The sequence below is a fragment of the Podarcis melisellensis genome (assembly GCF_964234715.1).
Source record: "Podarcis melisellensis genome assembly, chromosome: 5".
In the NCBI taxonomy this organism is placed as follows: Eukaryota; Metazoa; Chordata; class Lepidosauria; order Squamata; family Lacertidae; genus Podarcis; species Podarcis melisellensis.
The window spans coordinates 28,358,666-28,502,844 of NC_138537.1; the positions used below are offsets into that span (position 1 = coordinate 28,358,666).

The window sequence follows — 144,179 nt, forward strand, 5'->3', positions numbered from 1 at the left end:
AAAACAAAAGAATGCCTTCTATAGATTCTACCTACTTTTGAGGAAAGAGGAGGCCAGCATATCTGCTACAAAACATCTGGGAGGGGAGAACATTGAATTGAGTTCAAGCTCTGTGCAATAGGTAATAATAACATGCAGATTTCAGAAGGAAGTAGCTAACTGGAAAGGATCATTGTAGAAGGCAGCTGGAACTCAGTTTTGGCACGTTCTAAGAGAACAAGAAGGGATGCGGGTGGCGCTGTGAGTTAAACCACAGAGCCTAGGACTTGCCGATCAGAAGGTCAGTGGTTCGACCACGACTGGACCTAATGGTCAGGGGTTCCTTTAGCTTTTTTAAGAGAACAAGAACCATGTTCAGGGCAAGTTCTTTCTTTCTAGAAAAAGAGCACCGGTAGAAGATACTGAAGAAGCAAGATGAACAAGTTGCACGTGAACAACCCAGAATAACTTGAAAAGAGAAGTTTAAAGTTATTTGCTTTACCAGGGTAGTTGCATTACCATGTCCCACTCAAAGAAAATGAAAATCTGATGTCCAATATAGGCAGCTTTTGGGTAACAAGCTTTGTCCCAACAATGCAATAAATGGGTTCACAGCCCTGCTTCCATTTTGAACATAAACCTCTTTAGGAGTGGCTGCCAACCAAGCTCTTATCTCAAAAGGGCACTGCCCCATTTCCAAAAATAGAGCTGCGTCAGGAGCCCATCCTGGGATCTGCAGAAGGGCTTTGTTTGAACCAATCAAAATAGCAGCTCCATAAAGAAACTGGGAAGTTATCCTAGCATTTAAAAAGTTTAATAGCTCCAGAGATCTACTGACCCCCATTGGTGTAAAAAAAAAAAGAGGGAGCACAGTATAAGCAAACTGCTTAGCTTGAGATTTCTGGGAAGCAAAAAACCTGTGATGTAGAGTAAGAACACCACCTCCAAGTACTAGAAGCTTTTAACATGTTCCAAAAGCACAGTTCAAAAGCACAAAGACACATAACATAATAAACCATAACTCCTCCCACACCCAACCCAGTTTAAAAGTCTGTAGCTTGCTTAATTAGCCCTAGGCCTGGGTGAAGAGGAATGCTTTCACCTGGTACCTAAATATATGTAATGACGAGTGGCGCTGTGGTCTAAACCACTGAGCCTCTTGGGCTGGCCCATCAGAAGGTTGGCGGTTCGAATCCCCGCAACAAGGTGAGCTCCCATTGCTCTGTCCTAGCTCCTGCCTACCTAGCAGTTGGAAAGCACACCAGTGCAAGTAGATAAATAGGTACTGCTGTGGCGGGAAGGTAAACAGCATTTCTGTGCACTCTGGTTTCCGTCTTGGTGTTCCGTTGCACCAGAAAGCTGTCAGTGGACAAACGCCGGCTCCCTTGGCCTGAAAGCGAGATGAGTGCTGCAACCCCATAGTCACTTTTGACTGGACTTCACCATCCAGGGGTTCTTTACCTTTTAATATGTAATGAAGGGGCCAGGTGAGCCTCTCTGGGGAGAGCATTCCGCAAATGGGGAGCCACTGCAGAAAAGGCCCATTCTCGTGTTACCTCCCTCCAGACCTGGGAAACAGACAGAGCTGCCCACACTCAATCCCTAGTAACACCACATGGGTGTCTCACACAGTCTCAATGTCACTTCTAAACTGGACCTGTTTCAAAGTAACTTCAAAGTTAATTTGCTTCTAGCACTTGTGGAATCTATTTAAATCCATTCAAATACATTAACCACATGCTTGCTCTTTTTATTATTCTTTTCTTTTAAACCCTTCCTACATAAACTGGAACTGAGCTATTCCACTACTGTGGCTTCACTGGTGTAGAGTTATATTTCTCTTCTTCACCTTTCAGGTTTTATTCATAAGCATTCTGATCGGAGGAACCAATACTGCCAGCTATGGAATAGCTTGTGCTTCACTGCAGTCAAGTGTGATTAATAGACAAGGAACTGAATGACTTGATTATAGCATGTAGTGGAAGTGCTCCTCTTTGCAAATCAGTAAGGCACCTCACTTTTTGGAATTAAACACTGAGAACACCTGCTCTTCTTGAACTGCATGGCATCATTTAGTGCAGGGATGTCCAACTCTCAATAGACTGCGATCTACTCACAGTATTAAAAAAACTGACAGTGATCTACCCATAGTTGTGGAGCTTTTTTTTAGAAAGCCAAAGTTGGGTTTTGTTTTGTTTTTGTTTGCTTTTTTGTAAGGAGATAGCTGAGTGGGCCAGAGATCAACAAGCATCTACCAGGAACACCCTGCAATCTACCAGTAGATCGCAATCTACCAAGTTGTGGAGCTTTTTTTAGGAAGCCAAAGTTGAGTTTTGTTTTTGTTTGGTTTTTTTGTAAGGAGATTGCTGAGGCACCAGAGATCAACCAGGATCTACCAGGAACACCCTACCAGTAGACCACGATCTACCAGTTGGACATGCCTGATTTAGTGGCCCACCTACTTGTCTGCTTTGATAGGTGCACAAAATCCTCAGGAATGCATAGAAGACAAAACTGATCCCAGGGAGAAGAGCAGGCAAGTAACAGAGAGCCAGTGACCAAGGACAAGAAGACTGCTGCAATGGGAGAAAGCAGCTCTCCATCGGCATGCTCCGAAGGCACTCCTATGTAGAATGGGGTAGGAAGGACACACGGACAGACAAGAAGCTCCAAATCCAGGACATCATTAAGGAACCGAGTATATATCCACCCCTTGCAGCCAGGACAGTCACAGCCTTGGAACTACCTCCCCCCCCCATCAATTATGATGTGGACCCTTCTCACCTTGGAGTGTTTTAGCCACTAGAAAAGGAATTCGGTACCTAACCAGTGTAGTGGTCAGGGTAGCTTCTTCTGAAGCAAAGTGGGCTTGGTTGCATCTCTCACAAAAAAATAATCAAGTACATTATTTGCTTAACCCGATACCCAGCTAAACAAAAGCCAGTGTTCCTTGGTGGAAAAAAGATGGGTTAAATTTGGGCCAGGATGACTTAATTTTAGTACAGTGTATTTGCCTTTCTTTCTGTCTTTCTTTCCATCCATCGTGTTCCCCTCCTGTCTCTTTCCATCCTTTTCACTTGTCCACCTCTGGACTCAAAGCTACCCAGAGAAGAGATTTACTTTCATTCTTGTCATGAATTCTGATAGCGCATTAGAAGTAATCATAGTAATAATTTGGTCTGTTGTCTATAGGACCTTGATTTGCTGATGGAACTGAAGCGGAAATGTGTGGAGTGTGATAGTGGCAGGATGAAGGATCTCACTAGAAAGGCACTCCAAAGAATGAATTATAGACTATGAGCACTTCTTATTACGAGTAATTGTCTGGAAAACTACAGGCAGGAAATGTGAAACGATGCAATTCATTGAAAAAAAGGGAAGAAACGGACAGTTTCTTATTGGCTGAAAGTATGAAATAGCAATGGGGTTTCGCTTCCCAACCCAACAGGATTTTTTAAAAAAATTGTTTGTGACTGTACTCAGTGATTAGGACATGAATGAAATTGAAGCAACAGGAAAGAGAGATGCAGGCAAAATTGCCACACTAATAATATTGAAAACTCAGGTTCTAAGTGTTGTCTCCTCCATTGTAGCTGTGGTTCAAAATTCCTACAGATACATAGGAAAATGGGGGTTATGTTCCTGGCCATTGTGCGTTGTGTAAAGCCAGGAGTCCCTTGAAGTGGGCCTCCTGCAAGGTGGAGGGATGTTTGCCCAGCTTTGGAAAGGTAGCGTAAAGGCTCTAAGCAGAGTCCTAGAGACCTCCCTCTTCCAGTAACTGTTTGCCAAGCTTTGGGAAGAAAGCGAAAAGGCTCTAGCATTCTGCCTTACCTGGCTTTGGGAAGTTTTGGAAAGTGTGTTTCCTCCACTCTCCATTTATTTATCCCCCCCCTGCCCCGCCTACACAAAACAGTGATTGCATAAGTAAAATACAGTAAACGCAAGATGGCAAAATATGTGTGTTGCTTTCAATAAAGTCACAAAAGGAGCTAACGAAAACTTTAACAAAGTTGCCGAGGGTGCTGATAACATGATCATTTACACTGCTCTGAAAAAGTTATTATACATTTATTTATGTGTATGTATAATCATGCAAATTTCAAGGCAATTTACCACCGTACGATAAAGCAACTAAAAATAGGTTTTCAAACACAAACAAAACCCCAAGGAAGCAGGGTTGCCCCTACCAAGGTCACTATGTTAGCTTCCCTGCTGCTTTTGTCTCCCTCTTCTGTTGCCCACCCTGCCTATGGTGGCAGCAGAGGCCCTTCTCCTGGCTTACTTGTCATTGACTTGCTACTGCTTTAGCCCCCCCCCCCCCGTTAACATTTTCCCTTTTGCCACTGCTTTAGCAATGGCAGCGCTGGTGAGGCTCTCCATCACCTTACTCCCTTGGTCTAGGAAGGGAGGAAGTGGAGAACCTCACCGGAGTCACACCTGCACTGTACATTTAAAGCACTGTTATACCACTTTAACCATCATGGATAATCCTGGGCGCTGTCATTTGTTAAGGGTCCTGGGAATTGCAGCTCTGCAAGGACATACCCTTAACTAACTATGGTTTTCATGATTCTTCATGATGGTTAAAGGGGTATAATGGTGGTTTGGGGTGGTATTTTTTTGGGGGGGGAGGCTGGAAGTTGTTGCTGTTGCTTGTCAAAATAAGAATGTTTTTGATCGTTTCTGGGAACTGCAAATGGCGAGGGTCCATTGTATCTCAACAGGGGTGATGTTCCAAAAACAGTTCTCTCAGATCATGGGAAAACCCCTTTCTCTGCAGATGTTGACTGGTTTATTAGTCAGTGTAACACGGAAAAGTTTTTACCTGGGGCAGGCACTAGTGGAGACGTGCTAAAGAAATACCTTAACATTTGTGCAAGCACTAATCCTGCAAAGCTATGATCCCACAAATGTTGTTGTCCTTTGGCTAAAGAAGCAGGAAAGGTACTAAATCAAAAGATCAGAAATGGTTTAATTTCATTGTTGTTGCAGATGTTGCTGCAGTTATTAACAACAATTATAAAAAAACTAATTTGTCACAACATGTTGTCTTAAGTTTAATGTATAATAGAAGTTTTACAGTTTTGTCAATTCATTGTGAGCTGAACAAAGCAATTTTGGCATTAAGCAAAAGGTCTTGTTCTTTTCACTGTATTAAAACCTAAAAGCTGAGCTTGGCCTCCCCACTGCCCCCCTCCAAAAATAAATATGAAGAGAATTAATAATTAAGTGAACAGTTGCCATAATCAACACCAGACGAGGTTTCCTGCGCCAGATTGCTGCTTATTTCCATGTGTGGTCTGAAGTGTGGTCTGGGGGGAAACAATGAATTTTGGGCCCTGAACTAAGTCCTGCCAAATAAGGGAAATTGCTGCATCGCTTACCAGCAGATGTCTCTGTTACTCTCACCTACTAGTGCAGATTGCATAATGAAGGAGAGAGATGGGAGTTTTTGTTGCAGATGGGTATCAGAAACTCCTAGTTCTCTCTCTGCCTTTGTTCTTCTGTCCATAATGTTTCTGAAATAAAGAGGAAGGTCAGATGTAACTGATGCATGTTGCTATTCTTGCACGTAAATCTTGTTGAATCCAGGGGCATGATTTTTAAATGTGTGCTTGTATATATAGATGCTCTTATGCCTGTGTACAGCAGCTTCCCTAAGGAAAATAAAATGTAAGGGGGGAAACCTGCAATCTGCAAAGTGGAATTCAAAATACATTTTTGAGTGGATTTTAACTGCCCGAAGGGGGTCCCTTGTTTTAAAAGAGGAAAGGACACAGCAACTCTCAAAATAAAAACTCACGAGTAAACCAGACATGATCTCTAAACATTGTATTTACTTGTCAGTCATATGACTTTTGTCATAATGGTGATCTTTATTTTTAGATGCTGTTTTGTTAATCGTGTTTTATAGATTGCAATTATTTTATTATTTGTTATTTTATGACTTACGCTGTCTTTGTGATTGTTTCATTATGTTATTATTATTCATTCTCTGTAAGCCACTTTTGAGATTCATTTGAATGAAAATTTGCATATAAATACAATAAATCAAATCCAATCAGTCAAATGATCTCAACATATATCTGGGTATATGTCACACCCACTTTAACATGTGCCAGCAAATCAGAAATGAAGGGTTGTCTCCAACTAAAGCATAAAGGTAAAGGTAAAGGTACCCCTGCCCGTACGGGCCAGTCTTGACAGACTCTGGGGTTGTGCGCCCATCTCACTTAAGAGGCCAGGGGCCAGCGCTGTCCGGAGACACTTCCGGGTCACGTGGCCAGCGTGACATCGCTGCTCTGGCGAGCCAGAGCCGCACACGGAAACGCCGTTTACCTTCCCGCTGGTAAGCGGTCCCTATTTATCTACTTGCACCCGGAGGTGCTTTCGAACTGCTAGGTTGGCAGGCGCTGGGACCGAGCAGCGGGAGCGCACCCCACCGCAGGGATTCGAACTGCCGGCCTTTCGATCGGCAAGTCCTAGGCGCTGAGGCTTTAACCCACAGCGCCACCTGCGTCCCTAACTAAAGCATACTCTTGAGTAAATATGCTGAAACTAATAGACATTACTTAGATCCATTCATTTTAATAGGCCTGCTATGAATGCAATTCAGTTGAATACAACTCCAAATATTGATGTTAAAGTGAAGAGGATGGTGATATCTCAAAGCAGAGCATTACTTGTCTCCACCCCATACTTTTCTAGACACTTGGTGTCGTGAACTGGCTGGACAATGGGGAGAAGGAAGAGGAGCCTGGTGAGGGCTGCAGCTGGGACTGGGACACACTGGGTCAAGCTGAGGATGAGCAAGGAGAGGTTAGTGTAGGAAGTACGGGGTGATGGAAGATGACAAGGGAATGGGGGTCAATGCACAGGAACCAGAGCCAGAGTTGTGTCTCCATCAACATGGCAGGCTCTGAGGCATGTGGAGCAGTGGGAGGGATGCTCCAGGAAGCTAAGGCAGGCAAGGGCCCACAGCCCAGCTCCCTAGCTGACCAGGTGGGGCTTGCTAGCTTTGGGAGGAGGTGTGCGACTCCTCAGCTGGAGTAGGCTTGGAACAGGTGAGGGTCACATCCATCATCAAGCCCAGATGTTGCAATCAGAATGCAAAGTACAAAAGGGCAGCAGAGGTGAAGCGCTGTGTCTGCTCAACTGCCCATGTTGAAGGACCTCAGTTGGGATGCTGCAGGATCTCTGCGGGACTGCGCTTCGGTTCGGACTTTGGGCATGGGGATTGTCCCTGGACTGGGGACATGTGATACTGGCTTGTTGCCAGGTAGGTCAGGGGTTCAGGACACTTGGGCTGGCAGTAACTGAATCAAGAAGTGAGCGATTTGGAATCCCCCCGCAATATACAGGGCGAGTCCTTTAAAAGAGGCCCTGTGGATATAGAGTACACATGTTCCACGGGGCCTCTTTTAAAAGACTCACCCTGTACAACCTGCAATTTATATGCATTTAACTTGTGCACATTCAACTTTACATGCATGGCATTTTTTTTAGTAAAAAAAAATGAGGGGCAGGGTTCTTGAAAAAAATGACTTTAGCAATTCGACCCGCCATTGAACCCAATGTGTTTTGATTATACACGATTTTGGCTTTAGGCAGGGTGCCTGGAATTAAACCCCCACATAACTGGCAGGCTTACTGTACTGTGGAGAGGAAAAATAAAGGAACTTCATACAATTCTCAAAGCCACAGTGTGAGATAATAATAATAATAATAAAAAATAGTGGGAATGTTTGGACATGCTCAGAAATATAAAGGATCTGGATTTGAAAAGTTGGGATAAGAGAGGTGCGTTGTTACCGACCAAATATCCTTCGCTCACATACTATTAAAGGTTGAGAAGAATCCTGTCCCCTACATCCCTCAGTCGGTGCCTTTCGCTTATCCTGCAGGGTCAAGTACCAATACTTAACTGCATTCTCTTCTTTGGCAATCACTCAAAGCCGAGTAAGATTGTCGTCCATAAACACAGTTTTAACAATGAGTCTGTAAGTGACTGTGGAGGCCAATTCTGGATTCACACGTCCTTCCACAGTGGGGACATTGGTTTCCAGGCGGGAGTTGATCATGGTGAGGGTTAGCGAAATGTGCCTTCCTCTTAGCATGTTTCCCCCTTGTGTCCTGAGTTCGAGTGTCTTCAAAGCCCATGACACCTTTGATAAAGGCTATTCTCCAATTGGGGTGCTCGCAGGCCAGCATTTCCCAATTCTTGGTGTTTGTACTGCATTTTTAAAAATTTGCCTTGAGACAGTCTTTAAACCTCTTTTGTTGACCACCAGCATTACGCTTTCCATTTTTAAGTTCGGAATAGAGTACTGTACAGTGGTACCTCGGGTTACATACGCTTCAGGTTACATATGCTTCAGGTTACAGACTCCGCTAACCCAGAAATAGTGCTTCAGGTTAAGAAGTTTGCTTCAGGATGAGAACAGAAATCTTGCTCCGGCGGCTCAGCGGCAGGCCCCATTAGCTAAAGTGGTCTTCAGGTTAAGAACAGTTTCAGGTTAAGAACGGACCTCCGGAACGAACTAAGTACTTAACCCGAGCTACCACTGTAGTTGCTTTGCAGAGAGAGCTTAACTGCAAGTCCCAGTTCTGATGATGGATTAGACCAGACCTTGGCTTAGGTCAAGGTGGTGCAGCTGTAAAAGCCCAGGAAGCAGCAAGGCGGCTCCATGCAACCCTCTGGATAGCCTCATGTTTGCATCGTCTTGATAAGCTATCGTTTGGCCTGCTTTTATCATTGGTAGCTGAGGCCCATAATGATATTCCAGGGCAAATGCAGCCTTGAGCACGTTCTGTGAACTATTATCTCGCGACATTTTAACAACCCGGAAAGGAGGTCCATCATGCTCAGGGTAGAAAGTTGGGGTTTGTCTTAAAAGTGGAACCCCCAGTACAGACAGAATCCAGGTTGGAACCCTCCTTTATGCACCCAAGTGTTGCATCTCCTGTTGCATCCCCCAACCAGAAAAGCCAGAATTACAAGACGAAAGGAGCGTAACTGTGGCTGCAACCCAGAGGTGAGACCGAGAAGCCACCACTCCGCCTGTGTCGGGCTCTGGACCATCAGTGTGCAAAAAAAGAGACGTCTCTCTGCTACCAGACACGTGTGGCCTTTGCCTTTTGAGGACCCTAATATGGATATGGAACAACTGATTGGTTCAAAATTGGGAAAGGAATACGACAAGGCTGTATATTGTCTCCCTGATTGTTTAACTTATATACAGAATTCATCATGGGACAGGATGGGCTGGATGAATCCCTAGCCGGAATTAAGATTGCCGGAAGAAATATCAACAACCTCAGATATGCAGAGGACACAACCTTGATGGCAGAAAGTGAGGAGGAATTAAAGAACCTTTTAATGAAGGTGAAAGAGGAGAGTGCAAAATATGGTCTGAAGCTCAACATAAAAAAAATGAAGGTCATGGCCACTGGGCCCATCACCACCTGGCAAATAGAAGGGGAAGAAATGGAGGCAGTGAAAGATTTTACTTTCTTGGGCTCCATGATCACTGCAGATGGTGACAGCAGTCACGAAATTAAAAGACGCCTGCTTCTTGGGAGAAAAGCAATGAAAAACCTAGACAGCATCTTAAAAAGCAGAGACATCACCTTGCCAACATAGGTCCGTATAGTTAAAGCTATGGTTTTCCCAGTACAGTGGTACCTCAGGTTAAGTACTTAATTCGTTCCGGAGGTCTGTAGTTAACCTGAAACTGTTCTTAACATGAAGCACCACTTTAGCTAATAGGGCCTTCTGCTGCCGCAGCACAATTTTTGTTCCCATCCTGAAGCAAAGTTCTTAACCTGAGGTAATATTTCTGTGTTAGCGGAGTCTGTAACCTGAAGCGCATGTAACCTGAAGCGTATGTAACCCGAGGTACCAATGTAGTGATGTATGGAAGTGAGAGCTGGACCATAAAGAAGGCTGATCACTGAAGAATTGATGCTTTTGAATTATGGTGCTGGAGGAGACTCTTGAGAGTCCCATGGACTGCAAGAAGATCAAACCTCTCCATTCTTAAGGAAATCAGCCCTGAGTGCTCACTGGAAGGACAGATCCTGAAGCTGAGGCTCCAATGCTTTGGCCACCTCATGAGAAGAGAAGACTCCCTGGAAAAGACCCTGATGTTGGGAAAGATGGAGGGCACAAGGAGAAGGGGACGACAGAGGACGAGATGGTTGGACAGTGTTCTCGAAGCTACCAGCATGAGTTTGACCAAACTGCGGGAGGCAATGGAAGACAGGAGTGCCTGGCGTGCTCTGGTTCATGGGGTCACGAAGAGTCGGACACCACTAAACAACAAATGAACGCCTCCCTCCCCTCAGCCCGCTTTCGGTCCCTGCGCGCCTGTGGGCAAAGCAACCGGCCGCCGCGCGCCAAAGCAACTCGCGCGTCACACGCCGCGCGCAGAAGCCGCCGCCGCCGCCGCCTCTTGCAGGCGACGAGCAAATCCAGTCAGCAGCGCCCGAGCGCGGCCGGGCTCCCGAGCGAAGGGTGGGCGGCGCTGGCGGAGCGAGGAGGCGGGCGGCGGGGCGGGGCCTGGAGAGCCTGGTCGCCCCCCTCCCCACGTCGCTTCTGCTGCGCTGAGGGGCCTCCGGCGGCGACTAGCGCAATAGGACGGCGGAGCTCGCCTCGCTGAGGAAGCCGGCGCCAAAGCTCGACATCTTGGTCGCGACCCAAGTTCGTAGCCGGGGCTCCCGGGGCTCCGGAGCGCTCTCCCTACCCGTCTCCCTCGCCTCTCGCCTGGGCGGCGCTTGCCCTTCGCCCCCGTCGCCCGCTGGCGGCTCGCCCCAAGCTGACACACGCCGAGCAGATGTGAGCGAGCCTGGCCAGAACCCCGCAGCCGCTCCGCAACAGCCAGCTCGTTAGCAACAGTGTCCCGCCAGGTCCCAGCGGGAGAAATATGTGGCAGCCGGCAAGCGAGAGACTGCAGGTAAGCGAGGGGAAGCGGCTGCTGCCGCCGGTGCCGGAGGCGACGGTTATTAGGACGGGGAAAGTGTGGGGGGTGAGACGGAGAGACTCACTCTTGTCATGTGATTGCAATATTTGTGGCGAACTGAGTAAGGGGCAGCGAAAACAACAACTTGGCGCCCTCCTCCGCCTGATCCTGCCTGGCAGATCCTTCTCTCGCAACTTTCCTCCTGCGCCAGGCGCATTCCACGACGGACTGGACGGGGCTTCGCTGGGGAATCTTGACTCCAGATGTGCTCCTTTCTGCAAAAAGCGCAGATGACTTGCAGATCGTGGATTCTTGGGTGGGGGGGGGGGATCCGTCTCTGGCTCCGAAAGGAGCTTCTCTTGAGTGAGATGTGTTAGAAGAATCCTTCCTGACTCTTTATAAAGAGTCCTCTGCCCCAAATCGTTGAATTCCACTTCTAAAAGGTTTTTAATACAGAAACATACTGTTAGTTTCTCTCTCTCTCTCTCTCTCTCTCTCTCTCTCTCTCTCTCTCTCTCTCTCTCTCTCTCTCTGTGTGTGTGTGTGTGTGTGTGTTTGGCCGGGGAAACGAGGGACTGACGTTTTGTAGGGCGCGCAAGAATTTTCATTGACATCTGCTTGCAAACGACGAGTTGATGGGATCTGGTTTGGAATATAGACGAGTAGACTGTTATTGCTCAACCCGCTCCCCGCCTCCCCCCCCCCGTGTTGGCTGAACGTGGTCCTTTTTTTTTTTGTAGAGGAGTCATTAACAAAAACGAATCGAGGTCCCTAGTGAGTGTGCGTTCGTGCGCGCGCGGGAGGGGGGGGAGTTGTAGAGCAGGGGTGTTCTTGCTGCAGGTCTCTCTCTCCTCTCTCTTGCTCTGTCTTTTTCTTTTTTTCTCTCTAAAATATTCTCCAGATGGTCAGCCAGAAAGACTGCCAGATAAATTTACAGAATCCCACAGACAAACTTTTTGGCAGACCGAAGCTGCATTAAATCTCAGAGTAAACTTTGAAGAAATTCTAAAGTGGCAAAACAAAACAGTATTGGAGGCCGAATGGTTTTGAAGGCATGAGTGGAAGAAAATATACTAATGCAGAATATTTATTTGTAAAGGAAGGGCCAGAGGTTGGCAGGCATGTGTAAGGACCTGTATACTGGATGGGAGACACATGCTGGTGTTTTCTTGCTGCAAGTATGATCTGTTTTACAGTGGTGGGTTTAGAGTGTGAGTTTAGAGTACATAATATTGCAGTCTTGATGGTGCTGAGTTGATATGGGGACAACTTTTGAAAGTTGCTTCTGTGGTTTTACTATGATTCATCCAGCCGTAATATGAGGAATCATTGACTTCTCCCTGCAGATATTTGGGAATAAAAGCCTGTTGTATCCCTCTGAAGATCATGCACTGGTAGTTGCAGTAACTCTTTAGTGTGCTCCCTCCTCCTCCCGTTGAGTATTGGTGCTCCTGAATGCACAATAATTAAAATCCTATTGAAGCTGTTCAGATGCTGTTGTATGCTTTACTTAAGGTAGTATGTGTGGGCTCCAAAGCACATGTCTCTTGGAGAGCAAACTGTTCTGGCATGCTTTCTGCGTTGTGATTTTTCCACACTAGACATATCAGCTTTTTGTTCAGGGAATATTTGGCTATAATAACATTGGCTTAATGTTTTACATTGTCATTTTAGCAGTGTTGTTTTCTAAAATTGGGCTGTTATGTAAAACTGCTGGCAAACTAAAGAAATGAGCAATAGTTCAGCAGACTTTTATGAAAGAAGTCCATCATCTACCATTATGAAACACGCTCTTAAAATAAGGTTCTTCTGCTCTCCAAGCTGAAATCCTCAAGCCATTTATTTGAGCATGTAATTATCTGGAGTAGATAATAGGTATAGATCTAGGCCTGGCACCAGGATCTTAAAATGTAGAGATAAAGATGCCATTATATTTTGCTGAGTTGTAGTACAACTGACTATATTTGTGTTGCTCTTCTAGATAGGTGTTATGGTTCAAACACTCTTAAAAAAATACTGATATTTCAAAGAATATTGACATTTCAAAGGTTTCTAACAGTTATGATTATTTCCTTTTAAAACGGAATATTGTCCTTGTGACAATTCATGTCCTGGAAACTTCTTAAGGGATTGTTCCTTAAAACTACCTGAGAATTGCAACTTTGTATTTGCAGAACAAGAGTACAGTAATAGAGTGTGTCTACCACTCCAGTCTATTGACCTTCCTAGATAGAAGCAAAGTACATTTCTGAATGCTTCAGTAAAACCTGTTCCTTTGAGACACTTTCATGTTAAGAGAAAAAAAATTGAGTAAAAGAAAATACTAGTATTTCTTAAGTTGCCCCCCCCCCCCACAAATCAGGCAAACATAGTAGAGTTTTTATGGTGCAAGCGGTATGTGTGTTTAATTGACTGGGGTCTTGGATTATTGGGATGTGTCATCTTAATCTCCTGCTGAGTACTTTGCATAGTTTCTGAAAATAGATTTAGGGAGCTACAACTCCCAGAGTTCCAATGAGGCGTGGAAGATATGAGTATGCTCTAATGTCCTCACTACAGAGAGCTGATGCTCCTCTCTCTCCCATGTCTTTGTAAGAATGCTACAAAAAAAGTTCAGAGATCCCAGCCCATCCACTCCCAGTCAAAGTGAGGGTGTTGTGGCCATCTCTATTCAGCAGAGCAAAGAGCCTCCAAAGAGAGCTTCAGTACATGAAATGGACTGTTGCTTTAATGCTGTGGGAAAGACTGGGCAACATGGCCAAGGTAATGGGTCACACTGATCCCTTTCAAAAACACTGCCTTGCTTAGGACCACATTAACATAATAAGTTTCTTCTTAAGACCTAAGTGTTCAAGGCACATAAACACATACTATTTCTCTTGGTCAATGAGCTAGGAGTATTTTTAAAAAAATCTTCCCAAAGTTCATTTTTATAGTGCAGGAACACCACAACTTGATAAACTGGAGAGTGAACATATGCAGCTGCCCTATTTTTCACATTTTCTTCTCATCCAGCTAGTTTAGTATTGTTTACACTTCCTAGGATTTTGGTCTGGGGTGTCTCCCAATCTTCCCCTTCCCTTTCTCTCCCCACTGCAGACCCTTGCCTACATCCAAGCTTTTCTAGAACAGTAGTCTTCAACTTTTCAAGCCTGTAACCAAAACTTGCATTTATAGACCCAGTTTCATTTTTCATTTTACCATATGGAATCACATTTTTTGGGGTGGGGTGGCATGCAGTTGCATTATATTGAATTAGGCTATTGGTCAATGTCAGGCATAGGCAAACTCAGGCTTCCAGATGTTTTGGGACTACAACTCCCTTCATCTCTGACCACTGGTCCTGTTAGCTAGGCATGATGGGAGTTGTAGTCCCAAAACATCTGGAGGCCCGAGTTTGCCTATGCCTAGTCTACGTGCTGCAGTGTTCTATAATCTAGCCTTTGCCAACATTAGTGCCTCCAGATGGTTTGAACTGCAACTGCCTGATAGGAGTTGTGATCCATAATATTTAGAGGGCACCAGTTTGGCAAAGTCTAGCTTAATCTGACTAGCACTGGCCTCCAAGGTCCAAGGCAAAGTTCTTCCTAGCTGCTCCTTTAACTGGAGTAGGCAGAAGTTAAACCTGGAAACTTTAAATATCCTAAGCATGGTTTGCTGAATATTTTACTCAGAGTAAAATATTGAAATTAATGACTCTAACTTAGCCATGCTTATTACTTTCAGTGGGTCTGCACTGATAAAACATAGCTGAATGCCTTCCAATTTTTACAAGCCATACACTAACAATAAAAGGAAATAAGAACCGTTGATCTGGATGAACAGTCAGATTAAAATTGGCTAAATTAAATTGCTTCAAATCTATAGATGCTTTCTCATCTGAAGATGATAAAATATAGAAAATGATGTTTTAAGGATTTTTTGTTAACAGAAAAATGGAAAAGCTTTTTTTTAAGAAGGTGAAAATTGTCAAATGCTTCTGCAAACCATACTCATAGTGACTGTATCTAATTTAAAGCCTACTGTTCTGAGTTGGCAGAAGTTTTCCCCCTGCCTTTCACGTACTTCACATTTTAAGATAATAAATATACATGGGAACATGAGACCCACAGAAACTAAGGCAAAACAAAGCTTGCTGTGCCCTTTCACTATATCAACTTCATAAAGTTTCTAAAACAAATACCTAGAAAGAAATATCTGAACATATTAAACACAGGTATTGGTCTCTGGCAGATATTGTGCCTTGGAGGTTATATTATTTCTGCAGCTGGAACTGAGGGATTGATTTCAAAGAAAAGAGCAGAAAATTTGGAGACTTGAACTGATGCAGTTTAGCCAAGTCCGATTTGGTCTCTCTGAATTCCAATATTTTCAGTTTACTGATCACCTGTCCTATTTTCAGACACAATTTCTTCATTCTAATACATGATAGCCTATGGACCCCTGATGGCACTGATGTAAAGGCAAAATATACCCAACTGGGGCAGATTGACTTACTATCATCATGTCCAAAATGTGAGTTGGAGACCAGATTTTCAAAGCAAAGGAGCACATTGTTGTGGGGAGTTCATTCCTACTGTCTGCTGTTTACACCCAAATGCATACACCGCCCAGCCAGGCTATGATACTGGAAATAAGTTTGACCAAGACAAAAGTGCTGTGTATGGGGGGGGCGTTCTAAAAATTGGACCTCCCACTTCATACGCTCACACTCTAGGCCTTTGAAGACTTTGCTTCCACCACCAAGTAGAGAACTCTGGAGCCTTAAAGGACCAACCCTCTGTCCTGAGGACAGGAACTTCACCTCCATTCCACAGCCTTTTTCCTGGTGCATTACCTGCTTCTCTGGACTGTGCGGTGGGCACCATCTGATTTTTGAGACTCAGGAGACTGTGCCTGTGAGGGTCGTGAATTCTGTCCCTATAGGCCCTGGTGGTCTGAGAGGTTCCACAAGCTATTCCTGTCCCTCAGCCCCGAGTGCAATGGTCTCCCTATCTTGTGCCCTTGCAGCCTCTTTCAAGGATCATGACACAGTTGAACAATGAGAAGGATACAGGACAACAAACTGTTAGAATTCCTGCTCCTTGATTGCAGTCATGGGGTTTTTGTCTTTCACATGACGGTATATGTTTTGACTCCACAGAGTGGGAAGTGACGGAGACAGGATGTTTGTGTTACTGTGTTCCGTGAAGTGGGACTATTGTCCTTTGCTCTTTTTCTCTTTGCTGTCTGATACTAGAGAGAGAGGGAGCCATGTTGCAGTGCTCCATGTGTGTTTATATGTAAATAAAGTAGATTAGCCAAAATGCTGAGTTGCTGAGGTCTGTCACGCGCATGCTGTGCAAACTCTGCAGATCCCTAAGTGTGCCGGTGTCAGGTGGAATCGGTCGCTGTGATGTTCAGGCTGAAGAAAGCTTTTGAAGCTCCCGAAGGAAAGACCAGGAGGGAGAGAACATGCCAGTCGGACATGTGTCTCTGCCAGGGTCCTATTGGAGTGTAGGCTGAACTCCCGACACAAACCATCTTTGCAAATTATTTATAGAACTAGTTGAGATATGCATATCCATCACTTTAAACATTCGCATTTGTGAAAAGCTCTTCATGGATGACCTCAGACAGTGACCAGTGCCAACTCAGCTGCAATATTTTTCTCTGGATTCAGTCCTCACATTCAGCTGTCAGTCATTGTAGTGGAAAAAGCAAAGTGCCGCTTCAGTTTCACTACTGCTTGGGATGCCATAATGTCTGGACAACAGTTCTAGAAACATCATAATATCCAGGGTACATCTATACTGAACTTTGTAGTGTTGCAAGGGAACGAACCACATGGTGGCTCTGCCATTGAAAACTGAGGTATTCTGATGAGCCACAGCTTCATTTCTAACTTTGCAGCCAGCTGTGATACTGGCAGCTAGCCAGTTCCTAGTCCCAGAAGGAGTGATTGTGTTTGCGTGCTTTGCTACAATGGTAGTGTTAAAATGGACATAAGTGCTGTAGCCTTCATTGGAACATAGTAAATATTGCATTAGAACAAATTAGTTGATGGTATATGTTTTTGTATCTTTTTTAAAAATCTGGCACTTGGTTTGGAATGAGAAAATATTTTGCTAGAGCAAAACAGGTGATGAAAACAATGTACAGAACAGTGTGGTAATTGTAGTATAAAATTATAGTTGCTGGAACAGTTATAGCTCGGAGAATGGGCTTCCCATAACCAGGATGGAAGCAGTGAATTTTGAAAAATAACAACAATTCAGCCCTTGCTGACTGATATAGGTGGCTTCAAATGCTTGTCTGGAATGGCAGGGACTTTTTATTTTTGAGAAAAATAATAATAAAGATATTATAATTGATACCACTGCTTGAGAGTTTGCCATATTCTTGCATTAAGTTTAGACTTATTTGGATCTTGAGTGCCTAAAATGAAGTTTTTGATTTTGTATTTGTACTTGGATGTTAAAGGTGAGGGTTTCCTTTCTCCAAGCTTGTATTTTCATCTCTCATTTATTAATCTGTTAAAAGAAAAACTAAACAATGTGTAGATGCCTGTTAGAGGTTATCGTGTTAATATTGGTAGTATGAAGGAATACCCATTGATGGGATACAGAGACAAATGCAGAAACATCCTTACTTAGAAAATACCAGTAGCTTTGCATTTAATCTTGAACTTTCGCACGTGTGAATTAGCTAACTATGGCAGTGTATGGATTGAAGTGCATTATATATTTATGGTGTGATGTTAACAGAGTAATCACTGTACTGGCTGAGAAAATACTACCTTTGTTTTTGCTGTTGCTTCCTATTTATTTTCATACTATCTAAGCTGTAAGACAAAAGATGAAATTGAACATGTCTGCCTCTCACCCTTAATTAGATCTTAAGTCCCACACACTTTCTCTCTCTCTTAAGGTTGCATTTGTTCTTAATTGAGATGATGTAAAGAGTGGAGGAATGTTTTGAGGAAAAAACTTTTTCTTTCTTGTGGCTCAAACATACAGCTTGGATTGGGTGTGTGTGCAGTGGATTGAATAATCTTACAAAAAAGATGTTTCAGAATTTTACAGGATTCTTATTGATTTTGTTCTCAAAACATGAGTTTTAAAATGTATAGCCCCATCTGTGTCAAAGGCTTGAGATAGATAGTATCTCACTGCTCTGGAGGTTGCATGTGATAAGACTAGTAACTGTAAATGTTAGGTTGGTTTTCATGGCTTTTGGAACAGATGGCTCCGTGTTCAAAGCTAGCAGATGTTAGAATTGTATCTGTTATTGTGGTGACAGCTTAGTGATGAGTTGTTGACATACTTGCAAAAAACACCATTTTTTTAAATTGGAGAATTAACTTCCTTACTAAGCTATGTTTTCTGTGTCTCTCAGCACTACATTACATTTGATGATAAATAAGCAATACTTACTAATCTTCTCAGGTAAAATGGGATTTGTATGATACAATCCTATATTTACTGCAGAACACCCTAATTGGCTTCAAGAGGATTATTCCAGAGTTACTTATCGGATCCACCCAGCCATGGCAAAACTGTCATCTGAAATCAATTAACTGCATACTGATCTTCAGATTTTGCTCATCCAATGCAAATTCATCAGTATTATTAATGTGAGAAGTCTGTCACAGGGACATATAAAATTTGTTTCTGCCCTTCTCTGTGCCCAGGCAATCCATGTTCTTAACATTCATTTTACTTGTTTTTATACAGCATCTTAGACAATCCAATACATATAATTTAAAACCATTAAAGCACATTATAATGAATTTGAATGCAGCCATACATTTTAAAGGTGGCAAACCTGTGGTCTCCACATCATTTATTCCTGCATTGCAGGGGGTTGTCAATCTGGTCCCTACTGCCCACTAGTGGGCATTTCAGGATCCTAGGTGGGCGGTAGGGGGTTCTATGGTACAAACTGAATCCTCCTTCCATCGAGCACTGGTGGGCGGTAAGGAAATTTTACCATCAAGAAAGATGAATTAGTGGGTGGTAGGTATAAAAAGCTTGACTACCTCTGGACTAGATGATACTCAGGGTCCCTTCCAACTCCAGAGTTCTGTGATTTACCATCTTTCCCATTAGACTTGCTTGTTACCATTCCACTGAGAAAGATATGTTTGTATCTAAATTTCCATTTCCAAAATATCTTCTAAGACCACAAGTAGATCCCTAGTGATTCAGACCAAAATCTATCCAATCCAGCTCCCTGTTTTCTACGATGGCCAATTAGATGCCTAGAGGAAGCTCATACACAGGACATGAACACAGTAGCTCTCTCCTGCTGTTGTTCCACAGCAACTGGCATTCAGAGTCATTATTCCACTGAACCTGGAGTTACTATACAATCATCATGCTAGATAGCCATTGATAAACTTTATCCAATATGACTTTGCCATAATTCAACTTTTAAATTCAACTAAATTCATTGCCATTACCACATTTTGCGGTAGAAAATTCAATAGTTTTAACTTTGCTTCCTTCTCGCTGTCCTGAATCTCCCACCATTTAGTTTCATTGGAGGACTCTGAATTCTGTTACTATGGAAAGGGGGAGAACAGCTTCCCTGTATTCACTTTCTCTACAACATACATTATTTTATATACCCGGGCTTGGGTCTACCATTAGGTAGAAAGAGACAGTCCCCTTGGGGTTAGGGTTGCTATAGTCCCCAAAGTGAAAATCCAGAGTCCTTGAGATTTTTTGAGGAACACCCCCCCCCCAAAAAAGATTGGAGGCTCTTCTTGGGTTTTGTAAAGCATTTTTTTAAATAAAAACAAAACCAGTAACCAGTGTTGAAGTAAGATTCAAGTACCAGTTCTGTAGAATGCCAAGTGTAGGTACCGCTCCGGCGGGAAGTAAATGGCGTTTCCGTGCACTGCTCTGGTTTGCCAGAAGCGGCTTAGTCATGCTGGCCACATGACCTGGAAGCTGTACACTGGCTCCAATAAAGCGAGATGAGCGCCACAACCCCAGAGTCGGTCACGACTGGACCTAATGGTCAGGGGTCCCTTTACCTTTTTTATTAACACTTTTCACAATACAGTAAAAGACAAGCTAATCTACACAAAGAATAATAAAAAGAAAGGAAAGGAAAAAGAGGGAAGAGAGAGGATAATTCAGAATCCTCTCTCACAAGTCTCAAATTTTGTCCCATACATAAAAAGGTGTGTCCTCCCAGTTTTCACCTGAAAGCATCCCAGGCTTCTCCCAGCCTCTCACACGGAGAGATCTCCACTTCCTGGTCTCTCACACAGGGTCCAGACTGAGAACTGTACACAGTTATCCAAGAGAAGTTGCATCTTGACAATTTCTTCTGGACGCTTTCTTAATGATCCCTAACATGGAATGCACCTTCGTTACTGATACTGCAATGAAAACTTAAGTTTTGTTACAATTTGTAGCTAAAAGGTGAAAGCAAAGAGGTCTTTAACATCGATTTTTGTGTGTGGGACGTGAGGGAAGTTGATTCTTTGTTTGACTACTTTCACAAGTTCAAAGGACTTTATTTCCTAGACTGTTCTTGCTATTTGAGTTAGTATTGAGTTAGGAAACTTGAAAACAAAGCTCTGTGAATTCAGAGCAGCTCATCTGGCACCACTTAGGTTTGGGCAGTTCCCTTTTTCTGTGTTGTTTATACTTTGCAGAAAATGAACAGCTCTGCAAAAGTGCTAAATTTGGGAAATGCTGTGTGACCAAAGAAAATGAAAGTCTGTGGGTCCTTTGTAGAAAGACTTTTGAGAAGCAGGATCTTAAGAGATTCATTTAAAGCATATTGCCTTATGAAGTTAACAGTTCATCTAATGATTGAAATCTATGGTTTCTTTGAAAGTAGCTAATTAAAGTTCTGAATAATTTATTGTCTAAGGCTGCAAGCTTTCACATGGGAGTAGACCTTTCTCTAAGTTGTAGGCATGGAGAGACTTAGACTGTCAGTTTGTAGCAGTTTAAAGTTTTGGTTTGTTTATTTGAATATCGAATGGCAAATACTTTGAAACCATAGGAACAATTTGGTTGCAATATCTAAGTATTTTTAAGAGTTACCACAGTACTTAGTGCAAAGAGGAACTGCTAAACAATGCTCTGTGCTTTTGTACAAAGCTGGAATGTTGATTTCCACCTGGGCTCAGTGTTTGAAAGAGCCAGCCTGTAAAAGTTCACAATTAGCTTACATTCTAAAGTCTCATGCAGCAAATACAACAGAATCATGGTACCCCAAAGACTAGCAATTTTCTCCCTCAAGCTTCTGTGTGCAAGAACTTGCTTCACATGATGCATGGATAAAGTTTTCTGCAGCTTGATCCCAAATGCCTTTCCTTGTGTTGTCACCATTGCCCTTCTTTGAGTTCCCAGTTCCACACAATGTCTGTTCATGGTGAGAAGCTAGGCTTTTGATAAGTTTTTTAAAGGCCCTGAGGACTTTAGTTCTTCTTCTGTATTGTCTCTCAGGAGGTGGTGCAAAACACATCTTTTCTGTTTGGTCTTTAGTTCTGCCTATTTTCCCTCTTTATTGGTGCTATTCCTTCTGGGCTTTCCCCTCTTAGATTTGCTCAGTTTGGTTCATTGTATATTGCCTTAAGTGCTAGAATGGCAGCTAACAAATGCTGATGACAAAGATTTGGACAGTTGAGTGAAGAATATAAATAGAATCAACTGATTTCTGTCCCATTCTTGAGTTATCTTCCACCAGCTCTTTAAATTGAGTTGGTAACTGATCATTCCTCCTGTGGGCAATTTGTGGGCTCTTACTCTAGTTATCTTATGCAGGCTTTTATTTTCTATCCAGAATTTGATAATGCTCAAACTGAATTCCTTTAAGCACTTCTTTAGCCTACTTTAAACATACATTTCAAAATAACTTTGAGTATTTAATCTGGTAATTACTAGTTGGCATTGTATGTCTGCCAGTGGTTATACTTCTTTAATCTTCATAAGTGTGGTCCTTGCAAGCCTAGTCCTATGTGCAAAGAAAAGAACAAGGATTGAGCAACTCTGTTAACACCCTCATTTTCCTTGCAGTAAACAGACTCACTGCGTAATTGTGGATTGTAAAGAATTGTGATAAAAGTGCATATTTGCCTTCACACATATAGACACAGGGCTATCTTGCTATCTTCATTTCTCTATAGTAACTGTTTTATATGAAGAAGGTAGGAGGAAAGCTTGTATTCTTTCTCCCCTTTCTCAGACAATAGTTTCTCATTCCTAGAATATTTGTTTGTATGCCAGTTTTCATTAGCTCTTAAAGCCCTAATTGAGCTTCACATAGAATCGTAGAATTGTAAGGTTGAAAAGGACACTGAGGGTCATGTAGTCCACTGCGCTGCAATGCACTGAATTCAGAAAGAGGTCATTTGAAGTCAGTGCTACAATTGTGTGTGAAATAATGGTGTTTGTTAATTTAGAAGTCCTTGACTTCTTTTTGTGGTGTCTTCAGTGATACATTGCCTTTCCTTTTTAATTTTTTTTTAAAAAGTCATGTGTGGCCTTGAGTTTAATTATCTGAATCTGTTAAAGTTTTCTAATAAATGTGGTTTTTATTTTGAAAGAAAAAATATTTTGTGAGGGTTTTTGGCATGTTTATTGATGGAATACCAGTTTCAGATGTCAAGTGGCGTTCTCTATAAAACTAACCAATTTTTATGATGATGTATGTTGAACTTGTCTCTATGCATGAGAAGATGTGTGTCCAGAGAATATTATATTCCATTTTATAATAGAAATGTTGGCCCTCAACTATCATGGTCCCAGCCTTGACCTCAAGATATAGCTGAGTTGATGCTGCTGCATCCGTGGTTGGGGGATGACCTGGCTTCCTGATGCTAAGCCCTAGGACTGGTGTTTAGGATCCAGTAGAACCTAAGCCCAGACTTTTATGGATGCCCTTCCCTGAGTCCAAGTCACTTGATGGCTCAGATACCTCCTTCATACCCTACCCAACAGCATGGGAAGCCTTCTAATGGAAAAATCCTTTATTTAAGGCCAAGAGCTTGGCACTCATAAGAGTTTGCATTTTTTATACAAAAGGGTGGAGCTTAAGTGGAGTTGATAGGATAGAAGGATTCACAGGGTCCTGGCTACCTCTAGCCTTTCTCAGAGCAAGTTGTTCACTTGGAGCTTTCCATGGTACTGCAACTGTCAGGCTGTCTTTCTTTGCAAGTGTCTGCATCAGATGGTTCAGACCATCTACAGTGTGAATGGCTGAGAGGTTTCACTGTAAATAGTTTCTCTTGTTTAGTCTTTTTGGCTTTTTTATAACTGAGATTCAGCAAGGGCTCTTTAATCTTAGCATTAAACATGACATTTCCAAATATCAGAAGGTCATCTCCGTTCCTTTCCTTCTCCCTTCCAACGGGCAAAGGAATAACATGGAAGCAGTCAATGGACATTTAGAAATGCTTGCTGCTATACAGCGTAATCATGTTGACATATGAACCAGTATTTTATAGGATCAAAACAGGTGCACATGCTGGTTGTCTTAAAAGGCTCAAGCAAGCAGCATTTATTAAGTAATTCTGAAAAGTTAAACACAGAAAAATAGTACCTGGAAATTATACCTTTTTTTAAAAAAATCAAACCAGTATCCTATAATTTTTTAGTCTATCATTTAGTCTTTAGCTCCAAAAAAGTCACAGTGCATGCCTCTCCCTCCTTTCCTCCTTTTTCCCTTCCCTCCATCCCTCTCAAATGTCCAAAACTTGGATCTTAGGTTTCTCTGAGTACTTACCTATCTCTACTGTCTTTGTTACATTATAAAAACAACTCATCTACTTTGGCGGGGTATATAAATAACAGTAAATATACACAGATAGCTGCTAGCAGTTCCATAATTTCAAAACTTGGGATATACTACAAGGTTATTGTTGGATCTAGTACTTAAAGCAATAATATAGCGTACCAGCCAAATGTATTTGTCAGATGATGAGCTCCAGAAGTAGATACATTTCATAGATAGAGGTACATAGTTTAAATATACAAACATTTGGATAGTGTGTAACTCTTGCTCAGCTCCGTCCTCCAAATCAACAATAAATGGGATGGGGGCGGCCATAGATGATGTCTTTTTTAAAAAAAGTCTTTTCAATTATCAGGTACTAGCCTGATTTTACAGAAGTGAGTATAATTAACCTTTGATATCCATAGACAGGGACACAGGTGAGTGGTGGCAGTCCCCAGGGTTTAAGACAGGGGTCTTTCCCAGCCTTGTCTGGAGAGCCAGGGACTGAACCTGTGATGTTTTGCATGCAAATATGTGCTCTACCACTGTTCTGTGGTCTTTTTCTAGATTCATGCCAGTTCCTACTATGGGTGTGAAAACTTGCTGTATCTTGTAGGGTGTTTCTTCTGTAAAAAGTCTTGTTCTGTACTGACCCTTGAACTGTTTCCTATGTTGTCAGGGTCCGGGGAATCAACAACGGCTGTACAATTTTCTTTTTCTTACTACGTTACTGGGATACAGGAGTAATTAAGGGGTTGTTACCTTTGTTGTTGGACACAATCTTGCCAAGTGTCAAATATAGGTTGTTCATACTGGAAAGCTTGTTTACTTTGTAATTTTCACTTTTGAAAAACATTTTAACTCATAGGGATAGTGTATTCAGTCATGGGGGAAATTCTTGTTTATCTAGGAAGACCGACCAAATTGTTGAAAAAAACTACTGGGATCTTGAAGAAGCCTGAGCTATTCCTAGAGTGGCCTTATACTACATCTGTTTCTTCATCAATCCTCCAAGAAAGTTGGAGTGTTGCCCATCCCACCAGGAGTTCTTCACCATTGTTTGCTGAAACTGAGTTGGAAACTTATTCCCAAATGAAAATGGGTATTTTTGCTACTCAGGCTGGCAAAATAGTTTGCAGATTTGGGGTACTGGTCTATAGGGAACTAGTGGAGTCAAACATCTGATGAAAATCAAGTAAATGACCAATGGACATTACATTAAATATACCAAGGACTGCAATCCTGTGCATAGTTAGTTGCAAGTAGGTTTGATTGAATGGACTGGGCCTTATTTTTAAGTAATTGTACATTTAATGTTGGGATGTCTGTGCATTATATTCTTGGTATAGCATCAGAGGCCTTCCTTGCAGAAAGTTTGGCTGAGAGGACATGGTTGCATTACTGAATAAACAAAGTTATGTTCTCAGGTGGGGATGTAATAGAGAATTTTATATTTGATAAGACAGCTTGCTTACATCAAGCTTCAGCTTAAGTGGGTGTATTGTGTGTGCATACATGTGTGCACAGTAGACAATAAAAGACAAGGTATCTCCAACTTGTCTTGCTCTAGAGTTTATTCTGTTTGTCTGGAGAGTAATAGACTGACCTTTTGTTTCTCTGTTATGGTTTGAGGCTTTTGGCATATCTGAAGCTTTCCAAGATAAACTAAGCGAGTGTGGCTTGGCATTGGAAAAGCTTATGTTGAATGAAACTAAAGTTTCGGCAGCAATTACTGACTGAATTAAAATGTTATCAACTGAGTTATGGATGTGGTTGTGGTCACTCGGGGATAAACCCTGGCCTCTTGTATATGAATAGTTCAAATGTTAATGTTGGTTTTGCTAGAGCAAAATCAATCCCACTGAAATAAATGGCTGTTATCCAGAATTTGCTCCTCCAGAAGATTACACAAACTTAAGAGTTATTCACTGTGTTAAAAAGAACTGAAATAGGTTAAAATAGGTGACCAATCCTTTCACATCACACATTTTCCATTTTTTATATGCATTTTCCAAGGGAAAATGCATATAAAATATTTCAGAAAAGGAGCTTACACTAGTTTCTCCACTCTGCTCTTGTGATGTTCAGATTCCCTGGAGTCCCTGCTGGAATATGCACATGCCTATCTGAAGAATGGAATATATTATAATAGCATGTACTACACGCTGGTCTTGCATATTGTCATTGCTTGTCAATATATTATATGGTAACTAAATATGTGGCTGAGAGATGTAGCTGGAATTTGCAATATTGCATTACAATGGTACCTCGGGTTAAGTACTTAATTCATTCTGGAGGTCCGTTCTTAACCTGAAACTGTTCTTAACCTGAAGCACTACTTTAGCTAATGGGGCCTCCTGCTGCTGCCGCGCTGCCGGAGCACGATTTCTGTTCTCATCCTGAAGCAAAGTTCTTAACCCGAGGTACTATTTCTGGGTTAGCGGAGTCTGTAACCTGAAGTGCATGTAACCTGAAGCATATGTAACCTGAGGTACTACTGTATTAATTAATGCTCTTTGCTCCTCTCCTAGGTTTTCAGAACTCTAAATCTTAGGGGATTAATTGCTTCATGTGGAGAAACTCTCATGCAGAATTATAATGCTTGTTCTGGCTCTGCAGGTAGAATTCTAGTAGGTCTTGTATTCTTTCCTAAATATTAGAGGTTTGATCCAGACTTAATAATGCTTAGGGTAGACCCATTGAAGGCAATAGGAATAACTTAGGTTGATTTTATTGGTTCTGTTCTAAAGTTGACCAAGCCTAGGTCCAACCCTAGCAGTCTTTGAGGCAATGTGCAAAGTTCTCTTTGATGACACAGAACACTGGCCCTGGCTGCATCAATAACTCAACACAGCATCTCCCAGTTGAACTATACTGAAAATGCCCTAGAAAAGAAGGCAAGTTAAAAACAACCACCAGTACAAATTTCTTTAGCAGCACAAGCAACCATTTGGTTTCTGAGATTTCTTTTTGTTTTTTCTCATTTGCTGGAATAGCCCATTAGCTGATACTATAACATCTAGTACAGTGCAGCTACAGCCACTAAAGCTTTCAATTAATGCATTTGTTTGAAATGAGTACTCCCTGACTTTCAAGGACATAGCAGGAGCTCCTGCCTAGTTTTTAATGGATGAAGTTTTATCCAGAGGGTAGCCTAAGTGCTTATTACCGTGCATCGACAGAGAACCATATAATCAGAAAATGAAAATTACCAAGGAATGTCTGCTGCACCAATGGTTTGGAATGGCTATTCTCTAGCACAAAAGCCTGAACAGGATTGGCTTTTCCCTCTGCATGCTCTTATTTTCTTATAAAATCTGTAATAGGTACCACATGTCTATGGAGAGGATTGAAGCAGAACACAATAGCTCTGCCGCTCAAGAAATAACCAGCTTCTAAGGAAAGCTAAGATATAGTCTTTGCAGTTACATGGCATGGTGAATTTTGTCCAAGTATAATATAGTAGTGTTCTCTCTTCAAAATTTCTGAAGAGCTCTCTTATAACATCAGTCAGGAAAGTAATAAAATATGACAGGTTTGGGGGGAAAAACATTGTTGTACAGTAGAATGGGGAGGGGGGGAATGTTAGCAGGCACAGAATCCTTATCTATTACTTTACTTTTGACTTCCTTCTTTCTGTCTCTTTCTCATTTTATTACATCCTATTCTATTTTTAATGTTTGGAATGGATTTACATGCCTTGGTTTAGGAACAGCACTAGTTGGTGCCATCCCTAGAATGCCTGATAAAAGTTGTACCAAATGATAAAACTTCTAAAAACAGTTCAAATATAGATGCAGACTTAGATCAGATGCAGATTCTGATTAAGATGTCACAACAATTTAAGATGCTGGCAAAGCAGAAAATTGGCAAATGAGAGACAAGGAGAAAGCATATAAGTTTGAGGCATGCTCCTGGTTCTCGAAACCAGGTGATGTCTGAATTGAACCTCTCTTACTGAAGGCACAGGAGAAGACTGCTGTCTGAAAGCTGAACAAGAAAAAAATAATGCGAGCTAGTGCAGCATAGCAGTTAATGTTGGACTTGGAACAAGGTTAAGATCACTCAGCTGCAGAACCTACTGTGTGACTTTGGCTTAGACATTCTATTTCACCCTAGCCTATTTCACAGAGTTGTTGAGGATATAAAATGGTTGGGAAAGAACCAAGCTCATTCAAGGAAAAGTGGGATATAACTAAACATCTAGACGTCTCTCTTAAGAAAAGCCTTAGAGATGACTTGATCTTAAACTAAGGAACAAACTTCAATCCTATCAAGCAGAAAAGATTAAAGTCAGTTTATTGAAAGCCTATTTATTGAAAGGGACTCGGGTGGCGCTGTGGGTAAAACCTCAGTGCCTAGGACTTGCCGATCGCATGGTCGGCGGTTCGAATCCCCGCAGCGGGGTGAGCTCCCGTCGTTCGGTCCCAGCTCCTGCCCACCTAGCAGTTCGAAAGCACCCTTAAGTGCAAGTAGATAAATAGGTAACGCTTTATAGCGGGAAGGTAAACGGCGTTTCCATGTGCTGCTCTGGTGCCGGTTCGCCGGAGCAGCCTTGTCACGCTGGCCACGTGACCCAGAAGTGTCTGCGGACAACGCTGGCTCCCGGCCTCTAGAGTGAGATGAGCGCACAACCCTAGAGTCTGTCAAGACTGGCCTGTACGGGCAGGGGTACCTTTACCTTTACCTTTATTGAAAGCCTAAAGTGCAAAAAGATGGAAAATCCAGAGCTCCTATGCTTTCAAAAGTTGCACAGAATTTGATTTGAGCTTGCACATTTAAGCACAGGAGGAGATATGGAAGTTCCCCTGGAGAACTGCCCCCAGCTGGATATGAAGTGATTTAATTTTGCAGGTGATGAATCTTCATAGCATCTGAAACAGATCTTAAAGGCATGGGAACATGAATTCTCAGCAGCTTATCATATATTCTGTGGAGTGCAGTACAGTGTTGGGCATGCACAGTATTGCTAGACCTAGAACCATGGTTTGAAATTGGCTTAGTATCCTGGCTTGTTATGAAGCTTTTCCTGGTTTGAACAAAATGGGAGACTACAGTTAATTAGAGACTTCCTGGCTTAATTGTGGCTAATGTGAATGGAAGAACAAAAAGATTGCATGCAGGGGTGTTGCTAGGAAGTTAAAAAAACTTGGGGCATGAGTCAATGGTCCAAACTTGCATGTGTTAATTTATATGTAAAGATGAAAAAATAGGTTAACTTTAGGAGAGGAAAAACATCTGGCTGATGCTGCCATGATGTGCTCTGAATATGGGATGCCTACAGGATTTTCTGGGCTGAGTACCTATGGACCTTCTGCCACACCCATAAAAGGTTTGGAAAAACTGCTGCTCATGTGCATATTGAAACCAAAATGAGTCTTACCCAACATCTGGCAAGACTCCTCTCTTTGCCCAACATGTGTGCATGCCTGCACACACATGCAGTGGGCTACTATGAAATATGGTAAACTTTGGCATTCCATTGTAATTAGTAAATTCATATCAATAAGTACATGTTTTCCCCCCGATGTCTGCTATTTATTTGCTTTGAGGGTGGTAGTGGCCTTAGGAATGCAGAAAGGCACCACAGAACTCAATGAATAGAAGATGTGAAAATGGCTTCTGTTGGAGGAAGTCGTGGTGCTTCTAAAGTTTAATTTGAGTCTGTTGAAGTCAATCAGTGTCTTTGTACTGGTTTGAGCTGGCACTGGATCACATCCTCTCCTTTTAAAGACTCTGCTTGTATTCAGTACATCTGTGAGAAAAATAAATATTTACAGTGTATTTCCCTTCAGCCTTTATTAGAACATAGGGATAGGATGGAAGGAAGCATTACGGGCATCTTAACTTCATATGTAGACTGCTTCTTAAACAGAAGCTGGGAGAGAAAATGGAGCAGCCAAGCTCTGTTGTGCCTCCTTTTTAATTACATGCTAAAAGAATGAAAGGGAAAAGGCAGACTTCCTTTCGCCACTGTAGATTTGCATTTAGAAATGTGCGCACACTGGTCCCTTTCACTCTTTATTTACATGAAGGGGTAACAAGTGAAGAAAGGATCTGAAGGATGGCAGCTGTAGCCCCATCCCTGTCATCCACGCTTGAGGTGTGGAGGTGTTTGTGCAGGGTTGTAGAACAAGAATGGGGAGCCACTGGCCCTCCAAATGTTGTTGGACTCCAACTCCCATCAGCCCTAGTCAGCATGGTAAGTGATCAGGGATGATGGGCATTGTAGTCTAGTGACATCTTTCTAAAACTGGAGGGAGGTACTGCTTGTAGAGGTCTATGGGCGAATGCTCCCCTGCCTCAGACCTCCACACAAATATGTGGATGGCTAGACTGGGAGGAGCTTTGTGTTGGGGTGAAAGCAGACTTTATAACATTTGTAACACTTTTGAAAGGTTTACTCAAAAAACCATTTTCCCCAACAGTTTGTAAGTAGCCTTGCTATACCAGTGCTGACTATGGAGATTGGAGAATTCCAACGAAAACAGAAATGGAAACAGAAATAGCCATGTTTGTTTGTTTGTTCCATGTCCAGAACCGAAATCAATCCAGTGAATCTGATTGGTATTTGCTGCTGCTGTTGTTTGCAGTCTGTAAATGATTTGCAATTGATTCCATTTCTATCCACCTTCCAGTTTGCATTGTGTTTCCTTTGCGTTGAAATGAATGGGGTGGAATAACGTAATGTAATGACAGCGTAACTTATGTAGTTTACATAATTAGTTACGTAAATTATGTAAGTTAGTAATTTCGCCACAGCAGGCAGTAAGATGAATTATGCAGTTTTGGGTGGAACAAAACAGTGCTGCATGCGATGAATAAATGGTGGAAAGGAAAATGATGCCTTCTTATATCCCTAATGGAGAGGCTGTTAAAATCAGAAGATACACAAGAGTGCTTTTTCAGGAAGATGTCTTAATAGTATAACATTTGTTTAGGCAAGTGCTTTTCTCAAAGACCCTGAATTTATTATTTTACTGAGCTAAATATTTCTTTGCTGGATAGGTTCTCTCTCAAACTATCTGATCCGTCTACTAGATATGTGTGTTTTTCATTTACAAACAGTATTATTCAACACTCTGTTATTTTTAAGTAGTTGAGAAATGGCCATTTAAACTGAACATTGAAACTTGGAGTTACTATTACTGGGTTCAAACTACCTTTTTGTACAATAGGTGAAGTAACTTTTTATTTGAAAGGGTTTCATTTGTTTGTTTTGCATTCTAATCTATGAAAAAGCACATTACACCAGTTCCCACACTCCCTGGAAAAAGCCCCACTCATGACCAAAACACAGAAGAAGAACAGGCAGCAAAGGGGAGGTCCCAGAGATGCCTAGAAGTAGAGAAAAGAATAGGATTCTTTTCTTGTGGGAAGTTTTGATATTATGGCAGCATGCTACTTGGTTTTTGAGATCTTTGCCATTTTTTCTTGTGAGAGATCTTTAGGTGGTAAAATTAAGAAGAAGAAGAAAGAGCACACATGGAAATTGTGTTCATTGATCCTTTAATCCAAAGTATAACTCAATTCAGAAAGTTTGCCATGATAATATCACAGAGTATACTTGGGGTTTTAGCAGTTGAACTGTAAGGACTGCCACAGGGATGTTCTCTTATATGACCCCATTTGGTTTGAGTGGGGAAGTGTGAAGTGCACAGAAGAGGTAACTTGAGCAGGAGAACTTCCTGGCATCTTCCACCCTTGATAATGAGGCCGTTGTTTGTGTGCAAGCTGTTCACACCGACCACTTTCTCACAATACATAATTTGTGGTCTTGTTCCTTGAAGATGGTTTATATCAAACAAAACTGCCATTCATAAAGGGCCAAGCAAATGTAGTAAAACATGATCATAGCTGGGAATTGCTGCAAACTATGGATTTATGTCAAGAATGTTAATGATTTGTTTATGAATAAGTGAGCCCATAGTATTGTGAAACATTCTGAGAATTGCTGAATGGACAGTTTAAACTGAACTGAGACAATTCCTGAGCTAAATAAGCTGTATTGGTTGTGTGTGTGAAAGAACTGGTTGCAGCTAAGTTTATGATTTTAATAAACAGCACTTTCTTTTACTCCGTCTGTCCAAATTATAAGTTGCTGCTGCTCACATATAAACATGGGTTTTCTATCTTTTTGTTTCTCAGCCCATAAGGAATAATTATGAACATGTACCCTTGCATATTGTAGATGATTAAAGCTGCATTTTAAAATCTAGCTGTTAAGAATCCTAGCATTTTAGAAAGCCCAGTATGTATTTGGCTACTAAAGCAGTATTCCAGAACCACAGTGAAGATATCAACTTTGAAGTTTATTAACTAATAAATTATCATAAACTTTAAAAAGGATTATGAACTGCAAATTTCATTAAAGCAACTTGGAAGTCTTCCAGGGCAGAAATATTTTCTTCTATATCCAGAAGCTATGGCTATGTGAGCCAGTAAGCAATGGGGGCAGCACATTCCAGGAAATTGATTATTTCAGGAATATATGTAGAAAACCCCTTATGCGGTTGGCATAATCATGAAACCCTGATGCAGTTGTAACTCTATATGTAAAGTCCTTCTCAGTGAGGATTTTTCAGAGTTTTGCAGCTCACTTGCCAGTAAATGGTTACATCAGAGACGTGCTTTACCCTTTGACTGATTGGAACAGCTATGTACAGATTGGAAATGAAGCACAACTTGTTTTTTCCTATATGGCTGTCCTGTAAATACTGTTTCCGCACTTACTAAGCTGATGGTTCCTGGAGTATGTCGAGATTTGAATGGTTTTCAAATATGTATAACTTTGGCAAACCATCTAGACAACGTTTCCGTAGCCTAGATGAGGACAGGGGGTAAGGATATTAGATGCACAGGCAGTGCTCTGAAGTAAATTGGCTAACTATGAAATACTTTCTTCTTTCGGTGCCAAAGACGAGACATTCTGGAGCCAGTTTTAATACATCCACTATATTTGAGCAGGCCAGCATCCAGAGGCATCAGACTGTCCCTTCTAGTCTAGATTCTACTCATAGTATTGAGAGCTTAATTTTAAAACATGCTGAAATGAATGGAAGCCTGTCCATTGATTTGGATCTTTGAACTGGACTCATTAATAGTACTTATGGATAAAATAAAAATAATAATGTTTGAGGTTATTGCTGCAGTAATTTCTAGAGGCTGTTAGTGGGCCACTTACCAGAAACTTCTTCTTATAAAAAACGTTCATTTCAAAGTGTATAAGAGCTGCTCTGCTCATCAGAGCAAAGGTCTATTCAGGCATGCCTGTTTTCTCCCAGCCTGAAAGATGCCCATGGGAAACCTGGAAGCAGATCACATTCTATATTTAGCATTCAGGCCTTTAAAATGCTTTCCATCAATTAAGTGAGGCTCACAGGTATACAGCTTCCCAGGCCCTGCAATCCTTTCTTAAATGTTCATGTCATGTTGGCCATTTCCATTGCTATAGGTATTGGGACTCAGTTCCTGTACAGTGGACCCTCTAGTTATGTACCGCTCTGGATATGTAACTTTTGGGTTATGAATGTGGCAAATCCGGAAGTGTGTACTTCCGGGTTTCACCGCGCACACATGTGCAGAAGTGGCGCCTCTGCCTATGGACTTTTTGGGTTGTGGACAGATCCCCGGAACGAATTTAATTCGTATCTGGAGGGTCCACTGTTTATGATTCATTCAAGTACAGCAATGAAACTCCTCTCCACTCCCCCAAGACCCATTTTGCTGAAGAATGGTACTGTATACAGATTCACAAAATGAGTGGAACCTGTAACAGAATGTAGCAGCATGGCTTGCTGATGTTCAGTGTTCTAGCCACTCTATTCCATTTCCCTTCACCTGCTCCAATTTTGGCTGTTACTTGTGTATCTTTCTTTTGATACCCCCTTCCCAAAAAAAGTGCAATTATTTCCAGAGAGTTGCCTAGCCTTGTTTGCTTTTAGCAGCAAGTTCCTTCCCACAAGTACCTGGTGAAGAGACTAATGTGGACAGGTCATAGTATTCTGGAGAGTTGATGGTTTGTGGTGTTTGGAAAAGTCAACAAAATACAGTTAAGAGAGCATTTTTTAAAAACCCACTTTAAGATACTTTTGTTCTTTCTTCCTATTATCTCTTGAATATCCAGAAATGGCAGTAGGTGATCAGAGGTATGCAGGTCGAAGGTAGATTGTATTTATCACATAACTCAATAAATGCCACCATATTTTGTTTGTGCATTCACAGCAATGAATGGTCCATGTTTTCTGGCACTTCTGTCGTGGTTCTTGCCACAAACTTTTCAAGGTTTGTGTTAAAAGACTTTGCTGTGTCTGCTTAAAGTGCCACAACTGCTAGGGGGACAGAAGGGCTGCAAGGTAGAATCCGACACCATGGAGCACCAAGAGTGTCACCTCCCTGGAAAAACTGAATTTTGCAGCTTTTAAAGAGACTCAACTGAGGAAAAAAAGTTGCAGAGTTGGTTCATTTAACCAGAAAGGACCTTATTATTTATTTATTGCACCTATATCCCACCAATTCTCCAGGGAGTTCAAGGACCTGGTGTACATGGGTCTCCCTTCCCTCATTTAATCCCTACAACAACCCTATTGGGTAAGTTAGGCTGAGAGACAGTGACTGGTCCAAGGTGTGACCTTCATGGCTGGGTGGGAATTTGTATAGTGGTGCCCCGCAAGACGAACGCCTCGCAAGACGAAAAACCCGCTAGACGAAAGGGTTTTCCGTTTTGGAGGCGCTTTGCAAAACGAATTTCCCTATGGGGTTGCTTCGCAAGACGAAAAAAATCTTGCATCCCCCCGCAGGTTTTTTCCGCTTTTTCCGCCCTTTTCTTAAGCCGCTAAGCCTCTTATCAGCTGTTCCGCTGATAAGCCGCTTAACAGCTGATCGCTGGAAGCCGCTTGACAGCTGTAGCGCTAATCCGCTAAGCTGTCAATGGGCTTGCTTCGCAAGACGAAAAAACCGCTAGACGAAGAGAATCGCGGAACGAATTCTTTTCGTCTAGCGAGGCACCACTGTACCCTGGTCTCCCAGGTCCTAGTTTGACACTGTAATCACTACAGCACACTGGTTCTCCAAGGTGTGCTGTGTTGGCTGAGATACAGCCTTGTAAGGGCATTCATAATAATTGATTTAACAAAGGTGTTTCTACGGGCTTCCAAACTCCCCTCTCAGAGTTCGAACTTGCAGTGGACTTTTCACTAGTCGCACTTCAGAAACAGATAAACTCAGACTAAGATTTAAATAAGTCTACAGTTCAGTCTGGGTGGTTAGTTCCACCCTCCACCCCAGCAGATGAGGTGCTTCTGGTTAATTAGGCCTTGCTTGTTTCAGCAGTTTGATACTCTTAAGGCATGGGGAAGACATTGGTCCCATCAGCATTTTGGGACTAGAGTAAGTGAGTGGCAATGTGACCTCAGGTCCGGGAGGTGTTGGCAGAATGGTCTTCTGTGCAGGAGCTCCTGGTGCAATTTCCTCTAGTCCTTTGATTCTTCAAGTTGATGCATCATTCCTTGAAAAGGAGAAGTTGGGACACTTGGTGACAGGGACAAATACAAGTTACACCACTCCCCCACCCAAACCTTTAGTTTCTTTGAAGTCCAGGATCATAAAACATTTTTAACACATTTTTAATGATTTTGAAACAAGTACAATAACTATTAAACACTTATCTGCAACACGCAGTACCATAAGCTCATGTTCTTACTCATTGAACCATAGCCTTCACCTGAGTTTACCAGGATGCTGTTATTTTATTTTTCTCAGTGGCTTGGAGAGCAGATGACTTTGAGAATGCTCAACTTCTTGTGTTGTCAGTTTCTTTCTCTTGCTTTATCATTCCTCTGACTCTGGATCCTAGCCAGTGAATTTCTTTATAGAAAAAGACTCTCCTAATAGAATACAATACAGCCCCAGCTGTTAGGAACTACTCTCCCCTCAGTAGGTTTTCAGACACCCAAACATATCTTGTAGCATCATGTAGCACAACTTGTCCCCTAGACTTAAGACAGATGTAGCCTTATATCTATGTTAGCTAGAGTTATTTGATCTCTGTGATTTCTTAATGATTCTTAGTGATTTCTTAATTTGACTTCTTTGGGAGGCTTCTGAGAAACTGTAATCTTGACTAGCTTGTTAACATTTTCTTTATTCCTCTATGCTTCACAATGCTACCTCCATTTTTAGATGGTTTTTCAAAGTCACCAGCAGAATTCCACAAATTTTTTTCTGGAGCTGAGGTGGTCTGTCTTCCAGAGCTGCTAATAATTCTCCATGGTTAAGGTTTAAGCCATCGCTTTAAATAAGGACCTTTTCATCTTCATGCACTATTCCCACATCCCAGTTCGAAGAAGTACCAATGCCAGTGCTGTACGTATACTGTGCAATTGAAACTTGTATGGTACAAGAAGTAAAACATAGTTAGGCACTTATTATTTTTATTTTATTTTATTTACCCAAAGTTCCGCATACTTATTTAAGCTGAAGAGCCTTTGGACCTTTGCTGTTCTGCAAAATGATGAAGTGTTATCTTACATCAGGCAAATATTAGACCATTTTAGAAGCATGGGGCTTTAAAACAAATGAAGTCTGTTGTTCCTTGAACCTAGATAGTCAATATAATTTCATTTCCCCATGCTTGAAAAAGTGATGGTTTTACTTTGTGATGACTGGTAAGAGATGCACGAAGAAGCTTTGAAGAAAACAGTTCCTCTGCATTTGTTTCCAATAGCAACTTCATTGATAATAATTTCTCCCGCCCTGACAACCAGATGTGGTTGTTCTCAGCTGATACTATAAATGCTGAAATAAAATAGTTGAAAATTAAATCAATGTTACGTAATGCTTGTAGCTGAGAAAATATGAAATTGATATTCTCCCTGGGCCAGAATTCCACATAACATGAAACTTCTTTTGCATTAGTCTATCTCTTTCTCCCAGCTTTTTGCTCACTAGTTCAGAGAGATTCATGACTCTGTATGGTAAAAGATCTGATCCAGTAATCTTTCTATATGCATGTTTAGAGGATTTACAGAAACACTTTGGAAAAGCATGTATATTTCAAGACAATCAGACTTTACACTCCAACATTTCATTGAATTTGATAGAGTTGTAGTTATTGTTCCTGAGTGATACGAAAGCATATGTATCTTGCAACATGTGCTGCACCAGATCTTGGGTTTGTTTAAGATTAACTCACTACTTTAGATTATTGCCAAAATCTATAGAAAAGTAATACAATAGTAGAAACCTGCTTCTACCCCCCTGACCCAAATTCTGATGGTGATCTGAGGGAATAAAATTAAGGCATCCCAGAAAATATGGATGATGCATCTAAAATCCATAAAGACCATAAAGGAAATCTACCTTCTAATGGGATTATGGGGGTAGGGGAGATGGCTTTAACTGATGAGAGGCTGGGTTTCAGTAGTTTTACATCCTGAATAAACAGCTAGTTTTCTTAAGAAGCTGGTCTCTCTTTGTCTGTGGAAGCTGGAAGACACCTCAGACTCCATTTTAGTGTTTATATGGAGTAGCTTGGCAGCTGTGCCTCCCTAATCTACTCAAAAAGCATCTCCCTCTTCCTTTCCCCTCCCGAACTAAAGTTGTGCCATGGTTGCCTTGGCCATACTCCAGTCTGCCAAGATGAAGCTATATAGTTGAAAAGTACCAGTAAGCATAGCTATATAAATAGCTCTCTTCTCTAATTGGCTACACTTATCTGTACAACGTATTACCTGTCTTCATTTGTGGCTTTATAACATTGCGCAAGACTATATTGGTTGGAACAGTTTGCCTTCCAAATACATTCAGCTGCAATAGTGGGGCTAATAGTTACATATCAAAGTAGTAGCAAAAGACCAAAGTATGTGAAATGTGATCTGGCTGAGTAGATAATGTGGGGAAGATGAAACGCTAGGTAATTTAAAAATGTACATATTATTATGTAAACATTCTGTTGAACTGGTGATTACTTTATCATTGACTATCAAGGTAAATGGACAACTTTTCAAAGTCAGAATTAAAGTCAGCACATTTGCTGTGGGTAGTAACCTACAAAATAAGTTAATATTCATGTTTCAAATCCCAGACATCTGCCTGGTTTATACTAATGCTGAGCAGCTGCCGCTTTACTTCGTGGATTGGAGGAGCAGGTGTACGGTACGCTCATTTCTGGAGGCAGAAAACTCACTCTGAATTGGACCGAACACGGGTTAGAGCTGAACGTCAAGCCAGCAATTGGTGATAGTAATGGTGAAGAGGACCTTCTTCACCGCCTCTATTGCATCTGCAGAAAGCAGCAGCAGGAGACTCCTTTAGGTGGCAGTCTAATAATGGAACCACCTCCACCACTGGGGCCTGGTGAGGACCCCAAGATCTCCTGCAATGATTTTGCATTTTTTTTCAGATAAAGTCACTCAGATTCAGAAAGAGGTAGACTCCACTGTGGTAGCAGGGCCGGGGCAGGAGAGTGCTAGAGTCCTGTCTACTCAAGTTGCATGGGATCAGTTCCAATCTGTTATCTCCGAGGATGTGGACAGGCTGCTTGGATGAGTGAAACTGACTACCTGTCTCCTTGATCCTTGCCCATCCTAGTGATTGGGAGTGGCCACTGAGGCCATATAACACATATCCTGAAAGACCTACATTGGCTCCCAGTACATTTCCAAGCACAATTCAGAGTTGGTGCTGACCTTTAAAGCCCTAAATGAGCTTGGTCCAGTATACCTGAAGGAGCGTTTCCACCCTCATCTTTCAGCTCGGACACTGAAGTCCAGCTCCAAAGGCCGTCTGGCAGTTTTCTCACTGCGAGAAGTTAGGTTACAGGGAACCAGGCAGAGGGCCTTCTCGGTGGCACCCGCCGTGTGGACCGTCCTCCCATCAGATGTCAAGGAAATAAACCAACTATCTGACGTTTAGAAGACATCTGAAGGCAACCCTGTATCGGGAAATTTTCAATGCCTAATGCTTTACAATTTTTATGTGCTGTAAGCTGCCTTGAGTGACTGGGGAAACACAGCCAGATGGGTGGGATATAAATATTATTATTATTAGTAGTAGTAATAATAATTATTTCCTCAACTATGTATTTCAGGTAGCATATAATGCATGTGCATCATATGTACTGTGACAGTGTCCCATCTGCACAATTTACTCCCCACAGAAAATGTTTTTGAAAACTGATGTTAGCATTTTGGGTGTGTGGCTTGCCTATGGTGCAAAATAGCCTGGTACTGGCACTGGTCATAGGTGCATATGCTCTCACCATACAATGTCTAAGGTGCACATCCACTTTCACCACTGTTAGAAGGAATCCTCAACAACTACTTTTATACCGCTTAATTGCTGAAGTTTTTAAGCAGTGTTCATAAGATTACAAAAATCATTCAGTGGGCAAAGTCAGTTAAAATCATAATAAAACAGAAAGCTTACTTAAAAATGCCTGCTGAAATAGAAATGTTTTTGTCAAGCACATGAAGTTCAACAGGGGACTAACTGATAATATAAATGTGCTTGTTTGCTTCTGAATCTTCTTCCATACAATTTTTCTACTTTAAAATTGGGAAGATGAGAGAAGATTATGTTAGCTGCTATGCAGCCTAGCTCTGGCAATGGCTGCTCTCAGTCTTATGAATCACTACCAAAATTAGGTCTGGTCTGGACATATAAGTTAAGATCAGAACAAGCCAAGTGTATGAGAAAAGGATGGCAAGCAAATGTGTGACAAGGAAAGAATTTAGTATCAACTGCTGACTTGTAAATTTGATGGGAAATATCTTCGAACTAATTTCAGTGTATTGAATTAACAGCAACCTTAATCATTTCCTTCCTGTTGTGGAAGTTTTTTTGGAAACTGAACTGCTTGTACAAACAGTAAGGAAATATTGGTGCACCTATGTATCACAGGGGTCAGCAAACTTTTTCAGCAGGGGGCCGGTCCATTGTCCCTCAGACCTTGTGGGGGGCCGGACTTTATTTTGAAAGAAAAAAACTGAACGAATTCCTATGCCCCACAAATAACCAAGAGATGCATTTTAAATAAAAGGACACATTCTACTCATGTAAAAACACGCTGATTCCCAGATCGTCCGTGGGCCGGATTTAGAAGGCAATTGGGCCAGATCCAGCCCCCGGGCCTTAGTTTGCCTACCCATGATGTAGCATGATAAATGAGTAGGATGGCAAAGCAGCTATTACTTATGCACACTTTTCATGTTTATGGTTTTTCAAGTGTGTAACCACTTACCATTATGATAGCTTTATTTATTTTGGTTTGTGGTTAACTTTTCATTCAAGAACTTTTCATACTGTTTTGCCGGGGTCACCAATATTGTGTTTATGTAAAGTATGCTAATTGTTTGTTGCTGAGAACTTCTTGTGAAATTTGTATAAAGAATTCTTATTACATGGCCTTTGTAAATAAAGCATCCGTGGGACATCTGTGGTTACATAAAACAAAAGTAGATGGGGGACAGTGAAAAAAGATATAACCATGTAGTTTGTAGACTTAAACTTGAACGCACACCGAAGTGTGGCTGCTGCCTGCTGGGTCTGCATTGCTTTTAGTGAAATGCACACATTGCACATTGAACTGTATATTCTGTGGAAAGTTATTCAGTGCAGGTAGATTGCATGGGCACTCAGACACACAGTGATGCCTTTGATGACCTGTGCCACAAACTAGATATAATGAGCACTCATATTGGTGTGCTCTGTAGACTGATAGCTGTGGTTTTATATATACTAGCCTTTTGCTCTCTTTCACTCTTGTCTGATGTTCCTAACTCTTCTTTTAGACATTCTTTGCTTCTTTTGCATTCTTATGGACTTTTATATATATTTTCTGTTTTAACTCATTTTAGTGGTTTTTTAAAAATAGATTTTGAATGACTGTACCCCCTCCCTCCTTATGCTGGCCTATGACCATAATAAAGTGTTGATTGGTGATGGATTGGTAGTTTAAATCCCCTTTTGAATGGTGGGAAGTTCTTGGAAAAAGTGAACCTGAGAATGCATAGTGTTATGTGCTTACCACCAGCAGTGCCGGATTTACGTATAAGCTAAACAAGGGGTCCCACCAAAAAATCTAAAAGAAAAAAATCTGGATACTTCTTAATTGTATTTCAGTTCAACAATTACTTTGATAAAATACATACCGTAGATTCCGGCGTATTAGGCGACTGGGCATATTAGACGACCCCCCAAATAGGCAGCTGCAATTTGGGCGTTCGTCTTATAAGCCCAGTAGCCTAATACGCTGGGCAGCTCCATGCTGGGAGAAAGCTGCCCGGCGTGGAGCAGAGCCCGCCACTGGTTGCTGCTGCTTTGGGGCCGCCGCCGCCGTGGGTGGGCTCTGCTCCATGTTGCCCATACTCGGCGTATAAGATGACCCCCGACTTTTAAACCTCTTTTCTGGGGTTAACAAGTTGTCTTATATGCCAGAATCTACGGTATTTTTAATGTGCAAATGGCTTTAGATGCCTATTAGGTCCATAAATTGCCATGTAGCATATATTCAACACAAAAAACCCAGTGTCAATTTGTTGTTGGCAAAGGACAGCTAGACATATAAAGGGCCCCATTACCTTCAGTAGCTTAGGGCTTCATCAAACCTAAATCTGGCCTTGACCACTACCATGGGTGGTGAAAATCTGGAGCTTGACTTCCTTTTGGAAGAGTGATTGCTGGAGACATATGGCATTTTGAAATATTTGATTTATCTACAAATATACAGTACATATAGACCATAGAGAGAGGTGGGAAGCTCCCAGTTTTGGGACCAGACGCAGCCTTACAGGGCTTTCTTGTTTGACTTGCTAACCTCTCCCTAGTCCCCAGTCTTCTCAGGCCCATTTCCCGCGCTATTGAACTATTTCCCGCTGATCAGAGGAGTGGGGTGGGGATGGGATGGGGGAGGTCATTGGAAGGGCTGCTTAGCTGCTTAGTGGAATCACCTCAGAAGGAAAGAAACAAGGAAATGGCAGAGTCTCTCTGCAGAGCTACCAATGGAGTTAGTCTGGTTTTCCTGTCCCTTCTTCCTCACTAAAGCTTTCTGTGGCCCCAGAAATGTAAGATATGGCATAACAATGTAAGATGTGGCATAGAGGACTACAGAAGAAAGGGGGAATTGATGGAAATCAGAGGGCTACCTTCCATGAGCTCAAGAGCATTCTACTTTCACAAGAGTAGGTTTGGATCCAAACCAAGCTTTTCAATGCCCTGTGTTAATGTTTTCTCTCTCTTCCTCTCTCTCTCCATTTGTAATTTGAAAAATGAAAAAGAAAAGCATATATTTCAAACCTCCCTATCTTGGATTTTTACATGAACTTAAAGCAGTTTTCATTCCTTCCAGCATTGTTTCCATGTCACTGCACAGATCATTAGAACAAGTCAGGTAGAAATATTGACCTTCACGTTCGTTGTTTTGAATTTAAACACATAAATTCTGCAAAATAAAATAAAAATCTTCTGTCTTTTTTATTCTTTTTTCATTTAGCACTTTCAGACCATGTTGAAGACTAAGCTAAATGTCTTAACCCTTCGGAAGGAACCTCTCCCCACAGTGATCTTCCATGAGCCAGAAGCCATTGAGCTGTGCACCACAACTCCATTAATGAAAACCCGGTCACATGCTGGATGCAAGGTATCTAATAATTCAAAATCCAGGCAACATGCCTGTTGTGGAAATATTCTGCACCAATAAAGAGACAGTTGAAAAGGGGTGAGAAATTTAAACACCTATAGTATTTAAACAGCAGTATTCAAATATTTGTTCAGGGTGTTAGATCCAGGCTAAAGTTATGCTTAGAATAGGCCCATTGAGTATCCTAAGTCTTGCTGATTTCATTGGGCCTGCTCTAAGCATGTTATGGGTCTTAGTCCAACTCATTAACTTCCACAAAATTCAAAACAGAATGTTATTAAATCTCAGAAAAATTTACCGTGAAGCGATCCCTGGACTGGTACGAACCATAATCATATCCTCTGTTAGGTTAGGTTTTTATTTTTATTTACTTTAATTTGGCCAGATTCCTCACTGACAGATAAGGAAGCTGGAACCTAAAAATTGTTGACCCCTTGAATCAGAGGTAGGAAAGTAGATCCAGTCAGTGGGCTGGATTCTAACTTCCCCTACTCCCTGCAGGTCAACTTTTACAGTGTGTGGGATCACTTTCTGGTCAGTCACACAACATTGCAATGATGTCAAGCAGGTGACACATGTCAGTGTTCTAATGAGATTGCTGAAACTACCGTTCATACAGCAATTTCCTTTGAAGGTGCGTGATCGGCCACAGGAACGCACCTTCAAAGCGGGTTGTTGTCTCTTCCAAACAGGCATTTGCCAGTTACAAAAAACACCTTTGAAACTTCCATTTTCCAATGCAGTGCAGCTGATCCCATTGGGGCTCCCTGGGACAGACACTGAGTCCCATAGGATGTCAGGTGTATGGCAGGAGGGGCTGTTTGCGAGGAACAGCTTCACAAGCCAAATTAGGACCCATTCCAGGCCTAATTGGGTCTGTGGGCCAGAGGTTTCCCATCTAGGCCTTGAATGACTCTTATTTTAAGAACCACACAGAATCAATTCTTAGAGGTTGAATCATTTTAAGAAATACACTTATGAATAATAATGATAAAAAATTGGCAGAAACTTAGCATGTTTAAGGTCAGAGGTTGCAGTCCCTGAGTAGATGGGCTGCGGAAGACATCTCTACCTCAATACCAGGAAAGTTGCTGCTAATCAAGTAGAAAGTGCTGGGCTATGTGGACACAGGTGAGAGTGAGGTTTCCATCAGTAGAATGGGGAGGGAAGCAATATGCAATGATTCCCCCTCCCTCTGCTCCCCCTGTAAATTTGTTCTGGAGGGCCCTTGAACCCTTTGGAACAGATTCAGAGGTTTATATGGGAAATGGTCAAATAATGCTTCTCTCTTAGTTCTGCTGATGCAAGCCTTATTGTTAGCTGAGTGTTTGGCTGCAACCCTTAGCTGTATAAGCGAGTTTCTTGCCCCAATTTTTATCCTTTATCCTAACAAATTTCATTTGGTTGGATCCTTACATTTGCGGGTTCACTCATGGAATGGAGGGGAATCTTTAGCTCAGTAGGTAAGACTGTTTGTAGCTCTGTGGTAGAGTACAGTGGTGCCTCGCAAGACGAAATTAATCCGTTCTGTGAGGCTCTTTGTATAGCGGTTTTTTCGTCTTGCGAAGCAAGCCCATTGACAGCTTAGCGGATTAGCGCTACAGCTGTCAAGCGGCTCCCAGCGATCAGCTGTTAAGCGGCTTATCAGCGGAACAGCTGATAAGCGGCTTAGCGGCTTAAGAAAAGGGCGAAAAAAGCGAAAAAAAACCGCGGGGGGATGCAAGATTTTTTTCGTCTTGCGAAGCAACCCCATAGGGGAATTCGTTTTACGAAGCGCCTCCAAAACGGAAAACCCTTTCGTCTAGCGGGTTTTTCGTCTTGCGAGGCGTTCGTCTTGCGGGGCACCACTGTACATGCTTTGCATGCAAATAACCCCACATTCAGTTCACAGTATCTCCAGACAGAGCTGTGAAAAAAACTTCTGTCTGAAACCTTGGTGAACTGTGGCCAATGGTCTGGCTATGCACAAGGCATCTTATATCCTATGAGAGGCAATTTTTACCACTTGCCCCTGCAGCCTCTTTCTCCACAAACATCTGCTTTGGAGAACTGGGGATCCTCCAGAACAGAATGGGAGGTGGCACAAAAATTGCAGGGTGATGGGAAAGCTGTCTTTTCTTTGTGAAGGAGTATATTGGATATAAGCCACTAACTTGAGTCACCATTTTATTATTGTGTCTTTACTTTCTCTGTCAAAAATAATTTTAAAATCTCACGTATTAATGGGAAAAACAATTTATGTGTTTATACAGTCAGCTCTGTTTATAATCTTTAACTCTCCAGAGACAATGTAGCTGTGGGAATAGGATCATGAATTTGTTGAGACTTGTACCGTCTTAGCAAAAAAGGGCTCTTATGCATTAGCATGTTTGCAGAGTCAAACATACTGTAAAATGTATTGTACCTTCTGCTATTGAACTTGAATTCCACATTAGCATTCTTCATAATCCACACCCACTTCAGCTGACCACACCCACTTCCTGGCATATGGCCCATTGGAAGTTGTCCAAGGCTGAAAGCAGCCCGCAGACCAAGAAAGTTAGCCACTTCTGCCCCTAGGAAGTTTTGGCTTATTAACCTTTCCTTCTGGGCCCTTGAATTCTGCACTTTGTGAACTGCTCATTTCTAAGGAGAGTTATATTTATTGTATGGTTGGGTCCTACTGAGCTTTGATGTTCATGGGGTTCTTAGGATTGAGCATTTCCAGAAGAAAATGTCAGAGGAACTGAACATATAAATAGTAAAAGATAAAACAATAGGTGTTTTCGTAGCAAAATATGTTGACCTTGAAATCAGCTACCAAGTTGGGGGTTATCTGTTTCCATTGGGGGAGGTCTTGAATGATTTCTCAAGCTCAAAACAGTAAACATAACATATTCACTGGCCTGCACCAAGCAATAAAATAACTTTGAGCTATTATGATGGCAACACTGGAGACCAAGGTGGCTACTGGATACATCATAAAGAAGGAGGTCCAAAATGGTGCCCATTATGGCAGAATGCTTATGTGTGTCTGTCAGAGTAGCTGAGTTTTCTCTGTGGGTACATATGGATTAGCTAGTTGCCCAATGCTTCAGTCCACACATAGTCATTATACTCTTGTGGTTGTAACCCATCACTATGAGATTGCAGGTGAACTATGGAACTATCACAGCTACAAAGAGATGAGCCCTCCCCAAAACAGTTTAGCTGTTGATGCTTGACATGAGATGGGTTGGCTCTTGTTTCAAAGCAAACTTTAAGCCATATGGTATGGCCAGAGAGATCACTCCAGTCTCAAAGGGGGAGCATTTGTGATAGCCACCAACAGAAGAGATTTGGGATGGGTGGGAAGAGAAGCAAACCATCATTTAAGTGAAACAAATCATAATCTTTGAGCTACGTCCTGGCATGTTAAAACAGATTAAGGCTTAGCATTTTATTCAAAAGTAGTCAAAACCTATGTTGTCGAGTTTAGATGCATTTTATGTATGGGATGGTTTGGATCATAAGATTAAGAGCTAACCATGCTATACTTTTTCTGTTTTTGGTACTGAATCTCCTTTTTATCATGTAGCTAAGTCAACAAGCTTGGCCCTTTCCCCTTGTCTGCAGTTGTTTCCAACTGATGTTTTAAACTCTGTTTTTTGACACTAGTAGAAGAACAGCACAAGTTACTACGAAGACAAAGATGGCAAAACCTGAACAGTGAAACAGAATATGCCAATTCTCCATGCCCCTATACATAACAAATCTCCATGCACAATATTCTGATTGGGAAAATGGCCAAGGAGAGAACAGGTGTCTTGGTGTGCCTGTTTGGCTTTGACCAGCATCCTAATTATTTATTGATTTCCAAAGTGTCAGAATATATTGTGTGAAAATTGCTGGCACAGTTTGTTAATTTTCATTAGAAAACACTTTCCTTCTACTTCAGAGGCACACAATTATATTTAAATTTGACATTTGAATTTCTTGATATTAAGGTAGCATGCTCCACTTATAATGTTCATGCTAGTTTCTAGCAGTTTCTTTACATTAGACAAGAACTAGCACATACTTACTATAAATAGCAGTGAATAAATTATGGTTTGACTCTGAGCTGCCACCTCAAAAGTGCAGCTTACAGGTTAGATAGTGGTTTTGCATTGTGTCCCCTTGCACCAGGTCTGGCAATTCACAAAGCTGTTGGCATTTTCCATTAGCACTTCTATACTGGTCTCTTTCCACAATACTCCAAACTGTTTGGATTGTTTCCAAATAGTTAATCCGCTTGGGAGACTTCTAGAATTACCAGCAACAGACATTGTCAGGATATGCTAGCCCTGTGCTACTCTGACAGCTCAGGTGATGTAGTGTAAATAGTGTTGACATTCTGTAGAGCAGGGAAAGTCAATGTGTTACCCTTCATATATCGTTGGACTCCAGCTTCCATTTTACTTGATCATTCATCATGCTGGCTGGGCCTGATGGGATCTAGAATCTAGAAAACATATTGACGGCACTACATTTAATTTTCTTTACTTCAGAGCAGGCTGCTTCAAGCTTGAATTCCCAGATGTTGTTGCATTACTACTCCTATCATCCTCAGTCAGCTTAGCCAGTGGTTGGGGATTATGGGAGTTGTTGTCCAACAATATCTGGAAACCCAAGCTTAAAGACACTACTATAGTGAATGTTTGTCTTGAAATTGCTGATCTGCCATTGAGTACATTGTGCAGGCTTATACAGGTCTTTCAAGCTAACCTACTTCCACAGTGGTTGTGAGGGTGAAAACAGCCCCAAGTATGCCGCCATAAGCTCCTCAGTGAAGGGTGCATTGCAAATAAGACAAGTAAGTACTTTGCCATTTCCCCACAGTTCGAACAGAAATCAAGATATCATGCTTTCTCCCCTTCCCCTCTCTGAAGTCAGGAACTTGTAGGAATGATTCTTGTGAATTGTTATTTCAAACCACTCATTACTCAAATGCAAAATGACAGAGGTTATAAAGGTTGCCTGTAACTTGTGGGGTTGTGTCGCAAGTTTAATACTTTTCTTAAATTCTTCAACGTGAAACCAGTTCAGTACAGTCAGTGATCAGAGTCAGTTCTTATTTCAGTCAGATGCTTAGTCGTGCTTTTTGAAAAGCAAGTGTTGTTTGTCTTGTTTCTACCACACTGCCTGACATCTTCATTTAACTTGGACTGACCCTTCTTTCTTAAGCTTATGATGAATGGTGCTTGCATGGTTCAGGTGACAATCACTCTAGCATATAGTTTTGCAAAATGGCACTTGCAATTGTATGGTGGTGCGTCTTCTTAAATTGGAAGATTGCAAACTTCAAGTTTTTATTTCCTCTCAGCTCGACATGTCATATTAACTAATTTTGGGAAGCAGCTTATTTTACCATTATTACAATTGAAGTTTTGGATGTGGAATATTATTTCTGTAGCAGGAATTACAATGTTACCCTTGGAGGGGGAAAAAGACACCCAACCATTACTTTAATTGCTAGCAGCAAAAAAAGCATGAGTTAAAAAAAATTGAACATATTCTGTGCCTACAGAAGACGTTAACTCTGAACCCAGAGTGTACCTTTAGCTGTACTTACATATCTACATTGCTTAGGATTTACATTAAGTGTGTCATAGCTTTTAAGAAAATCAATCCCACATTATAAATAAAATGAATTAATCACTGCACATGGAACACTCCACTTTATATGGAGCTTGACTTCCTCGAATCAAGTACAGTCTTGTTGTGAACTATATCCACATTCACTTGGACCAGACTGTTGCATTAATACATTACTGTGTTTGCGTGTTTACTCAACATCTCAAGTTCTTACCATCTCAAGACTTCTCCTTTAATTACACATCCTCACATGGTAAAACTGCCAATGCAATCATTTGACATTCATAGCTGACCTTGTCTGTTTCAGCCACAGTTGGTTAGCTGATGCATGCATTGCTAAAGCCACTTCCTTTTGTGACTATTGTGCGGTAGCAACCCATTCTCGCCAGTACAGCTGCATTTCACAAAATATGGAAAGCAGCTAGCAAATTCTTTCAAGGTTCTTTGCCAAGTTGGTAAGTGGTATGGCGGTAAGCTGACCACAACCACTTCCCTTTTCAAAAAGGGTAAATGCAGATTCTAAACAAACAAGGCCCAAATTCTCAAATGGAGTGGTTTAAAGGAAGATGATGCAGCAATTTTGCTAAACGTAAGCAGGTCTGAACTGGTTTAGTGCCTGGATGTGAGAATTATATCCATGCAACCTTGACTTCTTTCAAAGAAAGGCAATGTATGAATGAAATAAATGTTGGTAATGAATCCATAATTTCCTCTTGCCATCTCATTTCTCTTGATTAAATGTTGCTGAATTCATTTCACCAATTGACACAGTTCCTTATTCCCAAATTGCATTGCTTGGCTTCCTCTTTCGATGTTTGTGTGTGCTAAAAGAGAAATTTACAGACACCTTGAAATCCCCAAACTGTTTTAAGGATAGGCTCATCATAGGGAGATACCTAACAGAATGTGCCTTTGGCCTAGCTGCACAATTTCAGCCTGCATAATAGACTTGTTCCAAACATTGCCTTAGCTTTGCCATGAATAATATTGCTTTAACAAGGATGTGAAGGGAGGTATGGATTTCAGAAGATGAGCTATTGCAAAATTCCAACAGTTTATAATACACAAAAAGCTTTTATACAGTAGCATATCCAAGCAGATTAAGAAGAACACGAATGGTATTAAGTGCTTTCAAAGAAGGCAAGCGGAATGTGGATACTCACTGTTCGCCAGTGATTCCTTCCTTAACCAAAAGACCTTTGCACAGATAGTGATTGCAAAGTCCTGGTAAGAAGAGGTACCTGACCACTTCAGATGTAGTCAACATGGTGCCGTCCAGATATTTTTGGATTAATACTCCCATCATCCACGTCAGTTAGCCTCACTGGCTGGGACTGATGGGAATTGTAGTCCAATATATGAAGGGCACCATGTCAGTTACCCTGGAACTACATCAGCAGTCCTCAACACAATGATATTTGGTCACCTGAAGAATAGCAAAAGGAATGAAAAAGGCAAGTGAAAGGTTAGAGGCAGAAACTCCCTGGATCCAGCTATAAGTGGAGAAATTAGGTCAAAGAGTTTGGCTGTGGAACACCCAGTGATGTGTACCATGATGGCATGAGTATAGGGGTGAATACTGTTATGTATCCCACCTACACTTCAAATGATGTGCACTGTAATCATATGTCAAGCTGGCATCAATGGTGTTGAGAAATGGGAAGACATTTTCAGTCATGTCATGGAGACAGGAGACCGGTATATCTGTGTCTCCATAGCTTTAGAAAAGCTAATAGTCTCCAAAAATTGGAATGAACAATACATATGTGATTGTCCTGAAATGAAAATGAATCATTGAATGCAGAGCAGCTGCCAAGTCAACAAGCATCCATGTCTCACTCAACAGAATAGCTAGTTTATCATCTCCAAATCTTGGAGAGAGCTGTGTCATATGCCGATTTACTTATTTCATGCTTAGGATGATCTGTGAAACCAAAAGAAGCTTGTTCTGTGAATGGATGCAAAAATAGATACATACAATAAGAATGAAAAGAGGAGAACATTATTGGATTAGGACATCATGATAAGATAATTAGTCTTCAGGGAAGAAATCTCAGCTTTTCAGTACTGAACTACAGTGTTGGAAAAGTTTAACTGAGCCAGCTGAATTCATAGTAAGGAGACCACAGTGTGCGTATCAGGCTGCATATACACCATACATCAATATGTACTATTATACATGCATCTTTACAGCAGGTTAGCCCTTTAGTCTGCAGTTGCTGATAATTCAGTGCTGTTGTTCTTTTTGTGCAACAGACTGTCATTCCAACAGCTACAGAATGAAAACCAAATCTATAACTTTTGAACTAAATATATATTGGTAAAATGTTTTCAATCACTGTAAATGCAAATGGCTATATTGTTTGAATACAGGAGCATTTTACTTCATGGGAGCAGCAATTGAAGTTAGGAAGAAAGGAACTTCCAAAGTTCCTTTGCAAATGTGAAATAGTGAGTGGCCCAAGGGTATTAAGTAATTTAGTAGCCAGGTGACATTGTTGTGGCTGATATTCAGGTATATTGATGTTCCTGGTATGTTGTCAGCATCATAGTAAAGGGAATTTAGAGCCAGTTAATCCTTACAGTGTCCTCCATAATCCAGAGAGATTCTGTTTCTCTTGTAATCCAACATTACTGTTTCAACAACTGGGTGCTACCTGATGTAGAGTTCTGGTATATTTGTGTGAAGGTATTTGGTAACCCAGATCTTAAACGTGTTGCAATATAATCACTACAAGAAGAAAAATATATGCTAAGAACTGAGTTTGGCATTGTACATTTAGATACAACATTGCACACAACATTGTTACTTGCTCCACTTTCATTTGCAGGGTCTCATTTGCATGTGGGGATCTGAACCTGATCTCATGCTCTGAGAGCCAGGGTCAGCCCATGACATTTAGCTGCCTGAAGTAGAGGACAAGATGGTCCATGTAGAGAAGATGAGTGGACTGGTTGCTGAAATTTATTTCAGTATAGCCAACAGAATAGTGTTCTTCACTGCACCTGAGGGCAGCAAGCTATTTTATTGGAGTGCATGACACATACAGTTGTGCCCTCCAGCAGAAGGGCATGGCCAGGAGGAACAGCCAGAGGACTGCTGCCACCATCCAGAACTGGCTGCTTTTGGTGGTTGCATCACTTTACATAATGATAGGTCAGGCCCCAATTGACAGACCCTATATTTGAGTTCTGCATCATTAACCTTACTGAGTGTGGTGTGTTACATCCTGCAAAATTTGATTATACCAAGTCGTATGTGATGCAAGGATATTAGACACCATAGATTAAGGGTAGCCAACATGGTGTCCTCCAGGTGTTATTAGATTCAATCAAAGATGATAGGAACTGTGGTTCAACAATTATGTTGACCACTTCCGCTGATTGTCTATTCTATACTTAGAAGACATGTATTTGAGTGTTAAAATGTATCTATACAGACCAACTTCTTCACAACAGAGGTCTTTAATGTCTTGCACTTTAATATGATTTTCAGTGTAAACCCAGGACAGTTTAATAAAACTGAACCACGTTGAGGGGGCTGAAATTGTAGTATACAAATACCCAAATAAATTACTATCATATAATGTTTTGAATATTCTGTTTAAAATGCAGGGATTAAAACAGTAACTTGTGCATACATACACATATACACACACACAACTTTTCTAATCTGAACAGTTGAAATCACTTTTATGCCAGCTACTTGGTAAATGAAAACAATGTTTCCCTTGTTTATATGGACTGTTAGGGATTCACAGCTTTAAAGACTTTTGTGCAACTATTCACACAACGCATGATATAAAATTTCTCAGTTTTTCCATCTCTTTGTGTGCAGCACATACTGGGCAGTTCTATTACTAGAGATAATCAGTTCTATAGATACAATAAACAGGGTTCACTGGATACCTCATGACACTATGATAAAGCAAAATTGAAATTTATTGTGGTGGTTACTGTGAGCAGATTCTGCTGTCATTGCCAATCGGCTTGCTATGAAACGTCCTTGAAAAATGTCCTCACCTTTATGTGACCACTTTGGCTTCAGGATGGATCCACTAGAAGCGTCTCTGGTGTAATTTGTATGAGTGATATCTAGGCTGGGTTGCTATGGTTACTTGTCTATCCAACAGCCAGTTGGCTCTTTGTGATAATTAGTGCAGACACTGGATCTTTGACTTGAATTGGCTACAGTACATGGAAGAGCTCTTTATTTCTAACTCTTGAATCACATCTAACATATTAAGAACCTCCTGTGAAATAAAATAAAATAAAATAGTGTATATGTATTATTCTTTCTGTTACAACTGAATGAAATGCTTCCCCCCCAAAAAAATGGTGTTATATATTATATAAGGTGCATTGATACTCTTCATTTTACAGATGAGAATGGGAATAATTTTGGACCAAGGTAAGTCTGAGAGTGAGTAATCAGCAGCTGATTACAGTTGCTAGTACCTCGTACTAGAATTGAAACTCCTGAAATGGGAACAGCTGAAATTAGTTCCATAGGGTGGAATTCAACATCACACTATTACAAATGTTCCATCTGCACAAGCACAACAGCTTGCTAGACAGAATGATCTTCCTTGCCCCATGTACTATTCTGCAGGTTCTCCTAATCCCCACTCAAACCAGTTGGGGGGCACATGAGGGGAGAAAAGGGAGGGAAATCCCTGCTGTAGATAAGCATTGCAGGTTTATATGCATCTTTGAATTCCAACATTAAAAAAAAAAGTTTCCATTAAGGATGGGGGGGCAAACATCCAGTGCAGGGCCAGTCAGTTATGGGATCAACCCTGTTTGAACTGCAGTACACAGACTCAAGGTGGGCATAGTGTCTTAATTCTGTTCACATCCAACCTTCCGTATACCACAGTCTATTGCTTTCCCTAGGAAAAAACAGCCTTACCTGTTAGGAGAAGTGGCGACTGATGGAGGGCTCCAGCAGAGAGGAGATAGGCCCAGTGAGCTTATTCTGTGGCAGGAAATTATTCATAAGAGCAGTGGTGATCACGGAACATCATTTCCTCTGGAGAGGCCTGATGGGCCTCCACTGGGAACCTCCACCTAAAGTTGTTTTTATTTCTTCTTTGGAGAAGGGGAGGGGGGCTGTGCAGCCATTACACTTATAGTATTAAGCTAGACTACTTGGAGAGTTAGGGGGATTTTCAATAAGTTGATTTGGGGTGCAAACATCTCACTACTCAGCAGAGTTATTACCCTGTTGTTTAGCCCTGGGACTCTTAGATCAACTAACATTAATTAAAAGGGGTAATAAAGTTAACCCTCCAACAATTCCTTATTTTTATAGCTCTTAATATTGTGAAAGGAAGTCTGTAGCTGGCTAGTTCAAATCAATATGTGAAATTCAGCATATTATACCACCCCACTGCCTGCTTAGCTTTTCCAAATTACACTGTTCCTTGCAGAATTCTTCTTTATATGCAACTCATAAAGACCAAGAAAGGTCCCGAGTCTTGAAAGGCAACCCTGAACCCCTTAGGTCCCTAGCCCTCAATGCCAGGGTCTTTTCCTCTAGTCTCAGTTTTTTTTAAATTGCCCATGGATTAAGTTCCTAAATCTCATGGGCGAGGCACTGGATCCAAGCAGCAGGCCAGATGTTGCGCAAACCATGACTGGTGGATGGGGCAATCTCAAAAGGTCTCACTCTTAGTGCTGATAAACTGATTGGTGTTAACAGCAGGTCTTCAAAGGGCTGACTCTAAGCACCAATAGAATGAGTCTCATTGAGTGTACTAGGGAGTTAGTTCAGCTGATCTCAGTGGGGCTTTCTGGCAGCGAGTAGGGTCCTGGCAGCTTAGGGTCCTGGCAGCAAGCCTTGCACTTTAAGCTCCTGATCGTTCCTTTGTAACTAGGTCTTTACCTGCCAATCACCTGATATCACATATATCATCAGGGATGGTTCAAGTGGACATGGATTGGAGAAAATGGCCTTGTGAGCCAAGGAGGCCTGTGGGTGGGAGACTGCTGCTCACTGTCAACTCTGTTCTCACCCATTAAGCTACTTTGCTTCTGGGCTTCCTGGCTTTTTAGGTTCCATGTCTTCTGGTGTGTCAACCAAGTCAGCTTTCAAGTTCTTACCTTACATGAGGTGGTAATCCCCAGCAGACTGACAGCCCTTCTTTTTCTCATTTCTCAGCATACCAGCATAATTGTAGAGTGAAGATGAATGTGTTCACATGCTTTCCACATAACTGGAGCTACCTCTTGATGGGATGGGACCGTGCTATTTTTGATGAGTTACAGCAGTTTTGACAGTTTGAGCCGAGGACGTAGGGCCTGAGAACTGAATCTAACTTGCTAAGCCTTTCCCTCCTAGAAAAGCTTCCCTTTGCTTTTCTGGAATGACATGTCCACAAGTGAGCTGTTGCACAAGAGCAGGGTGAGGCTTTGCTTGGTGGGAATAGCCTTGGTGAGTTTCCAATTTCCCATGGTCCTGCATTGCCTGTTTTTGAGTTTTGGCCAAAGTGTGCAGTGATGAGCATATCATATTTGCCCCGTGATTGTGAGACAATTCAAGTGGCATTAAAGAAATTCTGATTCTTGAAAAACGAGAAAGGTGAATCATCTGTTAAAGCACATAAATGTCATATGAACTGATGCAGCTCTCTTGCCTTCAGCAGCACTTGGGCCTGTTTATGGGAGCAGTAAATATGTGGACAAAGAGTTGTGTATAAATATAGTCGCCTTGCAACGCGCACACATTTAACTTGCATGATTGCAGCTTTATGTGCTTGGCAGCTGACCAGCTGATATCACAGAAGTTAAACGCATGCAAGGCGCAGAGCTTAAAAGCTCTTTCCTGGTGTGGAAAGCACTTTTAAGCTCTCAATCTTGCTTACCAGGCTCTAACTCTGGGAGGATCCCATGAGATCTTGTGAGAGCCTTCCAGAGCCCAGTAAGCAAGACAAAAAGCTTAAAAGCTCTCCACCATGTGTGTTGGGGCAGAGGCCAAGGCCTGCTTGGCACAATGGCTTTGGAAAGGTAGGGATGGTCACATGGGGGCAATTCCAAAGTTAAAACAATTTTGGCTTTATACACTATCCTCTGGAACATAACCCTTGCATTAGTTGCAATCCCACTGTACTGGATTTACACAGCAGGGTTTATTGGTTCTCTTCCTGTAACAGCTGTGTTCCTTCTAAGTTTTTCTTACCCACAAGATTCCAAAACTATGGGAAACCTCAAAAGAGAAAGGTTTGGGATTTTGTTGACCTAAAGGCTAGTACACACCCAGGGGTTTTTAGTGGCCCTAGATTCAGTTAATAGTATTGTAAGTGTTTGGGGAGAGACATAGCTCATTACTTCAGTAATTAAGTGTTTTGGGGTTTTTTTTGTTTTTTTAAAGGGCCCAGGTTCAGTCTCTTGCATTAGCAGCTTCAAGGATTAGGGTGCAGCTAATATGGAATACCTCACCGTACTGCAAACCCAGGAGAACTGCCATTCATAGTACAGAATACTGTACAGTGCTAGATAGATGTACAGTCTGACTTTGTGACCTGTGTTTCTTGTTTGAGATATATTCCTTCATTGATTGTGGAACTGCTAGTAGGCTAAACTAACTGGGGTAATAAATGTGATAACAAGCTTGCTTAATTATCTAGTTCTCATTTATTCACCCGCAGAGTTTTTAAAATGTATGGTAATGGGTATCCCTAAATGTTGCACTGTTCTTGAGATTAATGGAGCATGCCATCTCAGTAGCATTTGATAATTACTATAGTTCTTAGGTTTGGGGTATGATCAGTAAGCATGCTGTCAAGGCCAAGAAAGCATTCCTTAGCCAGGGTCTGTATTTGGAACTGAAAAGGCATAGACTGGCTCTTGTTTGGATGTTAAAGAATTCAATAATGTATAAACTCAGTGTTAGTGGCACATCTGTTGTCAGATGTCTATGTTGCTGAAACATTTTCCAGTTTTTATTTAAATCTAGATTTTGCCCAACGTATTGAAGTGATGAATAATGAGTTTCAGTTTTTTAAGAAGAACACAAGGATCAAACAAAAGAGAAAGGCGTTTTCAGATGTGATTAGCTAGTGACAGAGTACCATTATTATCCTGTGAATATGTTATGGTGTAGTAAACTATATATCTTGCTTGAGATCACAGAGGAAAATACCCAGCTATTTGCTTGTGTCTGTCTGCTAACATCTTAGATGATGTCATGTCTATTGTTTCTAATGTCTTCTAAAATATCTGTAAAATACTTTGCAGGTACTTATTCAGTGATTAACGGTCAACATAGAAATACCACTTGGCAAGTAGAACAGTAATTAGGATCATAGAATTCTAGAGTTGCAAGGGACCCTAAGGGTCATCTAGTTCATCACCTTGTATGTAAGCCTTGTGGATGTATCATGGGATTTTCAGCAGTGATAATTGCTGGTGAGATTAATCCAGTTTTTCTCAGGATATGCCTAGTGCTAGCATTGTATATCCTGGATCTCTTCTTGTATAAGAAACCACTTGCATAAGAAACCATTGTAACAGTCTGCTCATGGTTGAGCCAACATAGAAGTTATGTTCTAGGTTAAGGTATAATATATCATATAATTGGAGAGCCAGTGTGGTGTAGTGGTTAAGAGCGGTTGTCTCGTAATCTGGGGAACCGGGTTTGCGTCTCTGCTCCTCCACCTGCAGCTGCTGGGTGACCTTGGGCCAGTCACACTTCTTTGAAGTCTCTCAGCCCCACTCACCTCATAGAGTGTTTGTTGTGGGGGAGGAAGGGAAAAGGAGATTGTTAGCCGCTTTGAGACTCCTGAAGGGGAGTGAAAGGCGGGATATCAAATCCAAACTCCTCTTCTTCTAATTATGTAACACATACAATGCTATTGGTATTTTATATATTGCTGACTTTGATATCAGTGGAACTTCATCACCATAAAATTAGTTCAGCATTCAGACCACAAAGCATAAATCTTATGGAATTTCATTTAATTAAGCACTTGCTCTCAATTACTTGGAAGTGCTAGAATGCAGCTGATGAGAGCAAATCTTTTGCTTACCATATATCACTAAAAATATTAAATAACCCATGCAGTAAGTTTTATAGCATAATGCAGCTTGACAGAGAATCGAAGACCATAGAACCTGCCCTTTCTCTCTCTCTCTCTCTCTCTCTCTCTCTCTCTCTCTCTCTCTCTCTCTCTCTCTCTCTCTCTTCATCCCCAAGTTGTGCTTCTAGGACTGTTTGGAGTCCTAAATAGAAAAGATGACTTCAATTCTGTCCCAGGCAGACTTCAGTGTATACATAATTTAACACAGTTTGGCACAATTCACAGTCATCATCTAGGAAATGCCCAGAAGTGAGTCAATGCAGCAAAATCAGTTCCTGACAACTTCTAGATAGCTACCCTTTGAAGGCTTCATTTCATTGCATTGTTTTGCCATTGCTTGTATATTCTGTGACTGGTGTGCATCAAGGGATGTATATGTCTACCTGAAAATACAATACTACCAGTATTGTCATTGTTTCCTATGTTTGCTGGTGGGATTGGTACAAAATCAGAACTAGGAACTTCTCAAAACTCTTGCCTTGAGGGAAACTCCACATTCTCTCTCTCTCTGGGAATCATAGTATTTTGACAATATTATCAGTTTCCTTTCTTCCTTTGCTGAGCAGAAATAGAGTGAAACTGTGTGCCATTTTCTTATGTCAGTTTGTCATTTTTTATGAAGCGCTGAATTTTTAGAGAGTTGTTAAACCCAGACTTAACATTAATAAAAATGAATAGAGAATTATTCTGTGACACTTTGTGCCAACTTCCACAAACCGTGAAGCTTTCAGCACATTAATGCTAGCATTTTTAGATAACGATGATTCAAGGAAAATGTGTATCCTATTCCCCCCTGCAATGTGAGAATTCTGAAATAAAGTATAACAGTAAACTGCTATAATACCTTTCACAACAACAGGAAATACATCTTGCATGATCATCATGTTCTGATATCTTGTTTTTTGTATTATTTCCTTTTTGAAATCCATGTTTGTTAATTACACCACTTCTTTTCATATTCTGGAGGTTTTTTGTGCAGGGGATTCAGAGTTATCTTAGTAGGAATTGGCTTAGCTTGGGGTAGCCAACATATTGCCCTCAATATATTGTTAGACTACAACTTCCATCATCCCTGACCATTTGCCATGATCGCTGAGGCTGATGGGAATTGTGGTCAACATCTAGAGGGCTTGGCTACTTTGATGTCACAGAGGGGCCAATCTTAGAATTTGAATGTTAGTGTCTTTGAGCAATTTTTGGCAAAGTAATAATGCTTTTCATTTCCAGTGCAGTCTGGAGACTTGCTAGAAGTGGACAATGCATTTGCTTCTAGGTATATGCAGAAAACAGGTATTATTTGCTTGTTGATTACCTACGCTTCACAAGGTTCCACGGTGGGTCACAACATTAAAACACAATATTGAAAACAGTTTAAAACAATGCTGGCTTGTTATGCCTGGCTGTAGATTGATGTTTAGAGACATGAGTTCAAATATCAACTTCAGCACTTGTTTCAAAATTCTAAAGAGGCAAGCAATAGAACATGGAAACAAGTCCTTAATTCTATGCACTAACATGCTGTTTCAACAAAAATGAAACTGAACCATGGGCAAGGGAGGAATTCTGTTGGTACAAAGCAGGGAAGTAGTAGGAGTCAGTTAATAAGGAGAATGTGCTTGTCACTGGCTCAGGGGATTGCTGTAAAACATTAGGAAGTAACATCAATGCTGAGGATTTTCTCTAGGTCCCTCCATCTGTACGTGACAGCAGACTTCCTTCAGAATATGCTTAGGCTAGTCAAACTAGTTCTCTGTCTCTCCTTTTTTCGTCCTACTTAAATGGGGAACAAGTGCTGGCTGATAGTGGCCTGGGATTGCAATCTGCTTTGTAATTGGTGGCATGGGCTGAAGTTTAGCAGTTCCTCTTTCCATTCTTGCTGAAACACGTTTGTCAGATTTCACTCAAGAGTTCAGCCCATTGTGATAGCATGCAGACCATGAATGAGAAATAGGAAATATAAAACCACAACACCACTTGTTGTTCCATGCATTTACCGCTTGATTTGGTGTAACAGCCGACTTCCCCATTGTATAGAATTTTCATTAAATCAGCAGCTTTTTTGGGGGTGGGGAGCTGATTACAATAATTCTACTCCCAATCACCCCATGCAGCATAAGAACAGTGTTGTTTGTCTTCTCTAACACTGCTCAAATACCTGATAGATAACCCTACAAACACCATAAATTAGACTACTGGAACATTTTGAGAGTTTCTGACAGTATTTACCTGTTGTTGTTGTTGTTGTTGTTTCGTCGTGTCCTACTCTTTGTGACCCCATGGACGAAGAGTATTTTCCTAGGGACTAGCAATTTTATATTATGTATAGGGTGAGAAATGGAATAGCTTGGGGGAGGGGGTTAAACTGAACATTTTTCTCCTGCCAGCATTGTCAGAACTTAGGAATGGTTTCAGAAAAACTGTTTTCCAGAATATTTTCCAAAAATGCAGACTTGGGCAGGGAGACTGTCCTGAGGGGATCAGAATAACTTTGTTATATCTGTGTTTTTATGTAAAAAGAGAACCTATAATTTACTGCGGGAAAAAGAACTCTGGCCAGTTTTGCTATAAGGTAGATGTGAAACCTTTGTTTAGTTTCAGTACTCCCAGCCTTTTCTTCTTGAAATATTTTGGAAAACATTTTAAAGAAATATGTACTTGAGGCACCCTGAACGATTATCTATAGCAGCTGGACAGCAGCTGTCTGTTCCTCTCTGCAAGTTCAGTCTACCTATTGGAACACATATTTTCTATTGCTCTACATATACATTAAAGAGGATAGTTTTCAAAGTTCTGTTTTTTCATTCTCTTCAAAATTCTGTGCTTTTGGGTAGAAATAACTAAAGCAAGTTTGTATCCTCCCTGTTGCCGTTTGCAAGCAAAGCCTGCAGTTTTGTATTTCAAAATAGACTGGGAATTTGAGTCTTCTCTGCATGCCTCTCATGATGTCATGTGTTGGCAGTGAAAAGTTATCCATGTGGCCACTACATACCACACACATGACCGCTACGTACCACACTCATGCCAGTTTGGTATTTCTGAAAGGTTACAAATCAATGAGAATAATTTTATGCAAGTGCTCTATAAAATGAACATAACATAGTAAGAGCATTCTGTGTTCTGCTCTTGCTCTTTAAATTGCTTGAAAACAATCAGCCGTCAGTCAAGCCAGGAGAGCAAGATGGGCAACCTTCGATATATTGAATTGTGTGATGTACAACAAGCTGGGCTTGAACCTATGAGGCTCAAAGCATTTTGTGAAAAAACATGAAAGAATCTTTTCAGCTCTGCAGTGAGATTACTACAAAGTATTCAAGCATAATGTTCATTCGCAGTGAGATGATGGACTGCTGCAGGCATAATGTCATTCCTTAACAGTGATTAAGAGGCTGGGACTGGGAAATGGGAATCATTTCAAATCCTGGGCTAAGAAGAAACTCTGATTGCCCTTAACATCAGTTAACTGTGATACCAATGTAGTGCTTAACTGAAATTTGCAGATGGAGGGCTGAATTAATATGAACATGCAATTATGTAGCTCAGTTGTCATCTTTTAAATATTTTCTTTTTAAAAAAAATAATCAATAATTGTTAAGAGACTGACTGACTGTTATGTCTACACAAGCCAAGTTAGAGTTAAGCAGTTTTGTCAGGATGGGAAGAAAGAGTCAATGGTATATCATTATGGAAATATATCTAGGAAAGATTCAGGTGCTTCGCTTCACCCATCCCCCGCATGAGTGGGAGGAGAGTTCTGAATGTTTTCGTTCCTGTTTCAGACTAACTACAGCTTAGCATTATGTCTGAACCTAAGCAAACTGTGGTTTGTGTTAAGTATTTTTGGTTTCTGTGGAAGCCGCCCAGAGTGGCTGGGGAAACCCAGCCAGATAGGCTGGGTACAAATAATAAATTATTATTATTATTAAGGTTAGTTGGAACAAACCAGCTTTATGCTATAGACAACTTGATTTGTTTCAACCAACAAGCCATCTAACCATAGTTTAAAAAAACCACTGTTTAAGTTTGGGTGCAACACTAAACTGTGGTGAACTGAAATTGGAAATGAAAGATTTTGATCTCCTCCCAGCTACACTGGCTGGGGCTTATTGGAATAGTAGTCCAAAACATCTGGAAGAAACCAGATTGGCAGAGGCTGGGCTATAGTTACATCAAAATGCAAAGTGCAGAAGTTTAGTTTTCTTTTCTATGTTCAAATAATTAAAACATGTGTAAGAATATGACAGGTCATATGGCTGCATATTCTCTGAGGTTGTAGAATATATCAGCATAACAGCCTGCAAGCGTTTCAATTGCCCGGATAATGCCTGGATAATGATTGATGTGAAGCAGGAATATTTGAAAGAATGCAGTTGAAAAAGAAACCCCATATGTTATCCAGTTTTCTTCTAGCTTTTCCCCCTGCACAGTCTGATATATTTTTCTTCCAACTTGTAGCCTTCCCAAACTTTTACTGACTTAGATGCCTGCTATTTTGAAAATGTTTTGGTATGAAATGTTGTCTTGCAAGATGCTGATCTTAGCATCTCTTAAGCAGATGGAAATGAGAATGTTTCCAGCTCCTAATGACAAACACAAGCAAAGGGAACTATTCCAAATATTGAGCAACTCACTGGAGCCTTACGTTTCTTAGTATCCTAAGCAGGGCAGGATTTGAACCTCTGCAGCTAAACGGCTTTAGGATAAGCATTTGCTTGCAGTTGTGGAACTAGTTTTTAACTGTGTATTCTAAATATATTTGCTTATACTGAAGCTGGGTCAAGTCACTGCTGTTCAGATCTCTGCTAAACCTAAAGGTCAAAAGTACTTGCAGTCAATGTATGCCTTTTAGCAATACTTCATAATTCTTTTGTTCTTATTTTTCAAAGGAACATGTTGATGTTTATGAACATTAACCTGGACCTGATGTTTGGAGGTATATATCTAGTATTTATGGTTACAGCTCTATGAAATAGGCAGCAGAAATTGAAAGAATTCATAAAGGTTCTGGAAGAGTACCCATGTTACCCCCCAAAATCCCCCCCATTTGATACATTAAAATACTTAATTATTTTATTGCAGTACAAGTGTTCATGTACAAATATATTTTTACATCAGGTGTTTCCCTTCATTTCTGCCTCTTAGGCTACACTGAGGAAAAATCTATGCCTGCATGGTTGAGTCTAATGCTAAAGAATTTGCTTGTCTACTGAGGGCTACATGTTCTTGACTGGCCTTAAATCTTTCAACTTTTACCATGACAACTTCTAAAATGAAACACTACAACCTCTCTATATTACTTCTTGGGGCTTAATTTTAAGATAGGGATTATTTGGAATTAGTTTAAATCTTACGACTAATCTCCAGAATCTGAAAAGTGAAATATGTTGTGATTGCATTACAAGTTCCTGGTAGGATAGTACATAAAAACACAAAAGTCCATCTGGTCCAACATCCTGTTTTTGCCACAGTGGTGAAAGAGATGCTTATGGAACGCTCACAAGCAGGAAACAAGGGCATTCTCACTGTTGTTCTCTAGATCTAGATTGGGCTGGTTTCTTTTGTAAATTGATTTTTTAATTAATTAAATTTGCTGTTCATACACACGGAAAGACAGCTGAAGGATTTCTCAGTGTGTGCATATATGATGCAAAACATCAAGTGTGATATCTTTCATAAGTGAATGAAGTCTACACTTGCGTTTTAGTGCTAGAATAATATGGATTTCAAATATTTAGAGAGTGCCAGCCAACTACATATCTTTACCTGAGGTGTCTAATGGGTTCCAAAAATGGAGTGGGAAAGAATACAATAACAAAAAACAAAACAAAACGCCAACTTTCTTGTGTTTCTTTTTTATTATGCTTGGTGAGAATATGCACAAAATGAACATGCTTTTTGTGTTGTCCTTCTCAGGAGTGACACGGCACGTTTCACTGCTTGAGGTGAAACGAAGTGCCGCCCTGCCCTGCCACTTCCCCTGTTCCCACCATCAACATACCTGCCCCTGCAGCTTCCACTGCCACTGTGTGCCACATTCTCTGCTGCATCTGAAGCACCACCACCATTAGTGCCAACAAGATTGCGCTGATTTGCGCTGATCTCACCCAAAATGGTCATGATCTTACCCAAAATCAGTACTGCTGGCAGTGGCACTTCTCTGCCACTGGCGAAGGTGGCAGCGCAGGCAGGGCACTTGTAGGGGTGCTGCCTGAGGCAGCAGCCTCACCCTGCCTGATGGCTGGGCCAGCTCTGGTCCTCCTTTAAAAAAAAATTGTTATTGATTTCTCCATGTATACATCTTCTAACAATATATCTCTAAGAATTTTTCATATTTCCCCCTGGACTTCCCTCATACTCCGTTTTGTTTTATTTCCATATTGTTCACCCTGCATATTGTTTTCCCCAAATTTCCCCAATACATATAGTCTTATTTTTTGTTGTATACTGTTGTGATTGTTTACTCAAACCCTGCCAATGAGTCCCTTTCTTTATGTTGCCTCTTCATATATGTTGTAAATGGTTCCCATTCTCTTTTAAAGTCTTTGTTGTCCTTTTCATGTAATTTTTCTGTTAATTTTGCCAGTTCTGCATATTCCATAAGTTTCCCTTGCCATTGTTCCTTCGTTGGTATTTCTTCTGTTTTCCAAGTTTGTGCTAATATGATTCTTGCCACTGTTGTTGCATACAGCTCTGGTCCCTCTACACCTCTTCCCAAGACCTTGCACACCGATGTGCAAGTTGGACTACAGATCTCTCTGATCTTAAGAATAGAGAACTACATGTGAAGGCAGCAAGGCTGACTATTAGGGTGCAAGTATGAATGTTAGGTGACTTGCAGGAAGTCACCGTTAGTGCCGATTTCAGACAAGATTGTGCTCCCTCTCTCATAGCACTAGCAGTCGTGGGACTCTATTGAAAATGAATGCTGGAAGTTTCAGGATGCATGAAAGCAGTGATGGAACTTCGTGCTCTGGCACTGGGGGTGGAGAGCAGGTGGAGGCGTGGCGTGTGTCCTGGGGGCATGGCACACCACCCGCAGGGGTGTGGCACGCGTCCTGGGGGCGTGGCTGCATCCTGGGGACGTGATGCGCGCCTGCAGGGGGTGAGGAACTCTGATGGCACCCTACTGGGATCGTGGTGCCAGGGGCGGTGTGGTCTCCCCGCCCCCCTCTTCCTCCACCAGTGCATGAAAGAAATGTTCCTTCATACAGCTCATAGTCAAACTATGTAAATGACTGCCACAGTATACAGTGATGACTGCCAAAGGAGGGGAGAGTCAAATAGGCAAATGGGAACAATTTGTGGATGTTGTCGTTTCAGGTTATTCCATTCCTAATTGAGAAACAGAATATGAGGTCAGAATATAGGTGATGGGGGGATTTGAAAATGGTCTACATTGAAGTGCTTAGCTGGGAGCCAGTAACCCTTTTAATATTACTTCAGGCCATTTTTCTGACACTACTTGATAAGCAGAAGTTCAAAGAAAATTGTTGTTAAATAAAAATATGCTATAGATTAAGAGGACCAGTTAATTACGTGTGTGCTGAACTATTTGTCTGTTTTTGTACGATAGCCATAATTTTAGGAAATAATTAAATACAATGAGGTAAAAGAATTGCATTTAGACTAATAAAGGAAATTGACTATTCGTACTGCAGTAATAAAGAAAAATAGCACAAGGCATACACATGCCAATATCAATGTGCATTCAACTGCATTCACAAATGTTGGAGATCCTTATTGGTAAAAGCTGCTTTTATTCTGGAGAGGATGCTGTAACTCTTTGTCTCAGCCTGTTTTTATCCCTAATCCCCAGTCTCTCTGTGTGTGTCTCTTCCCCTGTCATTATTCTTCTGAGTCCAGACAGGGAACCTGTTTTTAATTTTAATCTGTCATGTCTGTCTCATAAAACATTCACTGTATCATATGACTGTTGTGCAATGTTCAAGTGAATATCTCATCATAGGAAAAGCTTGTAGAGCTGCCTTGAAATAATATACACCAAACCTTAAAACTAAAAGGGCAATAATTTTCTTCAGGTTAGGGTTCCAAATTAATTAGGAAAACTACCAGAGAGCCTGGTTTGGGAGATATCAGACCTGACTCATTGCTGAATGTCCAATTTTTGTTATTTTAATTTTGCACTGTATGCACAGTACTGAGCATAAGTGGGTGCTACATTAAGATGGAAATGACTGGGGTGGCACTGGGCAGATTTCATGCTGCCAGTGGCCTCTGGATTGGGCCTCCTCATTGTAAGTGGCAGTGAAAAGGAGCCTGGTTGAAATGCCTGGCTTGCTCATGAATGTTGTGAATTAGTAAAGAACTTTGAACCTGGCTCGGTAACACATTGGTAGAGCCAATTCAACAGTCCTGATGATTTGCTAATTTCCATTTGCTAATTTCACAAATAGCATCTCATCTTAATTTGGCCCTGAGCTGCAGTATTTTGTAAGAGAATTTGAATTGGATGCTGGCTGAGAATTCTCCTGAGAATTGAGCACAGTGAATTTGGTGGGCATATTTAAAATCTCTGTGTGGCCAATATGACAGTGAGTTGAAACACGAAGAGGTGTACTGTATAGCACACAAAACATGTGTGCATCTTTGATCGATTGTTTTCCTTACAGTTGCTAAAGCACTGTGAAACGTTTTAGGCTGGAGAGTTAAAAGATAGAACATTGAAAAGGGAGCCAAGCCAAATATAAATACCATGTTAACTCTGATTATTCACACACTGATGCTTTTCTTAAAATAAAAGCATCTTGTTTCAAGGCTGTCACATGGGCTTGATCAAACTGAAAGAATGTCAGGGTTTGCTGATCATGTCTATGATGTATTTATATTCCAAAGAGTTCCAGAGCATCAGGTAGCATAAATTGTCATATAATGGACAGGAATATTCCCTATCCTTATGCATTGTGCTCCAGTACAGGCAGCACACTGCAAAGTTCTCTCCTCTCCTCTAACCTACCTCCCAATAACCAGAATGCAATAAAGTGCAAAGGCAGCGAGAAGGTAAAATGAGTTGGGTAGGGGGAAGAGAAGGGGGGGGGGACACTATTAGAAATGTATGACATTCTAGCAGCACAGCAGGAACACTTGCCAAGAAAAGCAATATTTTGAACCTCCCATGCATGTGGTTTATGTGTAAAAAACCAGAGAAGGAAAAGAAAATAGATTTTAAATACCTCAGTGTTTACGTGAATGATCAAAAGATGGCAAAAGGTTTTGCAAGTAACAAGGTGATTAATGATGGGAAGCAATGAATGGAGACTTCTAGTATAATTATTGTACTAGCTTTTCATGACCGGCACACTGCCTAACAGAGGGCAGTGGGGAACTTTGTCACTGAAAACATAGTTGAAAATGTTAACACTAACCAATGGCTAGCTACTCAGTAGTTTGCATTAGTAGTGCCCCATAGATCATTTTTCACACATGTTTCTTTTCTTGTTATGATTTCCCATCCAAAGAACAAAACAGTAGAATGTTATTATCCAAGACCTGCTGAACTCTTACACTGCTGGAACTCTGCTCTGTGGGTATTAAAATCTTTATTACACAGCTTCTCAGCATGCTCCATATTTTTATGACAGAGTCTGGCATTATTCAGTTAATCTTTCTTTTAGTTCTTTTATCCAAAATACTGAGGGTTGTTTTTTTTATAGTTTAGATAAGCTTTTGCACAGTGCTGCATTTGTGTTTGTTCCTGTTTTGATCTTTCTAGTCTAAAATATGATAAAAAGAAAATACTTTCCTGTTATTAGGGGGTTGTTGTTTTGTGTGTGTGTTTGTGGGAGACAGGCATTAATATTCATACTGTTACACACATGGAATATGGAATTAGAACCTGCCCACTTGAGAAAGCTCAGAGGTTCATCTTGCAACATCTTCTGAGAAAGTGAGCTTACAGTGAGTTACAGGAAGTCACCCTTTGGAGCACTGTCTTAGCACTTTGCACATTGTGTAGACACAAACATGTGTTTGCCACTGAGTATACACTTAACTGGAGGCTGCAACCAATTGGCTGTCTGATCAGTATACCTGTATGATGCATGTTTGATTTCATGTATATTTAAAACATCTTAGATGTGTGAAGCGGCCTTTTCCTGATATTTGTAATTCTTGCACAGGGCTCTCTTTCCTTTCCTTTCCTTGAGGATGAAAGTCAAAGTGAATTAATGTAGAGTTAAGATCAGTTGAAATCAACAGCTCCCAAGTAGGTGTGGGTATGATAGAGTAAAAAAGGAAATGAATCTTTAAAGATTTCTTATGCTAAGGTGTGTATCTTTCCCAGTAACAGCTCTCTGAATAATGTTGCAATATGACCAAGATTAGCTCTGAATTCTCTACTTGTGTTATTGTCAATAAAATAGATATTACCTATTCTTGTTGGCATCCATCCATCTCAAGGGACAATGCAAGAGTATGCCATCGGGAATAAATTCAAACTGTTGAAGAGTAACAGTATCTGCTGTAGCTGTAGAGACCAAAATGGGAGAGACATGTTTTATTGCAGCTGGGGCATATGAAGGCGTCCGGTTTCACTGATACAGATGTACCTATTCTAGGTCTTTTTCAGATTCATGTCGGCCCCTGGCCCTGAACACTGTTAAAAGACATTGTGGTTTCTAAATGTTATTGTACTAGCACTGGGTTGCTGCTTTGTTTTGAAAAAGCGCGTTCTCCTTCATGGAGAGCACGTGTTGCGGTGGGGGCCGCCAGGACACTCCAAAGTTGGGGGCGGGCTAACTGATCGTTGGCCACTGATGCGATTGGGGCTTCCCTTGTTGTTGGGAAGAAATTAATGTTGCCATTTATTGATTGACAGCCAGAAATGCTAAAACTCCTTGCACGAGGCCAGGGCTTCCTCTATCCAATTCCTAGCTGTGTTAAATGTGATTTTGTGCAGCCTTTGAGTATTATGGTGATGAGTAAAAATTAAAACATGCCTATTGCAAATCAGTGTGCTACATGCTGATCACAATACCAAAGAGACACACAACCACTTTGGACTTTATTGTCTGGTTGATTCAGACAGGAGAAAGGTGAAGTGAAAGAACAATATCTCAATTAGCAGAAAGTGCAAACATTTGTGATTACCCAGTAAAGAGATGAGAAGTCCATTTTGAGATTGGAGCTAGATAAGAGGAAGCAGTTCCAAATATAAGGGAAGAAATTGAGGGAAAGCACGGATTTGGAACCAAGAGAGATTAGTTACCCATGTATGATTATGGGTAATCTAATATGGATAATCATGCTTTATGGGTGTTTCATTACAGCCTAGTTGTTTGGGTAAGTTGTAGAAATCCTGCAGAGAGTTGCCATGCGTGGTTACTGTTATTTCTTCCAGAACAGAATTTCTCCCCCACTGTATTTTCTTTTACTGCTTTGGGGCCTGTTTTGAAGACATGTTTGTGGTTCATTCAAGTAGAGCAGAGGTGGGAGTTCTGTAGCTTTATGGAGTGTTTCATATATTCTTTCTTTGTCCATATGATACTTATGTATTTATTTATTCATAACCATTCAACCAAATGGGTTTTTGATGGAGAGCAACACATCTTGCATTTCAAAATAGAAGCTGTCCTGACGGGGACTTAAAATGCACTTGCAGTCAAGGTTCTGAAACTGTTTCCATTTCAATGAAATGCATGCTTGTTTCTTTCACAGAGTGAAAGTGTGCAGCTATTCTAGTTAGCCTGAAGGGAGGGTGGGGTGTCTCTGATTCACATGGTATAAGTCCGGATGCTCTCGTTTATTTTCACAAAGTGTCCTGTCTTAAAGTAAAATATTGTACATATATAATGTTGATTTATAAAAATACTACAACCTATGTTATTCATGTTCAAAATAAGTGGCATGTTTTGAAAACAAAGGTAAAATATGAAAACCTACTCCCAAGTAATTCCATGCCAATTTAACCACAACAACGGCTAGCCCAAATAAAATGGTCTTGCATTGGTTCTGGGTAATTAAATCAAGCTGAACAACCCTTGGAATGCTATTAATTATTCTGAAAATAAGAAGGACGACTGCTTTGGGAAACTGTGCTATTCACAAGGGTGATTCTAGTGTAATATCAAACCATGATTTGGAAATTGAAAAAAACAGGAGGCTATGGGGCTCCTGAGAGACCAACCCCCTGTTCCCTTATGTGTGTTGATTCCCTGAATCTGATTGTAGTATGAGGCAAACAGTAGTTGTGTTTACTCTGCAAACCAGCATCAGAAACCAAGGTTTAGAATGTTTGCCTCCAACTTGGTGGCGAGTCCCTCTGTAGAGTAGTCCGGTCAATATACAGGTTAATGTTTGAAATTTCTCCAGTGCATCAACTCCTTTAGAGGTGGCCCACCCCTTTCCTAACCAATAGGAATAAGGGATGTTGATGACCCACGATCTCCATTCCATGGGATGATGGATGCCTTGACAAATAGGAGCAAACACTAGCCTGTACATTGAAGGGAATACATCTATGGAGTCACTATGTATAGGGGCACAACCCCCAAACATTTTGAATTAACACCTACCCTGTAGATTGGGTGTGTGTGTGTCATAAAACCTGCTCCATCAGATCAAGAAGAATGCGATGGTGATGTGTGTAGGGCACAAATTATCATTGAAACAAACTCCCCCCCAATAATATAAAATTCACATAAAATTCAAATTTTATATCAAGCTATATAAAATTTATATTAAAAGGCAGGACTTCTGGGGGAAAGGATAAGGGCTACCCGTAACTTTATTGATGACATAAACTAGGTATTCTTTTTGTACATCACCCTGGAGGAAGACTGATGTAGAAGTATGAATAAATAAAACTTTTACTCTATAAGAAGTACAGTAGGAAGTGGTATATGTCCTGCCCACCTCCAAGGCATTCTAATTCAGACAGTTTTCTTTTTAATATGAAATCTTTGTCAATATAGAAATCATGTTCCATGTGAAGGATATTTACTAGATTATAAAGTAATCTGAAAATCACAAGGATACATTGTTAGAAGTATTTAAAACACTTCCCAGAGATCTGCATGAGTCTAACACGTGCCAACCACGTGCCTATGCAAAGCCTGCAAGCAGAATCCTAATGCAAGAGCCCTCTCCCCTTCGGCTGGTATTCAGAAGCTGGCTATAGTTAAAACTAATTATATTAAAAAATCTAATATAGCAGACTTGACCCATTCACATTTAATTTTAGTTTTATTAATAGAGAAACATAATTCAAGGCAAGGTTTAAGTTAGTCTATAACTGGCTGGCAAAAAAAGAGATAAAATTAAAAATATACTCTTAATAAAAATAAAAAAGATGCAGAAGCAGAAAATTACAGCTCTATTCCTGCCACATTTTCTTAAAAACAAAATAAACCAATATATATGAAGCAAATATAGATTCATTAAATGTAATAATCAGTGTCATCTGGGCCCTAGGGTTAGGACAAGCCGCATCTTTGTGGGATTTCCATTGGCACCTGACTGCCCATTGTGGGAAACAGAGTGCTGGACTAGGTAGGACTTTCATACAGCAGCATTTGTCTCATGGACTTGTGTTTACGCTAACTTCCAAATCCCTGCACCATGCAGGAAGGAGATCACAGAATTTCCATTTCATCAGTTTTATTGACACACAGGAATTATGTTTCATATTTGCACTGATTGACAGAATAAGCTTTGGAAATTGCATGTTTTTCGTAGTCCTCCCCCCCTCCCCCATTCTGAGCCATTAGTGCTGGGAAATCCACAGGAATCTCCATTTGCTGCACTGTGCAATCATGTTGCTCTTACTGATGAGCATACATATGGCTCTTATTCCTTCTTATTTATGCTTCTTAGATGTGAAACATAATTCTGTCCTGCCAAGACCTTAGGTCTGTGCTGAAATGACTAACCAAACAGACACAAAAAGTTTATAAATTCCAAGAAGTGAAAAGCAACCAGCACAAATTTAGGATCGTTTCTTGATTAGGCAAAGTTGAAGTACTTTTAAATCTCAAAAACATTTTTTTTAATTGATAAAGGAGGGTTCCGCATCTTCCAAGTACAATTTACTTCAAGTAACAGCAAACATCTTGGTTTGTGCTCAATTTAATTTGGCTGGATTGAGCCCATTGATTCTAGTTATATCTCCGAAACAGAAGAGATGGCCAACTTTACTTAACCATGCAGTTTTTGACAGCTAATGAACTACTGAAAGACTTTCTTGGACATGGTTCCATTGATGTCTCAAAGTTTCCTGTAGTGTTTGATTTAAGATCTAAGTCCTATTAAGCAAACTAAGGCTGCCAGTCTCCTCCAAACCAGTAATCCCTGCAAATGCAGTAATTTCCATTCCTCTTCAAAACCCCAACTAATAATACTTGCAGGTATAGTTAATAATGCAAGAAAAACTCACTCCTTTTTTTTAGTGCAGCAGTTATGAATAATCATGGTCACATTGAAGATCTAACTTGCAGTTCCTAGTCACATTTAAAATAGCTGCCATATGGATTGTGGGGGGGAAATGCAGATGGAATTAGTTGTACATGAGTGGCAAGACTGCTGTAGGTGGAAGCTTGCCTGCGTCAATCTTTAATCTAATGTTTGACCAGGAGATGACAGAAAAATAAAGCAGCATATTCTGTGTGGGCACTATACTGAGCTTGGTTGGAGCATAAAGCCTTGTTACGTGTCCACCAGCACAATGTAAATATTTAAAGGTCCCCGTTGGACAGAGAGTTGTTTAAGAGCCTTCTGTTTGTAATCATTCGTTAAAGTAAACGTTTCTTATTATACATGGAGCTGTGGTAGGTTTCTGCACTTAAAAGCTTGGCTGAAAAGCTGAAGTCATGTGCTGTTCTTTGAGTACATTATCATCCTCCCATGTAGATGAGTCTCTCCTGCTTTCTATATTAGCAAATTCTGTCATACAGGGCCATCCCTATCTAGACTCCAAAAGTCTACCATCTTCTCTGATATGGGCACAAATTATTTGTGACTGTTAGGAACCCAGCCTTCTGCCCTTAAATTCTTGAGCAGTTTCCTGAAGCAGAACCCAAACAGAAGCAAGGGAAATGTGAAATAAATGGGTCAAAAAGCCTAAAGGGAAGTGAAGCTTGGGCTGATTTGGGAAACAGAAAGAAGGAAGAGGCAAAGGAGTGTTTGAGGGTTGAGTGCCCAGGGGAAGGAAAGGGAGCAAATGAAACTGTAGCTAGAGGTAAGGTGAGCAATGGAAGGGATGGGATGAAGATGCAGAGAGTCTGAAGGATGAGAACTGGACTAAGTGGCAACTAAAAAAAGTCAAAGCTAAGCAAGCGTGTTGCCTTCATTTTTTACCGCCATCTTATACTGAGTTAGCACCTTTAAAATGCATTCTCTATAAACACAACATTTAAACTACTGGACCATAAAGAAGGCTGATCGCTGAAGAATTGATGCTTTTGAATTATGGTGATGGAGGAGACTCTTGAGAGTCCCATGGACTGCAAGAAGATCAAACCTATCCATTCTGAAGGAAATCAGCCCTGAGTGCTCACTGGAAGGACATGTCCTGAAGCTGAGGCTCCAATACTTTGGCACCTCATGAGAAGAGAAGACTCCCTGGAAAAGACCCTGATATTGGGAAAGATGGAGGGCACAAGGAGAAGGGGACGACAGAGGATGAGATGGTTGGACAGTGTTCTCGAAGCTACCACTGCGGGAGGCAGTGGAAGACAGGAGTGCCTGGCGTGCTCTGGTCCATGGGGTCATGAAGAGTTGGACACCACTAAATGACTAAACAACAATACATTTTTCATGGGGCTACCTTTGAAGACTGTTCATAAACTTCAGATCATTCTGTATTTATTTGATTCCATTTATGAATTACTGCTCATGAAATTAATTGAAATGATTTCGCAGTAAAAACATGTGAATTCTGCAGCCAGACTGTTGACTAGGGCTACTTGTAGGGAGCAGCCCCTATATTAAAACAACTTCATTGGCTATCAGTCTGTTTCAGGGTGCATTTCAAAATGCTAGTTTTGACCTACAAAGTCCTACTTGATTTGGAATTGAGTTATCTTTTTTTTTTTAAAAAAAAAAAAAGCTGCTCTTCTATGGTCTTCTGACTTGGGTTTTATTATCTTTGTGGGGCTCATCTGTCTTTCTTTCCTGCCAGAATTTGAAGTAGCCTGTTTGGGGGAAATCAGGTTTGTCTGGGGCACATCTGTTTGGAGAAGGCAGGTTTAATGTGACATGAGAACCAGGCCATTGTATACATCATGAATACAAATAAAATATCTGCCCAGAAAGCTTTCTTAAATCAAGATTTTGGCGTAACATAAAACTGTATATCAAAGAATGTCAATATTTGAAATAAGTGAGCTAGGAAAAAAATCTTGTTGAACAATAACTGCTTCAATAGGCAAATCATTTTCTAATAACTTGAGGCAAGGGAGCTGCAAAATATGAGTTCCTTTCCCTTCAGTTGCAAAATTCCAAACACAACAACAGTAACAGTGACTTAGGAAGTGAAATCTCTCTCACATTAAAGCACTAACAATCTTAAAGGCACAGAAGCACAAACCTATATAGCACTAGAAGAAGAAGAAGAGTTTGCATTTGATATCCCGCTTTATCACTACCCGAAGGAGTCTCAAAGCGGCTAACATTCTCCTTTCCCTTCCTCCCCCACAACAAACACTCTGCGAGGTGAGTGGGGCTGAGAGACTTCAGAAAAGTGTGACTGGCCCAAGGTCACCCAGCAGCTGAATGTGGAGGACCTGGTTCTCCAGATTACGAGTCTACCGCTCTTAACCACTACACCGCACTGGCACTAAAACCAGACAATATTAATGAAATATCTCAAGTGTTCATTCAGAGCTCTAGGACATAATGCATGTAAGGGAAGGGTTGTAGCTCAGTGGTAAAGTGTCTGCCTTCAATCTCCAGGTAGGGTTAAGAGACACTCCCTGCTTGAAATCCTGGACAGCCACTGCCAGTCAGTGTAGACAGTACTGAGTTAATGGATCAATAGTCTGACTCGGTATAAGGCAGCTTCCTGTATTCCTGTGTGAATCGCAAAAGCCTCACATCGAATTAACAAATTGATTTATATTAAACCAATGGATTCAGTTCCTCTATGCTAAAAACTGAGAAGTTGAATAAGCCAATGTTGTTTGTATTCCTGCTTTTACTTGTCGAATCCTAAGTCTTACAGGTTGAATGGTCTTGCTAGCATAGTGTAAACTGTGTTAACACTTCAAAACACAAATAACCTAAGCAGAATTGAAATTAGAAAAATGCCTTCATGTGAACATTCTTGTGTTTGCTTTTGTTTTGTCTAACATAAGATCAATGTTGTACAGTTTGCAGGTTTGTTCAGTGATGCAAAGAAAATATTTTCATTTAATTTAATATATTACCTGCTTTACCTGGGGAGATGGATACAGAATCTCCTGGAGCTGTAAGCTTCTGATGATGTAGATGGTATACTTGTAAGGGTCTTAGGAGAGCAACTGCATCAACTTACCATTTGCTTCCAGGAGATAATGGTTCAAAAGATACCAGCACTGCCTCATTATTACGTGCGTCCCTTTTTTCCTGCCTCGTTAATGGCAATTTCAAGTTCAGTTCTCCTGGGAAAATCTCCTAGTTAATTGAGGTAGTGACATTTTTCTCTGATTTAATATAATTATTTTATCAAATACTGGAAAAGATTAACTGGCAGCTCAATTAAGTACACTTTAGATAAAATGTTGAAGGTGGATGTAGTTTGTTGAGCTGGTGTTTCTCTGTGCTTATCACCCACATTTTGCAGACATGCTTCTCCTTGGCAAGGAAGGTTTTCCATCTGTTGTGCTTTATCAGAGAGATGCACATCTTTGGTGTGCTTTGATCTGCTCAGCTATGATTAGCTGGGAGTGAGGGCCTAATCCATCATGATTTGCTGGAGGGAAAAATATTATCTCTGACGTTTTTCTGTACCCACTATATAAGAATCCATGCAATCAATCTTTCTGGGGGGGAAACTAGTCCATAAATATATCTTAATATCCCTGGGCATCCCAAGGTATCATGAGCAGAGATTAACCATGCCAGTGGCTTTGGACATGAATTACATGTCCAAATTTCAGCAGCACCCTAGCCACATCTCACCTTCCATTAAACATCATAGTTGTGACGTCCCCTGTGGTGCCCCGAGGCTCTGTTCCCCATGCGACCGGTCCCCTAAATCCGGTTCCATGCCCACTATAGGACCGGTCCTATAATTATAATGAAGTGTAAACCTTGCCGTTCCTCTCCCTGTGCTTATGTATCATGTCTGCAGCCTGGATATATGGGAAGAGTGTGAATCTTTTTGGGTGGGAGAGAGAAATGCACATCTCTTGACACAGAACAGTCTTCACCAGCCTAGTGTCGTCTAGCTGTTCTGGATTACAACTCCTATCAGCCCCAGCTATTTGGATCTATCTGTCAAGTTATAATAAAAATAATAGACCCATCAATCTGATTTTTTTGTTGTTAGAGATATAGGCAAATTATATGTTAAGAAATGGAACATAAAATAGAAGTCCCCAAATTTTATGTCCAGTATTGTTATTTAGATGTGAAGTGCTAAAGAGATAAGTGAATTCCATATTGTTTCATTATTATTTCCACGCCAGTATGATCCCATTACTTAGGATTTTGTAGGGGTACTATAAGTTGTAGTTCATCCTTTTTTAGTTCCGGTGCAATTAGGAAAATGCACAATTCCATCAGTGCATGCATTCCTTCCACATCTGTAGCTGTAGAATCACTCCATGTGGGGAATGTAACACACATAAGTTTGAGCCATATATAAATCTGTTCCCTTTCCCCCAAAGTTTAGTTTGACAGAAGCCAGGATTTAGATGGAAGGCATGCACTCTGTTCTGTTGAATAGTTCTAATAAAGATTTACACTACGCTTCATTTTGGCCCACAAATGATTAAACAGTAATGCAATGCTGCCATGTACCATTCATTAGACTCTATGGATCAAATTATTTACAACAGCTTTTTCATTACAAAATTTATTTTAGCTCATAATATAATTGTTGTTGACAGCTAATGCCATCAATCAGATGATATTTTGCCCTTTTTTTGCCCAGTTGATGGATGGCTTTGGTACCGAAATGTTCCACAACAAAATATTTGTGTGCGCAAAACCTGTATTCATAGGGCACAGCTAAGAAATGGCTTCTCTTTGGAGCCTAGAGGTCATAAAGCACTGTTCATATAAAATCAATTTCTGGATAAAGGAGGTTCAACAGCTTTGATATCTTATATTTGTATGCATGCTCGTTTCTCGGCAAATTTCTCATGGCAGTTCCCATTAAATATTAAGCAAGCCCAATATAAACATTGTGGACATCTGCTGTTTTGTTACCAAAAATGTAATGCCCTAGCTCCTAGATTTATGAAGTTTATTATTTCGTAGCTCTGTCAAGCAGGTAGGGTGATAAATCTATGAGCCTGTGCATTGCACCCACTTTGGATGGGAACTGACCTTAGCTCCCATTCAGAAGGACCACCATCCATCCACTGATGAAACATGCCCAGAAGCATGGTGGAGGGCAGTGGCTGCCACTACCACAGCAGCAGTGGCAACTGCTGTTTGGACCACCGCAGCTGGGCTCCCCTCCCCCACTCTGGTTGGCAGGGGAGAGAGAGCTCATCATCAGGACCCTGCCAAGCGCCCCCTGCTTCTCCAAAGCCCTGTTCCCTTGTCACCAGGCAGAATTAAGGCAAGGAGGAGAGAGAGAAATAGCAGTGGAGTAAGACAGGGAGAAATTAAAGGAGCTTCAGACCCTGTTTGGCTTATCTGTTGGGTAGGTGACGTACATGGGAAACACCTTCTAGTGAAGTCAGAATTTGAAAATGACCCAGTCTTTCACCAGGAGGATGCACTTTTTTTGAAAATCAAAATCTATGTGTTCTCCTCTGTAGTGCACAAGGCAATGGACAGATGAAAGTGAACGTGTAATACACAGGAAATGAAAGGAACCATGGGAGCACCCTTCATGTCCTTCTTGTTGGCTTCCCATTGGCCACAGTGGAAAACAGGATGCTGGGCTAGGTGAACATTTAGTTTGATCCAGTAGGGCTCTAATGTAGCCATTATGGACTTGAAAGACAATTTTCAGTGCTTTTTCAGAACAAAACCATACGGTGTATGATCTGACGTTTCCAAAGGGGTAGCAGTTTCTTGTAGCAAAGGCAGCAGTCTTCTGGCACCTTAAAGGCTAACACATTTGTTATGGACAAGCTTTTGTGGACTGCAGTTGATGTTTCCAGATGCATGAAGGTTTATCCTGAGCTGCAGTTATGTGTGTGTATCAGCCATTTGTAGCCCATCCTGGGCACTGACACTTCCCTCTCACATCCCTTGAATGGCAGGCCTGTAGTTGCTTAAAGATAGCTCTCTCTCTCTCTCTCTCCCACACCCACCCCTAAAAGAGTTCCACAACAACAGGTCACACAGCAGAGAAACAAGTAAAGTGATGGGCAATACTACAGAACCGAATAATGACATCAAGTTATTCACCCGCCCATCTTCCAGTGTGACGTATGCCATTATCTGCCAACCATGCTCTTCTGCATTCTATTTGTGACAAATAGGCCTGTCTCTGTGCAAACAAATAACACAAATATGGCAATATTAAAACAAACAAACAAACAGTGATAAACATGCTGTCCTACCAGGACAGCCTGTAACCAATATTAAAGGAAACATATCGTAACAAAGTAATCTCAAAGGGAGACCGTGACATGAAACAGCTGAACCACAATACATCAAGAGGTTCAGTGCTATAATTTGTAGGTATAATATCTATCTATCATCTATCTATATCTATCATCTATCTATCATCTATCTATCATCTATCCATAACTCAGGATAACATTTTGTGGATATTTTATGTAGTCCACAAAGGTTCCACAAATATCTCTGTTCTTTTTAGGCAGAGAGCATGTTAAATCAGGGTGGGGGGGACGTAGCTGGTAATTGTAGAACTGCAAGACCTTCACTTAATAGATTCAAAATAGTTAACATATGTAGCGATGGATAGTATACAAATCTTCATCAGAGGCAGATTTTGAGCATATGTGAGTGAAAAGATTTTAAATATTGGGCAAGCCTTAAACTTGAACCTGGCTCATATCACATGAAGCATCTTCCAAAATGAAATCCTCTTTGCTTTATTCCAGCTGTGGAAATGGTATTTATGCCTGGGCTACAGCAGCTACATATTCCTTACTTATACTAAGCATGTGAGATTCAGTACTATACTATGAAATGCTCTGGCTGTTTTTAAAGCTGTATATATTTTGAGATCTATAGCCTGATAACTCATCTGTTGGATACAAAAGTATTCTCCTTCCACAGTCCTTGAAAGATAACTCACCATAAAGGTCAAAAAAAGCTGCCTGACTCATCTGAAGAAAGAGAGCCTTTTTATGATCAACAGTGTTCTTAACTAGGCTTTTATCATGCCGGAATGCTTCAGAAGCCAATTGAACAAGATTTTGACACCCCCTTTTACAGATACGTTATGATGCAGCTGTTACAGCTGAGCTTCAACTTCGTTAATGACAAGCAAAAGTTATTTATCTTGGCTCAGCTTATTCTTTGCCATATGGCATTACAACCTCTACTCTATATATTATATGAAAGAAAAAGCTATCCATGTTCTTTGGTTTTTCAACCCATGATGTTGGACAGATTGTGGCTTTGCCTTAGCAAAAAGTGCTTCTGATCACAGAGGTTGAGACACCCTTTTTCTTTTTTGCTGCAGCACCTGTGTTGCTGTTGCTGCTGTTGCTGCACTCCTCTGCTCCAAATCACATTCTGTTCCAGGGGTCTCCCAGCCATTGGGAACAGTTTTTGGGGAGAGATATGGTGGGGCTGAAGATGGTAGGGAAAAGCAGCAAAAACCAGGTTCTCCAGCTAGTGAGACTAGGAGCACTTTCCACTTAGGCAAAGCCGTCATTGGACACACCTTAGAGTAGTTTTCTTTGTATGTAGAATCCTTGAATCATGGTTGTGGGCAATATTTTACGATTTCTGTTTTCTAACTTTAAAATGCATGTAGTGTCCTGAGCTTCCTGTTTTAGTAAGTTTTCCTTTAGCTTTTCTGGAACCACAGTGATTCTGCAGCTGCAGCAAAAGATGGAAGGAAGTGGGTTCCAAAAAAGACCCCTCCATTAAAAGTTGTGGGGCTGCTGCAAAAAAACATACATCACAATTGAATCAACTGACTTAGATTGTTACTGTCTGTCTTTTGTGCCAGAGGTTAAAGTGGTAATTGTTTCCTTTGCTTTCTGCCTAGAAGCCACTGGTGGCCCAGTACAGATCTCCTTTTAGAAATGACCCAGTTAAGTGAAGCATAGAATATGATATATTTCAGATGTAACCTGGGCTGGCAATATGTTGGATGTTTCACAGAATTGCAGCCAGCTTCTTGAGTTTCTTATATTTTTCATATAATTTAGGTCATCTTACTTATGCCGTTAATAATATATCCAAGAGAGAGTGTTCAGCTATTACGTTTGCACATTTAAAAACTTGTTTAAAGTTTGCTTAGTTAAAAGTTTGATTACTATTTATCAGCCAGACATTTTCCCTTTTAAAAATAAATCATGCATTTAATTCATTCCTGTAGGTTTTGCCTAAACATGATTTTCAAATTTTGCTAATTTCTGTTAAAGTGAACCAAATACTTTCAGCTCTATAATGTTTGTACATTTTGTACTGCTACTGAAAGGTTTACTGAGATGGATATAAAATATGTAAAATGCTTTGAATTCTTGATTCTATATAAATTCTAAGTATCATTACTGTCCAGGTTTCTTTCTAAATAGACTTTCTTTCATTGAATTGGAACCTGATCAGGACCACATGGTCAAATCATCTACCAAAAAACAATAAGTATATTTAACTAGCTATGAATGTACTTATTGAGTGGAGTGGACAATTAATTGCTAACATAACTGAAATATTCAAGAGTGACTATTACCTTCTGCTAATAACGGAGAAGAAATCCTATGTTATCGAAGAGACTTGATTTGATTGCTCTTCTGTGGTTGTGATAAGAGAGAAGGCATATTATTTTAAAGATGAGGAGGAAGCCATTTTAATAATGCATGAAAATATAAATTCCATATGGGCAATGTCAACCTTTTGTTGTTAGTGACCTAAAGAACCAATTGAGTCAATAAGTTACACCTTTAGTAGCCAAACTGGCTGTTCTTTGAAGTAATTGGCTGATTTCATGGTGCCTTGTTGACTCTAATTTTCTAGCCATTGTGACTAAACAGTTGGTTTTGCTATTTCTTTTGTTCCACTGCCCTGTATTGGATAAAAAGTGCAGCTTCTCCAAACCTGGTTTAAGCATTTTGAAGCTTTGATTTAATTAGTTTGAATGTGTAAACTTGGCAGCTATAGCCAGTACATTATGTGAAGTAATTATCCAGGAATCATGGTGAAGTGAAAAAGACATTGCGTTGTCTTTTGTGGCAAGGATCTGTATCAAAACTATTATGTTCTTCTGCAGAACATGTGGAATATCAAAGAAGCTAAAACTACCATTTCCTAATCATTTGCCAGAGAGTTTATTAACTGTCCACATGACAACAGACTAAAATAAATGCAGAGAGTTATGCTTCAATAGATTGAATTCCTGTCTTTTCCAAAACCTTTGTTCCAAACATATCTTAGTATTGGAAAGAGCCAAGTCCAGTGGCCTGCAATTTGAAACATTTAATATCTGCACAACTGAATGTTGTTTTTTTACACGCAGTTGAGTTCAGTTCCTTTTAATGTTCATAGCAGGACATTTTTACTGTTCATAGAAATTGCCAGTGTTCCTATACCATCCTTTCACTGTGCTGTTAAAAACCATTATGGCATCACAGCATGACATCACTGATACCATTATGGCATCAGTGGCAGAGGCCACTGATAGGAGCAGCCCATTTTTAGTCTATTTCTTATATAGAAGTTGCTGCGTTTGTTTCCCCCTTACTGTATGAAGGTTAATACTGAATAGTTTTACAGCTATAAAAATTCTGTTAATGACTAATCATTCTAGAGTGATCTGCCTAAGCTGTTTGCAATAATGAATTTCAAATGAGTGTTGTTTGTCATGTAATTACTGTCCAGTTTCTTGGCCTTTACACTTTGGAACAGCAAAATGAAAACATAAGGCACCATCTAATGGGAACATCTCCTACAGAAGTTCATTTGAAATGCCAAGGCATTATGCCCAGAATATTTACGCAGGAAAATGCTTGCAGATTATTAGGGCTAGCTAAATCCAATCTATTCTTACTGAGGTGGGCCAAAAAAAGTGTATCTGTTGTTTTGTGGGGTTTTTAATGTAAATTCTGCATTAAAGTACCTAGAATAATTTTGATTGTTCTATATAAATAGATTGTCTCTTTTTAAATTAGGGCTTTATTCTCAGTTGCAAGAGAAGTAATCATTATATGGAGCAAATAGGTAGAATAAGGGAGATGCTTAAATTAATGTGTGCACTCATAATTTGTAGAGCTGCATTTCACTTTAGTTCTAAATCAATGCAGAAGGTTTTGAGCTTTCTTTTCTTTTCCCTGCCATCATAGATCTTATATAAAATGGTCATAATTTGCTGGGAGCTATTATCATAGTAATAAACAAAGCAGATCATTATAATGTCCATCTCATGGTCAGGCATGGGAAATCTTAAAATAAATCTGTGTTTGTAACATGTAATGTGAATCCTTGCACCTTGTCTTTCTCATGTATCAAAGGTACAGATGCCCACAAATTTCTTTGACTGGCCAGTACAATCCAGCTCAAACTTCAGTTGGTTTGTTTTTGTCTAAAATCCAAGAAATAAAGATCTCCATCCCCCCCCCCCCGTAAGCCAAGTATCAACTTAATGAATCTGGTTGTGTGAAATCTTTAATGTATGCACATGTGATGTATGTTACTAATTTTCCTCTATGTCCAAAATCTCTAATATGTTTGCTTCCATAACTCTTGATGCATGTAGTGTTGATCAGATGCGGAATCGACCGGTGAACTTCCCTGCAGTTGAAATTGGGATCAGACAAAACATGAAAATGAGTTTTCAGTCTCTTGTAAAGCTAGTGACCTCCACAATACCAGAGAGATTAGTTTATTTGAGTATGAAAAGAGTGTTCAGAACATGCTGTGGGGTTAGAGAGGATGATGATTAAATCTGAATGGCAGAGTCCTGACTTATGCTGTGGGAATGTTACTATAACAGATGACCTGGTTCCATAGACTTACAGCTGTGCTAGGTATTGTTATCTCTGGAACAGATTAAAGATGAATATATTTTCTTGGTCAGCCCTTCCTTCTGTTTTAGGGGTGAGCTTGGTGTTCTTTAGCAGTTCATTATGTTTCAAACCTTAACACAAGAAATTCTCATAATTTCTCTCTTAATTGGTGTGAACAACTGAATTGGACTAAATGCACTATTAGTAGCAAAACACAGGAACTGGGACAGTTAGCTGTTTTCCCAGATGGTTCAGATTTTGTTAAACCCATAAGATAATGAATTCATTTCTTCTTTCATGAGTTATGTTACTTAAAAATAATAAGCAGCTCCATTTGCTCCATTTATCCTGTGTTTTAACTATGACATGACCGTCCTTTATTTTGTAAAATATTTGTGGGAGAGGTGTTTGGGGCAATCGAGTCTGGTCCATTAGGGTGAAATCAGAAAGTCTCAGTGTTGCTTTTGTAGAACACAGCATGGAGGAGGATGGGGATACAACTAGAATTATTTGGCACTGGTCTCCCTGCCTTCTGCCCTACAAGTCCCTAGGGGCACCAGCCACCAAAGGTCCTGAGGGTGAAGTTAGAAGGCCAAAGATGAGGCCTCGGCTGAACCGTATTCTGAGATCACGTACTGCAGGTTGTTGCTCATAAATACAGTTATGTACTGAAGTTCTCAACCTCGGCCAGCAGGGGAATACTGTAGATAGTTATGCAAATGAAGGATCGAAAGTGACGTTCAGTGATTGGATAGTTTGTATGCAAATGAAGGATCGAAAGTGACATTCAGTGATTGGATAGTTTTAGAAAATGGCAACAGTTACATTGTTCTGGAGCTCTATATAAGCAGGCTGACTGAGTTCCTCAGCTCAGTTCTGTTCCAGCTTACAAATAAAGAGCTGCTTTGGAAGAATCGCTGTGTCATCTGATATGTTTGCCCATAACTTAACAAATAGCATTTTCTGTTCCCTGTAGAAAGATGGTTTTGCACGAAGGTACAACCTGCTGCCCAGGCTTCTCTACCCTGTCCTGTAATGTTCCTAAAATCTTCTGTAGTGCAGAACATATGCTGCTTTCACAGGCCAGGTTCCTAGTATTAAATTAAGCTTTCCTATTGCTTCAAATATGGAACCTGCTGTTTTGTGATGAGGCGGCAACCATCATGATGGAAGCTGTTGGGACTGTGGGAGGGTTTGAAAAGAGATGGGAAGGCAGCAGGAGGGGAACGTTGCTTCACTTCTCAATCATCAAAGGATTCCAGCAGGATTTCCTGGGTCTGGCACACTGTATGTAAATTGCCCCCACGCCCTCAATATATTACAAACTGAAGCTGGGTTTCTAATGTACAGCTTGCCTGTGTGGTGCAATATTGCTGGTTCTAAGATAAACTCAATGTCAACTTCATGATCAAGTTCTTTCCCCAAATATCTCCATTCTTTTGAGCACATGAAGTCCCAACAAAAATATTGGGGAATATAGTATTTTAATTTAACATGTGAAGCAGGGTGCTTTGTACCTTCAGGTGAAAGTTTAAAGTAATGAAATCAGGAAGGTGCGGAATGAAACTTAAATGATTATTTCCTTTTTTATTATAAAGATCACACACAGTTCTTCATTTTAGAAATCTACCTACTGAAGTTTTAATGTGTGGTTATTTCTGGTACCTTTGTTCACATTAACGTAAGCGGAAATGAGCTGATTATACTTCTTGGTTTGTATGTGTTCTCTTCCTCAGCATTATTTTCATGTCATTAGTGTTGTTTCCCAAAAGTCTATGGACTGAAAATGTTTCACAAATTTGTTGATCCTTCCTGACATCGTTCAGCATGCAAAGTACCAAGAGGATGTTGTGGGCGTCACAAGTCGAGTCATTTATGTGCTGTGAGAGTAGCAGCCCTTTGTTTTGACTCAAAGCTAGACAAATTTGGCAACAGAGACAAAAGGAGAATACCTTTGTATTACTGAGGTGTCATTTTTATAAAGTGCCTTTGTCTCCCGCGCCACCCTCTTAATGTCTCAGAAATAAATCACTTCAGACTTCGTCACTGACAGCCACAATATCTACAGTCTTCACACATCAGGAGCCTGGCTGACATGGCAAATTATGTGCTGGTGCCATTTGACAAGAGCAAAATGAAGAGAGGGGCTGGGCTTCCTTGCTGTATATCAGTGCAAAGTAGTAATGTGTATTCTGGATCCAGAGTGGGTGTTTGAACGCTTAATTGTGTTTGGTAGTATAAGTTGAAAAATAAGCGGAATAACAAGCTGGGGAAAGGATGTAATGGGACTAAGAAAAATAATCTAGGCACCTGATTCATTGATGGAGAATCGCTTGCCATTATTTAAAACAAATCTGCATTTGTGCCACAAATCTCATTACCAATGTGCACATATAAGTGTTGATCTGCAGTAGTGTGTTTTTTAAAAGATGATGCAGAACTTGCACTAACAGATGTGTATGCTACTTACTCCCCACAGTCTCCAAAATCCCTTTACCTAGGCTTCGGAAGTGCATATCCAGATGACTCCTTGAGTAAAGTAATCATTTTGCCTTCCTCTGTTTATAAGATAGGAGTTGCTTCCTCTTTTGAGTTTGTTTTCTTGTATCTCTTCGAGTGGCAGTGCCTCCACCTCTTTCTCATCCAAATCTGAGAATACAGTAAAATAAATACTTTGTTTAAAAAATCTCACTGGAATTGTGTTAAGCTCATGATTCAGATAAATGAGGGAGGAAAAGACTTGAGCTGATACAATTAATGTCTTATGCTGGAGATCTCACCAGCTGCCTTAGAAAAATTGCTTAGGTGCTGGGCTTCAATATAGTTTCATAGAAACCAGAGACCAGTGGTGGGCTTGCCTTACACAGCACAAAACTTTCCAAAGTGCTTGGTTTTACTGTTTTACTGTCTTCAGACCTTGTGACACTACTGCAGATGATTATTAATACACTGGATCTGGAATTTCAGGCAATATGGCTCACTTTCTTTCTTTGCTACAGTACTTTATATGCAAAGTGGATAGACTTTCATCCATATGCAATTACTGCAAGACTATAAAATATGATATGGTTAAAGAAAGCAGTAGATTAAAACTACAGTAATTTCAAGAACTTGCAACAGGAACTAAAATCAAATTTGAATATGTTGCACAGTTACGAAAAAAAGCTGAATTGACAACAAATAATTACAGCCTGTGGGAAGCAAGGGACTTTGCTACCCAATAAATAAGCAGCTCTTATTCTCACTGGGTAGAGAGATGCGCATGTTCAAGCGATGCACATATACCAGCTATTCTTATATTTCATTGAACGTTTCATAAGTGCTTGCTTGATGTGCAGAATAGTGTCACGCTGAATGTTAATCACTACAAGTCAAGAAAAATGAAGTTACCTCAAAGTCCACTTTCAAAGTCTTCATTTATAAACCACCATGTCCTAAAGGTATGGGAGGGTTGTATGGGGTGAGCCAGCTGGGTAACTACAGACGACCAAAACCCAGCAGTAACGGAATTCTGGAATTAGATTTTGTTGCAACCACTTGAAATTCTGTGGTCGCAACTGTTTGATCAAGCCAATCCAGGCAGATCAGAACATATTGATATGAACCGAACCAGTTCAGCCCAGTAATAAAAGTAGGCACAGGCTGGCTAAAAGCTGCAGCTGCATTGCAGTTACAGTGCAGATACACTTCACAATGGAGAAAGAAATGTGTAAGCCATCTGTCTTATAGTCACTCTTTGACTGCACACATTTTAGTAAAAGTTCCCAAGGTCTCCAACTGACTTGCCCAGAGCAAGGTAGATTGAACCTATGAAAATTTAAAAACAGCAATCAGAAACTAAAGATCAGTTTTGAGCATCCCTCTCCCTCCGCCTCCCTCCCTCTTTCCTTTAACAAAGCAGAGGTAGTGCCACTGATGCGCTCCATCTTAGCTCCAGACACAACACACCAGTTGAAGACTCCCCTTCTGCACATAATTTCTAGTTCAAACACTTTGTCAATAGATCCATTTTTTTTAAAAAAAAATAGAGTTTATGATATGGCTATTTATTATAGGTTTGTGTCCACATAGATTCTACTGAAAGAGATACAAAACCTATTATTGCTGTTCTCCAATTACAACCGTCCAATCCAGTCCAACAGTTGAGTGTAGAACTGAATGCCAGCGCAAAGCTGGGAGTGGTGAGGGAACAGGAACACCGTGGGTTTCTTGTACTATATTGTGTTAAAGCAGCCAAACCCTTTAATACTGTCAATGCAATTAGTGATTCATGGAGTAAGAAAATCAAAAAGATGGGTCCCTGCCATGAGGAGCTTACAATCTAAGCTTCAGCAGTGGAGGGGATAGGAAGGGGAAATAACAAGGGTTGCATGTGCGCAAATAAGCTACGTGTACTTAATTAAGCTTTGTTGCAGCTGGGAACCAAATTTGATTTGTTTCAACAATTTATAGTTTGCCCATTTGGCAAGGCACTCTAAGCAACTGAAAAGACAAATGTAAGCATTCACATATACAGATTACAGCAATAAATTAAACCTGGAAGCCTGAGTTTCAACTCCTAGGTGCCAGAATCAAATGTGTGGGAGCTAACCTTGTGACCCCAGTCCAAGCAAAATTAGTAATCATGACCAAGCCACAATGAAAGCAGTAGGAATTAATTTGGCTGTCAGGAAGGGAAAGAGGTTTAATCTCCCTTAACCCCTTTAAGTGTTTTTTGTCAACTTACATCTCCGTGTTGAACCTGAAATTAAAGTTGCATTCATTTAAATTTTCTTCTCCACTTCTAAGAACTGTGATACAGTACCCATGGCAAAGAGCCGGGCCCAAACTATGAGTGAATATGTTTATTTCTTGGTTTTCCTGCCTATTCCATTTGTATCCTGTCCTCCTTCCTGTGAGATAAGGCTGCTGACATGGAGGTGGGCTTTTTCAGTGATGGCACTGAATGTGATACATTCCCTGCTGAAATAAGAGACACCCCATCTGTGTTGGCATTCTGTTAGCTCTTGAAGACACACCTGTTTGAACAGGTATTCCCCTGACCTCTTTATCCAAGTCTCATGTTTTAATTGCTGTGTTGTTTTAAGGACACTTGTTACTGCACCACAGCATATTGCTTCCATTAGTGCCATTGCTCTAGCAGCTTCTAGAGAGAATAATAGAATGTAGAGACCTTGAGGATAATCTAGTCCAACACCCTGCAATGCAGGAATCTCAACTAAAGCATCCATGACAGATGGCCATTCAACCTCTGCTGAAAAACCTCCAAGGGAGGAGAAGGGCCTCCCCCAAATATCAGGTTTGTAAACCCTAAGGGACTCTGCAAGCCAGTGACCAAGGCATTGAACAGGAGTCATTGTCCCCAGCACCATCTTCTGAATTTGCTTCTCCAGGAAGGAATGGAACTACTGTCCCTCCAAGTCCTGTCCCAGCAAGGCAGCCTGGAAGGATACCATAGAGATCTAGCAGAAAGCCACTAAGAGATCTAGCAGAACCAACAGGAACACACTCCCACCTGTCCAGTTCTTGGCATTAAGTCATCCACCAAGGCGACCAAAGCTATCTCTGTCCCATAACCAGGCCTAGAACCAGATTGAAATGGATCTAGATAATCAGTCTCCTCCAGAAACCTCTGGAGCTGAGCTGCCAGCACATGCTCCAGTACCATATTTTCTATTTCATCTACCAATGTGTAGGAAGTGATCCTAATTCTGCAAGGAGTTTTGATCCAATATGGCACTTGTATTCTTAAAACCTCCTGCCAACCTAGCTGTTCGAAAGCATGTCAAAGTGCAAGTAGATAAATAGGTACCGCTCCGGTGGGAAGGTAAAAGGTGTTTCCGTGCGCTGCTCTGGTTCGCCAGAAGCGGCTTAGTCATGCTGGCCACATGACCCGGAAGCTGTACGCCGGCTCCCTCGGTCAGTAAAGCGAGATGAGCGCCGCAACCCCAGAGTCGGCCACGGCTGGACCTAATGTTCAGGGGTCCCTTTACCTTTACCTATTCTTAAAACACCTTGCAAGAATTCCACAACCACAGTCTCCGGTCCAGGGCCTAGCATACCTTCAAGTAGTGCTGGGAATGTCCTCTGGTGAGCCACTGCTAGTTGGTGTAGAATTGGAGACAATATTGAGCTTCTTTATAAGGCAGCCTCCTATTTTCACTAAGTAACTCAGCAGACAGTGGCTTATAGTCCAGCTGTGGTACATATTCTACTTTCTGCCCATTCATGTCTTAAAAAACCCCAGTGTGTCTAGCATTGTGTATGACTGGTTTTGTCCTCTCTACAACAAATAGTAAAATACCCAATTACAACAGAATGGCCTCAAAGCAGCAACATGAAATTAAATAGTACATGAATTGGTAGCATTTTACCATGTTAAAATATCAAGGATCGGCTAAAACCTTTGACTTGAATAAGATTTCAGCTTCTAGCCATATAGAAAAATAATTTAAATTAGGCCATTTCCCCAATTCATGTCATTTTCTTTCTTTCTTTCTTTCTTTCTTTCTTTCTTTCTTTCTTTCTTTCTTTCTTTCCTTCTTTCCTTCTTTCCTTCTTTCCTTCTTTCCTTCTTTCCTTCTTTCCTTCTTTCTTTCTAAAACACACACTCCAAACACTGAATGCTGTCAACTCTCATTGAACCATGAAGAAGGTGTTCAGAATTGCTTGCTAGACTGAACCATATCTCCTTGGTAACCCACTTCCGATGCATTATGTGATGTCATTGGTACTGTTAAAAGCAGGCTGTGTTACTTTGTTGTCATTGTCCCCCCTCCCAATTTCGAACATATTTTTACACATTTCTTTTTTAAATGTGATGTTCATTGGATTTTCAGAGGGAAGTTTTAGTGAACTTGTATGTATGCTTTTGGGAACACAGAACGAAAGCATGTATTATGATGTACAAATGAGGCAAATTATTCTCCCACCAGAATCTGTACTTCCTTGAGGTTGCATGCTTATTCTGGAAATTTATGAGGCAGGTATGTGCAACATAGATTGCACCTATTACTTGTCTGGAGGCCTCTGGCATGCATGGGGAGTGCTAAGGAATCATCTCCCCCATTCCATGCCAAGTATCCTCTTGCCTTTCGGTGGTCTTGCAGAACTCTAATATTGCCGGAAAGCCTGTAATTTTTTCTGAGGTTCCTCTCTGTCTGGGACCCCTCAGTTCCCCATCGGCCCACTCTTCACCAAAACTTTGCATTCAGAAGCTCTGTATTAATAATTTGGCCCTTGTGCTATCATACAAAATAATGGCGTAGTACAGCTTAAGTTCCAGTGTAAGTGTGACTATGAAAGCACATAGGAAGCTGCCTTATACTGAATCAGACAATAGGTCCATCTAGCTCCTTGTTGTGTGTACAGGCTGGTAGCAGCTCTCCAGGGTTTTAGACAGGAGTGTTTTTTCCAGCCCTACCTGGAGATGCTGAGACCATCTGCAGGCACAGCAGATGCCCTGCCAGGGAGCTATTTGTTCCAGACTCACTGAAGCATACAAATTTACCCTATACCAAGTCAGACTATTGATCTATCTAGCTCAGTATTAACTACTCTCCAGGGTCTTTCCCAGCCTTACCTGAAAATGCCTAGATTTGAAGCTTTGGTCATTTTGATGCAAAGCCTGTGCTCCGCCACTGAGCTATGTCCTTCCCCAGCTACTCTAGTGTAATGTAATAAGCCCTTCTCTTGGTGATTGCTATTTCTGAATCTCATCTTGGTCCAAAGTGAGCAGTATTTCCTCTAATGACAGCTTAGCTAATTAGTCTGCAAAGGCAACCAGTGTTTAGAGGAGTAGAATAAACAAATGTTTGGCTAAATAAATTATATATTTTTGTTCCACATTTTAATTCTGCCCCCAGGTGATTATAGGGCAAGCCACATTGAACTGGTTATGTAAAAAAAAAAGTCAACCAGTCATTAATCTTGCAGTAGGCTAAGGAATTCACACTTCTTGCATTGTTAAAAACTAGAAGCTACTGAAAATAACCTAAAACTGTTTTGCCTAAATAACATAGACAAAAATGAAAGTCAAGTAACAAGCAGGAGTGCTAAAAAGAAGTATAGATTATGAAACTGTTCAGTTGAACTAAAAATGCATTTGCTTCAATCCAGAGTCCCTTGTGCATTGTGATTCTTTTAAGTCTCTCAAGGTGACATGGAAGAGCCCTATCAGATATCCTTCTGTTTTGAACACTTGAACAGCAGCTGGGAGATGAATTTAATCAGGAAGGGGTTAAACCTTCCACTGCCTGCTATTTCCACAATGGAAATTGTTCCCCAATGTGCTATTTTTTTAAAACAAGGCTGCATTTTAAATTGCATTTTAACCTGTATTTTAAATTGGTTTTTTTCCTATTATGTTTTTATTGTAATTTTACTGGTATTAGTTGCCCTGAGCCCGGCTCTGGCCGGGGAGGGCAGGGTATAAATATAATTTTTTGTTGTTGTTGTTGTTGTTGTTGTTGTTGTTGTTGTTGTTGTTGTTGTTGTTGTTGTTGTTTTCCCTACAGCAGGAAAACATTAAGGTCCTCTCCCTGGACATCTTCCTCCACTGGCAAGTATCAGCTTTGGGAAAGTGCTTTTCATAGGGAAACTGCTCTGGAGAACAAAGGGCTAGCTTTTTACCCCAACACTGTGATCCTGATTAGATTTGCCACCTATTAAAATATTCTATTTGCTATTTTTTTTATATAAAGCCTGGGAAAATGAAAATACTGGAACTGCTGTTGCATCCAGTTCGACCCTTAGTGTGTGCATTAAGTCTCTGTTACTCACAAGAGACTAGTGGTTCAGTGCCTCTTTCTATGGACTCAGCTAGACTGGTAAAGAAAAAGCGATTTATATGTGTTGTATTGTGATATAACATTGTGCCACCAGATGGCGACATGGAGTCCTGTCTGTCTCTAACTGTTTTCCCTGTTTAAATTCACAACACTTTAAACGCTTCTTTGATGTGTCTAGATCCAGCCTATATGTAGTGATTGCCTTTGGGATAATTTCATGGGAAAAGTTATGCAGGTGTTGCAAATAATAGGTGGGAACCACTGGCACAAACAGGTGGAATCTGTGGCAGCCGCATACAGAACAGGAGGGTCTGTGGGCCAGGTTATTTAAAATTTTAATCAGAACTTTAGGAAAGACTCACTGGGGATCATGGGAATTAAAAACTACAGAAAAGCAGAGTTTAAAGCAAGAGTCTAAAAGCAGCAGAGAAAACATTTAAGATAGCTTCCCAGAACTTAAAACCATTTCACCAAAATCCTGCTCAAAAAGGAAAGTCTTATATTGTGGTTAGAGGCCAATAGAGTGGTCAGCAAGGCAGGCTTCTCTTAGGACTTTTAGAAGTCCTAAGGGAAGCTTTTAATGTTTAATAGATTATTGTAGTTTAATATTCTGTTGGAAGCTGCCCAGAGTGGCTGGGGAAACCCAGCTAGATGGGTGGGTATAAATTAATTATTATTATTATTATTATTATTAATAATAATAATAATAATTAGAGGGTGTGCTAAAGCCTAGTCACAGCTTCTGAAAAGGTATCTGAGGCATTTTGGAGACACACAAGAGACTCTGAAAGGTCAGAATAAAGAGGCATGATTCACAGTCAGGTCTGTCTTCTAGCCTCTCTTAGTTATGTTCTGCTGAGAGCTCAGCAGTATGGAAGCAAAACCACATGAACCCACAAACTCTTCACATATTACTTGCATGGACATGTAAAGTACATAGAATGCATCTTCTGGGCTATACCTCTGCCCCCATCCCCAATGATGTGTAACTGCCTCCTCTGCTGTCCACATATTAGCATGGGTGACAAAAACAGGAAGGCCTACAGATGTAGGCTTCCCCACATCCTGGAACTCAGTCATGCAGGGTTCCATGACCCTAGAGTAGTCTTCTCAAAGGCTTCCTCTCCTTCTCAGATGGTGGGATGGGGCAGCGAGAGTGGAGAGCCATGCATGAGCAATAATCTTTACCAAAGGACCCCCCTTCGCCTCTACCAGTGGGACTTGGGGTAGGCGCCCTCAAAATTGTAGGCCTTTGCCTATGAGCCCCCTCTGCCCCCCAAGTTCTGACCTGTGTATGAGTGGTGGTAGGGCCAAGGGTGCAGCCTCACAGTCCCTTTCCACACCCTTTGCCTTTTCACGTGAGTAATGCAAAAAGGAGGCCACAGAAATGCTACATAGGTATTGTAGTGTGAGTTACGTCACCCTCTGTTTGTCAAACGTATTGCAAACAGGTTGATTTTGATGCATAAATCATGTTATTGTTTAAATTAATAGCAAATTCTCATTGATTTCATTTAGGTTGAAATTTTTCTCTAAGTCTCTGTAAGCCAAATAGCCTTTTCACCAGTCCTGCTGAAAAAGAACAACAACAAAAGCTCTAGATACTGCAGTCTTTTTGCAGATTGCACCTTGAGTCAAATATTCATACTCTGTTACAAGGTTTACATGAGAAATGAAATCTTCCTTGACATGGATTTTGCTTTCCCCCTAAAGGTTAGCATATTCACATGCACCTAATAACTATTAATAGTTGAAAGTGCAGCTGTGTTTGAGATCATTGTAGAAGCTTGCCAGTAGGGAAAAGACTTGGATAGAAAATCCTATTTGACAGGAGAAAAGAATATAGACAACTTTAGTATGCCAGGAAAGTTGCGTCTGATGCCTTCTTTTTACACACCCTTTGAAAAACTATATGGAGATCTCAACCTACTACAGCATATAATAAAGCAATATTTTTATATGTGGAGAATAGTGTGATAATAAAAAGCTCTTTATTACTGAAATTTAATAAAATGCTGTTTAGGTGTGCCCCCTCAGCCTCCTATATCATATGACACCTATCATCTACTAAACCTACTAAGAGATGATATAATAGACAAATCATGTCTCAGAGTCTCAAAAAAGTCAGTGAGAGGTTCACCCAAATGAAAGTGGATCAGTGAGTTCGCCCACATGAAATTGGCATTGGTTGTACACCAAGACTGATGACTAGGACTTTATACTGGATCTCTTTTTGAGAAGTGTGATACAAAACAAAGCAGTCCACCGTCACCACTGATTATCCTACTCCGTTGAATTATGACTTGTGGTTCCAACAGTACCATTAGGCAGAGAGATTGCTGGGGAGGGAAACAATGGGATCATCTAGATATTCCCATTCTCTTGAGCTGCTGCCCCAGCATCAACACCAATGGCTTGTTGCTGGCCTGTGCTAGCTGGCTCAGCGAGTTTTCTCCCAATGCATCACCATCAGCACTGTTGCAGAGGAGAAATCTTGGCTGAGTGGGCAGGCAGATGCACAGGCTACCCACTCCAGCTGGCATGCCCTGTCTTGCTTGGCTCATCTGACACACACGGCCATCATGTCTGCATTGCAGCATTTGTTGGAGGGAGCAGGGGTCAGGAGGAGTGGGAAGTCACTGATGGCAAGGTGCTGGAAAGCAGAGCTGTATGTGCCATGCAACCTGCCCTATGCTTTCCAGCTCATATGCTGCATTTGAGTGTGGATGAGGATGCTGTCTGGTTACCCAAAGTGAAAGCAGATTCAACTGCCGGTCTGAGCGGTTAGTGTATGTGGGATGGAGAAGGGAAACAACTTATTTTCCTTCTTCTCAGGCAGCAAAGTGTATTGCAAGGGCTCTGATTTTATATATATATATAGCTTCCCCACAACTGGATTGCCTTGTGCAATTGCTTGTCACACTGAACCAAACACCTGTGGGTGTTGAGGAAATGGATATCATACACTTCGGATGATTCTTCTACCTGGTGACTATTAAATTGTACAGGTTTCTGTCGTTTTTACTGGTTTTGAAGAATTAATCTTGCTAAAACGCAGCTCTCAATGTTATTTTATGGTGTGTTGATAGAATATATGTATAACACATGGATATTTTATGTGTTTTGTGCTTTTAAAAAAGTATTCCCTCGCTATATGAAATTCATGAGTTGTAAGAACAAAGCATTACAGAAATCAGCAATGGTGGCTTATAAAATGCTAGCAGCCTCATACTTGGCACTGCTTGGGAATTCTAAGAAACCAAAATAAAACATAGAAATCAGTGAAATTTTGGAAGCCTCTGTCCACAGGGATTCAAAATGGCTTCCAATCGCAGGTAAACATAGACCAAAACCTGCTCTTGGGAACAGGTGCATGCAGTCAGAGAGCAGCATGGATCTGTTTGAATGCCTTCTTGCAAACAGTCCTGGACTTCCCTTTACAGAGGTAATGTGCCTCTCATTTGGCTAAGTACAATCTGAACGGGGATAGACTTCACATATTAAGGCTTGTGTTTGTGTACAAAATAACAATGACAAGTGGGGTAAAAAAGCTTTATTTTTCTGTCTGTTGTATAGTATAGAAAATAAAAATATTGCTACTTCAGAACAGGAGTTTGCTTGGGTTCTTGAAGCAATGAGGTTGGGTTACTAAAAAATTGGGGCCTGGCAAACCATAAATAAAAACAAATATTTTATTTTAAATAGTAGTGATGGGGGAGTTCCTTTGAATATAAGAGTAACCAGACTGGATCAATCCAAAGGTCATCTAGCCCATTATCCTGGTTTCCACAATGTCACCAGATGCATCAAGAAGCTTATACACAGGGCATGAGGCCAAGAACCCTGTTCTGTTGTTCTTCTCTCTTCCTTCAGCATATTCAAAGGTAGACATCATCCAAACTTGGTGAGGGAAAGCTTGTACAGTTATACCTTGGATCCCGAACGCCTTGTGAATCAAACGTTTTGGCTCCCAAACACCGCAAACCTGGGAGTGTGTGTTCCGGTTTGTGAACGCTCTTTGAAACCTGAACATCCGACACGGCTGTATATGGAATATACAAGTATATAGCCAGAATTGTATATAGAACCTCCAGGTTCAGAGACTGTCTCCCTCTAAATAATCTAAATAACCTGAAGTTGTGGAGGCTAACAACAGGAAAGGAAAGGGCTTTGGGTCTCAAACCCTGCTTTGTTTAAACACGTTTAAAAGGGTGTGCAAGCCAATGGCCAGCACCACATGATTTGCTGTGTGAAGAAATTATTTCACTTTTGATCCTACTGCTCCCTTTCAATTTCACTGGAAGACCCATATTTCTGATGTTAGAGAAATGATAAAAATCTGTGGTAACATGCAAACGCTTGCAACTTGTAATTTCTTATGTACTCAATCTGTGTCGTGCCATATTCAGAATTAAGTCCCACTATGTTCAGTGTAAGAGCCGTAGGCTGCATAAGATAGCCCAAATGTTTCTTGTTTATATTTCAGAATTTTGAAACTCTTCAGGCTTTTTTTGTAGCCCACAAAACCTTATGCCTTAATAAATGTTTTAGTCTGTTAAGATACCTCAAGACTAATTTTGTGGTACTGTATTTCATGTGCTCCTTTTGGGGAGAAGCTGCCTTATTTTGGCGATTGTACCAGCGGGCCCCACCACCTTAATCTGGCCTTGCTTCTGAGGGCTGAGTCCTCCATGGTCAACAATTGTCATGGATTTCAGAGAAGGCTTCCAATGCATACTGCTGTTTGTGGTATCAAACTTCTTTTGGGTAACTCGTGTAAGAATGAAATGTATTGGATTGGCTCTGCAGAGAATAAGCTGAAGGTTACAAACATGGCAGTTTATAGATTTATCTTATTTTCTAAACTATAGACTCGGAAACTTACAACAACTTCAGCATCTGTGAGACTGTGCAGAGGGGGCAGGAAGGGAACTGCTTGAACTCTTGGTAACACCATATGGAACACCGTATGGAAACTTAATTGATTAGAGTAGCGATAGGAACTAAAAATCCAGAGCCTTGTTAACAATTTTAGCTGTTGCAGTTCCCTGTGTTGTCCCAAATGTAAGATGCTTATGGGTGTGACGTTACAGAAGGCTTCTTAAGGCTTTTCATTTTGTGATTTCCTTGCATTTTGGCAGAGAGGGAATGAACCAGGATGGATTTCCAATAATATTTTGTAAGCTTATTCTTAATTATTTGGGTCTCTGAGTGTGACACGAACAACTCCTGCAGAAACTCTGAGAGTTGTTTTCATGCTGAGTCCTTGCATGTTACATTAGTATTTAATGATTTTGCACAATGTAAACACATTGCTGTTCAAAGCTATTTTTATAATGAGGAACTTTTTAAAGCCAAAAAATAGAAAAGGAAAATTTATAGTGAACTCTTGCAGCAGTTAGTTGCTTGGGATGTGGAAAAGTAGACCCCATAAAAAAGAGTAGCAGTACATCTATGGACCAATCCAAACATTATGCTAATTACATGAATGCAATTAATGTGCACATTTTTAATATAGTAGCCTCTTTCTGCTTCTGCTGTGGTCTGACAAAAATTGCTTCTCCAATAATGTTGTTTGCCTTTCAGGGGATTTTTTTCAGGGACATAAAAATCCCCCTCCTCTGCCCTAATGGTCCTAAAACAACTCCAGCATCACAAAGGCTGCTGTTTACTTAACCCAAAAAAACACATTAACTGCACAATTATAGTGTCATGTTTGGTTCAAAGCTATAGCCTGGCAAATCGTATTCGCGACGGGACAACGAAGAGTGAGGCCGCGTGGCTGGCGCAGCAGCGATTTACGCTGTCATCCACACCCCTTTGAAGGCACCTGGTTGGGTGCCTGCCCGTGGGCGTGGTGCGCCAGCCAGGTGAGTAGGAGGCAGGGGGCTAATGCCCCCTGCTTGAGGCGGAGACCGGCTCCCGCCCACAACCACTCCCCTCTTTTGCAGGAGGAGAGTCTTTGTAACTCATTGTTAAAGAATATGATTTCAAAATTTGGCCAAGACTGGATCCGTAAATGATGCCAACCACTTCCCACCAGCACAAACCTCTTCCAGAGATGAAGCAGAACTCTTGGCCATGCATGTATCTCTGTGCCCAGCTCCTGTTCTATCTATACCATTCTCTTTCACCCTTTTTGACCCTCGCTCCTCCAGCACTAGCTATGGCTCTACGTATTTCCTTTCCACTTTGCTTTCAAAACTCCCAGTGAACTCTGTCATATGCAGCATCTGCTGCTACTTCACTGTTTCCCCTAAGATTATGGCACCCTAAAGCAACTACTTAGGTCGACTTTGTAACTAACTAGTTACAAACTATATATTTTAGAGTTGTGAACTGGACTGTAGTAGTAGTGGTAGTGGTAGTGGTAGTGGTAGTGGTAGCGGTAGTAGTAGTAGTAGTAGTTGTAGGAATAATTTATTTCTACCCTGCCCATCTGGTTATTTTTACAGATCATATTTTAATTTGAGATGTTGAAAAAGACAATACAATGTACATAATAATAATTATTAGCATCTGTAGAGCACTTTTAACATCATTCTGTGGTTTTTATAACAACCCTGTGAAGCGGATGAGTATCATCCCCATATTGTTGAGACTGAAAGAGAGCAGTTTGCCAGAGACCCGCCTAATGGGTTTCTACCTGGTGGTAGAGACAAGAACCGAACCACGAGCGTTCAGATTTGCAGCTCTTTGTAGCTAGTATAGGCATTACCTCTGAACACCGTATACCAGCATGAATAGGAACCATAGAGCTGTGTATGCCATTCCTGCTTGCTCTGAGCTGCCCACGTTGAGTGAGAAGCTTTGAAGGGGGTCTCTATGTGTGTTTGACTATCTTCAAACCTTCCCACTCAGTGCCTCCTACTTTGATTAGGATTCCCTGTTCCAGCATAATGCCTGACTAAGCATGTCTCAGGCTGCAGTCCTAAAACACTTCCCAAGTAAGTGCAAGCCCTCTTGAACTCATTGAGCCTTGCTTCTGATTAAACATGCACAACATTGTATAATTAACTCACTGTGTTACATCAGTTCACTTGGAATGTATTATTTTAGCACTATTACAGGAATAAAATTTGAGAGCTAGTAGGAACAGAGTGCTTATCTTCTGTTGTACTTCTACATTTAGAAGCAATCATTGGAAGATAGGCAGACGTAAGTTCAGATTTGAAAATGCTGCTTCAGATCTTTGTATTCTTGTATGATACATACATAAGTCTAATTGGAAGACAAAATAGGCACATTTTGATCATTGCGAAACTAATATGGATGTACTCAGTAGCTGAATATTCAGCTTTTTAATAGAATTGTCAGGTGATGCAATATTTGGATGTATTGTGACTTCAGTAGTTCTAATTCAATGTCAAGTAGACTTTGAAAATCCCAAGCTAAAAGTTCCTTGAGCTGAGATAGGTCTACAATTTTCAAGTGATGCTATTGGTGTTCTGTGTAAAGCTCACATGTTGAAATTGAAATTCCAAAGACTTCTGTTGACAAACTTTATTTCCTTTCTATCTCTTTTCTTAGGTTACATATTTGGGTAAAGTTTCCACAACAGGGATGCAGTTTTTGTCAGGTTGCACGGAAAAACCAGTCATTGAGTTGTGGAAGAAGCACACGCTTGCCAGAGAGGACATCTTCTCAGCTAATGCCCTTCTGGAAATCCGCCCCTTCCAAGTTTGGCTTCATCATCTGGACCTCAAAGGAGAGGCCACTATCCACATGGATACCTTTCAAGTTGCACGTATTGCTTACTGCACTGCCGACCACAATGTCAGCCCAAACATTTTTGCTTGGGTTTATCGGGAGATCAACGATGATTTGTCCTACCAAATGGACTGCCATGCCGTAGAGTGCGAGAGCAAGTTAGAGGCCAAGAAGTTGGCTCATGCCATGATGGAGGCCTTTAAGAAGACTTTCCATAGCATGAAGAGTGATGGACGGATCCACAGGAATAGCTCATCTGAAGAAATGTCTCAAGAATTGGAATCTGACGACGGCTGACTTGAACTCATTACTGGTTAAGCAAAAGCAGAAAATGGCCCTGGGAATAGAAGCATATAGATGAATAAGCAACAGTTCAATGTGGGAGTGATGGGGCGCCCAACATGTGACTGATCAGCTTTTCAAAATAAAGAAGCAATTCAGTAAATTCCCTAAAATATATGCATCTTTATAATAACTGCACCACATTGAAATCTGCTGCTGCTGTTTAAAAATGTGACAAAACATTTTTACTTGTGTTTCCATTTTACCTTCAGCCACAGCTTCCAGCCCCATTTTGGCCCTCACAGTTCAGGCTCGTCTCATAAAGATAATAAATTGTTTCAGTTTTGCTTGTTGAAACAAGTGAACAATTCTAATGATAGAATCCTCTAGGATTTGTTGCTAGAGTCTTAATACAGTTGCAAATGAGATCCATTTCTAGAGAAGAAAATACAATTTGGTGGCCTACTGCTAATCCTGTTGACCGTCTCCAGATTGAAGTAGCTACCTACAGTCTTTTAGATTAACAGCCTGAAAATCTACATAAACTCACATTTCACAGTTTGAATATTCAAAGATGCTTATATTTACACACTATAATCATATGCTATATTTTATTTTATTTTACCTTTTTAATGTACCTGCAGCCACTCATTTTCCACTTAAGCCCTATAGTTTTTAAATACAAACTTGCAGGGATACCAGAAGGCAGGTTGGGGAGCTGGGGGACCTGATTGTGAACTGTTTTCGAATGCCTGGGACGACCGAACCACTGCTGCAGATTGTGAGAGATTGTAATTTGGTAATTAATGATAAACTTCGGTAATTAAGCAGTATATAAATAGCTTCAAAATAAAGATCCTGGATAGTTAATAGTTAAGCTGCCTCACATGCTTTCCCTCAGTTCTGGCATGGTATGAGACCCTCAGTTCCACAGCAGTCTTGCCACCATCTATGTCCATATTGACCCCACTTCCTTGGGTATCACTTTTTAGGTCCAGTTTGATCACAGGGTGTCTTACAGTGGGAAGGGATCAGGTTTGAAAGCAGATTATTTGTTGTGATTCAAAACCTCATACTAATATTTCCAGAACCCTTTTCTGGTCACAGATGAAAGGGTTCATAACTTGAGAAAGTTGTTTATTTGTTTCTTTTTTTTAAAAAAAATAATGTTTAAAGGCCAAGTGCTGATTAATAGGTTGCAGATAACGCTGCTCCTTTATACATATAGTCTTGTTCATAAATCGTGGTAATGTTAGGGGCACGAGGGCACCTTACAGAAGCCTTAAAAGAAAGCTAATCAAAGCAGATAGCTCTAGCAGTCTGTTCCATTGTGTGTGAATATGTATACTTTGTATGTTTGTGTGAGTGTATGTATGTGTGTCTGCGTGTGCGATCAGTGTCACAGCATGTAGATTGATCTTGGGAACATACTGAGGAGGACTTGCACCTCTTGAAAATAATATGCTTATTGCTTTCCAATGTATGTAAACTATTCAGCAATGTAAAGGCATTCATACTTTAATAAAAAAAAGGTTTGAATCAAAGATAAATAATTTTAGGCTCTTTGATTTTATGCGTACATTCCTGTTTTATTTCAAATACCATGTCTCACTTTTAATATGCCACTTTACAACGGTAATTTAACTAATTCAAAGTTCTGCTGCAGCATATTAATGGAAGCTTAATATGACTAATATGACTAAAATAACCATCTTACCCTCTAATTAATTGCAATATTTATTTTATCATTTTCCACTGAACATTAAACCTCAAATTATTGCATTTTAAAATGAGCATATACTTTTATTTTGGTATGTGTGGACGTCCCTAATTTGGCATTCAGAGCCAGAGCTGTAAAGTATGTCGGAACTGGTGGTAGTGAGATGCTCTTTCTGATTTGCTGTCCCTTGCTCCTTTCTCTCCACCTCATTTCTGTGGAAGGACAACAGCCTATCTTTCCTACCACTATTCTTTTCAAATAGTCTGCTGCTGACTAGGAGGGCAAGGTATCTGAAGATGCATGCTCAAACACGGGGGTACTTTACATGTCATGTTAAACCATACTTCATTTTAAGCTATGGTTTAATGGCAATGTATCCAACCAGTTCCCACTGTTTCCAGGAAGCTTTCTGAGAAACCAGCTTTGCAAATTCACCCTTTGCCATAGTGCCCACATTTGTCTACATAATTGTTGGGGTGCCAATTGCTTAAGCTGCTTGTGAAGGTCTTTTTGCATGAATCACATTGCTAAAATGTGTGTTTTCTTGGCCTAGAAAGAAGTTGGATTCATAATGGTTCTTTTTATTTTAAAAATCCACTTTGTTGAATAGTAACAATATATTTCTTGAAGAAAAATGCCTCTCATTTCTGACCAATACTGCTCCCCCTCCTTTAATTCTCTATGGATTGTGCTTCAGAACTTGAGTATATATTTTTAATGGCTTGCTAAAGCAGAACAAAGGTCTGGCTAGCTCAGCCTCTCAGCCCCCTTGACTCCAGCAGTGGAATCTAGCCACCCAGCTTTCTCTGGAAAGGGGATAATGAAGATAACTGTCATTTCTTCTTGGTGTTCAATATTTCTTTTTCTTTCTTTTTTTGGGGGGAGGGAGGATGGAGTTTCTAGTGAATATAACTAGAATTATTTGTTTCCAAAATAAATTTCTCTAGCATGAGAGACCATTTGTACTTGTAGCACAGTTATGTTTGGAGCCAACTGTGTCGTTTGAAATGTGTCTTTAGAAGCTAAAATGAGTTTAATAATCATAATTGTAAACGTAGGAGCATGGGTTATTTTTCACTAGGATGACAGCATGTAGGGGGTTAACCTTTCCCTCCTTAGCTATGATCTAGATCAGGCATGTCCAACTTTCAAGAGACTGAGATCTACTCCCACTATAAAAAAATGGCAGTTACCTACCAAAGTTGTTGAGCTTTTTTGGGGGAGTCAACATTGGGGGGGGGGGGTCCCACGATCTACCATGGACACACCACAATCTACCAGTGGATCAGGATCTACCTGTTGGACGGCCCTGATCTAGATGAAAATCATCCCATGCTCTAAGCCTTAATGGGAGGGAGTGGGGAGCTCTCTCCCATTGCTGCCAATGGAAGCTGTCTTTCAAAAGTTAGCAGTACTGCAGGGGGCAAGGAGATTTCATCAGGATAGTGGCTGGGGAGGAAGGGGTTAAACCTTCCTCATATTCTACAGTCTGGATAAAAACCAAGGCTTTCCTATGCCTTTTAATTCTCTTTAAGCCTGACATTGTTTCTAATGATATATTTAGCATCCCATCCCATTTGATCGGTAGTCTGGCTGGTAGCAATTTTCCAAATTGGGGCCTTTCCTAGTCCACTACCCAAAATGTCACACATTGAACTTGAGGCCTTTATATGTGCGAAGCCAGTGCCCTTAAGTAGCTTTCATGGTAAAACTCAGAAACTCCCCTAAAACTAACTTCAGCAATTAAATGTGGATCAGCTTTTGACAAATTAAGACCTCATTATCTTTGTTCACTAAAAGGCACCATATATAATCTGAAATGTGAAAACAACTAATATTTCAGAAGGTTCACAGCAAACAACAAACTATGTCAGTCCTGTTTCCAGTCAGACTGCTTTTCATCCTTCGTCTCTAGCTCATTAGTATGGAGGGTAGGGGAGAACTCTGAAATTATCAACACAGAGAAAATTGTTTTCTTATTTTAACTCAGAATACATACTTGGTCTCACACCAAGGCCGCTTGAGCTGTAAGTCAACCTACTTCCTCACAAAGCTATATCCATAAACTGTACCATTCCTTTTAATGAATTTGATTGTTAGTCTTGAGATCCAGTTTCTCACCTCATTCAAATAAGGTTAAGTGGCCACCTCTTGAATTCCTGTCAACTTAAGACTGCTGTGACAGTCCTCTGAATTCAAACAAGTCCTCATCTTGCTATTCAGAGATGGTACCATTTAATATTGAAGGTGAACAAGAATGGAGAAAATAAACACCACTGACAGACTCATTCCTAGTATGAGATACATCTATTGCCATCTAAAGCAATGCGTGCTCACAAGAAAGAACAAGCAGTGACACAAATGAGATTGAAGTCGCTTCATCTACAATCTGTCACTGCTGAAAGAAGGAAATGTTTCTGAAAAATCCACATGGTGTAAATTTACATGGAGTAAAGCTCTTGTGACAGGAACCAGGAAAGAAGAGACAAGACACACAGTAGAACATGGGCCACATTTTATTTAAACAGCCACGTTGATAATAAACAGTGTGGACAACCAAACTATATCAGATGTCAAATTGTGTCCCCAAGCAAGGGACACAAACAGGGTGGTGTTCCCTTTACCCCGGACTATTAGGGCACATGGAGAGCTCGTTCTGACCCCAACCAGGGCCCTACAACTCCAGACAGGTGAGGCAGGTGAGCCTCAAATATGTTCCATATCCAGGCGAAGGGACACACAGCTCCTAGCAGTTGGCCTCTGTGGACACCCATCAGAATCTGCCTCAGGGTGTACCTGTTTCCTACACCTTCCTGCCAAATGTGACTAATTCATCTGTTTAAAGACACTGCCCCATTGGGCCCTTAACGCCCTCTGATATCGAGTACAGGGTGAACAAAGGTGGGGTGGGCAGTCCCTGATAATCCAAAGAGACATGAGAGGGACCTGCCTGGGGTTTAAATAGCTCTATGGCTCATCCCAGCACCAGTGTTGCACATGCTTGTGTATGCTGACCCCTGCCTCTCTCATGGCTACAAAAGATGCTCACTGACCTTGTTGGGATTTGCCTGAGCCCTACCTGTGGATTCAATGAGTGTGTGTGTAAAAAAGAAAAAAAAAGAATACTTGTTATAGGCTTATTCATATGGAATCTGCTTGTTCCTCATTTGTTGGTATATTGTATTTCTTCGGAAAGATCTATACAGTGGTACCTTGGGTTAAGAACTTAATTCGGTCCGGACGTCCGTTCTTAACATGAAACTGATCTTAACCTGAGGTACTACTTTAGCTAATGGGGCCTCCCGCTGCCGCCGCGTGATTTATGTTCTCATCCTGAAGCAAAGTTCTTAACCTGAGGCTGAGTTAGCGGAGTCTGTAACCTGAAGCGTCTGTAACCTGAAGTGTCTGTAACCCGAGGTACCACTGTACTGCTCTTCAACATCAGCTTCCAGAGCAGTTTGTAAATAAAATGGTCAATATTACCTGCACTTTTTTTTGTAAGAGTGCTGTAAGTGTCAGTGTGCAATAGGGGGAGAACCTAGTGAGTACCTGCAGATACAAAAATCACGGAATAGAAAAATAACAAAAAATATATTAGCAACATTCCACTAAAAAATAAAAATAAAAAACAGATTGAGACCTTTTGAAAGTCTGGGAAGAATATAAATGTATTTACCTAGGGTTGAAAACATTCGAATTGCCTCCACGTTTTTAGGGTTTGGTTTGTGTTCTCATTCCCCAAATGGAGTACCATAATGAAACCAGCAATCCAGTTTGCAGTACATCTGCTTTCCGGGGCCCTGTGTACTTTTAAGGTGAAAATGGAGCTCACTTATTTGCAATTCAGTGGTGGGATAGTTCCAGGTGCAAGATGTCTGTATAGAGTTTCCACCTAAGTAAAAAGGAAGAAGAGGCCCTTCTGAGGCCACTGCAAATAACTGGATTAGGGCAGCAACATGTAACTGTATAGCAATCTTGCAAGCAAATAAAATGAATTGCACTCAATTTTATACTAGCTTCCTTTGTAAATATTTATCACTAAAAATCCCCAGAAGTTATCCCATGGAAGCTGCTTCAACATTTCCTTGCTATACTATCAAGTAGTTCCATAAAAGGGCAAGGCAGGGAATGTAAATGGTTCTGAGCTGAGATTTTAAGAGAGGAAGCCCTTTGATCAGCATGAAACAAGGCTGTGTTTTGACCACAGGTACTTCCAGTGCTGCACTTTCTGACATAAAAAGTGAGATTGCAATTAATAATGACTGTGTGCCTTTTCAAGGATCCTACAGATTTAATTCTAGTGGGCAAAATATTATCAAGCCATCGAGATACTGAAAGAATACTATTGTAGCTGCTTGAGCACCACTTCTGTTATTCTACCTTCTGGATTATACATCTTTTCTGGGTCATTTACTTTCCTGTAAAAAAACAAAACACCACCATAATGAATCACAAATTATACTTCACAGCAAGTACCTGAACCAAATCTGGTGCCAGTGAATAAATTGATTTCCCATAACATGGGGAACTAATTGTGCATTCCTAATATATTTCAGTCAACATATTTTTAAAAAGCAAACACATCTAGGCCTTTGGGTCATAGCTCTTAGCTTGATATTCAGCTGTTTATGCCAGACATCAGAGAGAGACCAACCTCCATTTATCACATTCTCCTGAGCTTTAGGATGACAATATGCTGGCATGGCCACCACATTTTTTCCTTAAGACGTTGTCCTTAGCATGGAAACAATTGGACTTTGAAGTTAAATATGCTGAGGTACTTTCTGGGTTGCAAAATGTGTGCAGATTTGTGATGGGTTGCCTCTCCTGGCTCACCTCTTAATGAGCTTGGCTTTCCCTAACTTTCTCAGAAAGCTCTTGGAAACCATCAAGTGGTGGTGGCTGTTGTTGATTTCTAACCAAGAATTTTCCAAGGAAGTTTGGAGTGTTGTTCCCACTGCCAACATTTCCCAATGGTTTGTACCTTTCCCAAGCAAACAATTCCCCCCTGGGATCCTTTGAGATGAAGGATGGGCTACAAATTCAATCAACCGATTGATCCATCTGAAGGTTTAACCCACAGCAGGGAAAGCAAAATATAGACACAGATGCTTTCTACATTTCATCCTGAATGCCTGGATACTAATGCCTGGATACTCTTGAGCATTCACTGCTGCTTTACAGTATGAGAATTGTAGTTTCCCTTTGTGCTTCAGTGAACTGGGCCAGCAGACAATGCATTTCAACCATGAAGATGTCTATCATGACTAGCCAGACTTTTCTGGCTGTTTATTCTTGGAGGAATAAATATGTGTCAGGCACCAACTAGGAGAGTGTGAGCCCACTATGACTTGGAACTGAAACCAGTGGAGTTGGGACTTTGATTTGACTTTGGAAGGGTAGAAGAACACTAGTTTGCCATTATGAGTCGTCCACCTCACTCCAAACTTCAAATTATGTGAAAGGCAGATTTCAGGATAGATATGCCTAGCTTAATAATGGATTTGCAGGCAACAGTAAATGCCCCATGCACGAGTCCCTAGCTGACTCAGGTACACATGCATAACCTTTAACGGAGCTGAAGTCCCTGTGGCCAACAACTGAGATAAGAGAGGAAGGATATGAGTTCTGTTCCCTTCTTCCTCCCAAACAGTTGGCCGGCCCAATTCCTAACTATTCTTAAGGGGTATGTGCCCACAACAACTCATTTCACACTATGATATGGTGCAAATGACCAAACATGTGAGGGAAGATCATTGCCCTCCTCCTGTCTTCCTGGTGCTGCACGGATGTAAGCTAAGCCTTGGTTTGTTTTTTTTGTTATGTCCGAACCCACACTTGTGGTTCTTCTCACTCTAGACAAGCCAAAAGCTGTAGCCATAGTTTGTTCTATGGCTTACTTCCTGCAATTTGTTTTGGGGAGACAAATCATGAGCTTGGGTTCAGTTGTAACGCTAAGCCAAACCATGGCTTATCTCAGAAGGAGCACAGGACCGGAGGGGGAGCAAAAAAGTCTTCTCCAAGATTCTTTAAGTTACTTTGTTATGGTTTGGTTTAGCATTATGTGTGAACTGGGTCAATACAGTGATACCTTGGATTAAGTACTTAATTTGTTCCGGAGGTCTGTACTTAACTTGAAACAGTTCTTAACCTGAAGCACCACTTTAGCTAATGGGGCCTTCTGCTGCCGCCACGCGGCCGCTGCGCAATTTCTGTTCTCATCCTGAAGCAAAGTTCTTAACCTGAAGCAATATTTCTGGGTTAACGGAGTCTGTAACATGAAGCGTATGTAACCTTAAGCGTATGTAACCCGAGGTACCACTGTATTTCAGTAAGGCAGAGCATGCATACAGCCATGCAAGCGGAGGAAAGAGCAAGTTTTTATCTTAAAAGGAGAAGGAAAGTAGTTTGCCTGTTTAAACTACTTCCTTTTTCAATTTACAAAATAGCACATCCACTATATCAGATGCGTCCCAGTTCCTTCCCCTCTCCTTTCGAAGTTCCAACATTTCTTCTTTGATCAATCTAGGATATGGCCTTGTATTTGCATAAAGATCAAGACTGGGTCATAATTGTCTTTCATTTTCTGCATAAATTTAAGAAGCTTCTCAAGTGTCTGCCTGTTGTTTCATGTAGCAGATTTATGACTTCAGGACCCTGGGCATTCAGATAAGAGTATACCCCTACAGCTGAGAAGCTGTGCAGATATAAAAATAATTTACAAACGAAATTTTCCACACTGCCGTAACTCATCTTGTTTTCATAAAGGTCAGTCTTTTTACTAAGTTAATTAGAAGATATTTTTTCCCTTTGATGCACTGGTTACAATTAATCACTTCTAATTTTCCTTATCAGTTTATTCTTTTCTCCCACCCCACTCTACCCTGCAAGAACCCAGCCCAAAAGGCTTTCTTTCCCACACTTCATTTGAGAAAGTTTGCTTTATAAAGTTGTCTAGGTAAGTAAACTACCAAAACACGCTCTTCAATTTTTCCAATGAAAATGCTTAGCTAGATTCTTTGCATTTATAGTGGCTTCTGTGTGCCTTTCTGAGATTAGAAAACTGCTAGAATATATTTTGAAACCAACAGTTGGGATGATTTATCCGTCACCATCTAGAGGAAGAGCAGCCAACATGGCACCTTGCAGATGCTCATGGAGTTCAAATCTCATAAGCCCCAACCAGCATAGCCATTGGTCAAGGATGATGGGAGCTGTGGTCCAAACACATCAGGAGGGCACCTAGTTGACTATCCTCAATTAGAGTAATTCAGGTTTCCTAGTAAGGTAGTATAAGTGGACCTGGAACAAATTGTTGCATTGCCTCTTTCAACAGCAGTGCTCCTGTTCAGGGCTACCTTTCTCCAAAATACTTCATCCCACCTCCTCATCCAGTTTTCTGATTATCTGATTATGAAACTCATTATCCCTTGGCTTGTGAGCCTGCTCAGTTCTCTTTGGGCTGTGTTATTTAAGGAGTTGCTCAATTAGGTTTTTTCTTTTGTACTTCTGCAAACATTTTGGACTCTTCTGCCCATGCTGACAACTCACTCCTGTTTCTCAGGGGTTCTGTTTTTAGCTCTCATCATCAGTACATGAGTCTGCTCTTAGAGGGAGGAGGGAGTGATAGCCAGAGACAGTCCATGACCGTTAACAAGAATTTATTGTCTTAAATTTCCTCCATCTTTCTTTCATCCGTGTGGCCATGAGTCCTGGAAGACCTTTCAGGCCTTTTCCACCTGGCCTAGGAAGGCAGGGCCCTGGCGGACTCCAGCTACAAAAGCTGAGGCTGCTGAACAGAATCTAGGGCTGGGGTATGGTTTAGGGGGTTTTGTTTGGGCAGCAGAGGGTTATTGCTGTTATTTTTTGCATCTTATGATTTACATGGAAATTGTTCAGTTTGGTTGTGTACTTTTGGATGGTTTGTTTATTGTTTATGACTACCTTTGCTATGTTTGTAGTTATGTATTTTCATTTATATGTTGTAAGCCGCCTTGAGCATGGTTTTAACTTTGGAAAGGCAGCGTACAAATAAAATGATAGATTGATAGATTGATCATGGAATCCAAGGCATCATACTTGTCAACCATCCAGGTACCGGCCAGACCCAGACCTGCTTTGCTGCAGCAACATGGTGGTCTCATATGTCTTCAGACCATTTCCCTGGACAATACCCTAAGAAGAAACCCCAGGCCTAGCACAGGACATGGTTTGCTGAAGCTTTCTTGAACAGTCTTTCTCATATGTTTGCATAATGACATCATGACTGCATTCATCTAATCTGCTGGGGAGCAAAAACTAAGGCTGGTTTGTCTCAGTGTCAGGTAGAAAACTGGATGTGGGCACAGCAAAGCCAGTCAAATATCCTCTGGATCTCTCTCACTACTGACAATGGGCTTAATGTGATCCCAGAGCTGGTGTAGCAAAAATACAGAATTTCCTTGCCCCTCTGCTTTCCACCCTGGCCAACATGAGTGGTGGACCTTCAGACATAGTGGTGCCTTCCCTACTCCATTAAGTCCCCTTGCTAGCCCCCAATGACTTGGATTTCATGTACATGTGAGAGGGCTTTATCAGCAGGAAACCCCACTTGCTGAATGCCGTTCTCAAAGAGCTTTGCATGGCACCCACAAAACTAACCTTTAGGCATGAGGCAAAAACATTTTTGTTGAGCCAGGCATTTAAACAGATTTTAATCTGAGAAAATCTCTGTCTTGTTTTAAGGGTTTATCTGCTGTCTTTCAACAATGATCTTGTGTTTTATTGTATTGATTCCCCTCCCCCCATCCCTAAATTTTAAACTGCCTTGAATTCTGTTAAGACGAGAGTGACTAACCTCTGTGGCCCTCTAGATGTTGTTGGAATCCAACATCAGCCCCAGCCAGCATGGTCAATAAATAGTCAGGGGTGATGGGAGCTGTAATTCAACTACATACGGAGGGCTACAGGTCAGCCATCCCTGAGCTAAACCTTTTCTCAGTGAAACAGGCTTCTCGCAGACAACACACTGAGCTCACCACAGAGTTCTGGTCTCAACCTGAACCCTCCCGCCTTCTCTTCCTTGTTTTCTTTCCTCAGAATGATGCATCACATAGATGGTATGGTTTCCTGTTGACCAGCTGCTCTGCATTTGTTGACTTGCCTGCAGGAGACCCATGGAATAAGGGGCGCAATGGAAACAAAACACAAACACACACAAGCTCCCTTTTATCTTTTCATTTCCTCCTTTAAACGTTTTCTTTATTTTCATCTTTCTCAGATAGTCTCACCAACATTGCAGCATTATACTGGACAGAAGAAATCAACGGCAGTTGAAATCATAGCTACCTAACTAAGTGGTATGTAGAGAGGCATGTGCACAACAATACAGTGAACATTATTTCTGTATCCTTTCTATTGCAGGGGTCCAAGTCACTCTATCTGGCCTGCAGGACTCTCCCCACCACCACACAATTTCCCCATATGCTATGCCCTTAACTGGGCCTGCTTTGCGCCCTCCTTGAGTGCTTTTGCTTGGCAATCCATTAGATCTGATATCTTTGAATCGGCTGGGTTTGTTCCTGCCTGACATTCTTCTTATGAATTCATGGTAGGCCTGATTGAGAAGACTACAGTATATTTGATTGTGATCCACATGCTCCATTCATGGATTTCAGAGAGTGTTCTTTATAATAATAATTGAAATTGATATTGAAATACTTTATTGTCACTTGTACAACTTGTATACAGTGAGATTACATGAGCACACCCCACTCAGCTCTCTTAGTCTTAATTCCCCTTGTTTACTGAGGTACACCCATCAAACTCGAAAGTCAGTTGCCCTGTTGTTATCTTTTCATTCAGCAGCCTAACAGCCCACAGATAGAAGCTGTTCTTTACCCTGTTGGTGCAACTAATCATGCTTCTATATCTTCTGCCTGAGAGCAGGAGATCAAGAAAGTGCCGGCCAGGGTGTGAATCATCCCTGAGAATTTTCCTCACTCTCCCGAGGCAACGTTCTTCTGCTATTTCATCCAGCGGATTCATGGGACAGCCCATAATATCTTGTGCTGTGTTCACCACCCTCTGTAGGCAGTTGATGTCAAACCAGTGTACCACACCGTGATGCAGTATGAAAGGACACTTTCTATTGTTGACCGATAGAAGGAGATCATCAAATGTTGATTGACATCGTTCTTCCGCAATACTCTGAGAAGATAGAGTCTCTGTTGGGCTTTCTTAACTTATATTTCTGAGTTCCCTGAAGCATCCCCATTCTATGAGTTGCATGGGTTGTATCCCAATCAGAGATAGGCAAATTTGTTTATTTCTGTTTCCCTCAGTTTCTTCTTCCAATCTTAAGTTTAATTCTCTACATTTCCACATCAGTTTGGGGGCAGTTTTATTAATAATGTTATGTGTGCATCTGCATGTGTCTTTGTTTTCATAGTTAACCAATTATGTAGCTCCCTTGACGATGCAATATTCCCAAAGCATCTATAATGTCATTTTCTGATACAGTTTTCTGGCATTGTAACTATTTATAATCCTTTTTCCTATCTCACCCCTACTCCTAGTTCTCATTTTCCCATTCTGGGATATTCTGATATCTTAATGCTGACTTATCCAAATGAAGATGAGCAGGTTTAAGATGAGCAGCTTTGTATGCTGACTTTGCTTTGACAAAATGGTATGTTACTGAAGTATGCTAGCAAGTTTTGTGTTGATCAGATATCTTATAATGGATTAGTCAGTAATTTTGAAACACATGAACCCCATTGCTTTAACACATTTACTGAAAGAAATACTATAAATCCACTGCCTACACCTATAAATTGGACTGAAGGACACTCTCTGAATATAATTGCATGCCACATTCCCTAATAATCTTCCCATATTCTCCAGATGCCAGATCTATCAATATTTGTATGTATTTCAACATTTGTCCTTTGGGGCATTTCCCCCTTAATATTACATCTTTGAAACATTAATTTAGCACTGGATGGAAAAGGGGTGTGGGTTTGTTTGATGGTTCTACTCTGCTTCCTATTATTAAGTGTTTCCTAAGTCCTATTCTGTTTATGATCACACCCCTAGGATTTTCTTTGAACACATTGCCTCTGGTGACAGACATTATCATACTCCTCTGTGATACAGAAATAAGTGAAGAATTGTAAACTCCCTGAGCAATTTGCATAGATGTAAAGAGGCATCTATTGATCGGCTCAGGGGCAGGTCTACGTGACCCTTCCCCATCATCTATTTATTTTTCTTTACATTAGAAAATTGATATACCACTTGATTGACAACAGCTAAGCAGTTTACATTGAAACTCAGATTTCTGAAGCCCACTCCAAAGTAACTTGGAGCACAGTACAATCTAGTATGGCCATTCTTGTTCTGTGAAACAGCAGTCCTGTTGAGTTACATTAGACATCCACTATCTACACTTTCCAGACACAACTGAAGACATTTTTGTTCTGACAAGCTATCACAACAAGATGAATAGGTCTCTGCCTTCTTCTTCTTCTTCTTCTTCTTCTTCTTCTTCTTCTTCTTCTTCTTCTTCTTCTTCTTCTTCTTCTTCTTCTTTCCACACACACATCCCAAGGCAGGAAAAAATGTACAAAATGCAGGAAAAACAGCCAAAAATACAACACAAAAAACAGAAGCCAAAAATATTTTAAAACAATACAAAGAACATCCAACAAGTACTTTGTATTGTTTTAAAATATTCTTGGCTTCTGTTTTTTGTGTTGTGTTTAGCTGTTTTTTGGCTGTTTTTCCTGCATTTTGTACATTGCCTTGGGATGTGTGTGTGGAAAGCTAAACAACAACAACAACATATTAGTTAAAATATAGCAAACATTAAAAATGAATTAACATAAAAATTATCAAAATATAAATAAAGCCAGCAGTTTTAAAATAATTATATTTTATTTTGCATTTAGTTTGTTTTTACTCTTATGTATTGCAAACCACCCAGAGAACAGGGTGCAGCACACAAATGTCTTAAAAGAAACAAATTGAACTAGTGCCCTTTTTTGTGAAATTCCCAGAAGCATCTCATTGGCGATGGTGGAATGCAAGTTTCTGGAGAAGATGCCTATTTTGTCTCTTCAGCGCAACACTTCTTATGTTCCCATAACTTCTGTATCATGACTTCTGCATGCCAACGTTACTTCATTTGTTTCATTAAAGTTGTGGCTTATATTTCTGGTCCATCGTTTGTTATTTACCTGTAGCCTTTGTTACCAGGTTTATTTTAAATAGCTGATTCACCTTTAAAATTTGGCCGGATGTGCACTGGGTCCTTTAAATGCTTCCATTAGTGTAGTTGCCAGACTGATCATGCATTTAATAGATTCTAGCTTCTATGGCACTTCAAACAAACAAACCCAGGAGAATAATAAGAATCTGGGGAAAACATCAAAGTTTTCCTTTTAAAAAGCTGAACTGATTAACTGCTGTCTATTTTTATAACCATCAAAGATGCAAAACCATCTCAAAAGTATGAACTAGTGAAACCTGAGAACTGTAGCACAGTAAAGCTCAATTAATATACTGAGAATGGCAGCTATTGAATATGAATGAGGCACACTTAAAACCTTGGGTACAAAGGAAAGGAGATTCAGTGTGAAGCTTGACGGGTTAGCCTTGATTTTATTAACAGCTGTACAAATGGGAGGAGAATAACTTATTTATGTGTAACATCCTTACTCTGGGGGATCTTGATGTTCCTTCCTCATTAATTTGAAGCAGAAATGTTCAACAACAGATAGTTGTTGTGCGACCATTGTGAACACTTCTATTTGAAATCTGGGTCTTACCAGCAGCGGCATAGCATGGGTTGTCAGCACCCGGGGCAAGGCAAGTAATTTGCGCCCCCTAACCCCTAACCTGCCGCAGCTGCCAGCTTCTTGCTGCTGCCTGGTCTGGTCTGATGTGGTTCTCTTCCGCACTCAGCGCTGCGCTGGGCAGCCGCTGCACTGTCCCTCCCCCAGATAGTCCCTCGCTCTCTCTCCGCACCGCACGCCTGGCACCCACCCCCTCCACAGTGGGCGGAGACCCGGCGGCTCGGATCGGATTCGCACAGCCAGCACTGCAGTGAGAGAGAGTGAGTGAGCCAGGTAGGGGCAGAGAGCTGCGAGTGCGAGCGCGCCCCCACAGATGTTGCGCCTGGTGCGGCCGGCCCCCCTGCACCCCCCACGCTACGCCGCTGCTTACCGGAGAGGTTTGTTAACCATCATTGCAAACAAAAATGTTGAATGGAGACAAGAAGGTGCTTCCAAAGTGTTGTCATGCTCGACAATAAAGTGTTTTCTATCTCTTTCTTAGTTTACCTGAGTATATTTAGATAATAGGAATCTGTTCAACTACAGATGGGTAGGGTATAAATAATAACATTGTCATTATGATTCTGCTTCCAGTTCTGGATGCCCCAATTTAAGAAGGATATTGACAAGCTGGAATGTGTGTAGAGGAGGGTAACCAAGGGTCTGGAAACCAAGCCTTATGAGGAACGGTTGAGGGATTTGCGTATGTTTATCCTGGGAAAGAGGAGACTGAGAGGAGATTTGATAGCCATCTTCAAATATCTAAAGGGTTGTCACATGGAGGATGGAGCAAGCTTGCTTTCTCCTGCTCCAGAGGGTAAGTCCTGTACCAATGGCTTCAAGCTGCAAGAAAGGAGATTCCAACTAAACATCAGGAAGAACTTTCTGACAGCAAAAGCTGTTTGACAATGGAAGAGACTCAGGAGGTTGTGGACTCTCCTTCCTTGGAGGTTTTTAAGCAGATGTTGGATGGCCATCTGTCATGGATGCTTTAGTTGAGATCAGTGGCGTAGCGTGGGGGTTCAGGGGGGGGCCGGCCGTATCTGGGGGGTTAGGGTTAGGGGGCGCAAATCCACGGGTTAGGGGGCGCAAATTACTTGCCTTGCCCCGGGTGCTGACAACCCATGCTACGCCACTGGTTGAGATCCCTGCATCACAGGAGGTTGGACTAGATGACTCCAGGGTCCCTTCCAACCCAATATTTTTACGATTCTATGATTGCTCACATACCTTGGAATATGGAAGGTATGCTGAACCTGTACCCCTATTAGGCTGAATAAAAATATCTTCTTCGCTCTTGAATAAGAGCTGCTGTTGTGAGTTTGGGGCATGGGAACCTGACAGCCTCTTTCTAGGGCCGTTTTAATCTTCAGTTGCTATATATGCCAAGAATAACCTTTTAAAATGTAATATCTATTTCCTTCTTGAGCAGCATTGTTGGAATTCTGTTTTTTAAATCAGTACAAGATCATTTGAATTCTCTGAGTAGAGCTGCATGCATCTTAGCAACAACGAAAAATAAGTTTGGAAAGTGCAATGAAGTTAATTAAGCAAAATAGGCAATTTACGCCAATCTAGTAGACAAAGCGATGTTCAAATATACTGGGTGTTAGAAAATTTTATCCCAGAGGAAATCAAATATGACAAACTGGCATCTCTGCTTCCAGACCCTATGTTCCATGAATACCAAGATTTTCACAATCGTAAGTCCAGTTCTTCATATTGCCACACCAGTCTGCATTTTTTTAAAAAAAGGTCTGTGAAAATCTGTCAGCATTTTAGTGTGAATTCCTACTAAGATACACACGTTTATATGCAATAATGCCTAATATATACTTTCTGCAAAGTAGTCTTCCTAATATAAAGGTAAAGGTAAAGGTACCCCTGCCCGTTCGGGCCAGTCTTGCCAGACTCTAGGGTTGTGCGCTCATCTCACTCTATAGGCCGGGAGCCAGCGCTGTCCGCAGACACTTCCGGGTCACGTGGCCAGAGTGACAAGCTGCAGCACACGGCGAGCCAGCGCAGCACACGGAACGCCGTTTACCTTCCCGCTGGTAAGCGGTCCCTATTTATCTACTTGCACCCGGAGGTGCTTTTGAACTGCTAGGTTGGCAGGCGCTGGGACCGAACGACGGGAGCGCACCCTGCCGTGGGGATTCAAACTGCCGACCTTGCGATCGGCAAGTCCTAGGCGCTCAGGTTTTACCCGCAGCGCCACCCGCGTCCCTCTTCCTAATATAATGTACCGTATTTTGGTATGTTATTTTCACTAATGTATGAATTTCTATGCAGCCACGTCATTCAAAAGCTTGCTGAAATGAGCATCTTGTTGCTTTCCTTCTAAATGTGGGAAAGCAGCTTCACATAACAAATATGCTTAAGTCTAATTAATGCAGAGTATGTGGTCCTGCCAGACTTAGCTACAGCATTTCCCCTTATGTTGATGGGGAATACATAATTGTACACCCCAAGTTTACCTGAAAAGCTCTGTGTGTGAAGAAGTTTGAGCTGGTTGCACCAGCTTAGCCACATGGCTTTCACAAGCCATTCTTGTGTTCCTATACCACTTTGTAACTAAGCCAAGTTTTACTGTGTGTGCAACTTTTACCACTGGCATATGGAAAAGCACATGAACCAGGCCTTTGAAGAGTTTGCAAGTAAACCATTTTTTAACTTACCAAACCTGTGGTCTTTTTCTATGCTAGGGGAAGTGGGAATCTTTGGAACTCACTTGGAAGGGAGGATTTTCAAGGTCTAACAGCCTATATTTGCAAGCTTTACATTGCTGCATATTTCGTGACCTAAAATCTCTGCTAGAGTTCTCTCACCAAATAGTACTTGCCCCAAAACTGGATCTTGGCACCCCAGAAATTGTGTGTGTGTGTTGCACCAACACTAAAAACTTTGCATTACTGGTCTTTGTCAGGATTTGACTAACTATCTGAAGTTGCAGTGTCATTAGAAAAGCCCTTGTTGGTGTCCCCCCTCCCCCGCCATCCAGTAAGAAATGCTGGGCCCAGGACTTATGGATAATCAGCACAATGAAATATTTGATGTGGAGCAACACAAGAGACAGCCGTTGAACACTAAAGGAGCCCTGGGAGAAAGAATGGAACATTAATTGGCAGCTGGTACAGATAATAACATACTAGAGTTGTGCATTCTGGCTACCCAAGGCAACTTTGCCAGCCGCAATCCAAACTCAGAGTTCTCTCCTTGTAAATGCCATCTTTGGAATCTCCAGCACAAATCCAAATTGTGTTGACGATATAAATTGGTTTAGTCCAACTAATCCAGCCCAGTGGTATTGTGGAGAGCTTGTCGTCCTATTTTATCTGCCTGCATTTCTAGTCTGCATAGCTTTCTGATTATGTAACAAAATGGGACAGATGTTGAACGTCCACTTCTGGCATCCGCCCCATCATTGAAAAAGCATTGGGCCTTGTACACTGCAGCCTGAGTGAGTTTTCTTTGCACTTGACAAAACTCCAAAGCCATTTGTCTGTGGCCGGCAACTTGCACTGAAACACAGTTTTATTTATGGCTGCACTGAAAGTTCAAGCAGAGAGCTCAGCTCTGTGGCTGTGCATTTAAATCTTTGCAAATGAGAGTTCTTGAGTGTTCTTTCTTTCTTTTATCCCTTTGCTTGTTCGCTTTAATTTTTATTTCACTTAGAAGATTTTTAGGAGGCAAAAGGGATACGAGGGTGGAGGGAAAGCTCTTTTATTAACCTTATACTGTCACACATAGGAGGTTCTGTTCTAAAGAATCACAATTAAGTTACTGCTTCCTTCATGTAATGACCAAGGAATTGGCCTCTTTATGTGGAACACAATGGACGTGATGCATTCCACTGTGCAAATGGAGGTGAAATTTACTGCTGTACAGAGAATTCAAAATAAACTCTTTTGCTATTTAAGCTCCATTCAAAACCTTTACAAAATCTAGACGCATGCCTATGTGTAATAATGGAGTTCACAATGCCTTTTGACATTCCATCACAATTTAGTGTGACCAACAAACCAAATGGATAGATTTAAGGGTCAAACCAGATGTGTGTTTAGAAATGATGACAGGTTTCTGAAAGTTAAATATTAGGCATGGGTGGGGAGTGATTGCCATTGGCACCACAGCATGCAAGGGGGAGAGTTAAATCTTTGCTCTTCTGTCATGGTATCATTAAAAAATTTTAAACCCACAATGTGATTGCTAATCTAACAATAACAATAAGTTATTTATACCCTGCCCACTCTGGGCGGCTCCCAATAGAATATTAAAAACACAATGAGACATTAAAGACTTCCCTTTAGATGTCTTCTAAAAGTCAGATAGTTGTTTATTTCCTTGACGTCTTATGGGAGGGCGTTCCACAGGGCAGGCGCCACTACAGAGAAGACCCTCTGCCTGGTCCCCTGTAACCTCACTTCTCACAGTGAGGGAACCGCCAGAAGGCCCTTGGTGCTGGACCTCAGTGTCTGCGCTGAATGATGGGGGTGGAGACGCTCCTTCAGGTATACTGGGCTGAGGCTGTTTATTATAACAGGTCATGAGACCCTAAGCAGATCAAAGAGTAGGGCTATCCATAAAGATGCAGGCCTGATTCTGAATTAGTGCGGTTTTTCAGGGCTAGTTCGGCCCTGCACCCATCTCTTGCTGTTGTCCCTGAGTCTCCACACAGGCTGGCCCTCCAATTAGGCAACTGAGACACTAGTCTCATACAGTGGATAGAGAGGAGCAGTGGATTGGCACCCCCAGTGTATCAGAGGGTCCTTACTCAGAGTGAGACTGATTATTCAGAGTGGCAAATACAGTTTAAACATCAGAAAGCATTTGCTGTTGCAGAAGAGTGCTCCTATGGACCACAACAAGGCCATTTCTGCCTGATTGGTCCAATTGAAGAAGAAGAAGAAGAAGAAGAAGAAGAAGAAGAAGAAGAAGAAGAAGAAGAAGAGCTTGGATTTGATATCCCACCTTTCATTCCCTTTAAGGAGTCTCAAAGCGGCTAACATTCTCCTTTCCCTTCCTCCCCCACAACAAACACTCTGTGAGGTGAGTGGGGCTGAGAGACTTCAAAGAAGTGTGACTGGCCCAAGGTCACCCAGCAGCTGCATGTGGAGGAGCGGAGACGCGAACCCGGTTCCCCAGATTACGAGACTACCACTCTTAACCACTACACCACACTGATGGGTCTCAGGAAGGCCTTTGAGGGTCCTTCTTCAGGGTGAGGCATTGCTGGGGCAGGAATTTATAGTTGCCACTGCTACAGAGACAGTAAACCGAACAGAGTGGGAGGAGGAGGAGGAGGAGATGGTGAATGGCATTTAATGGGATGCCTCAGGCAGTTGTATATATTCGGCTGGCCTCCACCTCTTTACTTTCGCTTGTATAAACGAATGTTTGCCATTCAGAGCCAAAGCAGAGGTGACATTAGATGTGTGAAGGAGTTTAACATCAGTGGGTGGGTGTGTTCTAACAGTAGCCATTTACAAGAGGGGAGTGAGCGAGACTGGTGTCATTGCAGTCAAAGAGGCTTTTAAAAATCCTGCCAGTCGCCCATGATGTAGTCCACTGAAAATCCACAGGCAGAAGGTGGTAGGAGTCCCAGGAGAAAGCTTAAATTTGCACCAATTGCCGCCACTCCTGGGGGGCTAATAGTATGGGGGTGGTTTGTCAGCAGGGCTGTGGTGCAGGGGAGAGAATCAATTTCCCCATGGCCAGCAGACTAGTTTTGGGACCTCACATAAGAAGGGATTTTCTAGAGGATTGCAGCTACAGAGGAAAGGGTTACATTCCCAATCCTAATCTGCTGTGTTCCTGATAATTACAACCTGACTACAGCTGATGTTGTTTGCATTTAAAACAGTACATTATATGCAAAAATTAATTTAATAACACACCTAGTTTGGCACCTCTTTAACCACATGCTCTGTCCCAACTGAGTAAGCTGTGTACTGCAATTATTTCTGGGAACACTGAGGATACTTAGCCACTGGACATTCTGCCCACATTTAATTGATCAATTCTTCATTTAATATGCCACATTACATGATTAACCATAGTTTCCTGTTACATGTGAATCAGGAAACCATGGTCAATGGCTTTCAAACAAGCCAGTAAAGGAAGCAACTGTTTAAAGGTGACTTAAAAATCCTGGTTTGCTTGGAAGCCATTAACCAGTTTGCATATAACTATGGTCAGCTTTCATGAATAACTTCCCATTGCATGCTATGGAAATCTAACTCGAAGCTGCTATTAGTAATGTGCTGATTAAAACAAAGCCAGATTCCTTCCTGTGGTATAGTAGTGACCCCTCCATGCATTTTACTTTAGTCTACAGCAGGGAAAGGCAACCTATGGCCACCCAGATGTTGTTGGACTGCAGTTCCCATCAGCCTCCAGCAGCATGACCAATGCTCAAGGGTGATGGGGACTGCAGCACAATGGCAGCTGGAGGACCACAGGTTCCCCACACCTGGTTTGCAATTCCACAGCACCGCCATCTTTAAAGTAATACAAATGCAGAAACTAATACCAACAAGAAAAAGCACATTAGAGATAGAATTAAAATATAGCTACATGCACAATTAGCTGCTTACATGCCAAAACGGCTTCTAAATGGCTTGCAAGTGTAAAATCAGTTGTAAAATATCCACACATAATTAAAATACACGATAAAACAATCCATCAAGACATTAAATTACAATGAAACAAACCCATTAAAAAGCTTAGCAATTAAAACAGGGGGGGGGGGAATTTAGAACAATTAGATTGAAAAGTTCAAGTTCAGGGCAAAACTAACTGGGTTCCATTTGCTGATCTTAATGCTCTTACTAAGAAGGGTAATATGGTTTTTCTGGTAACCTGGTCCAGAATTGTTTAGGGCCTGTGTGTGTGTGTGTTCCTGTATTAATACCTGGTAAAACCTGAGATCATTAGCATCAATGACAATTCTTAGGCAACTACAGTCTAGATCTTTAATTACAGCAGACACACAACATACACAGGGGTTACATTCTGGGGATTGCGACTAAAACCAAAACCATGCATAGTCAAAATACATTGGGCATATCTGTGGGTAAAGTCTTTTTTCCTGGACATCTCCCAGGATGCCCCCTTTTCTATTTCTTTTTTAATGATCTTTTTGCCAACCGCATAAAGCTGAATGCACACAAGTTAAATGTTAGTTATTTAATGTTAGTTAGTTGCAGGCTTACTGTATATATATGTTTACAGCCATGTGGGAGGCTGCAATTTCATGAGTTGGAAAAGGGCTCAAATATTTATGAATGAGAGAGATGTGCCTTGCACAAAGCAGCAACACTACATGTTAAAGGGAACCCAGTGAACTATTTATATACCGCGACTTCTCCACATCAGAGGAAACATACATCAGACACATTTTAGAGAGTTCTAAGAATTTTATTGGCTCTATGTTTTTGTGGTCTCCCAATGCCTGTAAATCCAGGAATTTTATTAGTACCTTGAATACTGTTCAGGACTTCAAGGGCATGGAAAATTATCCCTAATAAAACAACTGAAATCTCCCAAAGAGATTTGTGGATTTAATAGTGTTCTTTCTGTATGGTCTGATATCTTGGAACTGTTAATCGCCACTGAAAAGCTGAGAACAGCCTTTTCCCTATAACACGTCTTTCTTACCCTAGGTGGTCATGAAGTAGCAAAGTTAAACTATTGAACCGACGCATCAGGGATGGAAGTTAATTGGTGGAGCTGTTTTCTCTCTATTCACCAGGAAGACATCAAGGAAACATGAGACCCCATGTATCTGAGGCACTTGGCAACCCCTCAGGGGACCCTTGCAGTTATTTGCCACAGCCAGTAACTGGCGCCTTTGAAATCCTACCTCATCATATCCTATTAATACAACGAGGAATGCACTTTTAACTGAATTGTCTCCATGAAATTAAAATGAGTTCACTGTATAAGTGTCTAATGGTTCCCAAATACAATGGTATCTCAAAACCTGAGTAAAACCAAGTGAATATAACAGTGTTAGTGGAGAGGGAACACAGGGGGAGGTCGTTCCAGAACTTCCTTTCAGAGCTCCAACAATGATGTTGGCATGCTGGGGTCGTCCTTGTTTTGGCAAGTGTAGGAGATGATAATGGGTATTTCAAGTTTGTTTGTGACAGATTAGTGTAGAAGTCAGAGGAAGAATGAGGAAAATTGGTAAACAGAGGCTAGATACTTTTGTGTGTGTGTTTGATGTGGCTTCTGTTTCATGCTGGCAGCTTAAATGGCGAAACTTCTTTGCAATATTGTTTGGGTTTTTAATTAAAAGATAAAGGTCACATTTATGCTAGATGAAGATCTTTTGTTAATGGGCTTTACCAGTTCAACCTGTAGAGTAAGAAATAAGCACTTATTCCCAGGACAATTGGATGCCACTGCAAAAATGGCAATCCTAATAAAGTTGGCATTTGGGGCATGCCATGCCTAGCTCCTTCACTTCAAAATGTACCACTGGATAGATTATTATTTGAATGGCAATTTAAAATGTTCAAAATACTGCCCAAACTTAACTGATATAATCATCCTAACTATACCAACTTCTTTTGTGGTGTCAATTTTAATTAATTGTCTTGGTACATGTAACTGCCATATTGTAATTACCACTAAAATATGGATTTATAGGGGTAAATTTTGCATACTCTGTGTGCAGAGATATCACACAAGAGACCAATGTATTCTTCATTGGATATTTGCAGCAATCTTTATTGAATATATGAGTGTCCTAAGTCACTTCAGTCCTGTGGATTTCAAAAAATCATACAACTGTAGAGTTTGAAGGTACCCAAATGCAGGAATCTCAACTAAAGCAACCATTACAGATTTGTCCTTATGTTGCTACAAATAGTCCTTACCTTCCTGAGACAGCTTTCCACATTTATGGAATAAAAAGCTACGTCTTTAAGAATTAGTCCCAAGGCACTGAACTGCTGCCATTATCATAAACAATGTACTAGCAATAAACTCACTAGGTGATTGGCTTGAGAGGCCTGGAGGCAGCAGCCCCTGAAATAGTTTTATCAGTTAGCCACAGATTTGAGGAGTGGTGCTCTTCTCTTTGACTGCCACCTTCTCACAAATCCCTTGACATGGATTTCCCCATTACCACACAAGACACTACATTGCTAGTTTTATAATTTATAATTCCATTCCATAATTCCATACCCAAAGCAAATTGTTTTATAATTCTAGCAAAATATCAAACCTAAAGCGAATTGTTCGGTTTTGAACGTTTCAGGGGAATGAGCCGTTTATCTTGCCTTCATGTAAAACACAGCAAATGAGGTTCTATGTCATTCCTTGAAGCATGAAAACACAATAATAACAAGGAAATGTTATGCTCCCCAAAAGCCTTTCAGGGAATTGGGGAGTGCACCTACTCTACAGATACAAAATTATTTACATCATTTTTACATATGAAATCATTTCAGCAGCAGACATAGGAGTAACAATTCAGGAGTTCAAGCGCAGGCCACGAAATTCAGAACTCAACAGAAGCACCCAAGATGCCCCAACAAGTTTCCCTGCTTCTCCCGCCAAGCGTCTAAAGATGAGGCATGATGTACTCACTTTCCTTGTGGGAATATCAGGGTTGCAAGTGCATGCTCTGTAAGTGTGGGTAGGCTTTCTCCTGTCTGCAAAGGTGGTTTCTGATTCTGGCCAACGAGATCGCATCTTTCTCGTCAGGCTCCTCTACATTCGCTGCCATCTCTGGTTCAGCCTCAGCCCTCCCCAGCCTCCAATGGGGGCTCTGCAGGAAGGTCAGAGGCAAGAGCATCTTTGCTCCCCCTTCCAAAGTCCAGATGGAAAGAGGAGATTCCCCACCTCCTCCAGTTCATTTCCACCGTCTGCCTGTTTTTTCTTCATCCACCAGAGCCTGTCAATCCAAGCACTACCACCACAGCACTGTCAGGTCATGACAGTGCTTGCTTTTCTCCTGATTCTCCCACCAGTAAGCTTCATTAGATGACTTCTGCTTCTAAAGTTATGAAAGAGGGAGGAAATCTTATCACTACCCACTGCTGCAGAAGGTGATGGGCTGTCATTCACAGAAGGTGGATGGTGATTGGTCAGGGTTGTGGTAGGCAGGGCCGGATTTAGGTTTGATGAGGCCCTAAGCTACTGAAGGTAATGGGGCCCTTTATATGTCCAGCTGTCCTTCGTCAACAACAAATCTCTGTTTTTTGTGTTGAATATATGCTATATGGTAATTTATGGACCTGAAGCCATTTGCACATGCAGAATGTAGGCCCCCTATATATAGAAATGAGCAAACCAGTGATATTTTAGGGAGCAGGCTAGCAGGCGGGGCCCATTACTTACATCATAGGAGACTACACAACACAAAACACTGTTGCTGTATGTAGGTTTTATTTTATTTGTTTTTATCTTATATTTTGGAAATGTACATCCAGATTTTTTTCCTTTAAATTTTTTGGGGGACCCCAAAAAGAGTGGGTGCCTAAACTATAGCTTGTTTAGCTTATACATAAATCCGGCACTGGTGGTAGGTGCCATCCACACTATCCATTTAAAACACTTTTATACCACTTGAACAGTCATGGCTTCCTTCAAAGATCCCAGGAGCCATAGTTTGTTAAAGGTGCTGGGAATTATAGCTCTTTGGGGTGGGTGGGTGGTAAGCAGCAGTTCCTAGAATTCTTTGAAGGAAGCCATGACTGTTCAAGTGGTATAAATGGATGCTGCTTTAAATGGATAATATGAGTGTCCTGCATGGTGGATTCTGCACTAAGCAGGGTCTGGATAATATGGCATCTTGAGCAGGTCCCTTTCAGCTCCGATTCCACCAATCATACATATTTTTTTTAGAAACCTCACTCACATTCCCCACCCCCTTGCATGCCTTTCCCCCCTAATTAAAAGGGTCCAGCCCTCTTACCTTTTCCTTTTACTGATCTTCACTAAACGGGTAGGGTACCTACCTGAATTGAATACTTTTTAACCAGAACTATTACCATTTTAAGGTAACCTTGCCTTGCACATTGCACAAATCCACACTCTGCAGTTCTACACAAGTGAGTCTGGCTTTGAGATCAAGGGTAGTTTCATGGAGTCTCCTGGCTGGACTCTGGGACTCTCTCCAACTAGACCATTTCTTTGTCCAAGGTGTCAAGGTATTTTTAAAAGTCATCCACAAGAATGAATAGCAGTCTTCTGTTCTATCACTGGCAGGCAAACACTTAATCTGGAGTATATTATTTTCTACTCGGTTTGGCACTTATTCTTCCTTTTTTTAAAAAAAACCCACAGAGAAAGAAAAGCACATTTGGCCTTTTTAAGAATTCAAATAGCTGTGATGCATAGGGGATAAATGTGTTGCGCTATTGCTTCTTGTAAAAAAAATAAAATAAAAATAAATTCTCGGCTTAATACCTCGTTCTTAAGTAGCAATTGCAGATTTAAAATGTATCAAATTGCCAGAAACAATCTGGGGATAAACTTTAATAATAAAAGATTGCTATGGAATACATTATTTGCTCTCTACACTGCTGCTGCATCCAGAATCTTGTATTGGTCTCTGTGGAGTGGAACTAAGCCCCGTGATTTCAAAATAGTACAAAGGAGGAGAGGTCTGGCTCACTGAACTAGGGGAAGGATGAGGAACCTGTGCCCTCTGGATGTTTCTGTACTAAAACTCCCATGACCATTGGCCATGCTGGCAGGGGCTGTTGGGAGTAGGAGTCCAACAATAGCTGGCGTCCACCATGTTCACTATCTCTGGGCTTGGGGTATGTTTCTCACTAAAGATAGGTGCTATCCTGACTTCATCGGGACAAGCCACTGTGTTTTGGAGGTAGGGATGGATGTATTCTTGCATGTGTTCATTTATAAGTCTTTTATGTTCCATTTCTCCATTAATATTCTTTTGTTAATTAAAAAACATGCTTAATCTTACATACATATTCAAACATGTATTTTAGGTCAGTGTAAAAAGGTAAAGGGACCCCTGACCATTAGGTCCAGTCGTGGCCGACTCTGGGGTTGCGGCGCTCATCTCGCTTTATTAGCCGAGGGAGCCGGCGTACAGCTTCTGGGTCATGTGGCCAGCATGACTAAGTCACTTCTGGTGAACCAGAGCAGCCCTTTACCTTCCCGCCAGAGCGGTACCTATTTATCTACTTGCACTTTGACGTGCTTTCAACTGCTAGGTTGGCAGGAGCAAGGACCGAGCAACGGGAGCTCACCCCGTTGCAGGGATTCGAACCGCCGACCTTCTGATCAGCAAGTCCTAGGCTCTGTGGTTTAACCCACAGCACCACCCGTGTACACATCTCTAAACACATCTCTCTTATCACATTTTGTTGTGATCCACAGGGATTACCATCACCAAGGAGGTTGATGGCCGAAGCAAGAGGAAGGCAGCAATTCCTACTTCCACAGCAGGTAGGACAGCAAAGCAAAGTGAGGTGACACAAAGTCAGCACCCTGCAGGGAGAACAAGGACCATGGACAGTGCCCTGCAGGTGAGGCCAAACGTCCAAGTTGTCTCAGCAAAATGCAAGAGTATTTTTATATCAGGACTTGTCTAGGTAGTCATTGGCCAGAGACCCTAACCTCTGAGTGCCACCTCCCGGCTATTTAATGCCCCAGAGCATTCTTCTATAGCTACTGCCTTCTTCAAGATAATGTGGTTTCTGGCTACAGGGATATTTCCTCAGGTGTCTCTTGATCCCTAGGTAGGTCTTTCTTTTCCAATTGAACCTTGCTAAGCTCAGGCATGTTCCTTTGGTCTTTGCTTTTCTTTGGCTTGTTCATCAACCCTCCCTCCTAATTTGACTTTTGGTCTTGGCTAACGGCTGGTCCCATGGCTCCTAGTCCCCAGCTCTAGGCTTATTCCAGTTATCTGCTTATAGCCCATCTCTGACACCTTCATGCCTCTCCAATAAGGAAAGCCCAAGTATTGACTGGTACAAGAATGATCAAGCCTGGACTTTGCAAATAGCAGTAAGATAAGGGTTCCCATTGCGGTGTCTGTGGGCATCTCTGTCACCTGCAGGGTCTCTCTCCCCACTAGGTTTGAGATGTGTATATGCTGCCCGTGAGAGTTTGTCCAGTTCACAAATGTACCCGCAGGCTCCCAAAAGTTTGCAACCCCCTGCGCTAAAAGGGCAGGCTAAGTCTCAAGGCAGTTTCCTTGAGTTTCATTTCCAGAATGTGTATAGAAAGTGCGCCAGCTCTTCAAATCCCAGCAGCCAAGGCTCGCTCACAGTCATGCAAAAACTCCCCCCTTCCATATCCTCAAATAAAATATACAATTCCTGACAAACACTTGAGAAACCACTGGTTTCAACCCCCCAGGAATTCCTTTGGCCTATTTCCCTTCCCCATCGGAGGGGAGTGGGGGTAGGGGACAGAATGTTGGGCTAAGAAAAACAACATACATTCAGATTAATCTTGGTGCCGCGTGTAATTTGTTGCTGCTATAGATATGGACTCGGAATGTCCACCAGTCACAGATTTGTTACTTGGAAATCATTTTATTTACTTCCAAACAATAAATCACTGGTATCCATAAGAAAAAGCTGCTGCAAGGATGCCGGCTGGAATGTGCAAGCTATTTGGCACCCCTCACATCAAAGCAGGAAACGGCATTCAGTTCAGCACATGCATGAGGTAATGTCAGCTCTCTGCAGTCTTGAGGATTCAGGTTTAATGGATATCATATGGTGGAGAAATGTGCTTTAAAGTTGGCCCCCTTTGCTTGCTCGCTTAATAACTAATAACTCTTGGTGGCTGTCCAAGATATGTATACAAAATGCCCTTTAGGCTGCCAGGATTTTTACTGCCTAAAGGTTCCCCGCCCCCTCAAAAGCATTGAATTGATACTAGTAGCAAGTAGAACATACATTTTGCAAAACTAAGTACTGATACTTAGAGAAGCTGAAACCAAACACTGGCTCCGAAGGCATGACTTTGATTCATACAAAAGGCTGATGCCATCCCAGGAAAGTTTCTCATTACTTTTCAGACAGCTGACCTCATGCTATATGAGAAATTGCATTTGAAACTGGACTGGAGTGGACTAGCGGTTGAACCTGGATTCACTCGTGGTACTCTTATCGTCTCAGTATTGTATAAGGAAACTTGAGAAAAGGATGGCCACTTCCACTTGGCCACCTGCTTGATGTGTATGTGCACAAGTGCATGAGGACACGGGTGGCGCTGTGGTCTAAACCACTGAGCCTCTTGGGCTTGCCAATTGGAAGGTTGGCAGTTCAAATCCCTGCGACAGGGTGAGCTCCCACTGCTCTGTCCCAGCTTCTGCCAACCTAGCAGTTTGAAAGCACACCAGTGCAAGTAGATCAATAGGTACTGCTGTGGCGAGAAGGTAAATAACGTTTCTGTGCACTCTGGCTTCCGTCACGGTGTTTTTTGTGCCAGAAGCGGTTTAGTCCTGCTGGCCACATGACCCAGAAAGCTGTCTGTGGACAAACGCTGGCACCCTCAGCCTGAAAAGGGGGGTGAGCACCGCAACCCCATAATCACCTTTGACTGGACTTAACCGTCCAGGGGTCCTTTACCTTTTCAAGTGCATGCGCCCATGCAGCTGGATCAGAGTGTGAGCTTGAATGTTGGCTGCATTTGAAGTGACTAATTGGTTCAGTAAAAGCATCCTTCTGTTCGTTCTATATTTTCTTTAAGAACAGAAAATTGTTTGCTAGGAAAGTAATAAATAAGGCAGCCGGCACAGATAGATAGGAGTGTTTTTTTTCCTGATAAGAATGTTATTTAGGCAGTAGACAATCAGTCTTGAGATGCAGAGACTGTGACTTCTCGGCTTTTTGTCTTAAAACTATCTGGCTAACTGATCAGTAAAGTCTACATATTTGTTTTTGTTTTGTATATGAGCATGCACATTTACTTTTACGTATTCAAATATATCATTATAGTTCTGGGTGAAACTCTCTGGCAAAGATTAAGAAATGAAAACCAAATAAATATTGTTACTCACTCTCCACTTCCTTGAACAGTGAGAACTTCCAGGGACAGATCTTGTGGCAGAATGGTGAAGGAAAGTTTCCTTTGGACGAGATATAGATGCTGTCTTTGTAATATTTGCTTTATTCACAAATATGCAGCCAGAAGGGGAATAAACTCCACCAGCAATCATATGATAATTTAAGATGTCTGGATTTGGTGGCCCCCAAAAGACTGTGGGTCCTAGTGTGCTACACACCATGTACACCCTATAATAGGGCCACCAATTTGCAACAGGGCTCTATTGTAATCAGAGGAAAGGATTTTAGCATCCCAAAATCAATGTTAAGGATGCCTAGCACAAAAGCTCTGAAACCTGTTTGCAGTTTGGCAAGGTTCTTATCCAGGGCATCTCTCACATGTCAGCAATTTTTACACCAATTAACCACAAAACATTAGGAGAAGTTAAGTGATTCCTTTTTTTGCGCAGCCCAAAACTATAATGGCTACATTTGTAGGAAAACCACAACAGTCTTCCTTCTAAAATTTGGCAGGATTCATGCTCTAAAAGGGGGGCAATTCTGCTTGCAAATTTCATTCAATTATGGCATGTCCTAAACTGGGCATTTTCAAAAAAAATTATAATTAAAGATGCCCAGCAAAAAAAGGAGAAAAAAGCCCTAGATCAATTTACCTGTATTTGGGCAGGATATTCTGCTTATAGTCCTTCTACACAGTCAATTGAAACAAGAAAGTCCCTGCTTACAGGCTTGCAATCTTAAAAATGGAAAAATAGCACACAAGGGAATTCTCTGTTCTGAGCTCCCTCCTTCTCCTTCAATGCCACTGACAAATAAACCCCTACTTAAAATGGAGCAGACTTAAAAAGAGGACAGTCCTTTGTAAACTACAATTCACAGCTGCCCCAAATAAAACATTAAAAAATGTGGATTGCTTCTGTTCCTTGTTCTAGCCAGCCAGTCTGCCCCTGTTCCAGAATACTCCATTCCGTTCATTGTTTGGCATGTCTGTCTCAGGAGACGGTGGAGGAGTGCGCCTTCAGGGGTGAAGTCAAACTGTCTGAGAGTTATAGCACCTGCCTTTACTGCAAAGTCTGATATGGGAGAGACGTGTTTTATTACCGCTAGGGCAGATGAAGGTGTCTCTGGTTGTGCTGACATAGGTGTACCATGGCGTTTCTTCTCTCTCCACTCCTCCCAGCAGTCATTTCTCCTCTAGTCACTCCTGTGGATACATAACCTGACTGTCTGCAGGCACTGTGGTCGTCTGCAAGGGATATCCACACAGCGGGGTTAATATTGCCAGCCTTCGTGTCATGTTTGTGCACATCTTGCCAGCTTCCCATAGAGCATGTCCTTGAGGATCCTGCCATCTTCCATTCTGTGGACATGATCTTTCCATTCATTTCTCAATGATCTTCCATTCTCTGCAGATTTATGTCATCACTCTAGAACAGGCATGGCCCAACTTGTCCCTCCAGCTGTTTGGGGACTACAATTCCCATCATCCCTGACCACTGGTCCTGTTAGCTAGGGATGATGGGCGTTGTAGTCCCAAAACAGCTGGAGGGCCAAGTTGGGCCATATCTGTTCTAGAGCCTCTGAGCATACTTAGTCCTCACTAGGCTATTTTTGTTTTTATTGTGGGGATCCCTCTGTCTTAGGGCACTTTCCTAAATATTTTTTTGAACTCCTAAAACCTTGGGGTACTCCAAGCCTGCTAATACCTGCCACTTGTGCAGGAGTGGTGCTGTTTTGGCTACACAAGGCATAGCACTTATGCATGAATGTTGGAAAGAGATGGATTGACTTTGAATTGAACAGCGTTCAGTCTCCAAACAAGAAAAAGAGAAAGTATGGTATTTGATGAGAGGAAGTGAAATAATCCAAGCCAGCATGAGACACTACCACAAATATGACAAACTCAATAGGAATCTTAATGGAATCATGATTCTATTGCCACCAGTTCCTCAATTAGTGCAAACAGGTTTTTCCCCTTAAATTAAGATAGCTCCAGATAAATATTTCCAATTTTCCCACAAAAGAATAAGAATTGTGGTTAGAATAAGCACGCAAAGAAGCTGTTAAAGAAGTCTATTAATTTTTATGCATAGTAAATGTAAACCACAAGTCATTTTAAGTATCCTATAAAGCATTCCTTCATAAATCCAAAAGATTTAAGATTCCTCCCAATAAGGGACTCTAAATCACTGCTATGTATATACATGTAACATAGAAATAATTTTCTGGACCCAACATAGGCTTCAGACCAGCTTACAGTTATGTTATAAAGCCTCCAGCCACTCCAGGGAAATTAGGAATGAACTTTAGAAGGGGGAAATGTAAACGTTTTAAGAAAAGTCACTGTAGAGTAGCAAAGAAGACTTTGAATGTTTCCAGGAATGCTTTCTTCCAAACTGCCTATCAGACAAGATTGTCTCCAATTGCTTGCCCACGAGGTGAGCATGATGAGCAAACTTCCCCTTCCCATTCACCTGGCAACTTCACTCACCTGTGACATCACTTAAGTGACATGGTGTACCATGCCCAACTCTCTGGGCGTAATGTTCAAGAGGACATCAGAGAGACTATGGTCAGAGGTGGTATGCCTCATAATACCTGTAGGCTTTCTTTAGGCATCTGGTCAGCCACTATGGGAAAAAGGACATTGGACTACATGGTTCTTTGACCTGATCCAGTGGAGTTCTTCTTATTATCCATGTCAGATCCTTGGTCCTTCTCAGTATAGTCTACCATGGCTTGCAGTGGCTCTCCAGGGTTTTCAGGCAGACAGCTCCCCTAGCCGTGGATTGAACTTGGAATATTGTGGCCATCACTGTTAGCCTGGACAGCTCAGTTGGTTAGAGTATGGAACTGGTAACACCAAGGTTGCAGGTTTGATCCCTGTATGGGACAGCTGCATGTTCCTGCATTGCAAGGGGTTGGACCATTTGATCCTCTGAGTCCCTTCCAGTTCTATGATTCTATGATCCCATAAAGGATCATGACCATAACACAACTGTCAATGAGTAGTGGAATGGTCCAAAGAGGTCTACTGAAAAGACTTTGTTGTGGCAAGTTACGTTTTTCATTCTAGGGTGTCAAAAAGCAGACTGTGTTTAGAGATCATCATGTTCTAATTTCTTAGTCTCTGGCTAGAGACAGTAGATATTAAGACAGTTTAATGTGGTACTCTCATTGCCCATGAGGTACCCAATCATTTCTTTCATTCAAATTCGGGTCAAATGGATTTTGCAGGTTTCTGAAGCACCAGAAGAACTTCAAACTCTTAGTCCAAAGATGAAGGTAAGACAGAAAGAAAAAAACACACCCCTGAATGCTTGTACTGGCATGAGGAGCAAAGGTCCTATCACCTTTAACTCTAACAAAAACAAAACAAAACAACAAAAAGCAGCAAAAATTCTGCCTATTGCAGCCTTAAAGATATGGCTGCTACCTTAGACTGCACCTTAACTCTTTAGTAGCCATTCTGAATTGAAGCACTAGTGCAATCCTTCAGAAACACTGTACAGAAGATACAAAGGGAGAGACTTTGCTGGATCTCCCACTTTCCACAGAGGAGGCTTGGAACAGGTGGCTGGGATTTTCTATTCAACTTACGCTATGAATATTTTATTGAATAATAATTTTCTTCTTATGAATCAGCACCACAGTCTACTTCTGTAGCAGGTTCCTTCACTTTTTAAAAACTCCTTTATACCGAATATCTAAGCAGGAAATAAATCAGCTAAATGTGAAATGTTCAGAGTACTTGTAGTAATCAATCCACCCTCCAGATGCTGCTGGACTACAATGCCTATCATCCTTGACCACTTGCCATGCTAGCTAGGCTGATGGGAGTTGCAGTCTGACAGCTGGAAAAGCACAGCTTCCCCATTCCTCTTGGAAAGTATTTCTGCTCAGAAGCAAGTTGCATTGAGTCCAATGAGACTTTATCCCAGGTAAGTTTGTATAGAGAGCCGGCCCACTCATGAGGTGAGGTGAAGCAGCCGCCTTAGGTGGTGGAAGTGCAAGAGGCAACATTCCCATGGGTGACCTGCCACCCCAGCACTTCTGCCACTGCTGAAGCACCCCTGCTCTTGCTGAGAGAGACCAGCAGCAAAGGCTTGCATAATCTCAGTAAGAGGGAGACATTCTGGTGCACGGTGTTGCTGCTGGTCTCCCCAACACCCAGGGAAGGAGAAAGACCAGCAACAAAGCTTTGTGGAATGGGATAGGCAGCTCCTGCTTGTATAGAACTGCAGCCAGATAAAGATGGTTTAGACCACTTCCCTACACAGGTGTTGAAGATGCAAAGAGTATACAGTAGAATAAGAGAGAGGCCTGAATCAGAAAAATAAGCATAAGGACAATCAATATATTCACTTCATCACTGGCAGACTAGCCTTCATCATGGGTCATGTCTCATTTGTTAAAGAACATTCAGCCACACAGACTGAAGAACTCTGGGGACAAACTAACAGCTGCAGGAAGTGACACTTCCCACATCGTTAGAGCCCTACGCGTGTGAATAAGACAGAAAGGAATTTGTTCCTTGCATTGAACCATCCTGGTGGTAATAGGCTGTAATATACATTAAAGTCTTATATTCGTGGGGGTCCTGTCTCTTATAGGAGATGTAAAGCAGAGGTTCTGATTAAAATGGGGCGGGGGGAATAGATATCCACCACATTTTTCTTAGCATCGTGGCTGGCTTCCAGTAATTACTGCAGCTGAGTAAACACAAGAACTTTTTTGGGGGACATGATAATCCATTTTGAGCACAAATGTTGGTTTATTCACGTTTTTGATGAAAACGTCGGTGGTTGAACGCCTTCCCTCATTCTTTCTTTTGGGTTCTGTCCAGTATGAATCATGACTCTAATATGAGAATAATTGTTTCAATGCTCATTTATAGACTCATTTAAATCATATCTAAAGAAGAAAGGAAGGGCAGATTTACCAAAGATGTTTAAATTCTCATTATGGGGTACCAAGATGAAGATCATATGGCTAAACATTGTTGAGAATTCAGTCATGTGGTCTACTATTTGCAGTGATATTTTTTGACTCCAGTTAAATGGAAGCTTTAAAACTCAGTTGGAGTTTGGTTGTGGTTGACATCTCCTTACCATGTGGGACCTGAGTTTCTGAAAGGTTTGAACACTTGACATTCTAGCTAGGTTAAATGGAAACACATTAAAATGCTTTGCACTATATGTTGTTTGTTTTTTTAACTGGAAATTGTTAATTAGGCTGAAGCTAAGATGTGTGTAAATGTGTGTGAGAGAGGCAGACAGAGATAGAGAGAGACACTAATATTCTGGACTACAATTCCCATCATCCCCCATCAGCATGGGTCACAGTCAGGAATGATGGAAGTTCTGTCCAAAAAATACAGAGGACACTAGGCTGGGGAAGTGCTTTGAACTGATTGCAAGATTAGGAAAATGAGAAACTGTGAAAACTAAAAATTTGTTCATGTGTCCATGAATTGGAGGAGGGAAGCTTGGAGGGTGAATGTATTTACAGTGTACTATGAGCCACTCTTTCCTGCACGTGATTCTAATAGAGGATTGAATGCCAGAAAAGGGATAGTCTCTATATTGAAACCACATACGTCTTGCTTTCTTAAACTCTATTTAATCTGTCAGTGTGTTGCCTGAGCAAGACTGGAGCCAGAAACCCTTGCCTGCTTTGAAGAACTGGAGAACCTTTCTTGCACTTCTTTGCTGTGAACCACCCTGTGATCTTCAGATGGAGGGCGGTATACAAATTTAAGAAAGAATTATAATAATGTCATTTACCTTCATTTAGTTCTTCATTTAGTTCCTATTTGTCTTTCCTGCAGCCTTTTTTGTACTTATAGCCAGATATGGCAGAAAGTCTTTGCTTGAAGGGATGTCCACATCAAATTCATTTTAAAGAATCTGTGCGCATGTGTGTGTGTCACCTAGGTTCTAAATTGCACGGATAGCCTAAACAAGGATATGAGGCTCCCTGCTGAAGAAGTTCTACTTCCACTTACCTGAGAGTGCTCCAGTTGGAGAACAGCCTTTACCAAACGTAATATGGGCTTTGAAGACTCTCAAACTCAGGACGATGCCTGCTAAGAGGAAGGCATGCTTGGCAAATCCACACCATGATAAACTCTCGCCCGGAAACCAATGTCCCCACTGTGGAAGGATGTGTGGATCTAGAACTGGCCTCCACGGTCACTTACGGACTCATTGTTAAAACTGTGTTTATGGAAGACAATCTTACTTGGCTATGAGTGATGGCCAAAGAAGAAGAAGCCTTCCACCACTGGAGGCAATGTTGAATCACAAATGGAGAGAGTGCTGTTGTGCTTAGATTCTGCTAGTAGGCTCCCTTGAGCCCCTGATTGGCCACTGTGAGTGTCTGATCCAGTCAGAGTCTTCTTACATTCTTACATGTGGAAGGCTGTGGGAGCAGTGATGGATGGATGGTGGAGGGGCAAGAATAATAGAATCATATGACTGTAGAGTTGGAAAGAACCCCAAGGGTTATCTTGTCCAACCCCTTGCAATGCAGAAATCACAGCTAAAGAACAGGGTTGCCATATGTTTATATTTTCCCAGATATTACCAGGACTTTGAAGGCAGAACTGATGTCCCGGGGGCATTTCCACAGGGCCTTGCAGAGCCAGGCAGAGGCCCAGGCCAGGTAGATAATGTGCCCCCCTTTTTTTACCCTAGATATAACTGAAGTCTTATAAATAAGTATATAAATAATTTTCACAAAAGTTATGCTGACAAATAATTTTATTTCAAGGCTTGAACCGTATCTGCATATAAAGACAAAATGGAAAATATAGATATACAATAGTGCTTTTTAAAAATACATAGGGAAAAGGATTATTTTTTTACATTTAAAAATGCTTTCCTAGCGAATTCTTGAATTACGCAGGAAAAATCAAGCAACTTCTCCTTATCGTGACAGATAGGTAGCCGTGTTGGTCTGCCATAGTCAAAACAAAAAAAAATCCTTCCAGTAGCACCTTAAAGACCAACTAAGTTAGTTCTTGGTATGAGCTTTCGTGTGCATGCACACTTCTTCAGATACACGGTGTGTATCTGAAGAAGTGTATCTGTGTATCTGAAGAAGTGCGCATGCACACGAAAGCTCATACCAAGAACTAACTTAGTTGGTCTTTAAGGTGCTACTGGAAGGAATTTTTTTTGTTTCTCCTTATCGTGGTTTATGTTTATCATTGCTAAACCATTTAGGCGTTCTTGAGCCATTGTTGATCGAAAGAAAGAATTAATTCGTTTTAATATATTGAAACTTCTCTCATTGGAGGCCACTGTAGTGCCGCCAGCCATGGCCCCAGGGAATCCGCCCACCACCACCAACCGCCTTTGCGCCTCCACGTTCACCCCAGTGCATCCCCTTCAATTGTGAATATGCTGACCGAGGCCCCCTTTGGAATCGGAGGCCCAGGCCAAGTGGCCCATATGGTGCCCCCTCTGTCTGGGCCTGGATTTCCAGTACAAGGTAGTGCTTTGTTCTGGATCTTAGGCAAGATCCTCAACAACCTTTGAGGGGTCCCAAAATATGGCCATCCAATCTCTGTTTAAAAACGTCCAGTGAAGGAGCGTCCACCCCCTTCCAAAGTAGTCTGCTGCACTGTCTAACAGTTGTTACCATCCGAGCACTCACACTCTTCCCACTCATGTAATTTAAATATAAAATATGTACATCAGATCACACTTGATTGAAAATAATTGCAACGTATCCTCCACTCCCATTCTAAATGGAATCAGTCCTCACTCAGTAAATTACCTCTTTATTGCTTTCATTGGTTACTTTATCATGTCCATAACAGACTAACCAGCTAGAGTAATAACATTTATCCATGGTTTGGTCAAATACAAATGGAAACATATTGGAAGATTTGTAACATTTTTGTTTGGGGATTCCATTTTCTAAATGATACCATATGTTAGCACAGCTGTTAGTATCATCACATTCTCTCTCTCTCCCCCCTTCCCTCGCCACCATGCTCCTAATTATATTGTTCATATACTTTATTTTTATGTACTCTGAATAAACAGTGATCCGTATAAGAAAATTTCAGGGAATTTTGTGCTTTAATGCGGCTGACATCAGTGGAATTTTAGCCTCTCTCCTACCCCAAGATGCATCAATTTGCATGACCCAGGCTGGTGCACGGCATGTTCAATTTGCTGAATTGCTTTCATAGGCCGGTAAACAAACAACTATCCACATGTGACTATATTTTACAAGAAAACTGTGGGAAGGATTGTTCAGAAAAATTCTAATTGCTAGGGAGTTCCACTTGGCAATCCAATAGCCTCTTGTGGCAACGTCTTGACTTAATTAGGAATGAGTGGAACCACTAACATGCTTTCTGTTTCCCCTTTCCACCAAAATTCTGGAGCAGATTGTGTCCAGATCTCTCTGCACTTGCCTGTAGGTCTCCAATGTGGTGGGCACAATGACTGTCATAAGCAGGTCTACAATAAGCTCAGACCCTTTTTCATTGGAGGGCCCCTTTTTATCTACTTAAAGGGAAGCCTGGTTGGAGTCCAGTTTAATGATACAGTCATAAGAGGGGAGACCAGGACAGCAGACTGAGCAGGCACACAGGTCACCTGATCACAGTCTTGCCTACTACTGTGAGACGCATTGTATTTTTATTAAAATCACAGTAACCATTTCTAAAATTCCAAATCTGTGTCCTCATTTGTTATCTTTTTTGTTTTTTGGGGAGGATGTATTCCTATTAACATAAAAGCCAAGGAAAGGCTAAGTATGAAAATAGCAGTGCTTTTGTATTCCAAGTCAAGACAGTAAAGACACATAGCTGTAAAATTTCATTTTTTTCTCCATCTTTTTATGGTGATGATTTTTCAGAGGCCTATCTGTTTTTTTAAAAAGTCAAGAGAAACACACATATTTTTTAACACCCCCACCTAAAACAGCACCAATTTATCAATCTAATATAAAACATACACCCTGACCCATAAAAAAGGAAATAATAAAAAGCTGGTACAATACAAATTCAATAATCAAAGGTCACCCAAAACTGATACTGAATAATTAGCAGTACATTGCTTACCAGAAAATGGGAGCAGAGGAAAATGGTAACCTATACCAAAAAATTACTAATGTCAACCCCAGGCACTGGGAGGAGCATTACAGTATGGAGGGGCCACAACTGAAAAGGCCCTCTCCTTTGTTGCCACTTTCTGAACCTCTCTCATATGTGGCAATTGGAGGAGGGCTCCAGATGTTGATCTTAAGGCCTGAGCAGGTTCAAGCCAGGAGAGACGTTCTGTCAAATATTGTGAGCATTTCTGATGAACTGTGGCATGGGTATTCATAGATGGAAGAATGTAGCTCCTGGTAGCTGTTAGCAGAAATTTGTTGGAATATCTTGTCTATTGCAGATCAGATGTTTTAAAGGGATTAATTGGGTAGCTTATAAGATTTAAAACTCATTTCTACTTGTCCTAAAACTTTAGGATTGAGTTGGCAAGAAAGCGGAACAAACAAGTCCTTAAAAACATTTTTGAATGATTCACAAACTGACTTTACTCACACACATGTTAATGTTTGGGATCGTTCACTTGCAATCTTTACAGATTTATAGCGGCCGGGATAATATTTAACTCTCTACTAGAGTGAATGTGCCACTGTGTGGCTTGGAACGCCATGACCTGATTCACTGGAGACCATGGCCATTAGTCAGTCTGAGATGGGAGTTTTACAGTCTAGCCACAATCTCCTTCTCAAGCCAAACTGCATTACACAACACCCTGACCATCACCAAGAAAATATTTAATAAGGACAAACAAGCTAAGGAAACTGGAGGAAGAAAAACAAGCCATTTCAAAATGAAAAGCTGTGATACGTTCTCTGTCTCTCGTTCCTTCTTACATTTGGAACAAAATCTCATGGTCTGGAATTTGTCTCTGCTCATTCTTGCTGCTGAATAATATTCTTTTGTCTGTCTCAGTTTTTCCATGGGTGTGTTTAAAAGTCCTGCCAGTGAGAGCTAAGCATTTGCAGAGGAGTTTGCAGGTGTCTGTTTCATCTTTATTTTCAAAGCAGGAGATCCCTGGTGACAGGAAGCACCATACTGAGTCGAGAGAATAAAATGGCATATTTTAGATCTGCAGTTTCAGAGGCATGAATATCTCTCTTTGTGAAAAAAGAAGAAGAAGAAACTTGGACTGGGTAACAGTGCAGTCTGAATGTGCTCCTTCCTAATCTACAAAAAAAAGAGAAGAAGTTCAGTTCTTCTGTTCAACACTACAAAAGAAAAGAATAAAGGAATGAAGCTGTGCAACCAAGAATAACCTTTTGTAAACGAATCCTGAAACTGGAGAGTGTCTAAAATGCAGATGCTGGAAATATTAAATACTGAAGGATGTTGCTTTCACGAGCATCCTATTTTCATGAAGCGCCGAGCGCTTGAGAAAACCAGAACAACAGTGGATGGTTGTTATGATATGCACTGTGGATGCCATTGAAAATGGCAACCACGTGTTACAACCTGCCTCTGTTCTCATCTCAGGACGTACCATGTATTCTCAGGCATTTATTGTTGTTGTTGTTTAGTCATTTAGTCGTGTCCTTCTCACGACTAAATGACCATGGGGTCCATGGACCCCATGGACCAGAGCACACCAGGCACTCCTGTCTTCCACTGCCTCCCGCAGTTTGGTGAAACTCATGCTGGTAGCTTCAAGAACACTGTCCAACCATCTCGTCCTCTGTCATCCCCTTCTCCTTGTGCTCTCCATATTTCCCAACATCAGGGTCTTTTCCAGGGAGTCTTCTCTTTTCATGAGGTGGCCAAAGTATTGGAGTCTCAGCTTCAGGATCTGTCCTTCCAGTGAGCACTCAGGGCCAATTTCCTTCAGAATGGATAGGTTTGATCTTCTTGCAGTCCACAGGACTCTCAAGAGTCTCTTCCAGCACCATAATTCAAAAGCATCAATTCTTCGGTGATCAGCCTTCTTTATGGTCCAGCTCTCTCTTCCATACATCACTACTGGGACAACCATAGCTTTAACTATACGGACCTTTGTTGGCAAGGTGATGTCTCTACTTTTTAAGATGCTGTCTAGGTTTTCTCAGGCATTGCTCCATATTTATTGCTTGTAGCTAGCAGATAGTAGTGAAACTCACAATGGGCTGATGTCAGTGGACAAGTAGCAGTAGACATTATGAAGGGTGTGGTTGGGGGAACTGGAGTTGTAGCTGTTGTTTTCCACAGCAGATACACACACAGTTCAGCCTAATGGCACAGAGACGCCCTTAGTAATTTGTTCTTTAATGTCTTTTGGAAGATGCAGTGCCTTGGATCCTAACTAGGCTTCTCCTGAATGGAGTTTCATTCACAAATTCACTTCCACAATTAGAAAGAGGAGCAGGTGACTTTCACCAATTTCCCCTTCTCTCTTGCAGCACCTTGCAGCCCCCGATCCAGAGCAGCATGGGGAACTGGAGGGGGAAGGGGAAATTTCCACCCATTTCTGCAGGAAGGATCGTCTGCTGGATCTCAGTCCCATTTGTGAATGGAATGAGTCCTTTTGTTAGCATATATACCAAGCCTGGAACCAAGCATATGCCAAGTTGGGAAAACAATGACATTGATGTCCGTGGAATGTTGTAGCTTGCTGCCATGAGCTTATCAATTCATTGTGCTGGGGCAGTGCTATTACTACATTGGATATCTGCTCAAATACAGCAGCAACACATGGCTAATGACTGTAATAAATGTATTACTATTGGTAGCAGAATGTCACCCAAAATTTCCAATTTCCAAATAATGTCCAAATAATATATATGTCAGTCCATAACCAAAGAGTAGTCAACGTAATGAGTTACTGGCGAGGAACACCATGATGCAGGCAAGATGCCTTTCAATGTCCAAGAAGTATCGTAGTGGGTACTCCAACGTAACGAATTCAATAGCAATCAGCAAACAAGCAGAATAGTATATCTGGATTGGATCAACTGTTTCGAAGATGAATCTTCATCAGCAATGATTTCTTAGAATATCCATACAGGTAAATATAATACTTGTGGATCAAAGCTCACTAACCAGTGTAGCAACACAGGGGTTTGTTTTTGTCATTACTACATTGGAAGCAGATGTGGCAGAAGCGCATCATGCAAGGTTTTCTTTTTATGGCACTGAATCCTTGGCTGTGCAGCATCATAAAGGTATTTTTAGCATTTGGCATGATATAGCCCACGGTTTCCACACTGTCCCTAGATGAAGTTTAGGAGGAAACTCTTAGAACAGATTTCGTTCTTCACACAAGACACAATTAAGTCATTCCTTCTGTGTGCTTCTCTACAACTATGGACACCTATGGCAGCAGTGATCAAACATTTTGGAAATGGTGGTGGGAGTTCGGCACATATCAAGGCACACATGCAACCACCCTAGCAGTGCCCGAGTTCAACAGGACTGCCCTCCTCTCTTCCCCCTGCACACACCCCACACCATCCCCAAATCCATTCTTGAAGATTGGGGAAAACCCCAGAACAGATCTGGGGAAGAATGTTTCATTCAGCAAGGAAAAATCCTTAGGCTGATGGAACCAGCACCGTAGTGCTACATTGAAGCCAGTTGACTGATTCAGGGATCAGGGCCCATGATAGAGAGGAAGGCAGGCTGGCAGAGAGACCAGGCTCTGTGTTACATTTCTCCTGTGTAAGGATGCTTTAAGCAATGAGGATGCTTTAAGCAATGAGAGCCACCCATAGCTCAAGATATTGTTGTTGTTGTTTAGTCGTTTAGACCAGTGTTTCCCAACCTTGTGCCTCCAGATGTTTTTGGCCTACAACTCCCATCATCCCTAGCTAGCAAGACCAGTGGTCAGGGATGATGGGAATTGTAGTTCAAAAACAGCTGGAGGCACAAGGTTGGGAAACACTGGTTTAGACATGTCCAACTCTTCGTGACCCCATGGACCAGAGCATGCTAGGCACTCCTGTCTTCCACTGCCTCCCACAGTTTGGTCAAACTCATGCTGGTAGCTTCGAGAACACTATCCAGCTCAAGATATCAGTACACAGAAAACCCTGCATTCTTCCTTTCTTCCCTCATAGTTATGTGAAGACAAATATTTAGGAGAGGCAGGGGCAGCCCTTCCAATCTTTAGGCTTCTGTTTTATTGATTGATGTTTTTTAAAAACAACAAACAAACAAACAAACAAACAACACGCCACTTCCATTGAAAAGTGGTCTTTCTTCCCAGCCCCAAGATATATGCTATCAATTAAAGAAAGTTGAGGGCAGCAGTTTTAAGAAGAGTTATAATTAACTTTTGGCAACAAGATATAAAACATAGGCTCTAACTACCTTTTCTGTGCCATATAATTACTTGATAAATCCCAGATTCAGCTGGCATTTAGGGCCATAACGAAGTCGTGTGATGCACTCTGTTTCTGCCTAGGCTGCAAACATGGTTTATACCCCTGGCTTAGAATTAGCACTAATGAAATAGGCGCAGCTTCCGGCTGCATGTGAAGGCATAAGTCAGCAAAGAGTCCGTGCTTGTCTCCCGCACAGTGAGATTGATGTGGAAGCTGCTGATAAATGGCACTGCAAATCCTTCACCAAATTATAGGCCCCGGAGCTCAGGCTGGCTCTACGGTTTGTTACCAATATTATTTAGAAACTGATTACCATATCAAAGTGGCAACGTGATAATCATCGCCAGTTCTGACAGCAAAGGCAGAGAAGGAAAGATTCTGTGCCTTGTGAATGAATGAGATAATAAAACTCTTCGAAAAAGGAGATAAACCATGGAAGACATCTAGGGAAGAACTGCAGGAAGGATGATGGCATAAAGAAAATAAATGCTATTTATGAAACCGGGCTCAATGGATGCTTCTAAACATTGCCCCTCATACCAAGGACAAACGGTTGGATTAGATGACACTGTTGTGGTTTTTTTGGGGGGGGTAGGCTGTATGCCTGAGTACTTTCTAATTCCTGGATACAGCAAGGATTCAGTTGGTAATTGCCCTCTAAGTATGGGTCATTAAGGTGACAAAGGAAGTGGCTGTGTGCCAGAAAGCAAATGGGTGGGGGCCCCTCCCTTACCTGGCTGTTAGTGTGGAGGACAAAGAATAGAGTTTTGTATGTGGGAGCTACAAGCAGGCTGGACAACTGAGAGGCAGAACCATGCCTGGTTTCTGCTGGAATCCAAAGCTGGGAGAAGCAAGACCTTCTTGGGGTGTTATTGCTGTAAGTCCCTCCATCATAGGCTCTGGTTGTATAAAGGTTGTATTTGATTTTTAAAAAAACAAAAACAAAACCCCTACATCTTAGACACAAAGTCACATTTAACATCACGTGCAGTTTGGCTCCGATATGTGGCTTAGAAATGGGTATAGTAGGAGTCAACTGTGTATCTAAGCATGTGACTGAGTGTTATTGATTTAGAAATATATTGTAAAGGCATATTTTCACCCATAAGACCCATAAGATTGAGCCCTGTTTTATGTGCTTGAATTCCATGATTTATTGATTTTTATTACTTGCTTTTAGATGTTTATACTTGTTTTTATACTGGTGCTTTATTCGGTTTAGGTTGCATTTTTGTTTTAAGAATATTGTTTGCTTTTTATATTGTATACCACTTGGAGATTAAAAAGTGATAAATGAATGAATGGATGGGTGCATATATATATAGAAATAAAGAAGCAATAAAGAAGCAAAACCTACATCCTAATGACCTACTTGTGAGCTTCGATGTTGTATCTCTCTTCACACAAGTGCCCATTAATGAAGCCTTGACAGCCATTCAAAACAAATACAATCCCCCTGAATACATCTTGGACCTGACCAACCACTGCCTAACCAACACGTACTTCATCCACAATGGACAAAGATACAAACAGATAGAAGGAGCACCTATGGGATCACCCCTCTCACCGGTCATCGCAAACCTGTACATGGAACACTTTGAAACCAATGCTTTAGACAAGTCAGAACACAAACCCAAACTTTGGCTCAGATATGTTGACGACACCTTTGTAATTTGGCCACACGGGAAGGAAAAACTGGATAGCTTCCTCACACATCTCAACAGCCTACACCCCAAAATACAATTCACTATGGAAATAGAAGCCAACAACCAACTTCCCTTCCTTGACGTCCTAATCTACAAAAAACCTGATGGCTCCCTAGGACACACTATCTACCGGAAAAAAACACACACCAACCGCTACTTACATGCACAATCACACCACCACCCTGCACAAATAAACTCCGTAGCCAAGACTCTCATCTCCAGAACCAAACGCCTGGCTGACAAAGACCACTTGACAACTGAGTTACAGAATCTCTCAAATGTGTTAATTGCCAATGGATACCAGCAAAACAGGGTTACGAAGCTAATCCAAAAAGAAACACCCCCCAAAAACCAAGACACAGAAGAAAACAATGGCATGGCCCTCCTTCCTTATATCAAGGGCACTACAGATAAAATTAGCAAAATCCTCCATAAACACAATATCAAAACAGCCTTTTGCACCAACCAAAAAATAGCCAATATCCTCAGAAACCCCAAGGATAAAATCCAGTTGGAAAACCAAGGGGTCTATGAAATACCCTGCAAA

The 144,179-nt window shown here is 41.2% G+C and overlaps 1 protein-coding gene across 1 annotated transcript; it reads left to right on the plus strand.

Moving 5' to 3' along the window:
• Window positions 1-10,546: 10,546 nt before the first annotated feature.
• On the plus strand, window positions 10,547-100,568 carry PID1 (phosphotyrosine interaction domain containing 1). The gene is made up of 3 exons (XM_081910609.1): window positions 10,547-10,934; window positions 42,154-42,300; window positions 98,554-100,568. Exons 1-3 carry the CDS (start codon window positions 10,905-10,907, stop codon window positions 99,028-99,030), a joined length of 654 nt encoding a protein of 217 aa, XP_081766735.1. The 5' UTR covers window positions 10,547-10,904; the 3' UTR covers window positions 99,031-100,568.
• The last annotated feature ends 43,611 nt before the right edge of the window (window positions 100,569-144,179 follow it).

Excerpts from the sequence above, each read along its gene's own strand:
- PID1 (XM_081910609.1), top strand. The coding sequence starts at position 10,905 with ATGTGGCAGCCGGCAAGCGAGAGACTGCAG. Across the intron at positions 10,935-42,153 it reads CGGCAAGCGAGAGACTGCAG|CACTTTCAGACCATGTTGAA; the intron begins GTAAGCGAGGGG and ends TTTTTCATTTAG. Across the intron at positions 42,301-98,553 it reads GGTCACATGCTGGATGCAAG|GTTACATATTTGGGTAAAGT; the intron begins GTATCTAATAAT and ends CTCTTTTCTTAG.